General features: G+C 38.5%; 1 protein-coding gene and 3 pseudogenes across 3 annotated transcripts; 2 read left to right on the top strand and 2 right to left on the bottom strand.

Annotated features, from left to right (window-relative positions):
* Window positions 1-58,721: 58,721 nt before the first annotated feature.
* Znf157 (zinc finger protein 157) lies at window positions 58,722-90,726 on the bottom strand. 3 transcript variants are annotated; one of them, XM_004871587.3, is made up of 5 exons: window positions 90,413-90,726; window positions 87,447-87,632; window positions 61,485-61,611; window positions 61,113-61,208; window positions 58,722-60,256 (listed from the first exon to the last, which is right to left on the bottom strand). In XM_004871587.3, exons 2-5 carry the CDS (start codon window positions 87,516-87,518, stop codon window positions 59,043-59,045), a joined length of 1,509 nt encoding a protein of 502 aa, XP_004871644.1. In that variant the 5' UTR covers window positions 87,519-87,632; window positions 90,413-90,726; the 3' UTR covers window positions 58,722-59,042. The 3 variants fall into 3 exon arrangements, with proteins under 3 accessions (XP_004871644.1, XP_021105288.1, XP_021105289.1); XM_021249629.2 differs by lacking the exon at window positions 90,413-90,726 and adding an exon at window positions 90,237-90,388; XM_021249630.2 differs by lacking the exons at window positions 87,447-87,632; window positions 90,413-90,726 and having other exon boundaries at window positions 61,113-61,294; window positions 61,485-61,609.
* An 8,938-nt stretch (window positions 90,727-99,664) lies between these two features.
* LOC101721851 (E3 SUMO-protein ligase PIAS2-like) lies at window positions 99,665-101,485 on the bottom strand (annotated as a pseudogene).
* Window positions 101,486-101,530: 45 nt separating this feature from the next.
* On the top strand, window positions 101,531-102,604 carry LOC147824314 (T-cell immunomodulatory protein pseudogene; annotated as a pseudogene).
* On the top strand, window positions 102,523-103,135 carry LOC147824313 (T-cell immunomodulatory protein pseudogene; annotated as a pseudogene).
* Window positions 103,136-144,179: the final 41,044 nt, after the last annotated feature.

Genomic DNA, 144,179 nt, shown 5'->3' with positions numbered 1-144,179 from the left:
TAGCACAAACACTATGGGAATTAGTATAGGGTTTCCTCAAAAATCTGAAAAGATGTAACCTGCCCTAGCACTGCTTTGTATATCCATGAAAACATCAAAGTCAGCATACTGCACAATACTTGCATACCCGTGTTTATTGGGCATAATTCACAACAGCCAAGATGTGGTAGCAGCTTACATGCACACCAACAGATGAACGGATATGGAAAATGTGGTTTATATACACAATGGAGCTTTAGCCATAAGAACAAAATTCTGTCATTTGCAGGAAAATGGATGGATGGGTGAGACCATCTTGCCAAGTGAGAAAATACAGACTCAGAAAGACAAATAATATGTGGGTTCCCCCTAATATATGAAATCCAAAAAAGATGACAAGAATGTAGAAGGGAGACTATTAGAAAAGAGAAAAGGGAGAAGGTAGGGGAGGGTGTGCAAAGGTGAATAACTGGGGGGGGGTGCGGTTATGAGCAAATTATAGGCATTAACTCTCCCCAAAATGTGGAAGTGGGAGGAGAGATATACAGGGAGAGGGAAATGATCAAAGTGTGTTATATGTATGTACGACTTTGCCAAAATGAAACTTATTAATCTGTATAGCCAATTTAAAAAAAACCTGGGCTGAGGATGTAGTTCAGTGGTAGAGGACATGCTTAGCATTTGCGAGGCTCTGGTTCAGTTCCCAGCAACAAAAATATATAATTAAATGAAAACATTCTTCTAAGAGCTAAAATACTAATACACATTCCTTTTCTTGTTTTTCTTAGCACTAAAATTTTTATTAGTACATGTTTGCAGTACAGTTTACAATCATCTTGGGGGAGTGGATACATGGACATACTACAGCTTGTTTCTACTAATCCAAAATTTTTGCCTTTTTCTGTGTATGCTTTCCTTCATACACCCTCTCTCCCGTTGGTACTCAGATTGAACTGAGGACTTTCCCACTGAGATACACCTCCAGCAATTTTAAACTTTTTTTAAAAAAGTTAAATTTATTGGTACATTTTAGGTATACAATATGACATTCATCATTGGAGCTTTGTACCTTTACATGATGTATCTTGGTTCTTCTTTTTTCCCCCCTTCCCCTACCCTCCCTTCAACCCCTCCACCCTTCCCTATTTACAAAGACTTTATTTCCATTTATCACTTTCTCATATTAATTCCATTTTCTTTCCTTTTCCCTACCTCTTCTACTTCCCCTTCCCCTTTGCACCATTTCTTCCTATTTGACATTATCTATTATACCTTTTAGTCCTTATTTATACTTTCAGTTTCTCACACCAGAGAAACTATTCGGTATTTACACATGTGTGTTCTATTTATTTCACTTAAGAGTATCGCCTCAATGTGCATCCATTTAGCTATAAATGTCTCTAATTTCTGATTCTTTATGGCTGAGTAGTACTCCATTTTATTTAAAAAAGTTTTTTTCTTTATCCAGTCTCGAATTGATGGGTGACTGGGCTGTTTGCAAGTTTTGGCTATTACAAACTGTGCTACTATAAACATGGGTGCACATATAGCGCTGTGGTATGATTCTTTTAATTCTTTTGGGAAGATACCCAGCAGGGGAATAGCTGGGTCAAATGGAACCTCTAATCCTAGGTCTTTGAGGTATGTCCACTCTGATTTCCACAGTGGTTGCACCAGTCTACACTCCCACCAGCAGTGGAGAAGGGTTCCTTTTTCCCCACAACCCCGCCAACATTTGTTATTGGTTGATTTCTTGATAGCTGCCATTCTTTCTGGAGTGAGGTGGAATCTCAGTGTTGTTTTCATTTGCATCTCTCGAATGACCAGTGATGTTGAATAGTTTTTCATATGTTTATTTACTATTTCTACTTCTTTGAGAAATGTCTGTTCATTTCAGATGCCCATTTTTTGAATTGGATCTTTAAATTTGGGAGGTCTGATTTTTTTAAAGTTCTTTATATATTCTAGATAGGAGAGCTTTGTCTGAGGAAAAGCTGGTAAAATTATTTTCCCATATTGTGGGTAATCTCCTCATGCTGTTGGTGTTTTCTCTTGCTGTGCAGAAGCTTTTTAATAAGATGAGATCCCACTTGTTGATTCTTTGTGCTAGTTCACGGGCAACTGAGGTTTTGTTCATGAAATCTTTTCATATGTCAATGTCTTCAAGAGTTCTACCTAACCTCTCTTCTAGGTGGTTTAGTGTTTCTGTTTTAATATTTAGATCTTTAATCCATTTCAATTTTAGTTTAGTGCATGGTGAGAGGTATTGGTCTAGTTTTAATCTTTGGCAAATTGAAGCCCAATTTTTCCAGCACCATTTATTAAAGAGGCTATCTTTCCTCCAGTAAGGGTGTTTGGCTCCTTTGTCAAAGATGAGGTGGCTGAATGTGTCTGGAGTTGTTTCTGCATCTTCTAATCTGTTCCACTGGTCCTCAGGTCTGTTTCTTTGCCACAGTACCATGCTGTTTTTATCACAGTAGTTTTGTAGTATAGTTTCAAGTTGGGGGTTGTGATACCCCCTGCCATGTCTCTGTCGCCTAGAATTGCTCTTGCTATTCTGGGTCTCTTCTTGTTCCAAATGAATTTTAGGATTGTTTTCTCAAGGTCCATGAAGTATGCTGCTGGGATTTCAATTGGGATTGCATTGAATCTATATAGCAGTTTTGGAAGTATGGCCATTTTCACTATATTAATCCTTCCTACCCAGGAGCAGGGGATGTTTCTCCATTTTCTGATATAATCTTCAATCTCTCTTTTAAGAGTGCTATAGTTTTCAGAGAAGTTGCCTTTGATTTCTTTTGCTAGGTTGATTCCTAGGTATTTCAGTTTTTTTGGATGCTATTGTGAAAGGAATTATTTGCCCCATTTCTCTCTCAGTGAGTCTGTTGTTTGTGTGGAGGAAAGCTATTGATTTTTGTGTGTTGACCTTGTAACCAGCTACTTGACTGAATTTGGTTATTAAGTCTAGAAGACTTTTGGTGGAGTTCTTGGGGTCTTCTATATAGAGTATCATGTCATCTGCAAATAATGACAATTTGACTTCTTCATTTCCTATCTTTATTCCTTTTATTTCTTTCTCTTGCCTAATTGCTGTGGCTACTGTTTCCAAAACTATATTGAACAGGAGTGGTGATAGTGGACATCCTTGTCTTGTTCCTGATTTTAGTGTGAAGGATTTCTTTTTTTGACCATTTAGTATGATATTGGCTATTGATTTCTCATAGATGGCTTTTATCAGATTGAGGTAGAGACTGTTAATTCCAATTTTTTGTAGGGTTTTTATCATAAATGCATGTTGGATTTTGTCAAATTCTTTTTCTGTATCTATTGAGATGATCACATTTTTTTTGTCCTTGGGTCTATTAATATAGTGTATTACGTTTATTTATTTTTTTGTTTTTTATTTTTTTGGTACCAGGGATCGAACTCCGGTCCTCGCGCTTGTGAGGCAGGCAGCAGAACCACTGAAGTAAACCCCCGGCCCTACATTTATTGATTTGCTTATGTTGAACCATCCCTGCATCTCTGGGGTGAATCCCACTTGGTGTATGATCTTCTGCATTCTGTTTGTCAGTATCTCATTAAGGATTTTTGCATCTATGTTCATTAGTGAGATTGGGCTATAGTTCTCTTTTTCAGTTGGGTCTTTCTGTGCTTTGGGGATCAAGGTGATACTTTCTTCCAGGAATGAACTTGGGAGTATTGCTTCCCTTTCAAATTCACTGAAGAGTTTAAACAGTAGTGGCAGTAGTTCCTCTCTAAATGCCTTGTAGAATTCAGCAGTGAAGCCATCAGGATATGAGCTTGTCTTATTTTGTAAGTTTTAAATTACGTTTCCAATTTCATTGACTGATATTGGGTCATTTATAATTTTTAGGTCTTTTTTGTTCAACTTTGATAATTCATGCATATCTAGGAATCTGTCCATTTCTTCTGTGTTTTCCATCTTATTGGTGTATAGGTTCTCGAGGTAGGTATTGATGATCTTCTGAATTTTTGCTGGGTCCATTGGAATTTCATCTTTTTCATTTGTAATTGCATGGATTTGGGCCTTTTCTTTCCTTTTTCTGATAAGGTTGGCTAAGGGTTTGTCAATTTTGTTTATTCTTTCAAAGAACCAACTCTTAGCTTCATTGATTTTTTGTATTGTTCTCTTAGTCTTCATTGCATTGATTTCTGCTGTGATCTTTATAATTTCCTCTCTTGTGTGAGCTTTGTGTTTGTCCTGGTCTTCTTTTTCTAGAAATTTGAGGTTCAGCATCAGGTTGTTTAATTGAGCTCACTCTCTTTTCCTAATATGCGTATTCACTGCTATGAATTTTCCTCTTAAGACTGCTTTCATTGTGTCCCATAGATTCTGATATGTTGTATTGTCATTGTCATTTAATTGTAGGAACTGTCTGATTTCTTCTTTAATTTCCTCTGTGACACATAGGTTATTCAGAAGTATGTTTTTTATTTTCCATGTGTTATGAAATTCTTATGGTTTCTTTTGTTATGGGTCTTCAATTTCATCACACTATGGTCTGATAATATACAGGGAATAACTTCAATTCCTTTGCCCTTTCTTAAACATGTTCTATGAGCAGTATGTGGTCTATTTTGGTGAATGACCCATGTGCACCTGAAAAGAATGTGCATTCTGATCTTGTAGAGTGGAACTCTCTGTAAACATCTGTTAAGTTCATTTGTTCAAGTGTTTGATTGAGTTCTAGTATTTCGTTGTTTATTTTCTGTCTAGTTGATCGATCTATTTGTGACAGTGTAGTGTTGAGGTCCCCCACTACTATTGTACTAGTGCTTATTTGATTTTTCATGTCCGTTAGTGTTTGTTTTATATAGTTGGGTGCAATAGTGTTTGGTGCACATATATTATGATTGTCATCTCTTCCTCTTGGATTCTTCCCTTTTCAAGGATGTAATGTCCTTCTTTGTCTCTCTTAATCAGTGTTGGTTTGAAATCAATCCACTTGATCTGCAAAGAGAATAGCTACTCCTGCTTTTTTTCAGGTTCCTGTTGCATGGAGTATTGTTTTCCACCCTTTAACTTTCAGACTATAAGTTTCTTTTTGAATTAAGTGTGTTACTTGTATGCAGCATATCGTTGACTCTTCCTTCTTGACCCATTCTGCCAGTCTATTTTTTTGACTGGTGAGTTGAGACCATTAACATTGATGGTTATAACTGATATGTTTTGACTTATCATTGTCATGACTTTTTCTTTTTGTTGGATTCTCCCCCTTTGCATTTAATTTCTTGTCATGCCCAATGCATTCATTCTGCTAGGCTTCCTGGGTTTGTGATCCTCGCTGACTTTTCCTAAGATTTGCGTAAAATTTTTTGGAGTACTGGTTTGGTATTCATGAAGTTCCTCAGGTGCTCTTTGTCATGAAAGTATCTTATTTCTCCATCAATTCTGAAAGATAGTTTCGCAGAGTACATCAATCTGGGTTGGAGGTTGTTTTCCTTTAGGGCTTGAAATACATCACTCCAAGCTCTTCTTGCCTTGAGGGTTTGCATTGAGAAGTCTGCTGTGATTCTCATGGGCTTTCCTTTGTATGTGATTTGTTTTTTTTTCTTCTCTCTAACTGCTTGTAGAATTTTGTTCTGTTTGGTTTCTGGAATCTTAACTATTATATACCTATGTGTAGGGTTGTTTTTTGAACAAGGCTAGCTGGAGTCCTGTATGCCTCACTTATCTGTATGTCAAGTTCTTTTCCCCTGCTTGGGAAGTTTTCTGCCATCACTTCTGTGAACAGTTTTTTTTTTATGTCAACTGCACTCTCTCCTGTTTCTTCATTGACTCTGATCACTCTTATGTTATTCTTCTTTGCATTGTCTAGCAGCTGCTGGATGATTTCTCATGGTCCCTTAGAATTTTAAAGAAATTTTTCTTTTCCTGACCACTAATTGCAACCTTATGTTCTATATCCGAAATTCTGTCCTTTCATTGGCTCATTCTGTGGCATAAACTTTCTTTTTTTTCCCATTAAGTTTATTGGTACATTTTAGGTATAAAATACAGTTACATTCATCATTGGGATCTTGTACCTTTACATGATGTATCTTGGTTCTTATTTTTTTCCCTTTCCCTCCTCTCCCTTCAGCCCCTCCACCCTTCCCTATTTGCAAAGAATTTATTTCCATTTTTTTCTTTTCTCATATTTTTCTTTTACCTTCTTTCCTTTCCCCCACCCCTCCTACTTCTCCTACTCCTCTAGACCTTTTCTTCCTATTACTCAATATCAATTATACATTTTAAAAATTACATTATCAAAATTTAGAGGACATTACCACAGATTTTACAGAATTTAAAAGGATATAGAAAGCATATTACAAAAATCTTTTTTGAAATAAATTTGACAACTGCTAAGAAGTATCTTGGAAGACAAATTAATGAAATTTACTCTGGAGGAAATACAAAATTTGAATAGCACCTCTTAAAGAAAGCATATTCCTAGCTTGGAAACCTACCTATATGACAACGGGCTCGTATACATTTTTTTTTTTTTTTTAGTACCTGTGTCCTTGTGCTTGCGCAGCATGCAGTGAAACCACTGAGCTAAATCCCCGGCTCAAGGCTCATATACATTTTAACTGATAAATTATATCAAACATTTAAAGCAGAAGAAAGAAGGAACACTTCTCCCCTCATTTTAGGAAATCAACATTGTGCTAATACTAAAACTGGATAAAGATAATAGAAGGAAAATGTATGAACATAGATAAAAATTTGTTTAACAAAACAAACTATTAGAAGTCAGATCTGGCAGGATGTAGAAAGTGGTTTTATTATAGGGATGGCAGTGTTGGTTCAGCATTGCAAGATCCACCCCCAAAAGTCATCATTTTAACAGAGGAAAGGAAAAAGCCATAGGATCCTGTCACTAGTTGGAGAAAAGGTATTGGACTAAATTCCACAGCTGTTCATGGTAAAAGCTATCAGGAGACTAGAAGTAGAACAGAACCTTCTCAATAGATCAAAGACATGTACTCCATACTTCCAGCAAAAGCAAAGGTGCCTTATATGAATGGAGAAGATACAATGCTTTCTCCTTAAGGTGGGGAACAAGCTCAGATATGCCTACTCTTCATCTGTCCATTAAACTTTGAAACATAGGCCCAAACTAAAATAGTCTGGCAATAAAATGACCCAATTAGGATAAGATTGGCAAAGTAAAGTAAAATCTTTATATGTAGATGAAATGATCATCTACAGAGAAAATACTAAGAAATCTCTAGGAGCCCCTAGAACTTGTATTTGAATTTAGCAGATTTAGAAAACAGAAGATATATATATATATATATATATATATATATATATATATATATATATAAATATATATAAAAATTCAGGTCTATGTATATTTGCTATAAATGAAGAATTGGATATTGAAATTTAAAAGTTATGTAGGAGTACAAAGGACCTAGAAAAGAAAAAAACAAACAAACAAAAAACTAACCAACAACCCAATGTTAGAAGACATTGATTACCTAATTTTAAGACTTCCTCTAAAGCTACAGTAATCAAGGCAGTGTTGGCATATGGAAAGACATATAGATCAAAGGAATAAAACAGAGAATCTAGAAAAAGAACCACACATATATGGTCCACTGAGTTTTGAAAGATTATTTAGCATTAACATTTTGTAGAACATAAACTCAATTCAAGAACAGAGGAAAAGATAGTATTTTCAGGCAATAGTACTAGAACACCTTGTTTTGTATGTAAAACATTAACCTCAACCCTTTATTTCCATACATAAAAATAACTTGAAAGGATCTATGAACCTAAATATGAAAGACTAAAACTATAAAACTTTAAGAAGAAATTATAAGGGAAAATCATTTTGAATTTAGGGTATGCAAGAATTTTCTAGGATACAAAAAACATGATGTACAAAAGAAAGAAATTGATAAATGAGATTCCATCAAAATTTAGAACTTCAAATGACATCGTTAAGAAAATGAAAAGTAGCCAGGGATTTAGCTCAGTGGTTTTGCCGCCTGCTGTGGAAGCGCAAGGACCTGAGTTTGATCCCTGGTACAAAAAAAAAAAGAAAATGAAAAGTAATCTTCAAACAAACCATATTTATAATACATATAACCTAAGACCAGACTATATAAAGAACTCTTACAGCTCATTAATAGACAACAGAATTAAAAAGTAGACACAAGAAGATGATAAAAAGGCAGTACAGCACAAGGAATGGTGTGCAACACTAGAATCAGAAAAATACTAATCAGTACAATAACAAGATTAGGAAGATGTAGTTAAAAATTTCACAAGAACAAATGTCAGCTTAGGTGTGAACCAGTTAGAACTGTCTAATACTGCTAATGTGCATGTAAAGTGACAAAACCATTTTGGTAAACAATATAGAAATTTCTTGTATTATTGTTAAGAACCAATAGTCCTGTTCTTAAGTTTTTACTTAAGAGGAATTAAAACACATGTTCACAACAGATTTATACATACAAGTTGACTATCGCTTATCTGAAATTCTTGGGACCAGAAGTGTTTCAGATTTTGGCTTGTAATCCACTTGATCTGCAAAGAGGATAGCGAGTGCTGCTTTTTTGGGGTTCCTGCCACATGGAGTATTGCTTTCCATCCTTTAACTTTCAGACTATGAGTTTCTTTTTGAATTAAATGTGTTTCTTGTATGCAGCATATTGTTGGATCTTGCTTCTTGACCCATTCTGCCAGTCTATTTCTTTTGATTGGTGAATTCAGACCATTAACATTGATGGTTTTAGCAGATACATATTGACTTATCATTGTCATGACTTTTTCTTTTTTTTGGATTCTCCCCCTTTGCATTTAATTTCTTGTAGTGCCCAATACAGTCATTCTGCTAGGCTTCCTGGGGTTGTGATCCTCGTTGTCTTTTCCTAAGATTTTGTATAAAATTTTTTGGGATGCTTTTTTGGTATTCATGAAGTTCCTCAGGTGCTCTTTGTCATGAAAGTATCTTATTTCTCCATCAATTTTGAAAGATAGTTTTGCAGGGTACATCAATCTGGGTTGGAGTCTGTTTTCCTTTAGGGCTTGAAATATGTCACTCCAAGTTCTTTTTGCCTTGAGGGTTTGTGTTGAGAAGTCTGCTATGACTCTTATGGGCTTTCCTTTGTAAGTGATTTGTTTCCTTTCTCTAACTGCTTATAGAATTTTGTTCTTCTGTTTGGTTTCTGGAATCTTAACTATTATATGACTAGGTGTAGGGTTTTTTTGAACAAGGCTAGTTGGAGTCCTATATGCCTCACTTATCTGTATGTCAAGTTCTTTTCCCCTGCTTGGGAAGTTTTCTGCCATTACTTCTGTGAACAGTTTTTTTATGTCACGTGCACTCTCTCCTCTTTCTTCATTGACTCTGATCAGGCTTATGTTATTCTTCTTTCCATCATCTAGCAGCTGCTGGATTGATTTCTCGTAGTCCCTTATAATTTAAAAAAATTTTTCTTTTCCTTGTCACTAATTGCAATCTTATCTTCTATATCTGAGATTCTGTCCTCACATTGCCTCACTCTGCTGTGTAAACTTTCAATGGATTTTTTATTCTCCTGGGAATCTGTTTGCACCTGTTCTATGGATTCCATTTGTTTCCTATGTTGGGATTCTGTTATGTTCCTCAGCCGCTCTATTTTTTTATTTGAGTCCTCTGTATTTTTTTTTATTTTTTTATTTTTCATTTATATATTAATTGGTACATTTTAGGTGTACAATACATTTACATTTATCACTGGGTGTTTGTATCTGTACATGATGTATCTTAGTTCTTATTTTTTTCCCATTACCTATGCACCCTTCCCTATTTACATAGACTTCGTTTCCACTTTTTTTCTTTCTCATAATTTTTCCTTTCCTTTTTTCCCTTTCCCTTTCCCCTCCCACCACCCCTTCACCTTTGGACCTTTTCCTATTTCAAATTATCAATTATTTGTTTTAATCATTTTCATCCTTATTTACACTTTCAGTTTCTCACACCAGAGATACCATTCGGTATTTACTATTTATTTCACTTAAGAGTATGGCCTCAATATGCATCCATTTAGCTATAAATGACTCTAGTTTCTTGCTCTTTATGGCTGAGTAGTACTCCATTTCATAAAAAAATCACATCTACTTTATCCAGTTTCCAGTTGATGGGCACTTGGGCTGTTTCCAAACCTTAGCTATTACAAACTGTGCCGCTATAAACATAGGTGCACATATATCACTGTGGTATGATTCTTTTAATTCTTTGGGGAAGATACCCAGTAGGGGAATAGCTGGGTCAAATGGGACCTCTAGTCCTAGTTCTTTGAGGTATCTCCATACGGATTTCCACAGTGGTTGCACCAGTCTGCACTCCCACCAACAATGGAGAAGGGTTCCTTTCTCTTCACACCCCTGCCAGCATTTTTTATTGGTTGATTTCTTGATAGCAGCCATTCTTTGTGGGGTGAGGTGGAATCTCAGTGTTGTTTTCATCTGCATCTCTTGAATGACCAGTGATGTTGAACATTTTTTCATATATTTATTTGCTGTTTTTACTTCTTTTTCTGAGAAATGTCTGTTCATTTCAGATGCCCATTTTTTAATTGGGTCTTTGAATTTGGGGAGTCTGATTTTTTTCAACTCTTTATATATTCTAGATAGTAGACCTTTGTCTGAGGTACAGCTGCTAATAATTTCTTCCCATACTGTAGGTTGTCTTTTATCTCTATTGGTAGTTTCTCTTCTAGTGCAGAAGCTTTTTAATAAGATGAGATCCCAGTTGTTGATTCTTTGTGTTAGCTCCCATGCTAGTGAAGTTTTGTTCATAAAGTCTTTTCCTATGCCAATGTCATTGAGAGTTCTACCTAACTTATCTTCCAGCAAGTTTACCGTTTTTGTCTTGATATTTAGCTCTTTCATCCACTTCAATCTTACTTTAGTGCACGGTGATAGGTATGGGTCTAGTTTTAATCTTTGGCAGGTTGAAATCCAGTTTTTCCAACACCATTTATTGAGCAGGCTATCTTTTCTCCAATGAGTGTGGTTGGCTCCTTTGTCAAAGATGAGGTGGCTGAGTATGTCTGAAGTTGTTTCTGCATCTTCTAATCTATTCCACTGATCTTTGGGTCTGTTTCTTTGCCAGTACCATGCTGTTTTTATCACAGTAGCTTTGTAGTATAGTTTCAAGTTGGGGATTGTGATACCCCCAGCCATGTCTCTGTTGCCCAGAATTGCTTTTGCTATTCTAGGTTTCTTCTGCTCTCAGATGAATTTTTGTATTGTTTTCTCTAGTTCTGTGAAGTATATTGTTGGAATTTCAATCAGTATTGCATTAAATCTACATAGTAGTTTTGGAAGTATGGCCATTTTCACTATATAGATTCTTCCTACCCAGGAACAAGGGATATCTTTCCATTTTCTTATATCCTCTTCAATCTCCTTCTTCAGAGTGCTGTAGTTTTCAGTGTAGAGGTCTTTTGCTTCCTTTGTTAGGTTGATTCCTAGATATTTCATTTTTTTAGATGCTCTTGTAAAAGGAATTATTTCCCGAATTTCTCTCTCAATGGATCTGCTATTTGTGTATAAGAAGGCTATTGTTTTTTGAGTTTTGACCTTATATCCAGCTACTCTACTGAATCTGTCAATTAGGTCTAGAAAGCTTTTGACCGAGGTTTTGGGTCTTCTATGTAAAGTATCATATCATCAGCAAATAATGACTGTTTCACTTCTTCCTTTCCTATCTTTATTCTGTTTATTTCTTTCTCTTGTCTAATTGCCATGGCTAATGTTTCCAGAACAATATTGAACAGGAGTGGTGATAGTGTGCATCCTTGTCTTGTTCCTGATTTTAGCATGAAAGTTTTCAGTTTTTGACCATTTAGTATGATGTTGACTGTTGGTTTTTCATAGATAGCCTTAATCAGGTTGAGATAAAGACCTTCTATTCCAATTTTCTGTAGCATTTTTATCATGAATGGGTGCTGGATTTTGTCAAATGGCTTTTCTGCATCTATTGAGATGATCATATGGTTTTTGTCCTTGACTCTGTTAATATAATGTATTACATTTATTGATTTATGGATGTTGAACCATCCTTGCATCCCTGGGATAAATCCGACTTGGTCAGGGTGTATGATCTTCTTGATGACCCTGTATATTCTGTTTGCCAGTATCTTGTTGAGGATTTTTGCATCTATGTTCATTAGGGAGATTGGTCTGTAGTTCTCTTTATGGGTTGGGTCTTTCCCCAGTTTTGGAATCAAAGTAACACTTGCTTCCAGGAAAGAATTTGGAAGCCTTGCTTCCCTTTCAATTTCCTTGATGAGTTTAAAGAGTAATGGTGATAGTTCTCCTTTAAACGTCTTGTAGAATTCAGCAGTGAACCCATCAGGACCTGGGCTTTTCTTTGTTGGTAAGTTTTTTTAATTACATTTTCAATTTCACTCATTGTAATTGGGGTGTTTAGAATTTCTATATCTTCTTCATTTAATTTTGGCAATTTGTATGTATCTAGGAATCTGTCCATTTCTTCTGTGTTTTCCATTTTATTAGGGTACAGGTTCTCATAGTAGGTATTGATGATCCTCTAAATTTCTGCTGGATCTCTTGTGGCTTCACCTTTTTCATTCTTAATTGCATGGATTTGAGCCTTTTCTTTCCTTTTTTTGATAAGATTGGCTAAAGGTTTATTGATTTTATTTATTCTTTCAAAAAACCAGCTCTTTGATTCATTGATTTTTTTGTATCATTCTCTTAGTCTCCATTGCATTGATTTCTGCTTAGATCTTTAAATTTTCCTTTCTTGTACAAGCTTTGGGTTTGTTATGCTCTTCTTTTTCTAGGAGCTTGAGGTTCTGCATTAGGTTATTTAACTGAGTTCTCTGTTTTCCTAATATGGGCATTCACTACTATGAATTTCCCGCATAGATGTGCTTTCATTGTGTCCCACAGATTCCTGTATGTTGTACTGGCATTATCATTTACTTGTAAAAACTGTCTAATTTCTTCTTTAATTTCCTCTCTGACCCATTGTTTGTTCAGGAGAGTGTTATTCAATTTCCATGTGTTTGTGGGTGTTTTGCGGTTTCTTATGTTATTGATCTCCAATTTTATTGCACGATTGTCTGATAATATACAGGGGATAACTTGAATTCTTTTACATTTACTTAGATTTGCCCTATGAGCTAGCATGTGATCTATTTTGGAGAATGACCAATGTGCAGCTGAAAAGAATGTATATTCTGATTTTGTGGGGCGGAACACTCTATAAACATCTATTAAGTCCATTTGTTCAATAGCTTGATTCCATTCTAGAATTTCAGTGTTAATTTTTTTCCTAGATGATCTGTCTATTTGTGATAGAGGGGTATTGAGGTCCCCCACTACAACTGTGTTATTGTTTATTTGGTTTTTCATGTCCATTAATGTTTGTTTTGTATAGTTGAGGGCATTTGTATTTGGTGCATAAATATTTAGGATTGTCATCTCTTCCTCTTGGATTGTTCCCTTCACAAGGATGTAGTGATCATCTTTGTCTCTCTTAATTAGTTTTGGTTTGAAATCTATTTTGTCTGCAAATAAGATTGCTACCCCTGATTTTTTCTGGGATCCTGTCACGTGGAGACCTGTTTTCCATCCTTTTACTTTCAGTCTTTGAATTTCCTTTTGAGTTAGGTGTGTTTCTTGTATACAGCATATTGCTGGGTTTTGCTTCTTTTTTTTTTTTTTTGGTACCGGGGATTGAACTCGAGTCCTCAGCTTGTGAGGCAGGCGCCAGAACCACTGAGCTAAATCCCCGGCCCCAGGTTTTGCTTCTTAACCCATCCTGCAAGTCTATTTCTTTGATTGGTGAATTGAGGCCATTAACATTGATAGTTATAATTGAGAGATATTGACTCATTCTTGCCTTGATGTTTTATTGTTGTTGGCTCTTTTCTTATTTTTCCTACTTTCTCTTTAGTGCCTTACCTTGTGTGGTGTCTTCTCTCTGTTGGCCCTCATGGAGTTGTGACCTTCATTGTCTTTTTCTAGGATATTGCATAAAATTATTTGGAGTGCTGGTTTGGTGTTCATGAAATTTCTCAGGTGTTCTTTGTCATGAAAGTATCTAATTTCCCCACTGATTTTGAAAGATAATTTTGCTGGATACAACAGTCTAGGTTGGAAGTTATTTTCTTTTAGGGCTTGAAATGCTTCACTCCAGGCTCTCCTTGATTTGAGGGTTTGTGTTGAGAAATTTGCCATGATTCTGCTTGGCTTTCCTTTGTAGGTGATTTGTTTCTTTTCTCTAACTGTCTGTAGAATTTTGTTCTTCTGTTGGGTTTCTGGGATCTTGACTATTATATGCCTAGGTGTAGATTTTTTCTGATCGTGGCTGGTTGGAGTTCTATATGCCTCACTTATCTGTGTGTCCAATTCTCCACCTTTGCCTGGGAAGTTTTGTTCTATTACTTCTGTGAACACTTTTTTAATGTCAATTGTACTTTCTCCTGTTTTTTCCTGGACTCCAATGAGTCTTTTGTTATTCTTTGCATCATCTAGCAGCTGTTGGATTGATTTCTCATGGTCACTTACTATCTTTAAGAAATCTCTCTTTTCATAGTCCTTAACTGCAATCCTGTCTTCTATATCTGATATTCTGTCTTCAGATTCTCTTAGTCTTCTCTGCATGCTTTCAATGGAGTTTTTAATCTCCTGCATATCTGTTTGAGTCTGTTTCATGGTTTCCATTTCTTTCTTATGCTGGGCATTCATGGCTTCCAGCATGTTTCTGATCTCATCTATTTTCTTGTCTGTTTCTGCTCTAGAGCCTCTAATCATGTCTTTCACTCTACTCACCATCTCTGTATTTATCTGGGAGATTATTTCTGCTTTGAATTTTTCTAGAGCCTCATTCATCTGTTTTGTTACTTCCTGTGCTATCAGTTCAGGGTGTCCAGGTGGTTGATTATCTGACTTTTCCACCTCATTTCCCCCAGAATTTCCTTTTTGTGGTGTGGAAGCCTGCATTTGTGCCTTGCTTAAATGTCTTCTCATTTTTGTTTTTGGTACTGTCCTTGGTTTAATTCCTGGGTTGATATTTCAAAATTGCTTAATGCAGGTATCTTTGTTGCTTATGTTTAAAACCCTTGTGGAATGATTGCTTTTCAGAGGTGTCTTCCAGATATGGCTTCTGTTTAGGTTTTGAGGCTCTAATGACTCTGAGGCCATTTTATTTTCCTTATACCAGGAAGGACAACTGATTAGATCAATCACAACATGTTAGGCCAAATGTTAAAATCAGCAATACCATAGCATCCAGCACAGCTTAGAAAATGACAATTTGTGATAGTTATTAATCTATCACATTTAACTATGTGAAGTACAATCCCCTGTGCCTCTGTAGTGTGGGACCATGTAGCAGAAGAGCTGGAACATGGGGGGCGGGGGGATGATGACATGGAATTGGGCCTTGCAGGCACCAGTGCGGCTAAGCAGAGCACCGGATGAAGGGGGGGCTCCAAGCCGCTCCCGGGACTTCACTGTGCCGTGGGCGGGAAACGGAATACAGCCGAGGAGCCTCAGGCTGCTTGGCCGACCTGCGGAGAGAAGCACCAGATGAAGGCAGGACTCCAAGCTGCTCCTGGGACCTCACTGTGCCGTGGGCAGGAACCGGAACCTGTCCTCTGTATTTTTATTAATCATGTCTTGCACTATGGTTGCAATCTCTGCTGTTATCTGAGAAATTATTTCTGATTTCATTTTTCCCAGATCTTCTTTTGTTTCCAGTTCAGGGAGTCCAGGTGGTTGAGTATAAGATTGTTCCATCTTGTTTCCCTTTGAGGTTGTTTTAGGTGATCTGGAAGTCTGGTTTTGAGACTTGTTTAAGTGTCTTCTCATTTCAATGGGTGGGGGGTGCTGCTGGTGCCCATGTGGCTCACCTCCTCGGTGCTGAGGCTGGTGGTACAGCGGCCCACAAGGCTTAACTCCTCTGCACTGTGCGCAGCTCTGCTCCTCATGCTGGGGATGGTGGTACGGCGGCCTGAAGGCTCCTCCTCTGCTCTGGGCATGGCTCTGCTTCTTGCCACTGGGGGCAGTGGTACGGCAGCCCACAAGGCTTACCCCATTTTTTGGTTTTTGTTGTGAGATTAAGTCTCTCTATGTTGTACAGGCTGACCTCAAACTGCTGGGATCAAATGTTCTCCTGCCTCAATCTCCAGGGTAGCTGGGACTATGGATGTGAGCCATCACAGCCTGCTCAGAAGTGGAAGATTTCAATCATTATTTACTGAAATGTGTCAAATAATAGCCCCAAATCGAGGTTTATGGGAAAAAACATCAGAGTAATGATCAGTGGCAAAATACAGCATCTTTGGTACTTGGAATCCAGACATCTGAAAAATAATACCTTGGTAAAGAGAAAAACAAAACAGGGCCAGGGATGTAGCTCAGTGGTGCCGTGGCTGCCTGGCAAGTGCAAGGTCCTAAGTTCCATTCCTGATACCAAAGGAAAACAAACAAACAAAAAACAAGAGGAAAGAAAAGAAAACAAAAACAATGTAGATCTCAGGGAATTGGAAGGGAGCTAACAGGAAAATTGGAAACTACAGAGAAGCTGGAGAAATAGAACACAATGCAGAGAAATGATAAAGCACACTAGAAAACTCACCCTGGTTCCAAAAGAGGGGTGCCTATCTCTGCAGGCACAAGGTAAGCCCTCAAGCTCAGTAGGTCAACAGAGAAACAGTTGACTGGGCCAGCAGTGCCACCTCCAAAAAAAGCCCACAGCTATTGTAAACTTCCAAAACTGATTGGGGTTTTACTCTGAAAAAGACTCCTTCCACATGACAAGCTAGAGTTAGAAAAGAAATTTAGTGCAGTGTCCACCATATTACCAGAGAATGTTTAATCAAAAGCCATTTTTGCAAGAGGTTGATTATGTAAAGTTGAACCACAGAACAACTACAAAACACGTTTACCTAGGGTTTCTAGTGCTACTCTCTCACAGTGACTGAGTGAGTAGCTACCAGATGTAGCTGCAGAAAGACTACAGGCTAGACATAGACCCCTTGAAAACTTTAAGCTCAGGCCCAGAAGGATATAGGGTTCTGTCCTCTGAGATGAGAATCTGGGCCTGGCTTGTGTGGCTATCAGAGGCAGCTGGGTCCGAAAGTGCTGGCATTAAGTCCGGTGGGTGGCTTGAGCTCTCTCTGCTGCCTACGCCCAGCACAGATTAATGTTCTGATTCCTTTCCCTGCCTACCAATGTGAACAAGGACATGCCTTGGCTTTGATGGTTGTCGTAGCCTGGAGTATATGAACAGAGTAGCCTCTGGAATGGGGATGGGGCACCTCATAAAACCACAGGGCATACAGCTCAGTGGAGAAAACCATGACTTGCTAGATTCCAGGACTGAAGCTCCTGGAAAGAGCTCACTCATTCAAAAATACAGACGGATTTTTTGGACTTAGTTATTTTTTTAATTTTCATTATTTTTTTTTTGGTGGGGGGAGGTTTTTCCTTTCTTTTGTATTTTTCTTTCTTTTTCCATTTAATTTTTCTTCTTATATTTTTATCTCTTTTGTTCTTTTCAGTTACCTTCATCTAATTTGATTAGTTTCCTTTTATTCCTTAGAAGGTTTCCTTATCTCATTTCTGTCTTCTTCTCATCTTCCAGTGCTTAATCTTTCAAAATTTCTATTTAAAATTTTTCTGGTCTCCATCCCCTCTATCTTTACTGGTATAAGCCATTAAGCTTTATTAATCTTTAGATAGTTAACCCTATGCTATGACTGTTGAATTCTTTTCTATTGTTATTGGAGGTATACTTGTTGCATTTAGTAGAAATTTACTGTATGTCAATATTTAATTTGTCTTAGTGTTTATACTGTAATTCTAGATCTCTTATGGTTAAGGGTGGTACATTACTGGTTCTTAGGATATGTCAACATCTTGTTTGACACTGATGACATTACTGTTGCTGATTTAGTTGCTATTGCCAGGGTGGCATAGTTGCTGCTATTAATTGGTTTTCTCTGTATGCCAATATCTGAATTTACTTTCTGTGGGGCCGGGGATGTATCTCAGTGGCACAGTGCCTGCTGGGAAAATGCAAGGTCCTGAGTTTGACCTCCGGTACCAACCCCCCCCCCCAAAGAAACAATACTGTGATCCATTCCAAGAGACCCTGGTTTTGGGCCAATTACACTGCATCTTCCCCTCCCAAATTTATGGAGATTGATGTATATATGGACAGAAGCAAAGGCCTATAGTTAGCCATGGCCAGAGTGCATCACTGAAAAGCAGATAATAAAGAAAAGTGATCTCTATACTAGCAACAAAGTATTTCTGTGATAAGCACCTGTAAACTGCAGTACACACACACACACACACACAGACACACAAACACACAGAAACATGAGAAGTCAAGGCAACAAAATACCTCAAAATCTTCCAACTCTCCCGAAGCTGATCACTGCAGCATCAAGGGGAAGGAAATAAAAAGTCACACAACCAAGTCATTCAAAATGAAAAAGGAGAGGAAAAAAACCCCCCAGCTCAATAGTGCTCAGTGAGCTCAAAGATGTAACTAAACAGATAATGGGCTTAAGAAGCAAAATGATCAGGAAGTTTACAGAAGACACTAATTTACAACTAGATAAGCTAAACAAAACATACAAAGCAAGAATGACTAGTTTAATAAATAATTTCAATCCAAAGGTACCAAAGCTTTCTCTCCAAAATTCAGGAACAGGCAGGTATTTACACTATCTCCACTCCTGTTCAACATAGTACTGGAAACATTAGCTAGAGCAATAAGGCAAGAAAAAAATATAAAAAATAGGTATAGGAAACAAAGAAGTGAAATTATCACTGTTTGCTGATGAGATGATTCTCTGTACAGAAGACCCAAAAAATTCCACCAAAATACTCCTATAATTAATAATCAAATTCAGCAGGATACAAAGTCAATACACAAAAATCTTAAAAATTTTATTTATGTATTTATTTATTTAATTTTGTGTTTTTTGAGACAGACTCTCACTATACAGTTCAGGCTGGTCCTGAACTCATTATATATAGCCCAGGCTAGCCTTGAACTTGTGGTGATCCTCCTGCCTCAGCCTCAGTGGTGGGATTATAGGCATGTGCCACTGCAAGGGCTAGCACACAAAAATCAATAGTGACTCTGTACACCAAAAAAAAACTCATTGAAAAAGAAGTTAGGAAAGCAGTACTATTTACAATATAATCAAGAAAAATTAGGGGCAGAGAAGGTGAGCTGGTCCCAGCACCTGGAAGGAAGCTCCCCCACCGCCATTCCACACTCCTAGGGCAGAGAAGCTGAGCCAGTCCCAGCACCCAGAAGGAAGCTCCCCCGCCACCATTCCACACTCCTAGGGCAGAGAAGCTGAGCCAGTCCCAGCACCCGGAGGGAAGCTCCCCCACCACCATTCCACACTCCTAAGGCAGAGAAGGTGAGCTGTGCGGGCACCAGAAGCACCCCGCCCCCGGGAAATGAGAAGACATGTAAACAAGCCTCAAAAACAGACTTTCAGATCACCTACAGCAACCCCAAAGGGAAATGAGATGGAATAATCTGATACTCAACCACCTGGACTCTCTGAACTGGCAACAAAAGAGGATCTGGGAAAAAATGAAATCAGAAATAATTACTCAGATAACAGGAAAGATTGTGCTCATAGTGCAAGACATGATTAATAAATCTAGAGAGGACACAGATAAAAAAATAGAGGATCTGAGGAACATGATGGAATCCCAACATAGGAAACAAATGGAATCCATAAAACAGATGCAAACAGATTTCCAGGAGATTAAAAACTCCATCGAAAGTCTGTACAGCAGAATGAACTAATGTGAGGACAGAATTTCAGATATAGAAGATAAGATTGTAATTAGTGACTAGGAAAAGAAAAATTGCTTTAAAATTGTAAGGGACCATGAGAAATCAATCTAGCAGCTGCTAGATGATGCAAAGAAGAATAACATAAGACTGATTGGAGTCAATGAAGAAACAGGAGAGAGTGCACATGACATAACAAAGCTGTTCACAGAAGTGATGGCAGAAAACTTCCCAAGCAGGGGTAAACAACTTGACATATAGATAAGTGAGGCATATAGGACTCCAGCTAGCCTTAATCAAAAAAAATCTACACATAGGCATATAATAGTTAGGATTCCAGAAATCCAGCAGAAGAACAAATTTCTACAAGCAGTGAGAGAAAAGAAACAAATCACATACAAAGGAAAGCCCATCAGAATCACAGCAAACTTCTCAATGCAAACCTTCAAAGCAAGAAGAGCTTGGAGTGAAGTATTGCAAGCCCTAAAGGAAAACAGCCTCCAACACAGATTGATGTACCCTGCAAAACTATCTTTCAAAATTGATGGAGAAATAAGATATTTTCATGATAAAGAGCACCTCAGGAACTTCATGAATACCAGACCAGCACTCCAAAAAATTTTAGACAATATCCTAGGAAAAGACAATGAGGATCACAACCCCAGGAAACCCAGCAGAATGAATCCATTGGGCATGACAAATTAAATGCAAAAGGGGAGAATCCAACAAAAAGAAAATGTCATGACAAGGCTTTTAAAACTTTTAACTTCATCTCCTTAATTATTGTATAATTCAATCTTGTTATTGTACTGATTAGTATTTTTCTGATTCTAGAGTTGCACACCTTTCCTTGTGCTGTACTGGCTATTTATCATCTTCTTACATCTACTTTTTAATTGGGTTGTCTATTAATGACATGTAAGAGTTCTTTATATATTCTGCTCATAGGTTATATGCATTGTAAATATGGTCTGTTTAAGGACTACTTTTCATTTGAATGATGTCATTTAAAGTTCTAAATTTTGATGGAATCTCATTTATCAATTTTTTTCTTTTATACATCATGTTTTTCATATCTTAGGTAGTTCTTGCCTAACCTAATTTCATAAACATTTTCCCTTATAATTTCTTCTTAAAGTTTTATACTTTAAGGCTTTCTTATTTAGGTTCATAGATCCCTTCAAGTTATTTTCATGTATGGAAATAAAGGGTTGAGGTTAATTTTTTATATATGGATACCAGGTGATCTAGTGCCGTTTGCTGAAAACACTATCTTTTCCTTGGCTCTTGAATTGAGTTTATATTCTATAAAATGCTAATGTTAAATAATCTTTCAAAACTCAGTGGGCCATATATGTGTGGTTCTATTTTTAGATTCTCTGTCTTATTCCAATGATCTATATGTCTTTCCTTACACCAACACTGCCTTGATTACTGTAGCTTTAGAAGAAGTCTTAAAATTAGGTACTAAACGTCTTCCAACACTTTTGTTTTGTTTTGTTTTGTTTTTAACTTTTCTAGGTCCTTTGTACTCCTACATAACTTTTAAATTTCAATATCCAATTCTTCATTTATAGCAAGTATACATAGATCTGAAGTTTTAAATATACCTTGTGTTTTTTAATATTGCTAAAGTCAAATACAAGTTCTAGGGGCTCCTAGAGATTTCTTAGTATTTTCTCTGTAGATGATCATTTCATCTACATATAAAGATTTAGCTTCTACCTTGCCAATCCTATCCTAATTGTGTCATTTTATTGCCAGACTGTTTTGGTGGGGCCTAGGTTTCAAAGTTTAATGGACAGATAAAGACTAAGCATATCTGCCCTTGTTCCCCACCTGAAGGAGAAAGCATTGTATCTTCTCCATTCACATAAGGCGTTCTCACTAGAAGTATGGAGTCCATGTCTTTAATCACTTGAGAAGGTTCTGTTCTACTTCTAGTCTCCTGATAGCTTTTACCATGAACAGCTGTAGAATTTAGTCCAATACTTTTTCTTTAACTACTGACAGGATCCTATGGCTTTTTCCTTTCCTCTGTTAAAATGATGACATTTGGGAGTGGATCTTCCAATGCTGAACCAACACTGCCATCCCTATAACAAAACCACTTTCTACATCCTGCCAGATCTGACAGAATTCTAATAGTTTGTTTTGTTAAACAAATTTCTATCTATGTTCATACTTTTTTCTTCTATTATCTTTATCCAGTTTTAATATTAGCACAATGTTGATTTCCTAAAATGAGGGGAGAAGTGTTCCTTTTTTTTCTGCTTTAAATATTTGATATAATTTATCACTTAAAATGTGTATGAGCCTGCTGTAGGTAGGTTTTCAAGCTAGGAATATACTCTCTTTAATAGGTGCTATTCAAATTTTATATTTCCTCCAGAGTTAGTTTCATTAATTTGTCTTCCAAGGTACTTCTTAGAAGTTGTCAAATTTATTTCAAAACAGATTTTTGAAATATGCTTTCTATATTTTTTAAATTCTGTAAAATCTGTGTTAATGTCTCCTAAGTCTTGATATTTAAATTTTAAATATGTATAATTGATATTGTGTAATAGAAAGTAAAGGTCTAAAGGAGCAGTGGAAGTGGGAGAGGTAGGGGAATGGAAAGAAGGGAAAAAATATGAGAAAAGGAAAAAAATGGAAACAAAATCTTTGCAAATAGGGAAGGGTGGAGAGGGTGAAGGGAGGGCAGGGGAAGGGGAAAAAAATGAGAACGAAGATACTCATGTAATGGTACAAGATCCCAATGATGTATGTAAATGTATTTTATACCTAAAATGTACCAATAAGCTTAATGGGGGGAAAAAAGAAAACTTAAATACTTAGGAATATCCTAATCAAGGAAGTCAAAAAACTCTACAATGTAAACTACAGTACTCTGAAAAAGGAGATTGAAGAGGAGGATATCAGAATATGGATGCACTGGGGCTCAGTGTTTCCACCGCCTGCCTTTCAAGCAAAAGGTCCTGAGTTCAGTCCCCAGTACCAAAAAAATATCTATCTATCTATCTATCTATCTATCTATCTATCTATCTATCTATCAAGATATCCACTGTTCCTGGATAGGCAGAGCCAATATAATCAAAATGGCTATATGTCCAAAACTGATATACATATTTAAGGTAATTCCACTCAAAATGCCAACAGCATTCCTTACAGAACTAGAGAAAACAATCCTAAAATTCATATGGAACCAGAAGAGACCCAGAATAGCTAATGCAACCTGAAGAACAACAGCAAAGAAGGGGGCATCACAATCCTGGACTTTATAGTACAAAGCTACAGTGATAAAACCAGCATGGTACTGGCACAAACCCAGTGTATGGCCCAATGGAACAGAACAGAGAACATAGAAACAACCCCAGGTACACTCTGCCATTTGATCTTTGACAAAAAGTCCAAAAACATATGCTGGAGGAAAGATAGCCATTCTTACAAATGGTACTGGTAAAACTGGCTATTTAAGCCTAGGAACAGACATTGAGGATCACAACCCCAGGAAGCAAAGCAGAATGAACCCATCTGGCATGGCAAGAAATTAAGTGTAAAGGGGGAGAACCCAACAAAAAGAAAAAGTCATGGCAATGACAAGTCAATGCGTTTCAGTTATAACCATCAACGTTAATGGTCTCAATTCACCAATCAAAAGAAATAGAGTGGCAGAATGGGTCAAGAAGCAAAATCCAACAATATGCTGCATACAAGAAACACACTTAATTCAAAAGGAAACTCATAGACTGAAAGTTAAAGGGTGGAAAACAATACTGCATGTGACAGGAACCCGAAAAAAAGCAGGCATAGCTATCCTTTGGCAGATCAAGTAGATTTCAAACCAACACTGATGAAGAGAGATGAAGAAGGACACTACATCCTTGTAAAGGGAAGAATCCAAGAGGAAGAGATGACAATCATAAATATCTATGCACCAAACACTAGTGCACCCAACTATATAAAACAAATACTTACGGACATGAAAAGCCATATATACACTAATACAATTGTAGTGGGGGACCTCAACACCCCACTGTCACAAATAGATAGATCAACTAGACTAAAAATAAGTAATGAAATACTAGAACTCAATCGAACTCTTGAACAAATGAACTTAACAGATATTTACAGAGTCTTCCACCCCACAAAATCAGAATACACATTCTTCTCAGCTGCACATGGGTCATTCTCCAAAATAGACCACATACTCACACATAGAACATGTTTAAGTAAGTGCAAAGGAATTGAAGTTATCCCCTGTATATTATCAGACCATAGTGCGATGAAATTGGAGATCCATAGCAAAAGAAATGAAAAATTTCATAAACACGTGGAAATTGAACAACACACTTCTGAATAACCAATGGGTCACAGAGGAAATTAAAGAAGAAATCAGACAGTTACTTCAATTAAATGACAATGACAATACAACATATTGGAATCTATGGGACACAATGAAAGCAGTCTTACCAGGGAAATTCATAGCAGTGAATATGCATATTAGGAAAACAGAACAAGCCCAATTAAACAACCTGATGCTGAACCTCAAGCTTCTAGAACAAGAAGAGCAGGACAACCCCAAAACTCATACAAGGGAAGAAATTATAAAGATCAGAGGAGAAATCAATGCAATGGAGACTAAGAGAACGATACAAAAAATCAATGAAGCCAAGAGTTGGTTCTTTGAAAGAATCAACAAAATTGATAAACCTTTAGTCAACCTTGTCAGAAAAAGGAAAGAAAAGGCCCAAATCCATGCAATTAGGAATGAAAAGGGTGAAACTACAACAGACCCAGCAGAAATCCAGAGGATCATCAATACCTACTTCCAGAACCTATACGCCAATAAGATGGACAACACAGAAGAAATGGACAGATTCCTAGATACATATGAATTACCAAAGTTGAATGAAGAAGACCAAAAATTCTGAATAACCCAATATCAACCAATGAAATTGAAAATGTAATTACAAACTTATCAACTAAGAAGAGCCTGGGCCCTGATGGCTTCACTGCTGAATTCTACAAGACATTTAGAGAGGAACTGCTGCTGCTACTGTTTAAACTCTTCAATGAAATTGAAAGGGAAGCAATACTCCCAAATTCATTCCTGGAAGCAAGCATCACCTTGATTCCCAAAGCAGAGAAAGATCCAACTGAAAAAGAGAACTATAGGCCAATCTCACTAATGAACATAGATGCAAAAATCCTTAATAAGATACTGGCAAACAGAATGCAGAAGATCATCAAGAAGATCATACACCCTGATCAAGTGGGATTCATCCCAGGGATGCATGGATGGTTCAATATATGAAAATCAATTAATGTAATACACTATATCAATAGAGCCAAGGACAAAAACCATATGATTATCTCCATAGATGCAGAAAAACCATTTGACAAAATCCAATATGCATTTATGATAAAAACCCTACAAAAAATTGGAATAGATGGTCTCTACCTCAAACTGATAGAAGCCATCTATGAAAAACCAACAGCCAATATCATACTAAATGGTCAAAAACTGAAATCCTTCACACTAAAATCTGGAACAAGACAAGGATGTCCACTATCACCACTCTTCTTCAATATAGTTCTGGAAAATTAGTCACGGCAATTAGACAAGAGAAAGAAATAAAAGGAATAAAGATAGGTAATGAAGAAGTAAAATTGTCATTATTTGCAGATGACATGATACTCTATATAGAAGACCCCAAGAACTCCACCAAAAGTCTTCTAGACTTAATAACCAAATTCAGTCAAGTAGCTGGTTACAAGGTCAACACAGAAAAATCAATAGCTTTCCTCTCCACCAATGACAGACTCACTGAGAGAGAACTAGGGCAACTAATTCCTTTCACAATAGCATCCAAAAAACGGAAATACCTAGGAATCATCCTAATGAAAGAAATCAAAGACCTCTTCTCTGAAAACTATGGCACTCTGAAAAGAGAGATTGAAGATGATATCAGAAAATGGACAGACATCCCCTGCTCCTGGGTAGGAAGGATTAATCTAGTGAAAATGGCCATACTTCCAAAACTGCTATATAGATTTAATGCAATTCCAATTGAGATCCCAGCAGCATACTTCATAGACCTTGAGAAAAAAATCCAAAAATTCATTTGGAGCAAGAAGAGACCCAGAATAGCAAAAGCAATTCTAGCTAACAGAGACATGGCAGGGGGTATCACAATCCCCAACCTGCAACTATACTACAAAGCTACTGTGATAAAAACAGCATGGTACTGGCAAAGAAACAGACTTGAGGACCAGTGGAACAGATTAGAAGAGGCAGAAACAATGCCAGACACACTCAGCCATCTCATCTTTGACAAAGGAGCCAAACACCCTCCCTGGAGGAAAGATAGCCTCTTTAATAAATGGGGCTGGAAAAATTGGGCTTCAACTTACCAAAGATTAAAACTAGACCTGTATCTCTCACCATGCACTAAACTAAAATCAAAATGGATTAAAGACCTAAATATTAAAATAGAAACTCTGAACCAGTTGGAACAGAGATTAGGTAGAACCTTGAAGACATCGGTGTAGGAAAAGATTTTATGAACAAAACCTCAGTTGCCCGTGAACTAGCACAAACAATCAACAAATGGGATCTCTTCTTATTAAAAAGCTTCTGCACAGCAAGAGAAACCACCACCAGTGTGAAGAGATAATCCACAATGTGGGAAAAAATCTTCACCTGCTGTTCCTCAGACAAAGGTCTACTATCTTGAATCGATAAAGAACTTAAAAAGATCAGACCTCCCAAATTTAAAGACCCAATCCAAAAATGGGCATCTGAAATGAACAGACATTTCTCAGACAAAGAAGTAGAAATAGCAAATAAATACATGAAAAAATGTTCAACATCACTGGTCATTCGAGAGATGCAAATGAAAACAATGCTGAGATTCCACTTCACTCCAGAAAGAATGGCTGCTATCATGAAATCAACCAATAACAAATGCTGGCAGGGCTGTGGGGAAAGAGGAACCCTGCTCCACTGCTGGTGGGAGTGTGGACTGGGGCAACCACTGTGGAAATCAGTATGGAGATACCTCAAAGAACTAGGACTGGAAATCCCATTTGACCCAGCTATTCCACTGCTGGGGCTCTTCCCCAAAGAATTAAAAGAATCATACCACAGTGATATATGTGCACCCATGTTCATAGCAGTGCAGTTTGTAATAGCTAAAACTTGGAAACAGCCCAAATGCCCATCAACTGGAGACTGGATAAAGAAAATGTGGTTTTTTTTTTTATAAAATGGAGTACTACTCAGCCATAAAAAATGAGAAATTAGAGACATTTATAGCTAAGTGGATGCACATTGAGGCAATACTCTTAAGTGAAATAAATAGGACACACATGTGTAAATACCAAATAGTTTCTCTGGTGTGAGAAACTGAAAGTGTAAATAAGGACTAAATGTATAATAGGTCATGTGAAATAGGAAGAAAAGGGGCAAAGGGGAAGGAAGTGGGAGGGCTAGGGGAAAGGATAGAAGGGAATGGGATTAATATGAGAAAATTGAAAAATAGGAACAAAATTTTTGTAAATAGGTTGGGCTGGAGGGGTTGAAGGGAGGGCTGGGCAAGGGTGAAAAACAAGAACCAAGAGAGACTATGTAAAGGTGCAAATTTCCAATGATGAATGTCATTATATTGTATACCTAAAATGTACCGATGATTAGAATGAATAATCGATAATGTAAAATAGGAAGAAAAGGTCCAAAGGGGTAGGGGTAGTGGGAGGGGCAGGGGAAAGGAAAGAAGGGAAAGGAAAAAATGCTGAGAAATGGAAAAAATGGAAATAAAGTCTTTGTAACTAGGGAAGGGTGGAGGGTGTGAAGGGAGGGCTAGGAATGGGGAAAAATTAAGAACCAAGATGCATTATATAAAGGTACAATTCCCAATGAGAAATGTAATTGTGTTGTATACCTACAATGTACCAATAAAAGAATTTAATACAAAAAAAACCTTGCTATTTACTTGCAGAAGATTGAATCTAAACCAATTATCTCTCACTATGTACTAAATTAAATTAAAAATGTATCAAAGATCTAAATGTGAAAACAGACTTAGTCTACTGGTAGTTAATATAGGTAAAACTCTCGAAGACCTAGGTGTAGGCAAGTACTTTCTCAACAGAACTGTTCAAGAAATAATACAAAGAATCAACAAATGGGATCACATAAGTTAAAAAGCTTCTGTACAGCAAAGAAAATAACAGAGTGAAAAGACAACCTATAGAGTTGGAAAATATTTTGCCCGCTATTCCTTAGGCAGTGGAGAAATATCTAGAATATCTAAAGAAGTAATAAAATTAGACCCCTGGGGTCAGGGATTTAGCTCAGTGGTTCTGCCGCCTGTCTCGCAAGTGCAAGGTCCCAAGTTCGATCCCTGGTACCAAAAAAAAAAAAAGACCCCCCCTAGTAAAAGATCCAATCAAAAGATGAGCCTTTGAAATGAATATGCACTTCACAGAAGTGCAAATGTGTCGAGAGGCATTCTACATAATTTTGGAGAAAATCATTTCATAATTAAATTATGATTAGGATTGTCTAAGGCCCAATGTCACTTTGCCTGCCAGTCGGCTATGGTATGCAGAAACATGGATATGATGTTCAGGAGCATAACTCCGTGTACCTCTGGTCAGCAGCTTAGGCCTCAATGGTCCTGTGATGCTGTGATGCTCAAGGTCAAGGTGACATCAGCTGAAGACTCCTGGTTCTTCGAGAACTGAGTAGTAATAAAAAAAGAGGAAGGTTTCCCAGAGGGAAGGACAAATTCCTTATTATAGCCTGCTATCTTGTCCCACCTACTATTTTAAGAATACTTCATCCTTCTCACCATCCTTATCAACATAAGACCCTCATCAACATAAGATTACCAATTATTGTGTGTACCCAATAAATAATGGCTAGCTTGGAGTGTATTTTGTCTTTGCCCATTCTGGCACTGACCTACCAGCTCTCATGTACTTCAAAATTATGTTTCTATTGTCTTTCTTTCTTTCTTTAGCCCTTGCCACCCCCCTTTCTAGGCAGATTGGAGGATTGATTGGCCTCCAATACAAATGGCTAATAAATACATAAAAAATGTTCAGCATCCCTGACCTCTAGAGAAATGCAAACAACACTGAGATTCCACCTTACTCTATAAAGAAGAATGGCTATCATTACATAATCAAATGCTGTTGAGACTGTGGGGGAAAATCATTAAGTAATCAAATGCTATTGAGACTGTGGGGGAAAACGAACCTTTGTACATTGTTGTTAGAAATGTATACTAGTACAACCACCTTGGAAATCAGTATGAAGATTCCTAAGAAAGCTAAAAATAGACATTCCTTTCCACCCAGCTATTCCCCTTCTAGATATCTTCTGGAAAGAGTTAAAGACATCATATTACACAATACATGCATACCTATGTTTATAGTAGCATAACTCATAATAACCAAATGTTGAGTATGGCCTATATGTCCATAAAAAGATGAATGGATAAAGAAAATGTGGTATATATACAAAATGGTGTACTATTCTGCCATAAAGAAGGATAAACTTGAGTCATTTGTAGGAAATTGGATGCACCTAGAGACCATAATGTTCAGTGAAGTAAATTCCAACACACAAGCTTAAATATTTCATGGTTTCTCTTCTATGAGAAACTCAAAATATAAATACAGGGCAAAGTAAAAGATAAAACATAGGAAATAGGGAGGTAGATCTTTTGCAAAAGGGGAGGGGACCAAAAAATGGAGGGAGGGGGCCAGAGAATGAGTTGTCAAAAGAATTAAGATGTGTTAGATACATGTACCAATTTCCCACAAGAAATGTAATCATTATGTACTGCAAACATGTACAAATAAAATTTAAAATTAAAAATAATAAACAAAACAAAGCAAAAATATAAGACAGCCAGGTACAGAAGCTCACATGTATAATCCCCCCAACCCCCATAGAGGAAGGCTGAGGCAAGAAGATCTCATGTTTAAAGGGAATCCTGGTCTACACAACAAGATATTTTCTTAAAAAAAAGACAAAAAAGAGGGAAATAAATGAATCAGGAAAAGTTGTATGAAACAAAAACAAAATGATGGAGAGGGGGTACTTCTTAATGATGAAGTGTAAAATTCAAATCAATATGAAAGAGACACAAATATGTTTATACCAAATTAAGATCAACATTCACAAAAGAAAAACTATGCCATTCCTGTAATCCCAGCACTCCGGAGGCAGAGACAGGAGGATTTCCCCAAGTTCGAGGCCAGCCTGGGTTACATAGTGAGTTCAAGGCTATTCTGTTCTTTTTTTTTTGGTACCAGGGATTGAACTCACAACCTTGTGCTTGCGAGACAGGCACTGGAACCACTGAGCTAAATCCCCGGCCCGCAAGGCTATTCTGAACTACATGGTGGGACCCTGTCTCAATAAAGGAAAACAGGAGGGTCCAATGCATAGGAGATGTGAAGACTGCTGCAGATGTTGGAGGGAAAATGCCACTGCAGGCTTTGAGAATGGAGGCAGCAGCCAAAAGCCAAGGGATGCAGAGGCCTCTAGAAGGGAACGGATTCTCCCCTGAGGTCTCTGGAAGGAATCTGCCCTGGAGACCCATTTATTTATTTGTAATAACTAATTAATTTATTTATGGGATTTTTGGGGGGTTTTTTGTTTGTTTTTTGGTATCAGGGATCAAACTCAGTACCTTACGCCTACAAGGCAGGCACAGCACCACTGAGCTAAATCCCCGGACTATTTATGGTTTTCATGCTCCCTGAATCCACTGGACCTCTTTGTATATAGTTACAGTATGTTTGTAGCACATGATGAGCACATTCTTTTTTTTTTTTTTTTTTTGGTACCAGGGATTGAACTTGGGTCCTTGCGCCTGCGGGACAGGCGGTGGAACCACTGAGCTAAATCCCCGGCCCGATGAGCACATTCTTGATAGGGACTTAGTGCAAGTACACAGGACTTCACAATTTGTCACTCTTTTCCTTTCTCATTTCCTTCCCTTCCTTCCTCCTATCTCTCAGCTCACTACCCACATGCCAAACATTCATTTTGATTTTTCCTACTGCCTATCTTTTATTCTGCACTTCAGTTATATATTGTGGTCCTCATTTACGAGAAACCAGGTATTATTTAAGCTTGTGTGTCTTATTTACTTCACTTAATATTATGGTCTCAAGGTGTTTCCATTTTCCTACAAATGGTATTATAACTGGACTCTAGAAACTCAGGTTTTCTTTAATTTGTTCTGGGGCTCATTAATAGAAGATTATATTCTCAAGTTCCCATAGTTTCTATACATTTTTGACATGTCTAGTGTCATTGCCCTATGATCTGATAATATGCATGCAATAATTTTGATTCTATTGTATTTACATAGGAATGCTTTATGGGCTGGTATATGGTAGACTTATTGACATTGTTGTCTCTAAGATGCATAAAATCATTAGTCATGAGCAGCATATTTGAACTTCATGTATGTGATGTGTGAAGTACCGATGCCAACATGTGCCCCTCACATGGGAGAAACGATCACTATGAGGTTTATGGCTTTGGTGAAGATTCCTAGTGTTCTTGGTGCTTAAATTTTCTTTGTAAGAATGGAGGAAAATCTTAGACTTTTCCCGCAAGTTTTGTACTCATCTTCAATTTGCTGGTCACCTGAGTTTCTTCCTATGGCAGCCAGGTTCCTAAAGGTTTCCCACATAAAGGTTTCCCACATCACATTTCTGTAGAGCTTCTTTTGGGATGGATCCAGCAAAGCCCACTCCTCCCTGATGAAGTTCACAGGCACATCCTCAAAAGTCACTGCCTCCATCGCGTGGCTCCTGGTCCCTGGAGTCCTTCCCATGCAGCCTTGCAGCCAGCAGAAGAGACAGAAGACGGTCTAGCCCGCCGGGGGCTCTCAGCGCCCCACTTGGGACCTCGCTTGGGCGCCATGACACCGAAAGTCTGTACATGTTATATCTTGATTCTTCTTGGATTTACACCTTTGTCAAAAACCAGTTGAGAGGGGCTGGGGATTTAGCTCAGTGGTGCCACCGCCTGCCTCGCACGCGCAAGGTCCTGAGTTTGAGCCCCGGTACCCTTGCCCCCCCCAAAATCAGTTGAGAGGCTGGGAGTGATGAATAAAATAACGAGTCATTTCTGATCATTGAAACTCAATGGAGACAAGAGACTTTCAAACAAATGGAGCTAGAGTAATTGGAAATCCATAAGGAAAACCAAACCAAACCAAACCAAAATCTACTCAACTGAAAAATGTCAACCTATACATTTTTAGCAAAACATGTGAGAGAATAATCTTTGGGATCAAAGGCTGGACAGTGTTCTTAGATTTAACAATAAAAATAATGATTCATAAGAGAAAAATAGATTAAAATACAGTTGTATAAATAAATAAAGACAAGCCATTAGTGAAGTATTTTTTGTAAGGTACTGGGGATTGAACCCAGTGTATTCACACTGACCTACACCTCAGCTTTCCTTATTTTATATAGTAAGACAGGGTCTTGATAACTGATAAGTTACCTAGGCTCAGCTCAAAATTGCCATCCTCGTGCCTCAGCCTAAGCCACACATGGCTTAGTCAACTAATTTTCCAAATACACAGAGTAAGAATTACAAGAGAGAGTTTGATCCCCGGTACCAAAAAACAAAACAAAACAAAAACAAAAAAGAAACAAACAAACCCCTGATTGTCAGGTGTTAGAATTACAAGAGAAATAATTGTAATTACAGAAGCTAATAAGCAATCATAGGAACTACTTTGTTCAACACTGTCCAAATATATGTGGAATTATAAATAAAAATGCAAGTTTTTTTAAATGCAAGTTTTTAAGGAATGCATAAATTCTAAAAACTGATTATGGAGAAGGGAGAAAATTGAATACACCATTTACCAATGAAGAAATAGCTTGAAAATTGCAAGCTACCCTCCCCAAGTGCCAGGCCAAGATAAAAATCATATAGGAATACTACTAGTACTCCTCAAACTTTTCCAAAACTTTTTTTAAAAAGAAAAAATTTCTTATTTCACTGTTTTTGTGGTACTGGCAATTGAACCCAGGGCTTTTGCACTGAGCTACAACCCCAGCCCTTTTTGTATTTTTTGAGTCAGAATCCTACTAAGTCACTAAATTGCCCACACTGGGCTTGAAATTGTGATCCTCTTGCCTCATCGTCTCAAAGAGTGCTGAGATTACAGGCACATCCCACCACACCTCATGTGGGTTCATCATTTCAATATGATCACTAGAGTATTTCTTTGCTATTTAGTGCATTATCTGTCTTGTTTAGAAAATCCTCACCTATATCACACCTAAAGCAATATTCACATGTATTATCTTCTATTGTTACTATTTTTTCCAGTAATGAGGATGGAATCCAGAGCCTTGCAAATGAAAGGCAAATGCTCTACCACTGAGTTACACCCCAGACTTGCCCCAACTTTTTTCTGAGACATGATGTTGCCAAGTTGCCCAGTCTGGTTTTGAGCTCCTGATCCTACTGCCTCAGCCTCCTGAGTAGCTTAGATGAGCTGGATAACAGGTGAGAGCTGCCACATTAAGTTTCACCTATATATTATAAGAGTTTTAAAGCTTTGATTATTTTTTAAAAGATAATTTATTATTTACATTTTTTCAATTTTTATTTTTTATTAGTACTGTACATATTTGAGGTAGATAATGATTACATTGCTCTTGGGGAATTGATATATGTACATAACACAACTTAATTCTTTCTTTATCCCCTTTCCCTCCCATCCCTTCCTCGTCCCTCCCTCTGCTGGTCCCATTCTGATTTGCAAAAGATCTGTCTCCCTACTTCCTATTATCTCACTTTTATTTTGCTCTTTATTTATATTTTGGGTTTCTCATATGAGAAACCATGCAATATTTAAGTTTGTGTGTCTCATTTATTTCATTTCACATTATTGTCTCGAGGTGCATCAATTTTCCTACAAATGACTCAAGTTTATCCTTCTTTATGGCAGGGTAGTACTCCATTGTGTATAAATACCATATTTTCTTTATCCAATTATCTGTTGATGGACTTGCTTTCAAGATTTAGTTATTGTAGAGCTGGAGATTTAGCTCAGTGGCACCACTCCTGCTTCACAAGTGCAAGGTCCTGAGTTCAATCCCTGGTATGTATGTATGTGTATATATATAGATATATATGTATATGTACATATATATAAAAAGATTTAGCTATTGTGAATTATGCTGCTATAAACATGGGTAGGTAAGTATCACTGTAATATGATGTCTTTAACACTTTTAGGAAGATACCTAGAAGGGAAATATCTGGGTTGAATGGAATTTCTAGTTTCAGTTTTCTGAGGAATCTCCATAATGATTTCCATAGTGGGTGTACTAGTTTACATTCTCACCAATAGTGTACAAGGGTTTCCTTTTCCCTGCAACCTCATCATTTGTTATTTGATTTCTTGATGATAGTCATTCTTTCTGGAATAAGATGGAATCTCAGTGTTGTTTTAATTTACATTTTCCTAAAGGCTAGAGATGTTGAACATTTTTTCATGTGTTTATTGGCCATCTGTACTTCTGAAAAGTGTTCATTTCAGTTGCACACTTTTTTGATTGAGTCTTTTATTTTGAGGGAGTCTAATTTTTTTGAATTCTTTATATAGTTTACATATTAGTCCTCTGTCTGAAGAATAGATGGAAGAAATATTTTCCCATTCTGTAGGTTGTCTCTTCACTCTGTTGGTTTTTTCCTTTGCTGTCCAAAAATGTTTCAATTTGATATGATCTCATTTGTTGATTCTTGGCATTATTTCTTGTTCAATTGGGGCTCTGTTCAGAAAGTCCTTGCCTACACCTATGTCTTTAAGAGTTTTACCAATTTTGCCTTCCAGTAAATTAAATTTTTCTATGTCAACATTTAGATCTTTGGTATATCTTATTTAACTTTAGTACATGGTGAGAGAGATGGGTCTAGATTCAATATTCTGCATGTGGTTAGACAGTTTTCACAGCACCCTTTGTTAAAGAGGCTATCTTTTCTCCAGTGTATGTTTTTAGGCCCCTTGTCAAACATGAGTTAGCTGAGTGTGCCTAGAGTTGTTTCTCCATCTGTTCCATTGATCCACATGTCTGTTTTGTCCCCAGTATCAAGCTGTTTATATCACTGTAGCTTTGTAGTATAACTTAAAGTCCAGGATTGTGGTGCCCCTTTCTTTGCTCTTGTTGCCCAGGATTGCTTTAGCTATTCTGGGTCTCTTCTGGTTCCATATGAATTTTAGGATTATTTTCTCTATTTCTTTGAGGAATGCTATTGGTATTTTGATTGAGACTGCATTAAAAATGTAAATCAGTTTTGGAAGTATGGCCATTTTGACTATATTGTTTCTGCCTATCTAAGAACAGGGGATAGCTGTCTATTTTCTATATTCTCTTTGATTTCCTTTTTCAGAGTATTATAGTTTTCACTGTAGATGTCTTGCACATCCTTGATTAGATTAATTCCTAAGCATTTAATTTTTCTCAATGATATTGTGAATGATATTGATTTCCTAATTTCTTCCTCAGTGAGTTTATTATGGGTATACAAGAATGCTATTGATTTTTGTATGCTGACTTTGTATCTGCTAAACTACTGAATTTGGTTATTAATCCTAGGAGTCTTTTGGTGGAATTTTGTGAGTCCTCTATGTAGAGGTTCATGTCATCTTCAGATAATAATTTGACTTCTTTCTTTTCCATATATATTCCTTTTATTTCTTTCTCTTACCTGATTGCTTTTGCTAATATTTCAAGAAATATATTAAACAGGAGTGGTGATAGTGAACATCTTTGTCTTGTTCCTCATTTTAGAAAGAAAACTTTTAGCTTATTCCCATTTAATATACTGTTGGCCATTGGTTTGGCATAAATGGCTTTTTTTCAGATTGAGTTAAGGTCTTTATATACATATTTTCTACAGGATTTTTAAAATTATGAATGAAAGTTAGATTTTGTCGAAGGCTTTTACTGTGTCAATTGAGATGATCATGAGATTTTAGCCCTTGCATCTCTTTATGTGATATGCTACATTTATTGATTTGCTTATGTTGAACCATCCCTGCATCCCTGTGATGAATCCTACTTGTTCATAATGTATGATTTCTGTGATGATTTGTTAGCTTTGGTTTGCCAATACCTTGTTGAGGAGTTTTGCATCTATGTTCATTAAAGTGATTGGGATGTGGCTCTCCTTTTTGGTTGGGTCCTTACCTGTTTTTGGAATCAGGGTAAGGCTAGCTTCCAGGAATGCCTTTGGGAATACTCCCTCCCTTTCAATTTCATTAAAGAATTTGAGGAATACATTAGATCCTTCTAAAGTTCTTGTAGAATTCAGCAGTATATCCATTCAGACCTGGGGTTTTCTTAGTTGGTTTTTAAAAAATAATCTTTTTTTTGGTTTTAAAAAATAACTTTAATTTCATTGCTTCTTGACCTTTTGGCTAAGATCAAGTGTTACTGGACTGTTCAAGGTTTTTACATTGTCTTGTTTCAGTTTTGGTAATTCATATGTATTTAGAAATCTACACATTTCTTCTGAATTCTCCAATTTATTAGAACAGTTTCTTTTTTTTTTTAGAACAGTTTCTTGAAGTAGTCACTAATAATCTTCTGGATTTCAGCAGTGTTTGTTGTGATTTTTCATTTCTATTTGTATTAATTTGGGTCTTTCCATTTTTTGTAAGATTGGCTAAGGGTTTGTCTATTTTGTTTATTTTTTGAAGAACCAGCTCTTTGATTCATTGAATTTTTGGGGTACTTTTTTAGCTTCAATTTCTTTAATTTCTGCTCTGATCTTTACAGTTCTTGTTTTTCTCAGAGGTTGATGTGCGTCATTAGGTTATTTATTTGAGCACACTCTGTTTTTCTGATGTGGGCATTTACAGCTATAAAATTAACTATTAGGACTGCTTTCATTGTGTCCCATATATTCTGGTATGTTATACTGGGATTATCATTTGATTCTAGGAATTGTCTCAATTCTTCCTTGACTCCTTCTGTGACTTATTTATTATTCAAGAGGATATTGATTTTTTTTTTTTTTTGCGACAGGGTCTCAGTATGCAGTTCTGGCTGGCCTTGAAATCACTATGTATCCTAGGCTGGCCTTGAGCTTGCAGCAATCCTCCTGCCTCAGCCTCATGAGTGCTGGGATTCCAGGCATGTGCCACCACACCTGGCAGGAGGATATTGTTTAACTGCATGCATTTGCATAATTTCTGTGGGTTTCTTGGCCATTGATTTCTAGTTTAATTGCAGTATGATCTGATAATATTCCTGGGATAATTTAGAATTTTTTTGCATTTACATAAGCATGCTTTATGGTCTAGTGTGTGATTTATTTTGGAGAAGGTCCTAAGTGCTGCTGAGAAGAATGTGTATCCTATTGTTGTTGGATGGAACACTGTAGATATCTATTAAGTCCATTTGTTAAAAGGTTTGCTTCAAGTGATTTTTCTTTGTTGATTTTTTTTGTCTAGTTGATCTATTTCTTTGTGACTTTGGGGTACTGAGGGCCCCCATTATGACTGTGTTTATGTTTATCAGATCTTTTATGTCTAGTAGTGTTTGTTTTGTGAAGTTGGGTGCACCAATGTTTGATGCATGTATGTTTATAATTGTTATCTCTTCCTGTTGAATTGTTCCCTTAACCAACGTGTAGTTACCTTCTTTGCTTTTTCTGATCAGGTTTGGCTTGAAGTCCACTTTGTGTGAAATTAGGAGAGCTACTCCTGCTTATTTCTGGGTTCCTGTTGCATGGAATATTGTTTTCCATTCTTTGATTTTTAATCTGTGAGTTTCTTTCTGCATTAAATGTATTTCATGTACACATAACATTTTTTTTTTGGTGTAGGGCATTGAACTCAGGACCTTGCACTTGCCAGGCAGGCACGGCACCACTGAGATACATCCCCGGCCAATTTTTGATTCTTATTTTATTCTGTCAATCTGTGTCTTTTGATAGGAAATTGAAACCATCCATATTGAGTGTTATTACTGAAAGGTATTGACTTATTCCTGTCGTTCCATTATTTTTCTGTTGCTGATTCCCTTTTTTCCTCCTTCTTCTCAAATTCTCACCCTGCCTGGTGTATTCATTTAATTAGATTATTTTGGCATTTTTGACTTCATTGTCTCTTTCTAGGATATCCTTGAGAAATTCTTTGAGTGCCAGTTTGGTGGTCATGAATTTCTTTAGGTGCTCTTGATCATGGAAAACTTTATTTCTCTATCATTTTTGAATGGTAGTTTTGCAAGATATATAAATCTAGGTTATAAGATGTTTTCTTTTATGGCTTCAAACATTTCACTCCAAGTTCTCCTGGGCTTTAAGTTTGTGTTGAGAAGCCTGCTATAATTTTGATTACCTTTATAAATGATATGTTTACCTTTATAAGTGATTCATTCCTTTTGTCTAACAGCTTTTGAGACTTAGTCCTTGTGTTGGACTTCTGGGATTTTGCCTATGATGTGTTGTGCAGAGACTCTTTTATTGATCATGGCTATTTGGTGTTTTATATGCTTTACTTATCTGTATGTTTATTTTCCCCCTATATTTGGATTTTTTCTGCTATTATTTTTGTAAACAGGTTTTTTGTTGTTTTTTTTGTAAACAGGTTTTTAAGTCACTTGTGCTTTTCTGATTTTTCACCAATTCAAATTAATCATAGGTTAGTTTTCTTTGTGTCATCTAGGAGCAGTTGGGTCCACTGTTCCTGTTCTCTTGTTGTTTTTAAGGTATCTCTGGATAAATGGTCTCTGACAGCAGACCTGTCTTCTAGTTCTGACACTGTGTTCGCATGGGTTGCTTCATCTGCCCATACTTTCAATAGAATTTTTAATCTCCTGGACTTCTGTTTGGAGCATTTTTATGGACTCTAGGACTTTGCTAAACTGGCCATTTATGTTTTGTATCATTTTGTTTAGCTCAGCTACCTTTTCATTAGTGTCTTCTGTAAACTTTCTGATCATTTTGTTCATTTCATCCATTATCTGTTCAATTAAATCTTCTCTGACCTCTCTGAGCACGTTGTTGATCTTTTTTTTTTTATCTTCTCTGTTATCTTTTTGAATAATTCAGCTATATGGCTTTTGATTTCTTCCCCCTCAGTGCCCCATGGATTGGCTTTGGGGGATTTGGGAGTTTGGGGAGACATTTTGTTGCCTTGCCTTCTCATATTTCTATTTTTTATTTATTTGTTTTGTTTTGTGCTGAGGTTTGTGAGTGCTTATTGTCAAAAGACTTTTTTGCTAGTGTGGAGATCTCTTTAGTTAGTGTCTGATTTTTTGTTGTTGTTAGTGTCTGTTTTTCAGTGATGAAGTCTGGGCATGGCTAACTGTTGGCCTTTGCCTCTGTCCCAAGATACAACCATCTCTGTTAATTTTAGAGGGGAGGCTGCAGTGTTTTGTCCCAGCACCTAGTTCTCTTAAGTGGGCCACAGAATTGTTAATGAGCCAAAACACCTCAGATACTGGCATACAACGAAACCAATTAATAGCAAATATATGCCACCTTAGTAACTGCAATAAAATCAGCAATGATAATGGCATCAAAGACAAACTAGATATTGACATACTTAAGAACCAATAATTTACCACCCTTATCCATACTAAAGAGAGCCATAATTATAGTATAAACACTAAGATGAACCAAATACAGTGGTACCTTGGTTCATGAACAGTTTTGTTTGAGAACAATTTGGTTCACAAACAGAAGCATTTGACAAAACTTTGTCTTTGTTTGCAAACTCTGCATTGGGTGACCAACATGACCGTAGCCATCTTTCCTGCATGAACATGAATGTGGCCATCTTTTCCAGAATCATGGAATGAATTAAATTTGTGAACGGAGGCACAACTGTACTGACCTACAGTAAAAATCTACTAAATGCAACAACTATACCTCCATTGAAATAGAAGAGAATTCAACAGTATTAGCAGTGAGTTAACTAAATATCTAAAGAGTAATAAAGCTTAATGGTTATACTAGTAAAGACAGAGGGGGTAGGGAATGGGAAAATGAAAGAAGTAAAATTTGAAAAATTGAGCAATGGTAAATGAACAGGAGATAAATGTGACATAAAGATTCTATTAAGCATTAAAAGGAAATTAGCATAAAGGGATAAAAATAACAGAAAAGAACAAATAGGAAACAGAAGAAAAAAGAAAAAAAATAGCAATATTAAAAAAAGAAAAAAATTAAAATAAAAAACCCACCCCAACCAAAAAACAATGAAGTAAAAAAGTGATATGAGTTAAAAAAACCTCCTGTCTGTTTCTGAATGTGGTTTCTTTCCAGGATCTGCAGTTTTGGAATTCAACAAGTCACAGTTTTCTCTGCTTAGTGTGATGGCCTGTGGGTTTGGGAGGTGCCTCCCTTGATCCAGAAGGCTCTCTGCCTGTTTTCCCCAGGATGTGGCAACTGTCCAAGTTGAGACATGTTCTGCTCATGTTGGTAGATGGGGAAATCTATTAGCTCTCTGATCTCTGTGCTGGATGTAGGCAGTGTGGCAGGAGTTCAAGCAGACTGCTGGATTCAATGCCAGAACTTTCAGAACCTGCTGCCTCTGAAAGCCACACATGCCAGACCTGGTTTCTCACCACAGGGGCTGGAGCCCCGTGTCCTTTTCAGTCTGAGTTTAAACTTTTCAGAGGATCAATGTCTAGACTGTACCCTCTCCATGACTGTCTCTTGTGGCTGTCTGTCTCTCAGTAATTGTGCTAGGGTAACACTAGAAACCATGAAGTGAAATTGTTTTATAGTTGTTCTGTGGCTCAGTCTTAAACATTAAAACCCTTCCCCCAATGGCTCCTGATTAATTCCTCTCAAATATAGCAGGTCCTCCACTGTATTCCTTCTCCAACTCTAGCTTGCCATGTAGAAGTCCCTTTCAATGTAAAATCCCACACTCTTTTTGCAGTTTACAATAACTGTGGGCTCTTTTTTGGGGCTAGCACTGCTGGTCCAGTTCATTGTTTCTCCCTGAAGCTGCTGGCCCTCTTCTGGCTTACTTTCTCTCCCTGGTCATGTGCCTCATCTGCTATCATTTCAATCAGCTGGTTAGCACATCTTCTGCCCCATGCCAATGGGAAACAAAATGCAAAGCAGGCTCAGAGTTGGTTAGCACCTGTGGCCAGGGTGCAGAATCCATGGACATGGAGTTGGCTGGGGGCTGTATGTCCAACTTTTAAAAAAGTTTTCCATTTTGGCTGTACCAATATACATTCCCATCAACAGTCTGTGAGTTCTACATTCTCCACATCCGGGCCAACACTTAGTATTTCCCATCTTTTTTACTGTGGCCATTGTTGTGGGGTATAGTGATATCTCATTGTGGTTGGAGATGTTATTTCCTTTTGTTCAAAATCATTTCATGTATGCTAAGCATGTGCTCTGCCACTGAGCTACACCACCAGCCCTTTCCTTTCTTCATAAAGTACCTAGTTCAGGTATTTTGTTATAACAACAGAAAGTAGACTAATAGACCATACCAAAACCCCCCCAAAATCATTGTAGTATCTCCACAGGATGTATCAGTTATGTCTGAGACTTGAAACTGAGACCCAAGGATGTTCCTCACATAGTTATGTTTTACATTACTACCATTAATGTATGAGGGTTCTAGTCTCTCCATATCCTCACCAACTTTTGTTTTCATCAGTCATTTTTTCCCTGTGGTGCTGGGGATGGAAACTGCACGTGACTGCACTGAACTACCCCCTACCCTGCCCATATCAGTATTTCTAAGTATACCTGTTCTAATATGTATAAAATGATATGGTTATATTAATTTACATCCCTCTAATAATTAATGATGCTAATTATCTTTTTTTTTAGTATCTTGTGGTGTACGTGTTCAAATCCTTTGCCTCTTTTTTGTGGTTTTTAGGATCCAACCCAAGGGCATTATACCTCTGAGCTACATCCCCAGACCTTTTTCTTTTTCTTTTTAAATTTTGAGACAGATCTTACTAAATTGCCCATGCTGGCCTCAAGCTTGTGAACTTCCTATCTCAGTCTCTTGAGAAGCTGGAAATCTTGCTGTGGGCCACTACGCCCACCTGGCTTCCTTTTCTTCTTCTTCTGTTTGTTCTTGCTCTTTGCTGTTTTAATTAGAACCATATAAAAGCAATGCAGAGGGCTGCTAAGCTTAGAGGCGACTTTGGTGGTGCAGCAGCCCACAGCTGTATAAGCCCTAAAAACTCAGTTCCTCGCCAAGCTGGGCTTGTCTGAGTCATTCTTCAGACTGTTGGCACCCTCTCAATTCAGATAGAGGCAGGAGTTTCTCTTTCTGTACGTCTTTCTGGTAAATGTACAGCCAAGGAGAGGCACCTTAATACTGCCCTGGATGAGAGGAAGCCCAGGCCCCTATGTGGTCTCCACTGACACCACATTAGCCAAGGTGGGAGTAGCCTGGTAGGCCAAAGTCTCAGCTTCCTAGTCAGTCTTTTTTGACACCACTCTGACAGGGGTTTGCCATGATTTTATAGCTTGTTGAGGGCAAAGAAAAACCCCATTTGTCATTTGTTGGGGTGGGTAGGTGTAGGGCCATAATTTTTCTACAGTGTTAAATTGCAGTAAAACAGCTATTTTCAAAAAGTTTAGTGTCTTCCTAGGCTGCCCATTTCCTGCTTCTTTCTTTAATTACAGAGAACAGGCTTTTGTTGGACTTTGTTTTTGTACTGAGGATTGAACCCAGGGCCTTCGCAGTGAGCAATTCCCAGCCCTATTTTAATTTTTTAATTTGAGACAGGATCTGGCTAAGTGCCCAGGCTGGCCTTGACATCCTCTTGCCTCAGCCTCCCTGAGTGAGGGGATTATAGGCCTGTAACAACATGAGCAGCCCCCCTTCCCCATCTAGACAGATTGCCCATTTCTCTGGCATGTAATATGGAATATGTTTGAGGCAAAAATAAAACCCAGAGACCTTCCCACTGTGTTCTACTTTCAGATCCTGGGGTCCCTGGCCAGTCTACCTTCTTCTCCTTTCTGTCTTCTTACGTTTGCTTTATAAATATCATGTCTGGGGTTTTTAGTTGTACTTAGTAGGAGCAATAGGGAAAGTTCATCTGGTCCATTTTCCCAGAAGAGGAAATACTATAAAGTTGATTTGAGTCTACTTATTTTATTAGTACATAATGTTTACATTCCGTGTGTGGAGTTGGTCCATGTACATAGCACATCCCAATTCCTTTTTTTTCATTCCTTATCCCATTCCTCCTTTCTACCTTCCTCCATCTCTCGATCCCTTTCCCCTTTGAGAAGATCTGTCTCCCTACTTCACATTATCTTTTTTCTTTTCTTTTTTGGTATCCAGGATCGAACTTGGGACCTTGCGCTTTCGAGGCAGGCAGTGGAACCACTGAGCCAAATCCCCAGCCCTCATTATCTTTTATTTTGCTCTTTATTTTTACTCTGGGTTTCACATACAAGAGAAACAATGTGATATTTAGGCTTGTATCAATTTGGGTCTTTTAAAATATATTTTTTTATATTTTGAGAGCATATGAGATACAGTTAATATAATTCTTTTAATTCTAACAGCTGAGTTAGTTTTGGGTCAGTTGATTGATTTATTATTCTCATATACGTCCTCTTTTCCTACCTCTTTGCAAGCCTGGTAATATTGTGTTGAATGTCAGACATTGTGAATTTTACTTTGTTGGGTGGTGGATATTTATTTATTCTTATAAACTATCTTGACTTTTGTTCTGGGACACAGTTAAATTCCTCAGAAACACTTTCATCCTTGCAAGCCTTTTGAATATTGAGCCCAGGGCTCAGGACCTCAAGCATGCTAGGCAAGCACTCTATCACTAAGCTACATCTTCAGCCCTTTTTTCATTTAGGGTCTGTGCTAAGTTGCCCAGGCTGGTTTTGAACTTGTCATCCTCCTGCCTTAGCCTCCCTAGTGTCTGGGATTACAGGCCTGTGCCATCATGCTCAGCTTGCTTTTATAATTTTTTAGGTATATCAGAGCAGTACTCAGCCTAGTGCTAATGATTCCCCTGCACTGAAGCCATACCTTCCTAAGTTCTCTGCTCAATGCCCTGTTTTTCTTTCTGGCTGATTGAAAAAGCAGTGTGAGTGCCGGGGATTTAGCTCAGTGTCGGTACGCCTGCCTTGCAAGGGCAAGATCCTGAGTTCGATCCCTGGTACACCCCACCTCAAAGGAAAAAGCAGTGTGAGCACCAAGCACCATTTCTTCTTATCCTTTCAGACGGTCCTATGACCAGCCACACACATGTGCTGATCAGCACCCTACTGACTACTCTAGGAGGGCCCTTGGCAGATTGATCTCCTTGGTCTTCTTTCTGGGCACTTTTCTCCTCTCTGCAGTATATTCTATGAACTCTAGCTGTCTATTTCCCCTAGACTCTTAGCTCCCTCTCCTTGATTCAGGAAATTCATCAGCTTCTTCCTCAGTTTCCCCTTTCTAGGCGACACTTGGAAATTCTCTCAAGGAAGCAAACTGCAGCACTTATAGGGCTTCCCTCATTTGTTTTCCTTTCTTCATTTGTTTCACCATTTTTCATTGCCTGATACCCAGTGTCTTGGAAACCATTTTTTTTCCTTGTATTTTTTCTGAGTTTTTATTCAAGGCAGGTCTTATAAATCCAGTCCCTGTAACTCTATTTCAGTTGGGAAAAGTAACAAGTAGGAGTTTATATGTGTGGAGACTGTGAGTGGATGTCATTAATAACAGATATACATAGTGTGATTAAAAAATATAGTGACTGCTGCTGCCAAGTGTCATCCAACAGAAAGGCATGGACCTTCAATATGAGAAGTAGCATGTCAAATCTAGCAAGTGCATCCAACATTAGTAACACTATGTGATAAGTTTCAACATGTTTAGTGCAGTCTATTGTGAGCTATGGTTGAGAGAAGGTATGTTTTAAAGTGCGTCATAAATCATTGATCACTAACAACACATTAACATGAAATTTTGTCAATTTTAGTGGAGTTGAGCGATCGTGCCACTTCAGATTCCAGTTTTTAAAGAAATATCATCATGGGAAGTGAGACTTGGACTATGGTTATGATCCTGAGACTAAGGTTCAGAGTTTTCAATGGAAAAGCATCCAGTTTTCCTTGTGCAAAACAAGTGTGCCACTCCAAACCCAACATCAAAGTGATGTTGTGTTTTTGACCTTGATGGAATTGTGCAAGCTGAGTTTGTACCTACGAATACTATTGTAAACTGTGAATAGTATAAAAGCTTGTTAGAGCATTCAAGAAACTATGTGTATAGGAAATGGTCTGAGAAATGGCCAAAGAGTTTCATCTTTCATTATGACAAGGCTCCGTGTCATACACTGCTTCTGGTATGGTAATTTCTGTCAAATAAAAACATTACAGAGTGTCCTCATCCACCTTATTCACTGGATCTGGCATTGTGCAACTTCTGGCTCTTCCTCAAATCCAGAATGATCATGGAAGGTAAAGGCTTTGAACTGATCCAGGACATTGAGACAGCACAACAGTCCAACTAAAGACACTGACAAAAAAGGACTTCCACAACTGCTTCAGAAAGTGGCAAGAACGATGGGATAAGTATGTTCAAAGCAAGGGGGAATATTTTAAGGGAGATTAATGACAATGTATCTTTTACCATAATAATTTTTAAGCATTACTGATTTTTTATTATACATTACAATCAAGTTGGTGCAATTTTTATGAATGGGGAATATTGCTCCCTGGGTTTATTAGAGACAAGTTTCCAATGGACCTGTGTCTGTGAATGAGGAACTTCTATTTTCAGGTGCACAGCAGTGTGGGATCTATTGAGGAGTTGTGTTTTAAAAAAGGGAAAGTGGGTATGGTGGTGCACACTTGTAATCCCAGCACTTGGATGGCTGAGGCAAGGAAGATCACTGAGAGAATTCAAGGCCAGCCTGGGCTACCCAATGAGACTATGTCTCAAAAAGGGGGGGGTATGTTAGTGTGGACTGGCAATGAATTTTCACCAATAGTGAAAAATTATAAATGTTTACCTGTGGTTTTGTAATATAAAATTTAATGGACAGGTACTTGCAAATCAGGAAATTTGTAAATTGGGTTGTCAGAATTACTTATTACCAGAGATCATCAATGGAGTTGTGCTGAGGGAAGAGGGTATTTATGAATATAGATCTGAGTCAGTGTGAGCCACCTATCAGGGGTATACGGATAAACAGTTATATGAATGGGGAGATATACAATAAATGTTTTTTTAATTAAATTCTTTTATTGGTACATTGTAGGTATACAACACAATTACATTTCTCATTGGGAATTGTACCTTTACATAATGCATCTTGGTTCTTATATTTTCCCCATTCCTAGCCCTCCCTTCACCCCCTCCACCCTTCCCTAGTTACAAAGAATTTATTTCCATTTTTTCCATTTCTCAGCATTTTTCCTTTCCCTTCTTTCCTTTCCCCTGCCCCTCCCACTACCCCTACCCCTTTGGACCTTTTCTTCCTATTTTACATTATCGATTATTCATTCTAATAATTGGTACATTTTAGGTATACAATATAATGACATTCATCATTGGAAATTTGCACCTTTACATAGTCTCTCTTGGTTCTTGTTTTTCACCCTTGCCCAGCCCTCCCTTCAACCTCTCCATTCCACCCTATTTACAAAGATTTTGTTCCTATTTTTCCATTTTCTCATATTAATCCCATTCCCTTCTATCCTTTCCCCTAGCCCTCCCACTTCCTTCCCCTTTGCCCCTTTTCTTCCTATTTCACATTACCTATTATACATTTGGTCCTTATTTACACTTTCAATTTCTCACACCAGAGAAACTATTCGGCATTTATACATGTGTGTCCTATTTATTTCACTTTAGAGTATCGCCTCAATGTGCATCCACTTAGCTATAAATGTCTCTAATTTCTCAATTTTTATGGCTGAGTAGTACTCCATTTTATAAAAAAAATCACATTTTCTTTATCCAGTCTCCAGTTGATGGGCATTTGGGCTGTTTCCAAGTTTTAGCTATCACAAACTGTGGTGCTATGAACATGGGTGCACATATATCACTGTGGTATGATTCTTTTAATTCTTTGGGGAAGATCCCCAGCAGTGGAATAGCTGGGTCAAATGGGATTTCCAGTCCTAGTTCTTTGAGGTATCTCCATACTGATTTCCACAGTGGTTGCCCCAGTCTACACTCCCACCAGCAGTGGAGCAGGGTTCCTCTTTCCCCACAGCCCCGCCAGCATTTGTTATTGGTTGATTTCATGATAGCAGCCGTTCTTTCTGGAGTGAAGTGGAATCTCAACATTGTTTTCATTTGCATCTCTCGAATGACCAGTGATGTTGAACATTTTTTCATGTATTTATTTGCTATTTCTACTTCTTTGTCTGAGAAATGTCTGTTCATTTCAGATGCCCATTTTTGGATTGGGACTTTAAATTTGGGAGGTCTGATCTTGTTAAGCTCTTTATAGATTCGAGATAGTAGACCTTTGTCTGAGGAAGAGCAGGTGAAGATTTGTTCCCACATTGTGGGTTGTCTCTTCACACTGCTGGTGGTTTCTCTTGCTGTGCAGAAGCCTTTTAATATGAAGAGATTCCACTTGTTGATTGTTTGTGCTAGTTCACGGGCAACTGAGGTTTTGTTCATAAAATCTTTTCCTACACCGATGTCTTCAAGGTTCTACCTAACCTCTGTTCCAACTGGTTCAGAGTTTCTATTTTAATATTTAGATCTTTAATCCATTTTGATTTTAGTTTAGTGCATGGTGAGAGATACAGGTCTAGTTTTAATCTTTGGCAAGTTGAAGCCCAATTTTTCCAGCCCCATTTATTAAAGAGGCTATCTTTCCTCCAGTGAGGGTGTTTGGATCCTTTGTCGAAGATGAGATGGCTGAGTGTGTCTGGCATTGTTTCTGCATCTTCTAATCTGTTCCACTGGTCCTCAAGTCTGTTTCTTTGCCAGTACCATGCTGTTTTTATCACAGTAGTTTTGTAGTATAGTTGCAGGTTGGGGATTGTGATACCCCCTGCCATGTCTCTGCTACCTAGAATTGCTTTTGCTATTCTGGGTCTCTTCTTGTTCCAAATGAATTTTTGGATTGTTTTCTCAAGGTCCATGAAGTATGCTGCTGGGATCTCAATTGGAATTGCATTAAATCTATATAACAGTTTTGGAAGTATGGCCATTTTCACTATATTAATCTTTCCTACCCAGGAGCAGGGGATGTCTGTCCATTTTCTGATATCATCTTCAATCTCTCTTTTCAGAGTGCCATAGTTTTCAGAGAAGAGGTCTTTGATTTCTTTCATTAGGATGATTCCTAGGTATTTCAGTTTTTTGGATGCTATTGTGAAAGAAATTATTTGCCCTAGTTCTCTCTCGGTGAGTCTGTCATTGGTGTAGAGGAAAGCTATTGATTTTTGTGGGTTGACCTTGTAGCCAGCTACTTGACTGAATTTGGTTATTAAGTCTAGAAGACTTTTGGTGGAGTTCTTGGGGTCTTCTATATAGAGTATCATGTCATCTGCAAATAATGACAATTTGACTTCTTCATTTCCTATCTTTATTCATTTTATTTCTTTCTCTTGTCAAATTGCCATGGGTAATGTCTCCAGAACTATATTGAAGAAGAGTGGTGCTAGTGGACATCCTTGTCTTGTTCCAGATTTTAGTGTGAAGGATTTCAGTTTTTGACCATTTAGTATGATATTGGCTGTTGGTTTTTCATAGATGGCTTCTATCAGTTTGAGGTAGAGACCATCTATTCCAATTTTTTGTAGGGTTTTTATCATAAATGCATGTTGGATTTTGTCAAATGCTTTTTCTGCATCTATGGAGATAATCATATGGTTTTTGTCCTTGGCTCTATTGATATAGTGTATTACATTGATTGATTTTCATGTATTGAACCATCCCTGCATCCCTGGGATGAATCCCACTTGATCAGGGTGTATGATCTTCTTGATGATCTTCTGCATTCTGTTTGCCAGGATCTTATTAAGGACTTTTGCATCTATGTTCATTAGTGAGATTGGCCTATAGTTCTCCTTTTTGGTTGGGTCTTTCTCTGCTTTGGGGATCAAGGTGATGCTTGCTTCCAGGAATGAATTTGGGAGTATTGCTTCTCTTTCAATTTCATTGAAGAGTTTAAACAGTAGTGGCAGTAGTTTCTCTCTAAATGTCTTGTAGAATTCAGCAGTGAAGCCATCAGGGCCGGGGCTTTTCTTAATTGATAAGTTTTTAATTACGTTTTCAATTTCATTGGTTGATATTGGGTTGTTCAGAATTTTTAGGTCTTCTTCATTCAACTTTGGTAATTCATATGTATCTAGGAATCTGTCCATTTCTTCTGTGTTTTCCATCTTATTGGCATATAGGTTCTGGAAGTAGGTATTGGTGATCCTCTGGATTTCTGCTGTGTCTGTTGTAATTTCACCCTTTTCATTTCTAATTGCAAGGATTTGGGCCTTTTCTTTCCTTTTTCTGATAAGGTTGGCTAAGGGTTTGTCAATTTTGTTGATTCTTTTGAAGAACCAACTCTTGGCTTCATTTATTTTTTTGTATCGTTCTCTTAGTCTCTCTCTCTCTTTTTTTTTTTTTTATAGGGGATCAAACTCAGGACCTTGCAAGGCAGGTGCCGGAACCACTGAGCTAAATCCCCAGCCCCTCGTTCTCTTAGTCTCCATTGCATTGATTTCTCCTCTGATATTTGTAATTTCCTCCCTTGTATGAACTTAGTGATTGTCCTACTCTTCTTTTTCTAGAAGCTTGAGGTGCAGCATCAGGTTGTTTAATTGGGCTTGTTCTGTTTTCCTAATATGCATATTCACTGCTATGAATTTCTCTCGTAAGACTGCTTTCCTTGTGTCCCAAGATTCCGATATGTTGTATTGTCATTGTCATTTAATTGAAGTAACTGTCTGATTTCTTCTTTAATTTCCTCTGTAACCCATTGGTTATTCAGAAGTGTGTTGTTCAATTTCCATGTGTTTATGAAATTTTTCATTTCTTTTGCTATGGATCTCCAATTTCATCGCACTATGATCTGATAATATACAGGGGATAACTTCAATTCCTTTGCACTTACTTAAATATGTTCTATGTGTGAGTATGTGGTCTATTTTGGAGAATGACCCATGTGCAGCTGAGAAGAATGTGTATTCTGATTTTGTGGGGTGGAAGACTCTGTAAATATCTGTTAAGTTCATTTGTTCAAGAGTTCGATTGAGTTCTAGTATTTCATTACTTATTTTTAGTCTAGTTGATCTATCTATTTGTGACAGTGGGGTGTTGAGGTCCCCCACTACAATTGTATTAGTGCATATATAGCTTTTCATGTCCGTTAGTATTTGTTTTATATAGTTGGGTGCACTAGTGTTTGGTGCATAGATATTTATGATTGTCATCTCTTCCTCTTGGATTCTTCCCTTTACAAGGATGTAGTGTCCTTCTTCATCTCTCTTAATTAGTGTTGGTTTGAAATCTACTTGATCTGCCAAGAGGATAGCTACTCCTGCTTTTTTTCGGGTTCCTGTCGCAAGCAGTATTGTTTTCCACCCTTTAACTTTCAGTCTATGAGTTTCCTTTTGAATTAAGTGTGTTTCTTGTATGCAGCATATTGTTGGATTTTGCTTCTTGACCCATTCTGCCAGTCTATTTCTTTTGATTGGTGAATTGAGACTATTAGCATTGATGGTTATAACTGAAACGTATTAACTTGTCATTGCCATGACTTTTTCTTTTTGTTGGGTTCTCCCTCTTTACATTTAATTTCTTGTCATGCCAGATGGGTTCATTCTGCTTTGCTTCCTGGGGTTGTGATCCTCAATGTCTGTTCCTAGGATATTGTGTAAAAGTTTTTGGAGTGCTGGTTTGGTCTTCACGAAGTTCCTAAGGTGCTCTTTGTCATGCAAGTATCTTATTTCTCCAACCATTTTGAAAGGTAGTTTTGCAGGGTACATCAATCTGGGTTGGAGGCTGTTTTCTTTTAGGGCTTGGAATATGTCACTCCAAGCTCTTCTTGCCTTGATGGTTTGTGTTGAGAAGTCTGCTGTGATTCTGATGGGCTTTCCTTTTTATGTGATGTTTCTTTTCTCTAACTGCTTGTAGAACTTTGTTCTTCTGTTGTGTTTCTGGAATCTTAACAATTATATGCCTGTGCAGATTTTTTTTTGATCAAGGCTATTTGGAGTTCTATATGCCTCACTTATCTGTATGTCAAGTTCTTTTCCCCTGCTTAGGAAGTTTTCTGCCATTACTTCTGTGAAGAGTTTTTTTTCTGTCATGTGCACTCTCTCCTGTTTCTTCATTGACTCCAATCAGTCTTAGGTTATTCTTCTTTGCATCATCTAGCAGCTGCTGGATTGATTTCTCATGTTTCCTTATAATTTTGAAGCAATTTTTCTTTTCCTGGTCATTAATTGCAATCTTATCTTCTATATCTGAAATTCTGTCCTCACATTGGCTCATTCTGCTGTGTAGACTTTCAACGGAGTTTTTCTTCTCCTGGAAATCTATTTGCATCTGTTTTATGGATTCCACTTGTTTCCTGTGTTGGGTTTCCATCATGTTCCTGAGCTCCTCTCTAGATTTATTAATCATGTCTTGCACTAGGGTCACAATTTCTCCTGTTATCTGAGAAATTATTTCTGATTTTATTTTTTCCAGATCCCCTTTTGTTGCCAGTTCAGTGGGTCCAGGTGGTTGAGTATCAGAGGGTTCCATCTCGTTTCCCTTTGGGGTTGCTGTATGTGTTCTGGAAATCTGGTTTTGAGATTTATTTATGTGTTTTCTCATTTCAGATGGATGTGTTTTAAATTGCTAGGTTTGTGGTAATTTGTTAAACATATACATTAATAGAAAATATATAGTATTTAATAGTTGGCATTTTGTGAAAGAGTACACATACTACAGATTTTTCAAGGAAATTAGTTACTAAGTGCTTTGGGATTTGTCATCTTGGCCACAGCAGTCATTTATAAATGAAGGGACTTGCTCTGCCCAGTGAGGACTCTAGTGGAGTGAATTGTGCTCCTCAAAAGATGTACTGAACTCCTAACCCCCAGGACTTCAGAATGTGACAACAATTGGTAATAGGAAGAGAAACATTATTACTGGGGAGATGACTGTTCCCAGAAGTCTTTGAAATGTTGGTATTCCCAGGGGAGGGGAGAAATCTGTACACTAGAAATTAGTGTACATGTATTACAATAAGAAAAACAGTATAAATAGCCACATTAGGTCATATTGTTTGTAATATCTTTGGGAGGGATGGTCAGAATCATGAGTTAAAGTTGTCAGGATACATGAAATTATTGCTAATATTATATTTTTCCAATGTTATAAATTATGATTCCTAGTGTTAAACATTATTTATAATATTTAAATAATCATCACTAAGATTTATCACTACAAATTATAAACTAGTTATTATTACTACCAATAATAACTAATACATATAGAGAACTGGCTATATATGCAGCACCATTCTACAAAGCATTTTACATATATGACTTCATTTAATATTCACATGTTCCCACGAGTTAGGCATTATTTTAATCACTATTTTACAGATGCAGTAACTGAGGCATAGAGAGGTAATATGATTTCCCCAAGAACACACAGCTAGGACAAAGTAGGAGCAAGATTATTTCCCATCAAATTTTAAGCAGGTACTAATGAAATATTTCTTAAAATTTTAAGAGAATTCACATGCCTGTAATTCCAGATACTGAGGAGGCTGAGGCAGGAGGATCATAAGTTCAAGGCCAGCCTGGGCAACTTAGTGAGAGCTTGTCTCAAAATAAAAATTTAAAAGGGGCTGGAAATGTAGGTCAGTGATAAAGTGCCTAGCATATGTGAAGCTCTGGATTCAGTCCCTAGGACTACTAAAACAACAACTCTTACAAGGATTCACATTTTAAAAATACTGACTTAGTTCACATCTTTATAATTTTTCTCTTTTAAAACAATTTTATTATAATTCACAATGAAATTCACTCATTTAACATGATAATTAGTTTTAGTATATTCAGAGTTGTGCAAACATCACAATAGAATTTTACAAGTTTCATTATCCCTGAAAAGAAACCCCCTATTTATAGTAATTTCCATTCTGATACCTGCCCCCACTCCAGCCCTAGAGAGCCACTAATCTACTTTCTGTCTCATACAATGTTAACGTGTTTTCAAAGTGTATCCACACCATAGCACGTATAGTACATCATTCTTTTTTTAACATCAATTAATATTCCATTGTATGCATACACCACATTTTGTCATCCATTCATCCGTTGATGAACATTTGTTTCCACTTTGGGGCAATTATGAATAATACTGCTGTGAATCTCTGTGTACAAGTTTTTGTGTGGGCATGTTTTCATTTCCCTCAGGTAAGTACCCAAGAGTGGAATGGCTGGATTATATGGAAATGCTACTGTTTAACATTTTGAGGAACTGTCAAACTGTTTTCCCAAAATGGCTGCATCTCTACATCCCCCTAGCAACCTGAGAGGGTTCCAACTTCTCCACATCCTGACCGACACTTGTTAGTGTCTTTCTTACTCTAGCCAACCTAGTGGGTGTGCTGGGGATGCAACTCAGAGCCTCACACATACCAGGCAAGTGCTCCTGCACTGAGGTCCAGCCCCAACCCTCACTGTTCTTGAGTTTCATTTTCCTGATGACTAATTATGTTGTGTATCTATCTGTGTGCTTCCTGGGCACTTGTATATGTTCTTTGGAGAACTATCTACTCAGATCCCTTGCCCATGTTTAGTTGGGTTGGTTTTATTATCAAAGTGTAAGAATTCTTTATATATACTGGATACAAATCTCTAAGTGGATATATGATTTGCAATTATCTTTTTCCATTCTGTGGGTTGACTTTCTACTTTTTTGGTAATATATTTTTGGGAGAAAAAATTTTAATTTTGATTATGTCCATTTTATTTATAGAGTACATTTTTGCTATCATATCTAAGCCATTTAGGGGTAGAATGTGAATATAGATCTGGCTCCAGTGTTCATGTTCTTAACCATTAAATCACTATTAGTAATATTGCAGATTAAGTTATTATGATGAATTTTTTGTGTTTTGGCCTGACAAATACCTATGAAGCAAAAAAGCCCCATAATCATACCCCAACCTTAGCATAGACATTTGGAGGATTATGGGTAGGGACTGGGATGCCCATGTGTTAGGGAGAGGACTAAGATTCAAGTGAGAGAAGGGCTGGTCTTCAGGTCATCTACTGAGCTGCTTCCCCTGCTGCACACCTAACAGAGCTGTGACCCCACGTGCTTGCTCTCAGTGGCAGAGTCTCTCCAGAGAGATTTTCACACAGACACACTCAATGCTGGGGGATGTTTACTTCTGTAGATTTTCTAGAAGGGTAATGAGAGGAAACATAGTAACTCTAAGGCCACAGATGTCCCTCCAGGAGGCCACACCAAGGCTCAGAAACAGGAGCTCCCTGTAAGGATTGCTCCCCTATGGTAGCTCAGCCACAGGGAGGGACCTGGAAGGAAGGTGCCTTCTCTTCAGCCTGCAATTCCCACTTGTTGTTTAATGTCCCCAGCTGTATCCAGGATATACAGTACCCCCAATCCATGCCCTTTCTTTCTGTAGTTTCACTTACCTGCAATGCACCACAGGCTGAAAATATTAAGTAGAAAATTCCAGAAATAAGTAATTCATGTTCTAAATTGTATGCCATTCTGAGTAGCATGATGAAATCTTGTACTGTGTAACTTTTTATTACAGTATATTGTTACAACTGTTAATCTCTTAATGTACCTAATTTATAAATTCAACTTTATAATAGGTATGTATGTATAGGAAAACCACAATATATATAGGTTTGGTACTATCTCTGGTTTCAGGTATCTACTGGGAGTGGCAGCACATATCCCTTTTGAAAAAGGGGGGTGGTTACTGTATAACAGACCTTAGGGTTGAAAAACAGAGAGACCACAAAATAAGCAGTAGGAAGTCTGAACATCCCAGGATTGCAGTAACAACCAGGAGGATAAGGTCACCTATTTTGGGTATTGGGGAGCAGTTAAAAGAACCAGGAACAATCTGACAATCCTGACAACAACCCAGGGCTAAGAAAACATCCCAGGACACAAGAAAACAGCCAGTGGGACCACAGAGCAGCCCTGCAGTGATGTGAACAGTCACAGCACTCACCAAAAGGCCAGAGGGGCCAGAGAACAGTCCTTGTAGTAAGAGGACAGGCAGAGAATGTAAACAGCAGGGAAAGGGAAGCCATCCCCAAATATCATAGGACAGTGAGAACTACCTAGGAGACAGTCAGACAGAGCAGGGAACAATCTATAGGGCTGAGGGACAGCCAGAGCAATGAGCAAATAGCTGGAGACACACAGGCAAAGCTCTGGGTCTGAGGAACAGCAGGCCTGCCAAATATCTGCTGAGACAACAGCCCTGTATTTGGAAGACAGAGGGCCTACAAAGCAGCCAGAGGAGACAGACTCCACAGCCCAAAAGACCAAGCTCAGTGAACAATCAGAACAATAAACAACAGCCTGAAGGACTGATGCACCACCAGAGTCAAAGGAACAACTGTGTGGATTGAAAGAACAGCCAAGAAACCAGCTGAAAAAGATCAGGAACAGTGACTCATCCTACAGCCTACAGGGTCACTAGAGGGTGGGCGGTATCATCCCAGAGCCACTAATAGAGCCGCTATTCCAATGGCTAGTTAGGACTCAAGAGAGTGATGGGAGTTGACGAAGCACCAACAGACATGGCTATGGGAATTCATGGGATCAAAGACATTGTTCTGGTGGTTAAGGTAGCATAATTTGAAACCATGATGAGCTCTAATCAAAGTTAGCTTCCAATGAGCTCCACCCATTTTGCTGGCGCACATGAGTTCAGTTACACCGCACTAGGTGACAGTGAGGAATCAGCCTACACAGGGATGGGGCCAAAACTACTTTAGAGGTGGTGAGTGGCTAATCAGCAAAGAGTACTTAAGAGCTAATGTAGGGTCAGCAAATGCTGAGCTGATTTTTATGAAGATCAAGGATCCTGCCCTGTATTTGGGACTAAGTTTAGCAGACATGTGATGATACTGCCATATGGCAGGCAGATGCTGAGACTGAGAAACATGAGATGGACACCACAAGAGTGGTGAGTGGTCAGCAGTTGTGGCGTTGAGCCTAACAGTGATGGACTTGGAGGTGGGGTGTGGGCACCATGCTGGGGCATCATTGTATCCAGACACTGAGCAGTGGCTTCAGTGAGAGATCAATGCAGGGCCAGTGAACACTGTGATTGGGTTTTATGAAGGTCAGAGACACTGAGTGACCAGAAAGGTGAGGCTAATGTGGACTCAGCAGACATTGTGCTGGGAGCTCATAGAAGTTAAAGTCTCTGCTCTTATGATTAACTGAGGATCAGCAGACAGAGTGATGGTAGCTAGGGTACAGTTAACAAATACATTGCTGTGGCAATCCCCAGTACCACATACACACACAAACAAAAGAACAAGGGCTGCTGTACAGGAAACACAGAAAGTGTAATATGCATGTTCAAGTAGATGCTATATTGTATATCTGAGGATCACTAAAATAACCTGGGTCATCATAGCCCTGTGACATTCAGGGAAAAAAAGGAAAAAGTATCTAACACAGTATCAATTTACTGTGGCATAAGGCCACTAAATACTAAAAATAAAAGATTCACTCTTTTCCCCCCTAGTACTGGGGATTGAACTCAGTGCCTTGTCACATTCTAGGCAAGTGCTGTACCATTAATCTATAACCCAGATCTATTTTGAGTCAAGGTCTCACTAAGTTGCTCAATCTGACCTTGAACTTGTGATTCTTCTGGCTCAGCTTCCCAAGTAGCTGAGAATATAGGCATACACCACCACACCAGGCTAGGATTCACTCTTACTGATCAAAAAAGATGTAATAAAAAACATTCTCAGAAAATATGAGAGGTTCATCACAACCTGATCCATTGCCAGAGGAAACTCTACAGGGTATTTTTCAAGCAAATAGGAAAATGATCCTCAATGGAATGTAGAAAGTCATGAAGAGCAACCAAGATGGTGAATATGTGGGTAAAATGAAAAGAATATTGCCCAAATAAGATAAAAATGTTTTGTGGGGAAATGTGTGCTCTCTCTCACACACACATACACTCACACACACACATTTGAACCCCATAACATATCATTATATTTTGAAATATAACACACCATTATGTTTGAAATATGTATGTATATACATGCATATAAGCAAAGTTGCTATTAAAAATTTAGAGGACTGATAATAAGTGCTGGCAATTGTGGAAAAAATGGAAACTTTTTCAAACTGCTCCTGAAGAGTGCAAATTAATAAAATTTGGAGGGAAAAATTCAGTACTTAAAATTTGACAAACTTCTGTATCAATCAGAGACCAGCCAGGACACAGAAAACGCACTCATTATTGATCAAAGAGAAATTATTTGAAATAATTTCCACTAGTTATGAAGTTGTTAATATATAATTGAAGAGACAAAAAGAGAGCATTTAAGTTATCAAGGAAGCAGCAATTAGAGAAAAGCAACCAGGATAAGGTAGTATTGAAGGGATAAAGATGCAATTATTAAAAATTAGAAGAGGGGCCAGGGATGTAGCTCAGTGGTGCTGCACCTGCCTCAAAAGCGCAAGGTCCTGAGTTCGATCCCTGGCGCTGCCCCCCCCCCCCCCAAATTAGAAGGGTGCCAGGCATGATGGCACACAACTATAGTCTCAGCTACTTTGGAGGTTGAGGCAAAAGGCTCAGAAGTTCAAGGCCAGCCCAGGAAACTAAAAAAATAAAGGGGCTGGGAGTGTAGCTCAGTGGTAAAGCACTTCTGGGGTTGATCTCCAATACTGCAAACAAAGAAAAAAATTGAGTAAGGTGCAAGAGGGTACCCTTGTGGCTGGGACTCATACCTCTAAGCATGTAGCACCAGCCAGCTGATGCTTGTCCCGGAGAGGGTGGGTCCTGTAGGCTAGCTTGGGGAATGCTGGAAAACTGCCAACTGGGCAAAACTGCTGCTACAAGGAGCTGTTGCTGCTGTCTCCATGAAGAAGCAAAGGCAGGTGGGCCTTCTAGGAAGAGGGGAGGGGAGGAGAAAGTGTCTTCTGTCTCCAGCCCCAAAGTTGAAATCTAGTATCTCTTATTGGAATGGCCCTACACAGAGGAGCTGGCAAGGCAGAAATGTGGTTTGTAGAGTCACAAAGCACAGTCTAGAGGGATAACTTTGGAGCTGGAGCACAGAAGTTTAATAACTGGCACATTTCTATATACTGTGATCCAGCAGTTCCACTTCTAGGCTTAAACATGAAACACAGAAACAATACATCTTCCACTACAAGAATGGAGAGAGGAATGAGTAAACCAGACCTGCATTTATCAACATAAATCTGCGGAAGGTAACATCACATGGAAAAAAGCTGGCTGCTGAATTTTAACTAGCGCGATACCAGTTATGGAAAAATCTAACCAGACAATATAGTACTGTATACTGCAGACTTCATACTATACAAAAATCTCACAGTATAGCCAGGTGCAGTGGTGCATGCCTGTAATCCCAGCACTCTAGGAGGCTGCGGTGGGAGGATCAAAAGTTTGAGCCCAGCCCATGCAACTCAGCAAGAGCCTGTCTCAAAATAAAAAAGTGCTGGGGATGTAGCTTAGTGCAAAGGCCTTGGGTTCAATCCCCAGGACAAAGAAAAAAAAACACCTCACAATAAAGTTAAATCTAAATGTTAAAAAAACCTTTGACTTCAGAGAGAAGTATAGATGAATATCATTACCTTGAAACTGATGATAGTAAAACATAACGCTTTTAAAGAACAAACATAATCTGGGAGAAGATACTGCAACACATACGACTGAAAAGTTTTATAATCTCATAAATTAAAACAATGGCATTTAAACCAGGAAGAAGATAAACAGCCCATTTTAAAATAATGGGCAAATGATAGGAACAGTCAATGCATTAAAGAAAACATCCAAATGGTCAATGGACACATAAGATGTTCAACCTCAACTCGAAATGGGGAAATACAATAGAAAACAATAATGTTTTATATTCTGAGGGGACCAGGACCTGGTTTACACCAATCTAGGTACAACATTGTGACAGGTACTCTTCATGCTTTGGTGATCAGATGCTCCAAGGGCCTTGATCCGATGCAGAAGAGGGATTCAGGGAGGAGCTTTCTTCATGGCACAAGGCCAAGTCCGGCCTACATGAGTCCTCTGATGTTCTGTGAGGTGTGCTTTGCGGCAGAAAGCCTTGCCACATTCCTGACACTCAAAAGGTCTCTCTCCTGTGTGAATTCGCTGATGCTCAATGAGGCGTACTTTCACATAGAAGGCATTTCCGCACTCACTACATTCGTAAGGTTTCTCTCCTGTGTGAGTTCTCCGGTGCTGACAAAGGGATTTCTTCATACTAAAGATTTTCCCACATTCACTGCACTGGTAGGGTTTCTCTCCTGAATGCATCCTTTGGTGTTCAATGAGGCGAGCTTTTACATAGAAGGCATTACCACATTCGTTACATTCATAAGGTTTCTCTCCTGTGTGAATTCTCTGATGGATGCCAAGAGATGAGTGCACCCTGAAAGATTTCCCACATTCATTACACTGATAGGGTTTTTCGCCTGTGTGGGTTCTCTGATGATTATTGAGAGTCATCTTCATTCGGAAGAATTTCCCACATTCTCCACATTCGTAGGGTTTTTCCCCTGTGTGAATTCTCTGATGTTGATTTAGAGATTTCTTGGCCCGGAAGTTCTTCCCACAGTCCCCACATTCATAGGGTTTCTCCCCCGTGTGAGTTCTCTGGTGTTGGGTAAGGGATATCTTGACACGAAATGTTTTCCCACATTCGCCACACTCGTAGGGCTTCTCTCCTGTGTGGGTTCTCTGGTGAATTGTGAGAGTGGCCTTCTCTGAAAAGGTTTTCCCACAGGCCATACATTTGTAGGGTCTCTCTCCTGTGTGTGTTCTCCGATGCAGAATGAGTTGTGACTTTCTGCCAAAAGATTTCCCACATTCGTGACATTCAAAGGGCTTCTCTCCTGTGTGGGTTTTCTGATGAGCAATGAGGTAGGATCTTGCACTGAAGGTTTTTGCACACTCACCACATCCATAGGGCCTCTCCCCCGTGTGTATTCTCAGATGTTCAATGAGGTTTGATTTCCTGCAGTATGCTTTCCCACATTCATGACATTCAAAGTTTTTATCTCCCGCGTGTGTTCTTTTATGTCTGACAAAGGCTGTTTCCTCATGGAAACCTTTGCCACATCCATTATAGTCGACATTTTCATTCAAAGTTGGAACCTTCTGATTCGCAAGAAGGTTGAGGGCAATGCCCCCAACTGAAGTGTTGCCACACAGCAGAGAGAGGGATTCTTTAAAAGCAAATCAGAGCATGTCATTCACATAAATTCCCAAAATAGCCAATCACAGTATACAATTAAGCTCCTTAACCTAGCCTTCTCGCTAGGTATCATTTGGCCCCCCTGCAAATTCACTGATGCCACTTCTTAACATTCTCCCCATCTCTCACCCTGACCTTTTTGCTAGTCCTAGGATATGTCACCCTGTCCAGGCTTGACACTCACAATTCTCTGCCCAGAATACTTAAAACCTACATGGCCCCATCTCACTCACTTCACTGATGTTTGTGCACTAATGTTAACCTCATCAAAATGCCTTCCTTGATCATGTTCTCTAAATGTACACAATAGTGGCTAACTTTCTTATCTTGCACTGACTTTCTTTTTACCACTAAACACATTATGTATTTGCTTCTGGTTGCCTTCCCTCATTAGCTTGTAAGCTCTAAGAAAAGACAGATTTTTTTTTCACTGCTGGGTCTCCATGTAGAGTGTGACCAGCATATACTTGGTACTCACTTAAAGTTTGGTGAATGACTAAATAAATGTATGTATGAATGGATGGCTGAGATTAGAAGGCACCCAAGGCAATGGAGAGGAGGAAAAATAAATGTCCAGGAGGAGGCAGAGGTCAATAAGAATAGTGGATAACTTTACAAAAATCACAGTAAAATAAGCACTGACATGTAAGCAAAATACTGAGAAGTGCAATTTAGGGTCTGAAGTGTGTAGACCTTCTGTCATTTTCAAAGAGCTTAGGCCTCTAAAAAGAGATTCCTGGAAAATACTGTATGAGGCTAAGCTTTGACCTGAATTACTGGGATCTTATTTCCCCTGTGCTCCATATGTCTGGTTCTTGCTCACTTACCGGCATAAGCATGGCCTGAGGATTCCTCCTCTAATATCCACAGCTCTTCTCCTCGCTCCAACTTGAAGATCATCTCTGGTTTGGCCACGCAGAGGCCTGTTAATGGGAAATGGCATAGGACATGGACCAAGATGTCTCAACTTTAGGGCCTCTGATGGAGGAATAAGGTGCATCTTCATGAGCTGCATGAGGAAGGGGGCCGATTTAAACCTTTCATTGGGGAGGTCAGAACATATACATTCTTCCTGGTGCCCTGAACTGACCAGTCAGCTGTGACCCTTGAATCTGAAACTAAAACACAGAACTCTGCAGAGGCTGTACATGTTACAGCAACCACACCCCACCAAGAGTCATACAGACAAGCATCCTCACCCACAGATGCCAGGTTGCTGTAGGTCTCCAGCATCACGTCCTTGTGCATGGTTCTCTGTGCGGGGTCTAGTCTGTGCCATTCCTGCCGGGTGAAATCCACAGCCACATCCTCAAATGACACGGATCCCTGTAACAACAATTTGCAATGATCAGAATGGGATGCATGAAAAAGCTGTGTGAGCACAAATCCGCTCCCTGGAGCCCTACTGAGCCAGTAAGAAAGAGTCACATGGATCTATGATTTGGTATCTTAGTTGGTATTATACTTTTAAGGGGGCATAAAAAGCCCTGTCATTGCATTAATGTATTAATTCATGAAGAAAAGATTATTAGATGACCGCATTAAGACTATATGCCTGGACCTGTGCACATTTCTAAGGAAATGAAGAAACCACAGGATCTGTACTCAGGGAGCTCATATGTGCAAGAGAAATGCTAGATAAGTAAAGACACAGTAAACAAAAATATGGGTAAGTATAATAGACTTTCCCTCTCCTCTCAAGAGTTCTAAATTATGTTTAACACCTGCAAAAGTTAATATACTATTTGATGTGGTTCTAAATATATATATAGATGAAACATTTAAGAATATTACTTTACAAACAGGGAAGAGCAAAGAGGATTAAAGGGAGGCAAACTTTCTACACAGTTCTACGAACTGTTAAAATGACTATAGCAGTAGGCTGTGTTAAATTATGTACATAATGTAACCCTTTTTTTTCAATAATGGTGATTGAACCCAGGGTCTTTGCACTGAGCTGCATCCCAGTCCTTTTTTGCTTTTTGCTTTCTTTTATTTTGATTTATTTAAAAATTTTTATTAGTACATGCTTGCAGTACATAATGTTTACATTCCTTGCGGAGAGTTGGCACATGTACATAACACATCTTGATTCCTTTTTTCATTCCCTTTCCCTCCCTTTTTCCTCCCTCCATCTCTTGATCTCTTTCCCCTTTGAGAAAGATCTATCTCCCTACTTACTGTTCTCTATCTTTTATTTTGCTCTATTTATAATTTGGGCTTCTGGTTTTTGTTTTGAAAAAAAGCCTTGCTAATTTGTTATGTTCCCTAGGCTGGGCTCAAACTTGCCATCCTCCTAGAGTGCTGGGATTACAGATGTGTGCCACCATGCCTGGCTGAAAGCAACCTTTTAAAAAGCTGTAAAGAAATACATGAAAAAACATTACATATGAATCAAAATGGAATTCTAAAAAATGTTCTAGTAGCAGACAGGAAGATAGGAGAAAACAAAATAGAGTTTCCATTTCAATCCACCATCAATGTGTATGCTCTTTGGCTAGCGACCTGCATATTGCCCTGCCTTGTGTCCCCAGGTCTAACCTGTTTCTTCTTTTCCCTTAATTTCTGGTGGAACTGCCACCAAGATACAGATACTTTGAGAAACCCTTACAAGGAAGACTCACTTGCCATGCTGGAATATGATAGAAAATGTAAAGGCCAACATTCCGAATAAGGAAGAAATTCCTCTTGATCAGCAAAGACTGACATTTGCTGGGAAGCAACTGGAAGACAGATGTGTGTGGCATGATCAAAATACAATGAATATTTAAATTTTAAATATTTATAGTAAAAGACATTAATCACCCTCAAAATACTCCCCATGTAACTTCAAACACACTTATCATTCATGCCACTTTCCAAAGCAGTTTTGGAAGTCTTCTTTTGTATGTGTTTTTATGAGATGTGATTAAAAAATACAATGAATGCTGCTGCTGAATGCCATCCATCACAAAGGCAGGCTCATAAAAACATTACTGTATCCTTATCCACCTTATTTACTGAATTTGGCACCGTATGACTTCTGGCTCTTTCTCAAAGTCAAAATGACTATGAAAGGTAAATGTTTTGAATCGATTTGGGATATAGAGGCAGTCACAACAACACAACTGATGACACTCATGAAAGAGAACTTCCAGAAGTGCTTCAGATAAGTGAGTTCAAAGCAAGGGGGAGTATCTTGAAAGGGATTGATGGCAATGTGTCTTTTATTGTAGTAAACTTACTTAAACATTCACCTTATTTTTCACTGCACCTCACCTTTGATCTTACTACAACATTCAAAAGGAGTCCAGGTTTCATGCTGAGACTTTGGGGTGGTACTAATAACAAAAGGAGTCATATCACTCCCAAGATGAAGGAACATAAGAGAAAAAAGATTAAGCTAGCTGTCCTGAAATACTACAAGGTGACTGAGAGTGGCAAAATTAGTTGCCTTCATCAGGAGTGCCTTTCAAATGAACGGAGCTGGGAGTTTCTATGAGTGGTCACTTTGACAGACATTAATGTAGTAAATGTTATCTGACTTATTGCCTCAACAAACCAGTAGACAAGAAAACAAAGAGCTGGGCATGGTGCCACACACCTGAATTTGGGAGGCTGAGGCAGGAGGATTGTAAGTTTGAAGCCAGCCTGGGCTACATAGTGAAACCCTGTCTTTAATTAATTAATTAATTAATTAACTAAAACAGTTTTAAAATGGAACAAATGAAATAGCAAGAACACATACAAAATAAAAACTGGTAGACTTAAATCCTAGCAGATCAATAATTACATAAAATGTAATCTAAATACACCAATAAAAAGACAGATTGATAAGCAGTTTCAAAGTATGACCCAAATGCATGCTGTCTAAAATAAAGGCACTTTGAATATAGTAATATGGGTGGGCTGAATGTAAAAGTATGAAAAGAGACATGCTATGCAAATATTAATCAAAAGAAAGAAGTAGTTATATTAATATCAGATAATGTCAGCCGGGGATTTAGCTCAGTGGTTCCGGCGCCTGCCTCGAAAGAGCAAGGTCTCGAGTTCAATCCCCGAAATCAGATTTTAAAAATCAGATAATATAGACTTCAGGGAATAAAAAATACCAGAGACAGTGCTCTGGTTTGATTATCCCCTCAAAAACTCATGTTTAAATTTAGTTGCATCATACCCATGTTTATAGCAGCACAACTCATAATAGTTAAATCTTGGAAGCAGCCTATATGTTTGTCAACAGGTGAATGGCTAAAAAATGTGGTATTTACACACCATCGAGTACTACTCTGTCACAGAGAAGGATAAACTTGTGTCATTTGTAGGAAAATTGATGCACCTTAAGACTATAATGTTAAGTGAAATAAATCAGACACACAATACGCTTTCTCTTATATGAGAAACCTAAAGCATAAATAACTTAAAGAACAAAATAAAGGATGGATAATAGAAGTCAAGGAGATAGATCTTTTGCAAATAGGTAAGGGATCTAGAAATGAAGAGAGGGGAGGGTAAGGGGAAGTAAAAAGACGAGTTATGTACTCATACCAATTCCCTACAATGAATGTAATCACTGTGTACGTCAAACATGTACTAATAAAAAAAATTGGAAAAAATAAAATGAAAAATTTATCAATCAAAGACAAATGAACTTCAAAAAAAGAAATCTAGTTGCCATTGTAACAGTATTACGAGGGGAGCTGGGTGTGGTGGCACACACCTGTGATCCCAGAACTCTGGGAGGCAAGACGACCACAATTTCAAGGCCAGCCTGGGCACAACTTAAATTCTCAAAATTAAAAAATATAAATGGCTGGTAGGGTGCCCCTAGGTTCAATCCCCTGTACTGCAGGAAAAAATTGGTAACTTAAAAAAGTGAGGGTTCTGTCCTATGAACAGATTAATGGTATTATTTCAAGAGTGAGTTCATTGCTGAGGCTAGGTTCACCCATTTTTGTTCTCATGTTTTGCTTTTCCACCATTCTGCCATGTGATTCCTTCCATAATACAATACAGCAAGAATGCTCTCACTAGATGCTGGCACCTTCCCAGCCTCCAGAACTGTGAGGCAATACATTTCTGTTCATTTTAAATTATCCAATCTCAGATATTCTGTTCTAGCAGCACAAACGGACTGAGACAGAGGATATATAATAAAGAGATCAACCATCAAGAAGGACATAGAAACCTAAATGTGTATGAATCAAACAGCAGAAACAAAAGTTAATGAAACTGAAAGCAGAAATAAACAAATTGAGAGTTGGAAATTCCAACACCCCTCCTCTCAAAAAATTACAGAAAAACTAAATAGAAAATAAGCAGGAAAACCAAATAACTCAACAATACGATGAACTAAGAGAATCTACTTAACATTTATAGAATACTCTACCCAACAATAGCAGAATATTTTTTTCAAGTAACTATAGAACATATGCCATATTTAGGACACATAATAAACCTCAATAAACTTAGAATTGAAATCATACAAGGTGTGTTATCTGACCACACTAGAATCAAACTGGGAGCACTTGCTTTGGCAGCACATATACTAGAATCAAACTGGGAATCAACAACAGTAAAACACTAGGAAAATCTCTAAACACTTTGAAATTTGAACAACACAGTTGGGCTGGAGGTGGAACTCAGTGGGAGACCACTGCTTAGCATGTATGAGGCCCTGGGTTTCATCCACAGCATTGAAGAAACACACACACACACACACACACACACACACACACATACACACACAGTAATTTCTGTTTGGTTCAATTAGGATTTCAAGGAAAATTAAAAAATATATTGAGGGCCTGCAGATGTAGCTCAGTGGTAGAGCACTTGCCTAGTATGTGTGAGGCAATGGGTTCCATCCGTACCACTGCAAAAGAAAAATACACTGAACCATATGAAAACACAACATATCAATTTGTGAGAGACACATAAAGCAATTCTGAATATATGAAACAAACTTCTTATTCTTAGCCTGCAGATATCAAAAGAATAATAAAGAATATTATTGTGAAAGTTAACATTATCAAAATGGAGTCATTTGTGTCAACTCTAACAAAAAATAAATAAATAAACCTGAGAGATTATGAAGGAAGGGTTCTCATACATGATTGCCTGATAACAACTATCACAAACAAAGCCAGAACCAAAAGCTTGCATAAGGGCCACCACAAACTTAAACAAAAGGTATTTCTGCAGGGCATCTGCCCAGCAACTGTTCAACCTTATACTGATGTCACCCTTATTTTTTTCATTTTTTTATTCATTAAGTTTATTGGTACATTTTAGGTATACAATATGATGACATTCATCATTGGGAATTTGTACATGATATGTCTTGGTTCTTATTTTTTTCCCCATTCCCCCGCCCTCCCTCCCTATTTACAAAGACTTTGTTTCTGTTTTTTCCTTTTTTCATATTTATTCCTTTCCCTTCTTTCCTTTTCCACTCCCCCTTCCCCTTCCCTTTTGGACCTTTTCTTTCAAAATATCAGTATAATCTTTCTTGGTTTTGCCTTTAAAAACTTCCCCTCACCTCAACTCCTTTAAATACGCTTAGTTTACTATAGCATATATATTCCCTTTGCAATTTTATTTCCCAAATAAAATTTGATTTTGCTTTGATTTTAATGTCTTTGTGTTTCTCTCAGTCAACAAATCTACACATATAATTTCAATAGCTTAGATGAAATATGCTAATTCCCATAAATGATCACAAGTAACCTGATATGAAATAGATAATATTGTTGCCAATCAGCCTTGGGTTCTTTTGCATGATTCAGATGGAAATCACGAATCAGCATAGTGCAGCTCTGGTAGCATCCCTGATGTCACCAGATGACACCTGGTAATGTGAGAGGCCAACAGTTGACACAGCCAGCTCTACTGGGTGCTGGCCTCTGCTACTGCTGGCTGCCGCCTTTCAGTGCCAGCTTGTGCTGGACACTGTAGATCAACTCTACCAAGTACTAGTCTCTGTTACTGTTGGCCACTGCCTTCCAATGCTGGCTTGTGCTGGTCACCATAGGTCAACTCTACCAGGTGTTGGTCTCTGCTACTGCTGGCTGGCACCTTCTAGTGCCAGCTTAGACTGGACACTGCAGATCAACTCTACCTGGTACTGGTCTCTGGAGATCTTTGGTGTTAACAGTTCTGAGAGTATATATATATATTTTTTTTTTTTTGAAATTACCACTCTGTTCACACTTCTTAGGATAAAAATCACAAGTAGATTTATAAGACTTTTGGAGCCCACTCAACCGAAGAAATAAATCATGAGCAGGATCACAGGAACACTAAAGCAAGTCTTTATTTTAATAGGGTCAGTGCTGCACCACAGGGGGATTAGTACACAGGAGGGAGCCCTCCTAGACTAAAACCTGAGAAGTGGCCAGAAAGTGTTGCTTATATAGCAGCTTGCAGGCCTGTTTCAGTGAGCATCAGGGCTGAAACTTGCTAGGAATGTTGAGCATGCAAATAAGGAGCCCAGATCCCTTCCTCCCTCACCTTAGTCATTCCATATGCCCTCTCCCTTCTTCAAAAATGTAACAGTGTTTCTGAAGTGGTGGGAGTTGGGGAGGGGCACTATGCTGTCTGTCATGCTATCTGTCTGGCTGTACTCATGTTGGAGTGGAGAGTGGCAGTTTGAGAGCCAGGGAGGACACTGCCAGATAGCCAGGGAAGACATTGAAGCGAACTTCCCCAGCCCACTGTGGTGCAAGAGGGAGCAAAGGGAAGTGAGGGGAATGTCCCCCCTCCAGCTGGCAAGGGGAAAACTGAGAGTCAGGTGGTTCCCATCTTTCTCAATATGATTAGCCCTAAAACTATAAAGAGCATTGAAAATGGGTCTGCCAAGTCTTGAGCTGGAATCTCCAGAATCATGAGCCAAAAAAACTTTTCTTTTTACAAGTTAAAAATGTATATATTAGGGGAATGGAATCTGTTATTTTAACGGGGGGGGGGGAGGAAAACTCCTAGCCCAGACGATTTTAGTAAATGTTTTTATTTTTTTTCAGTGCAAAGGATCAAACCTTGAGCCTCATATATGCTAGGCAAGCACTCTACCACCAAGCTACACCCCCTGCCCACCATACTGTTATTTAAAATTATTTTTGGTACCGGAGATTGAACTCAGGACCTTGCGTTTGCAAGGCAGCTAAATCCCCGACCCCCACCATACTTTCAAACATGAATTAACACTGTTATGGTTTAGATCTAAAATGTTCCCCAAAGGAAAGTGATTGTATCACAAGGTTTCTAATCTCATCAACGGATCAATACATTTTTTAATTTATAGATGAATGAGCTACAGGGGCTGAGGGCCAGTTGGATGAGGTGGGTCATTGAGAGTGCCTTCTGAGGGTACATCTCTGGTTCTGGTTCTTTTCAAGTTTCTCTGCTTCCTGGCTGTCATGGGTTGAACAGCTTTCTTCTGCCATGCCTTTCCACCCTGGAGCCAGGCAACCATGGCCTGAAGCCTCTGAAACTGTGAGCCCAGATAAATCTTTTCTACCTCAAGCTATGAATGATAGGTATTTGGTCCCAGAGACAAAAAGCTGACTAATACAAATCCCAATTACACAATATCTTCCAGGAACTAAAAAAGAGGAGAAAACACTTCCTAACTCATTCTATGAAGCTAGTATTTCCCTGTGACAGGATGAAAAAGGGCAGCCAAAAGAAATACATACATTTCTTAGTCCTTGGAACCTATGAATAGCACCTTAATAGCAACAAAGAGTCTTTGCAGCTATGACTAAGTTAAGGATCTTGAGATGGGGAGATTATTCTGGTTCCTAAATGCAATTATGTGTATCACATTAAGAGGGAGGCAGAAGAAGATTTGACATGCAAAGATGGGACTATGAAGATTGAACAGAAAGAGATTTAATGATGCTGGACATACAAGACTGGATGCAACCCTCAGAAACAAGCAACCCACTTTCCTCTAAAGCCTCCAGAGGAAGAATAGCCTGACAACATGTTGATTTTGGCCCAGTGGTACTGAGTTTGGACTTCTGAATTTCAGAAGCATAAGAAAATACATTTCTACATTTATTGTTATTGTTTTTGAGGTAAGGTCTTGCTATGTTGACCAGACTAGCCTTGAACTTGTGGGCTCAATTGATATGCCTGATTCAGCTTCCCCGGGAGCTGAGACTACAGGTGTATACCACCACACCTGGCTAATTTCTTGTTCTGAACCACCAAGTTCATGGTAATTTGTTCCAGTATCCACAGCAAACTAATACATTCACTGATTACAAACTCATATAAATATAACATAGAAACAGAAAACTAAAGCCAGTATAAGCAAAAAATTTCAACAGGATAATAGCAAACAGAATTGAGTAAGATATTAAAGAATTATATATCATGACCAAGTCAGATTTTTTCCACTGATGCAAGACCAACTCAATATTCAAAAAGCAATCCATGTAATCCACATTAACAGGATGAAGTCTGTTTTGTTACTAACAGAATATTGGAGACTAGATAATTTATAAAGATACATTTCTTCTCTCACAATTCCAGAGGGAAAGAAGTCTAAAAGCAAGGCACCAGCAGGTTCTGTCTCTGGGTCCCAGATGGTGCTTCATGCCCTGCTGTACCATTATCATTACATTAATGGCAGAAGACTGAAAATCAAGGATAAGGCAAGGACATTCATTCACACAACTCTTATGCAACACAGTGCTAGATGTTCTAGCCAGTAAAATAAGACAAGAAATGAAAATTATAGGCAAACAGAATAAAAAGGAAGAAATAAGCTATTTCCATTTACAGATGACATGATTGCCTATATAGAAACTCCCAAGGAATTTGCCCACAATAAAACCCCTTCTAGAACTAATAATTGAATTCTGTAAGAGTATAAGCAACAAAATAGACATATAAAAATCAGTTACATTTCTGTATATTAGTAATAAAAATGTGAATACCAAATAAAAGATACAACTACTCAATAGAAGCCAAAATACTTAAGTGTAAACCTAACAAAATATGGCAAGACTTGTACATTCAATACCACAAACTCTGATTAAAGAAATGAAAGAAATTCTAAAAACTTGATTAAATTGTTCATGGATTGGAAGACAACATTCTCCCAAAACTGATAGGCAGGTTTAAAGCGATTCCTATAAAAATCCCCCAAATTTTGTGAATATTAGGCAAGATTATTCTAAAATTTATGACAGAAGACAAAGAAATTAGAATAACTAAAATTTCTGAGAAAGAATGTGACAGGAATCAGCCTAGCAATTTTAAGACATATCATGTAGCTATGGTAACCAAGATTACCAAGCATAGACAAATGGAACAAAGTAAGAAATAGAAGTAAAAGCAATTCAATAGTGAAGATGCTGCCTGCCTCGCAAGCGCAAGGTCCTGAGTTTGATCCTTGGTACCAAAAAAAAAAAAAAAAAAAAATAGTGAAGAGACAACCTTTTAGAAAAAAACTTTTTAAAAATCTCAGAAGAAAACTTTTGGGATTTAGGTTTGGAGAAAGTTTTCAGATCTGACACCCAAAGTATAAAATGTTAAAGGGAAAATTAGTAAATTGGACCTTTAAAATTTAATTTTTTTTCTGTGAAAAAGTTTTTCTGTTAAGAGAAAGAAAAGAAGCCAAGTGTGGTGTAGTGCTGGGGTTAGAACCCAGGGGCTCTTGTATGTTAGGTAAGTGCTCTACCACTGAACTACAGCTACAGCCCAAACACTTTAAAAAATTTTTAAAAGAAAACAGGATCCAGAAAGGGTGGTGTACACCTGTAATCCAGAACTCTGGGAGGTTGAGGCAAAAGAGGTGCAAGTTTGAGCCCAGCCTGGGCAATCCTATGTAGCAAGACCTTGTCTCAAAAGGAGAAGGGGAGAGAGGGAGAGGGAGAGGGAGAGAGGGAGAGAGAGAGAGAAAGAGAGAGAGAGAGAGAGAGAGAGAGAGAGAGAGAGAGAGAGGAAAATCTTTAAGACCTTCAGGCTAGATTGTTCCAGAAATCTCAGAAAGAAATACATGGAGACACAGAATTCAGGTAAAATAATAAAATTTCTACTCGCGAGCAGGCAGGACCACCAGAAACAGGTCTGGTTAGTATCCGAGTGCCCCTTTGTTCAGTGTTTCCCTTTTTATGTCCTTTTATGTCCTTTTTGGCCATTATCTCATCCCTAGTGGTCTTTGATGTGTAAATACAATTCCAGTTCCTATTTACAAGTCACAGATACAAGAAAGGCACATATACATTGTAAATTCACCCTGGCATTGCAACTTTGTTAGGTTAATGAAGTTACTGGTTAAAGAGTAAGATTACCTTCACCTTAAACAAGGAGAGTTATGGGAAAAGCAAATCTTAAAAGAACACATTACTTACTTTGCTTCTACAATTACCTTAATACTCAATCTATTAAGTTATCTAAAACTTTTCCCTATGAAGATGATGTGGTTTTATACATGATACAAAAAGCACAGTGCATAAAAAGGAAGTCTAATTAATTGGGCTTTATCAAAATTTAAAATGTAGCTGAGTGTGATGGTACATACCTGCAAGCCTAGCACTTGGGAGGCTGAGGCAGGAGACTATAAGTTTGAGGCTAGCCTGGATTACATAGCTAATTTGAACCCAGCTTGGGCTATATAGCGAGACTCTCTCTCCAAAAAAAGAAAAGAAAAAAGAGGAAGAAAAACTATAGACTGGGAAAAATATGTCCAACCACATATCTGACAATAGCTGTGTAACTAGACTATATAAAGCACTACCAAAATTCAACAATGAAACATGGATAGAAATGGAAGACATGTTACATGAAATAAGTCAAGCATGGAAGATAAATATCACATGTTCTCACTTGTCTGTGGAAGCTAAAAAAGTTGGTCTCATAGAAGTAGAGTAGAATAGTGGTTACCAGAGGCTGGAAAGGGGAAGGGATGGAGAGAGGATGGTTAATGGGTAGGAAGAACAACTTTTTTGTGGCACTGGAAATTGAACCCAGAGCCTTGTGCATGTAACCACATGTTCTAGCACTGAGCTATATCCCCAACCCTTTCAATTTTTTTTTTTTTTGAGATAGGTCTCGCTAAATTGCCTAGGCTGGCCTTGAACTCATGATCCTCTTGCTTTAGACTCCCAAGTAACTGATTACAGTGTGTTACCACTTCTGGTAGGAGTGGTAATGTTCTATGACATAGTGATATAACATTAATATTTGACATAGTGAGATAACTATTGTTGACAACAATTAATTGTATATTTCAAAATAGCTAGTAGACAGGGTTCTGAATGTTCTCAACACAAAGGAATGATAAATGTTTGAGGTGATGGATATCCTAATTACACTTATCTGTTCATTGTACATTGCATACATTTATTGAAATAACACACTGTACCATAGACATGTATGATTATTACATGTCAATTGAAAACAATCCAATTAGAAAATGGACAAAAAACATAAACATTTAACTCAAAAGGATATATAGATGGGAAATGAGCATATGAAAAGATGTTCAATATCATCAGCAGTTAGAGAAGTGCAAATGAAAACATCAATGAAATATCACTACACATTTATCAGAAAAACAAATGTCTGGTGCAGTGACACATGCCTGCAATCCCAGCTACTTACTACTTGGGAGATAGGAGGACGGCAAGTAAAACTAAGAGCTAGGGAGGCAGCTCAGTGTAGAGTGCCCCTGAATTCAATCCCTAGTACTACCAAAAAGAGACATAGACAGAGAGAATAAGAGGGGAAGAGGGAGAGGGAGAGAGGGATAGAGTGAAAGAAAGGAAGACGAAAACAAGAAAAGAGGAAGGGAGGGAGGGGCGAAGGAAGGAAGGAAAGAAGAAAAAGAAAGAAAGAGATGAAAAACAGTGACATAGCTAGGGATAATGTTCGATTAGAGTGCTTGCCTAGCATGCACAAGGCCCTGAGTTCAACCCCCACTATGACACATACACAAAGAGACAAATGTTGGCAAAGTACGGAAAAGCCAAATTATTCTTAACATTGCTGCTTGGAACAAAAACTGGTAGCTGGCCCAGCCATTCTAAAAGAGATTCATAGACTCTTCTAAAATTACAAATGCTGCAATTCTACTTGTATGCACTTAGCTTAGAGAAGTGAAAATTTATATTCACATAAATACCTGTATGTAAAAGTTCATAGCAGTTTTATCCGTAATGGTGAAAACTAGAAATAACCCGTCTTCAGCAGGTAAGCAGGTAAGCAGTGGTACATCTATACTAAGGGATGCCACTTGACAAAATGAGAAACAAAATGTTGATACAGGTAACAATATGGATGAAAAAAAGCGCCAAATCTAAGAGGTGACATACTGTATGACTCCATTTACTTCGTTAAATTTTGTCTTGAAATGACAAGCTTCTAGAGACAGACAACAGACTAGTGTTGGGGTTGGGGACATGGTAGGGGGAGGTGAAGAGTGCAAGTGTATATAGAGTGTGGTTATGATAAAGGCAGCAAGAGACATTCTGGGGTCTGTGTTAATGGCACTATTCTGTCTGTGACATTGTACTGCAGTTCTGGAAGGTGTTATCATCAGAGGAAATGGATCTCTTTGTGCTGATTCTTTTTTGTTATTGTTGCTGTTTGGTTTTTTGAAACAGGGTCTTACTATGTATGTAGCCCAGGCTGGGCTCAAACTTGTGATTCTCCTGCCTTAGCCTCCTGAGCCCTGAGATTATAGGACTGCATCACCACAGTTGGATTCTATGTAGTTTCTTATAGTTGCATGTGAATCCACAGTGATCTCAAAATCTTACATTGGATCCTTGGCTATACTGGACTAGACAGGGACAACAGGTGAAATCTGAATGGGTCTGAGGGTCAGAAAGTCAAATGGTAGTCAGGTGACTTTCTTGATTCTGCTACAATCTTGGGGTTATGTAGAAGGTCCTTGTGTGTAGAAAATACTGAAGTATCCAGGGGTGATGGGGCATCAGGTGCAACTTACTTTCAAATGGTTCAGAAAAGTCAGTCATGGTGGTGCATGCCTATAATCCCAGCACTCTGAAGGCTGAGGCAGGAGATCCCTACAAATTTGAGGCCAGCCTGGGCTTTGTAGTGAGTTCAAGGCCATCCCAGACTATATAAGGAAGACACTATAACAAAAAAAATGCAGGGAAAATTTTTTTTGCAGTGCTGGGGATCAAACCCAGGGCTTTGTACATGCTTAGCTCTACCACTGAGCTACATCTCCAGCCATTTTTGTTCATTTGTTCAAGACATGCCCCACTATGTTGCCTAGGCTGGCCTTCAACTCCTAGCTTAAGTGATCCTCTTGCCTCCACCTCTTGAGTATCTGGGACAATAAGCCAATGCCACAACAAGCAGCTGGCTCAGAAAAAGAGGAATTTTCACTGTACTTGTAACTTTTATGTGAACTTGAGATAGTTTCAAACACAAACTTTTATTTTTTCTGCAGTATTGGGGATTGAACCCATGGCCTTTTCATTGAGCAATATCCCTAGACCTTTTTTTAAATTTGGGGACAGGGTCTCCATAATTTGCTAATCCTGGTGCCTCAGCTGGGATTACAGGTGTGTGCCACCATGCCAAGTTTTCAAGTACAAAATATTAAAACAAAATATGTTCATCAAAACATACCATCAAAAAGTTTAAAGACAGCTGGTTATATGGCTCATTGGTAGAGGATTTGCTTAGTCTGCACATGGCTCAGCACTGCAAAAATAAATATGTAAATAAAAGCGAAAAGATCAAAAAGTCAGAAGTATGCCTATAGTCCCAGCTATCCAGGGGGCTGAGGAAAGAGGATTGTAAATTTGAGGGTAGCCTGGGCAATTGAGCAAGACCCTATCCAGCTGGGCATGGTGACACATGCCTATAATTCCAAAGCTCCGGGAGGCTGAGGTGGGAGGACCATAAATTCAAGGCTTGTCTCAAAATAAAAAAAAATAAAAATAAAAAGGGCATGTAACTCAGTGTGAGGGCCCTGGGTTCAATCCCCAGTACTGAGGGAAAAAAAAAAAAAAAGAAAACAAAAAAAAGAGACCCTGACTGAAAATTTGGGAGGGGGAAGGAGATGTAGCTCAGTGGTAGAGACCCTGGCTTTGATCCTTAGTACTGGAAGAAAAAGCTACAATAATGGATTTTGAATGCTTTCTCCATAAAGAAATGACAAACGTTTTAGGAGAGGCTAGGAATATAGCTCAGTGTTGAAGCAGGTGCCTATGATGTGCAAGGCCTTGGGTTTAATCTACAGCACTGCAAAAAGGAAAGTTTGAGAAGATGGACATGTTTATGCTAATTTGAACATTGCACAGTGTATACATATATCAAAACACCACATCATCCTCTAAAAATAGCTACAATTTTTGTATCAGTTAAATATATTTTTAAGTGAAAAGAGAAGCCACAAACTGAAAGAAGGCACTTTCTATGCACATAATGGAGAAAGAATTCACATCTAGAATAAAAAGTATCATTAAGAAAAAAATGGAGAACTATGAGTACATTATACCACAGGTCATCCTTGGTCTTTGATAGCTCAGCGATAGAGCACTTATTTAGCATGTATAAAACCTTGGACTCTATTCCTAGCACACAAAAATAAGGTAAAATAAAACAAAATAAAATAAAATGAGTCATAAAATTCAAATGATCCTGACATATTATTAGAGTCTCATTCAGTCACTGATAATTATTCTTGTCCATCACCTTATTAAGAAAATGTCTCCCAGGTTATGGCTTCCATTCACTCTTGTCAGGTTCCCAAAACAGGATTAATCTCAGCAACATGTGGCTTTGCTCATTGTCATGGCTTGTGTCTAGATGTCCCATCAAAGCCTCATGCAGTTATAGGTGGGGCTTTTTCAGAGGTGGCTGAGTCTAGAGTGTGTGATGCTAGGATTAAGGGTGTGTGATTACTAAATCAGTCCACTGATTGGTTTGGTACTGCCCTAATCCCAGTAGCCTAGACAGAGTATAAAAGGGGCAGAAAAAAGCTGCTAAGGTCCCTTGCTTGCTTTGCCACCTTCTGTTTGACATGAACTGTTTCTCCTCTGTGATACTCGTCTGCCATACCACTCTACCTTGGAGTCAGCTGATTATGGATTGAAACCTCTACAAACGGTGAGCTAAATAAACCTTTCCTCTTTTAACTTAGGGTGTTCGGTATTTTGTCTCAGCAATGAGAAAAGTAACTAAAACAGAATTTGGTACCAGAGAAGTTGCTGTGACTGTACCTGACCATGTGGTTTAGGAGCCTTTGGAACTGGATTGTGGGAAGGGGAGGAGTTAGGAAAGGTTTCAAAATGCTGGCTGCAAAAGCAGAGCTGGTAAGCCTTAGGCTTTACTTGATAGGAGATTCTGGTTAGAGCTCAGAAGACCAAAAAGCTGGTAAAGACCAGGCTCGGGAGGTTTCTGCTGGGAAGAAGGACTGCATTGGCTGTTGGACTCCAGACCATGTGTATTATACCTTAGCAGAAAGTTTGCCCGCATTTTGCTCATGTCCAGAGACTTTGCCTGAGACTAAGGTTAAGGGTGGTGGACTAATTAATCTTGCTGAGGAAATTTCAAGGCAATCTCATGTTTGGGTTGTGCCCTGGCTACTGTTGGGGGCTTTTAGCCAGACCTATGTTGAGAATCAAGAGCAAAGAGCCCAGCAGAAAAATTCAAAACATTGTGAATTTGGCCAGAAAGGAAGCTCCAGTAAAGTTTCAGCCTGAAAAGATGGAACAGAGGAGAAACTGGTTGCTTAAAAGACTAGCAAGGAAAAGCCAAGTATTTCAGAAGAAGACAACAGAAAAGATGGGCTGAGGACATCATGAGAACCAGCAGGACTCCAGCCTTTGCAGCCTCAGAGGTGCAAGGTGAAAAAATTTGCTTTGAGAAGAGTTCCCCAAGAGCACCATGTTCCAGAATGGTGGTGATCTAGAAAATTTGTTCCTCAGGATTGGGTTCAGAGTGCTCAGTGATCCAGGTACTTAATCTCTACAGCCATGAGACAGAAGCCTGGCTACTATTCCAGCTCACAGCAGACCTTGGCATCATCCATGTGGCACTGGTTTTAGGCACATGCAGAATGCAAGAGTTGTGGGGTCAGGAAGGCTTCCAAGAAGGTCTGGGAGGCCAGGCAGTGTGCCCCTGAGAGGGCAGTGTGTGAAGCTGTAAGTGTGAAGCTGAGGGTGCATTGGAAACCCCAGAAGTTTGGAGAAGCCAGCAATGTGGACCACCTGAGGAAAACTGCAAAGAGGAAGCAGAGCCAGCCAAAGACAGAAACCATGGGAGCTACAACCACCAGAAGTGCCATAGGGGTGGAGCCACCAAAGCCCTTTGGAGTTCACATCTTGCTACAGGTTTCCTCAGATGCTGCACATGGAACTACAGGACTTCATGTTTGCCCTGCTGGATTTTGGACTTGCTTTGGTCCCATTCCTTGGTATACCCCTACTTGTATCTTTTAGAATAGAAATGTCTATTTTGTAGCATTGAATTGTGGAAGTGTTTAACTTTTTTTTCATTTGTACAGGGACTCACAGCTAAGAGTTTGCCTTAAATCTCAGAGGAGAATTTAGACTTGGACTTTTTGGCAATGCTGAAACTGTTAGGACTTTGGCTACTCTTGGAGATGGACTAAATGCCTTTTGCATGAAGGGATGTGCATGAGTCTTTGAGGGGGCAGGGGCGGATTGCTATGGTTTGTGTCTAGATGTCCCCCCAAAGCCTCATGTGGTCATAGGTGGGACTTTTTCAGAGGTAGCTGAATCTAGAGTGTGTGATGCTGGGATTAAGAGTGTGTGATTACTAAATCAGTCCACTGATTGGTTTGGTACTCCCCTAATCCCAGTAGCCTAGACAGAGTATAAAAGGTGCAGAAAGAAACTACTAAGGTCCCTTGCTTGCTTTGCTACCTTCTGCCCACCATGCATTGGTTCTCCTCTGTGATGCCTGTCTGCCATGCTTGTCTGCCATGCCACCCTGCCTTGGAGCCAGTCGATTATAGACTGAAACCTCTATAAACTGTGAACCAAAGAAACCTTTCCTCCTTTAACTTTGGGTGTTGAGTATTATTGAGTTAAGAGATAATGCCATTTCTTGATCTGAGCCTCTTTCAAGGTGTTAATTTAATATTGGATTTCCCTCATTACATAACCCATTTATCCATTCCTTTACCTTTAGCTTCTCTCCCTTCTCCCCATTTTTACCCAAAATTTTCTACCTTTGGAAGGAATATTATGTTTGGTCATTATGCTGGTCTAGACTGCAAGCAGAATACAAATCTAGCAAGTGCTCCTCCTCAGTCTACTCCCATTTAGACAAGTTAAGTTCACATAAGTGCAAAACTAGTGGGCTATTATGCCACCAGGCAATATGGTTGCATTTACTACTAACCTCAATTTTTGCCAAATAGGGTGAGGGTATAACCCACTTATCAGGGCAACAAATTGTGACATAAAGATTTTAAAAATAAGCTGGGCATGGTGGTACACACGTGTAATTCTAGCATTCTGGGAGGCTGAGGCAGGAGGATCACAAGTTTGAGCCCAGCCTATGGAATTTAGTGACTTACTCAGACCCTGTCTCAAAAATAAAGACTACGAAAGAGCTGGAGATGTAGCTAAGTATGAAGGCCCTGGGTTCAATCCCCAGTATAGAAAAAAAACCCAACTTAAGTTTCTTGCTTAGAAACTGCTTGTGGCATTTGTAGTCACAGCCCTGATCCTGCTACCACTGCATCAGGTAAGAAAAAAGAAAGTTGGGGTGATGCGGGAAAGAAAGAAAAATATATAATCATCATACCAGTATCTTGCCCAGACCCCTCTTCCCTGGATCCATCAGAAAAAAAGAATCTATTTGCTGGGATCACTGCAGGGGAACCCGGTCTATAGGCTTCATTAGGCTTTCTGGCTAATCCTGACTAGAAAGAGTTAAAATTTTACTTTAGGGAGCAATTAACAAGACAAGGGGGACAGCTGGTAAATGTTAAGTCTGACTTAAGTGAGTCCTTCACAAACAAAGGGGACAAAGCAAACAGGTTGCTTTTAAGGAACAGTAGCTTCCCAGTAAATAGGGCAAATGGAGTCAAAAGGAAGTATACACCTCCCCCTGGTGCCAAAAAGTCCAGTAATTGTGTACACAACTGAACAGACTGTCCTTGGGCATACGAGCCATAAATATTTCACCCCAGATTCCTTAGCCATTTCAAAATCTATATAAGCCTAATTCCTTTCCCAGTTAGTTGCTAATCTCTCTCTCTCTCTCTCTCTCTCTCTCTCTCTCTCTGTGTTAGCCCATCACTCAGGGATAAAATCTCTCCCAGCTAGCTGCCACTGTCTCTCTCTCTCCCAACATTAGCCCATCCACACACAGATGTGATAAATTCCGCTTTTCCCAGCTAGCTGCTAGAATCTCCTGAATTTAGTTCCTGTTCCCTGGAATAAACTTTCCTTTCAAAAGCCTATTTTTGATGAGTGGATTCTTTATAACGATAAGCAGAACATGGAGGAAACCAGGTGTCTTAATTAAGTTAGCAGTCCCTCCCCACCTTCAATGAAATGCAAAGGAGACAAGGGGCTGCCACTTAAAAAAGAACTCTTATTTGGTATAGTGGACCCTTGACTTACAAACTTGATTGGTTCCTGAGGGGTGGTTGTAACCCAAGTTGGTTGTAAGTCAATACAGCTGAGATCTGGATGTCTACCTGGGTACACACTATAGATAACAAGAGGCAGGTGAATCTTCCATTAACCTAATTAACCCAAGTGGTTCATATGTCAGGCCAGTTGTAACTTGAGGGTCCACTGTAAAGTGTTTTCCCCTTTAAATTTCACTCCTTTAATTTGTTACTGATGCTGAGTTTACAATCCTGGTTGGCTATAGAGCAGCAGTGTACGCCCCTGAACACAAAAATTTCCTTTGTCCCCCTCACGTTGAGGGTGGGCACAAATTTTGGAGATGTGTAAGCCAGCCCTTCCTGCCTCTATCTACCCCTTACTCCATTTTAAGCATCTAATGTTTCCATTGCCAACTAATTCTCCACATGAAGATGCAAGTGTGTTCCTGGGTTTGAAGAGAAGTGACTCAGTAATCCAAACTGGTGCAACATCTTCTGTTGCATATCTTTTATAGTGCCCTGAGTGGCTCATCTACCACCAGGAAGGCAAGGACAGTTTAGATTCAGTGTCTAGTCATGTCAATAAAATGCAAAGGGGCTACCTGTAACAGTGTGATTTGCCAGCTACATTCAGGCACCCCCCTGCCCTGGAGAATTTGGCCATATAGCCCTCTGCTGTCTCTGTTTCTTTTGTTGGCAAACAGAATAGTTCTTATTGGTGTTTTCTGCTTTGGGGAATGCAAAAAACAATATAGTCAGTCCTTACTATATCCTCAGAAGATTGGTTCTAGAACCTCTACAGATACTCACATCCACAGATGCTTCCTTATATACAATGGTGTAGTATTTGAATAGATCCTACCTGTACGTTCTATATAGTTTGTTTGTTTGGCTGCTGGTTTTGCAGTGCTGGGGATGGAACCCAGGGCCTTGTTCATGCTGGGTAAGCGCTCCACCACTGAGCCACACCTCCAGCTCTTCCCCTATATAACTTCAAATCATCTCTAAATTACTTATATCTGACACAATGTAAATGCTATGCAAATAGTTTTTATACTGTATTGTGTAGGGAATGACAAGAAAAAAGTATTACATGTTTAATACAGACACAATTTTTTCATGAATATTTTCCATGCATGGAGGGCTGAATCAATGGATTTGGCATATAGAGGGCCAACTCTTATGTCTCGATTCTCCCCCACCTCTGCATGACTGTAATATTCCTATATCTACTAATTTCATGGACCCAATTGACTATCTTAAGCTAGCACACAGGGAGATCTGCTTATCCTTTTGATGCTGAAGGGTTTTTTTTTTGTTGTTGTTGTTTGTTTTGTTTTGTACTGAGGATTGAACTCAGGACCCTGTGCTTGCAAGGCAGGCATGGCACTACTGAGCTAAATCCCTGGCCCTGAAGTTTGTTTTTTTGATGGGCATGGATGGACATGTCTTACTTTGATGCAACCCTCAAATTTCCACAGTCATTTCTATAGGGCCATACACTTCTTTTTTCTGGTTCCAGGGATCGAACTCAGGACCTTGCACTTGTGAGGCAGGTGCAGTGCCACTGAGCTAAATCCCTGGCAGGGCCATACATTTTTGAGGGCCAGTTTTCTATTGCCATTCTGCCTTACCACATAGCCGCCTTTGAGTTAGTAAAACCAAACACAGCGTTTTAAAATATTGTTTAATTTTCCCATAATTGCTAGTGTAAAAGACAGTCTAGTTAGTTAGCTTATAAATAGACAATAAGAGACAGGGCCTAAGAGAGAGTCAGCTAGTTGCAAAGAAAATAGCACATACACTGAGTTAAGAGCTAATTCAAGTCATATAGCTAACTAAGCTTATAAATATAAAAGCAAACACAGGAAAAAGGATAGAGTTAAGAACTCTAATTCTCAGAAAAAAACTTCCTTGGTAGAATAAGCTAAGTTAATTAACAAATCCTCCATATCTCCAGGATGGACTTTGAGAAAGTTAGAAATGCAGAGTGAACTCGGCCAGCTAAGTAACTGATTTTCTTCAGACTCTATGTTAATCTACATAAGACCAAAACAAAACACCTGGAGCTCCACTTTTAAGAGACCCTCCTGGATACCCACCAGGAGCTATTTTTCTTCTTATATTTCCAATAAACATTTATCTTTTCTCTTTCTGTCCACAATTTCATTCTTTGACTTCATGAGACAACCGACTTGGATTGTACAATGATAGCTTTTTCACTAGGAAGTGAACAAGCAATTCACCCAACTCAGTTGCTTTGCTTTTACTTTCTTCTAGTCATGGTGGTGGCCTTCCAAGCCAAGATACTGTTCATTCACCTTAAAACTGCCATTCACAAACCAAGCAGCTCTTGTTGGTCAGTTGAAAGTGAGGGCACTGTCCAAGTGAAAATAGAATCTGCCATCTCTTTACATATCAGTACCAGGTGAAAAAGAGTCTTAGGATGCTCATCAGTATGCTAACTGCATTCTCCTGGTGTCTAGTTTCTGTATAAACCATTTCTATTTTATTATGAAATGCCTTTTGTGACCAGCATCTCAAAATGGAACTTTAAAAGTTAGAGTTCTTTCAACTTCCCCAAACTTCTTCCTGCTGAGAATATAACTAACACCCCATGCCTTGCTCTTCTCCTCAGCCCTAAAGCAGTGAGAGAATATGCAGATGCTGGCCCCAAGAGGTCAGAACCCAGTTTCCTTTCTACAAGAAAAGGGACAATGAGCCAGGCTGGAAGTGATAAAGCTATAAAAGACCTTTGTCCACCTGTATTCAGGGAGATGGTGATTTGAGAAAAATGGGCCCCTCTATCTCCTTGGAGCTAGCTTTGAATATACCCTTTTTCATTTTTATCAAAATATATGGCCTCCTTTATTTGGTCAGCAGTGAGCATATGAACCTGACTGGCTAGTAACACTCTGGGTACTACTAACCTCTCCCTTACAGCCTTTCTCCATCAGCTAAGACATCATGGGTATTTTATGTTTCAAAATTATTTTATGAACTGGTATGGTGGCATACACCTATAATCCTATATACTTGGGAGTCTATGCAGGAGGATCACAAGTTTGAGGCCAGCCTGGGGAACTTAGTGAGAGTCTATCTCATAATAAAAATAAATAAAAAGGGCTGTGGATGCAGCTTACTGCTCTCCGGGTTTAATCTCCAGCATTGCAAAAAATTATTTTATGCCCTTCAATCATAGGGACAATTTTAATTAAGGTCTGATAGCCAGCTAGTAATTGCCATTCAAATGGAAATTCTCTAGTCCAAAATCCTGGTATTTACCACTGGAGGGCGCTCATAGGCTTTTTGCCTTGAGTCCTAGACTACGCGCCACACCAAAGTATTTGTCTGTATCAACAACCCAAGTTCTATTCTACCCTCTGTTGGCTTGGGTAATCTTATTGGTTCTCATTTAGCCTATCCAAGTAATCTTGCTTGAAGTGTGGGTTTATAATACTAGGGAGAACACTAGGGCCGGGGATTTAGCTCAGTGGTTTCGCCGCCTGCTGTGCAAGCGCAAGGACCGGAGTTCGATCCCCGGTACCAAAAAAGAGAACACTCTACAGTCAGATACAGTGTCCATTTGGTTTTTTGTTTTGTTTTGTTGTTTTGTTTTTTGGTACCAGAGATAGAACTCAGGACCGTGCACTTGTGAGGCAGGCAGCGGCACCACTGAGCTAAATCCCCGGCCCCAGGGTCCATTTCTATAATACATTCAGGTAAAAGGCAGCTGCAACTACTTTTCAGAAAAGCCTATTCGAACATGCCTATTCAAACATACCAATTCTCCCCCAAACTTTCACCTTCATCTCATCAACCTTTACATTCCTATGTGTAGCCTCCATTAGGATTTCTTTGACAAGTTTTGGTTTTAGAATACTATAGATAGGCGAAGTGTTTCCTCATGAGACATAATATCCATAACCATAGAACACTCAGGGAAAGCCTGTTTAATCATGGCAATTCTCATCAAACTTCCACTGTAATCCTATCAACCCTTACATTTCTATATTTCTTGATCTAGTTACAGCCCAGGTTAGGGCTTCACCAATAGATTTCGGTACGAGGCTTCCATGTCAAGGAGCACCAGAAACTTTACTTTTCTACTCATTAAGTGCATACGGCTTCGGGTCCCACTGAGGGGTGGAACTATAGAACTCTTGCCCTTGGATCAATTTTTATCTTATTTGTCTCAGGCAGTTGAGGGTAGGTTTCTCATAATCTTTGCCCTGTTTTGTTTTGTTCTTAGTTTAGAGATGTGGAAGATTGAACCCAGTGCCTTGCTTATTCTAGGCAAGTGCTCTACCACTGAGCTATACCTCCATCCCACACCTTTTGGATTTTTAAATTCCCCCTAGTTAGGATAAATAGAACAGACTTGTTTGGGGCCCTTTAACAGCTGGAGACCAGCAAGGGGTCCCTTTGATCCAACCAACCTTCCACAGTACTGTATTAAGGCTTTTGTTTCAAACCCATCAACGTCTTTTTTATTTTTTTATTTTTATTTTTATTTTCTAGCACCGGGGATCAAACTCAGGACCTTGCGCTTGCGAGGCAGGTGTGGTGCCACTGAGCTACATCCCCAGCCCTCAACGTCTATTTTATTCATCCCGCTTCTTAATAACCATCTAAAGAGCTTTACCCTGCTAGGGGACTTGACTCTTTATTCTGCCTCTCCTCATTTTCTTGTTAATTAACCTAATGTTTTATTAGCACATGTAGGACCCAGGAGAGGAAGCTGAGATGTCAAATTCAATGAGGCTCCAGTTGCTGGATTCTGCAGCACTAAGGTGCCCATGCAAAAGAGGTCCTGGTTCCTTTAATCACAGCATTTACCAGGACCTGGGCAATGGGCACAGTGGGCAAATGAATACCCAAATTATGATAAAGCCATCCACATAAGGCATGCGTCCATTTTATCCAGAATGTCCCACTTGGCATTAATAGGGAGAGTCAGACAATCCCCCTTCTCAAGTCTGCCAGGTTGGCTGTTCTCTTATGGAAAACTTCCTGTTTGTATGGATCAAGTATAGTCTCTCTGTTCCAAGAGGGTGCAGGTCTTGCAGAAACCCAAACATGTCCTTTGGTAGTATTCAAACCCAAAGATACTGCTAGTATATTAGTTACTCTCACAACTCACATTAATAAAGGTTCTTCAGAAAGCTGACCATATCCTATCTATAAAATGAGACCTCTTCTTCGCATCACAGCTCCTGGCTTCAGTAATTTCTAAGTTATGCCCTTCCTCCAACTGGACCACCTTATTGGTGACCAGAAGCCTTAAATCTAACTACTCTCTGTTGTCCCAGGATGATCTTTACCTTTGTGAGGGCCATGAAGCTACTGGTCAAAGGTCCAACTAACCAGCCTGGACATGGTGGCACACTCCTGTAATCCCAGCACTCTGAGAGGCTGAGGCAAGAAGATCACATATTTAAGCCCAGCCTCAGCAATTTAGCTAGACTCTGTTCTCAAAGTAAAAAATAAAAACAGGCTGGGTAAGTATAAGGCCCTGGGTTCAATCCCCAGTACTGAAAAAAAAATTCTAACTAAGAAAAATCTAAGCCTACTTAGTCCAGCAAAAAAATCTAACCTAGCACTCTTTTACATTCATTTTAGCTATTATAGATAACAAAAACTAAGAGTCTATATATTTTTTGCTTTTTTCTCATTGGTTTGCATTTCCTTATGCTTCCAGTGAACCAACTCCCCAGGAGTTGGATCTATCATTGAATTCCACTGGTACCTTTTGCCTTTAGTAATTTGATTCCTGCACAGCTGCCATTCCATACCATAGGTGACCATTTGGGCACTGACAAGGACACCCTTCTTAGTCAACCCTTTAGTCAGGATCTAGGCCTCGTCCTTTTTCTGACAAGCTCTATTTTACCAAAAATCCTGCTAAGCTAATTTAGAGAGAATTCCCCACCTGATCAAGGGTGATCTAATCAAACTCTTCCCCTATTCTTGATATTAACCAAGTTCCTCTTAGAAATTTTCCATCTACTTCATGCCCAATGACAAAAATATACTCCTATTGTATGCAGGGGTTGAATTCAATTTCTCTCCTATTCCAAAAGTCTTGAATAAAGTTTTCCTTGCTGTTTTTAACTAGGGTCTGAGCAATTTCTCTATGACACCATCTAGGAATCAAAGATTCCTCAGCCCTCCTTTTTCAGCTTTTTAATTCCCAAACTACATGTTTCTATGACTCACAGTACTGACACTAGCTGGCTTTAGGGCTTACTATAAATCAGGCATGGCGGTGCATGCTCATATTCCCAGCACTCTGGGAGGCTGAAATAGGAGGAATTTCAAGCTCAAGCCTAGACAGGGCAACTAAAGTGACTTAGTAAGACCCTGTCTCAAAATAAAAAATGAAAAAGGGCTGAGGATATAGCTCAGTGCAGAGGCCCTGGGTTAAATCCCCAGTAACACTAAAATTGTAAATTAAAAAAAGTGAAGCTAGAGTAGTCGAAACAGTATGGCATTTGTGAAAGAATAGACAGATCAATGGAAGAGACAAGAGAGCTCAGAAATAGAGCCATATAAAGATAGTCAACTAATCTTTGACAAAAGAGCAGAGAAGTAATAGTTTTTTGTTTTGTTTTGCTTTTGGCAGTGGCACATCAACACCATGAGATACCACTCAGCAATAAGGAGCAAACTATTGTTACACATAGCCATGGATGAATCTACAGAGAATTATGCTTGGCAAAAAAAGCCAATCCCAAAAGCTAACATACTCAGTGATTTCATTTATATAACATTCTTGAAATGACAAAATTATATTGTATTAGAGAACAGATTGGTGGTTACTAGGGAGTAAGGAAGTAGGGGTGGGAGGGAAGTAGTCCTAGTTATTAAAAGTTTAAAATGAGACATCCATGTGGCGATGGAAATGTTTTGTATGTTAATATCCTGGTCATGATCTTGTTCCAAGGTTTTACAAGATGTTACCATTAAGGGAAATGGAGTAAACTTTATTGCCGTGCCTGACGTGAGTCCTTCACAAACAAACAGGACAAAAGCAAACAGGCTGCTTTCAGCAGACAACAGGCTATTTCTCAGTAAACAGAAGACAATCTCCCTGGCATCAAAAAGTCCAGTGACTGTCCACACACCTATGGTGACTGTCCTTGGACTCAATCATAAACATTTCACCCCAGAATCCTTAGCCCCTTCAATACCTATATAAACCTAATTCCTTTCCCAGTTAGCTGCTAATCTCCCCCCTTCCACATCATGTTAGCCCATTGTTAGCCCATCCACTCATGGATGAAATCTCTCCCAGCTAGCTGCTGCTATTTCTCTCTCCCAGTGTCAGCCCATTCACACACGGATGTAAAAAACTCAGCTTTTCCCAGCTAGCTGCTGGAATCTATCTCTGATTTTAGCCCCTGATTTTAGTCTCTATTCACTGGAATAAACTTTTCTTTTCCTCACAAAATCCTGTTTCAAATGAGTGGTTTCATGTGTGCTGTTTATAACATTTACATTGTATTTGAATCTACAATTATTTCAAAATCAAAACATACTAAAAAATAATGAATGAAAAAACAAATAGACAAAAGTAGGCTCTCCTCCTTACCTCAAATGATCTGCCAGGTTCTCCTGGAATCAGGGCAGGGAAGTTCTGGGGTGATTTCCCATTAGCTGGCATGTTCACCCTAGGCCTCAGCCCCCCTTTCAAAGCTGGAGAGGGGTCTGTATGCAGAAGATCCTGCAGCCTCCAGTAAGGCCTAAGGCTCAATGGCTCCACAGACTCCAAGAAATCCTGAAAGGGCAGTTTCCATGTTATCAATATCATTCTGCATTCACCCCACAAAGTTCAAGAATCCCTACTCTATTACTCAGGGTGAGTATAGAAACGATCATATCTGGAGTTGAATTAACGAGGTGGGGGCCCATTACTCTTGGGTTGCTCCATGAGGTATTTTACACCCTACCCAGCCAGCCTACCCCTCAGTGCCAGATCTAGGTTTGGAGAGAGGGTGGGACTAGGACAGTGAATGGTGATGCTCCATGGGGAGAGGAGGGACTTGTCCCTGGCCTGGCGGGTGACACTGCAGGCAGGAAACCAAGTGATCTGAATGAAAGGAAACAGGTAGTCTCTTCTGTCATCTTTTGTAATTTTTTCATTTTAAAGTGAAAAATCCTTCTTCTTTTTTTTTTTTGGTACCGAAGATTGAACTCAGGACCTTGTGCTTGCAAGGCAGGCGGTGGAACCACTGAGCTAAATCCTCGGGCCGAAAAATCCTTCTTAAATTCTTTTACAGGGATGATTTTAGCCTCTTCTTTCCATATGAAAGTTCCACATTAATACTATTGTTTATTACATCAACAAATTATGGGGAAACATGCTATTAACTTACACCAAAAAGCATCTAACACAACTCAACATCTTTTTTTTCAGCAGCCATTATTAATAAAAGTGCAAACTACAATTAGGGAAGAAGAAAATAACTTAAATGTCATAAAAATCATTCATGAAACATAGCCATGCCAAACACCATGCCAAAAAGTAAAATAATGGACCTACTGCCATTGAAATTAGCAGTAAGGGCTGGGGGTATAGCTCAGTGGTAGAGTGCATGTTTAGCATGTGAGACTGCGGATTCCATCCCTAGCATCACAAAGATAAAAACAGTAAAAAGATGGAGATGTCCAGTATAACTCAAAACTGGGTTACAACCACGGCCCGCGTGGCTGAAGGGTTCACAGAGTGAGAAATGAGAAATGATGGTGAGAGATTAAGAAAGTCAGACAAAGAGATATAATATGGTATAGGTGGGGCCAGGTGGGGCTCTAACTCCTGATGGGAGGAAAAGACCACCAAGCAAATGGCCACACATTTATTTATAGTGGTAGAGGTAGGGGAAATGCAGGGGGTTGTAAAAGGGGCTGGTCTGTAACTGGAGCTAAGGTCTGCAGGACATCATGTTTGATGTTTCTCTGGTGAATGGGCAGGAAGGAAGACAGTCCTCTTCTGGGCCAGGCCTTGTTCCTCTATGCCCTCTTGTCGGGAGGAGGCAAGTTAGGTCTGGCCATAGTGATCTACAGCGCATCGCTCCCAGCATCTTATGAGCTTTAGATGAAATAATCAGAGTAAACGCTGGGGAAAAAATGAAAATGTAGCTTTTTTGGACAATGATAAGATTTTGGACATAGAAAACCTACCAGACACTGGGAAAAGGTTACTAAAATTCATAAGGTATTTTGATAAGGGGCTGGATAAAGATAAAATTCTAAGACCAGATAGTGTTTCCCTATAATAGCAATGAGCAAATGGAGATAGAAGAAAAATACATTAATAATTATAGCAGCAAGAAATAAAATATTCAAGAATATAGACTATACAGTACTTATTAAAGGAGCTTTACTTCAACTGGGCACAGTGGCGCACTCCTGTAATCCCAGCACTTGGGAGGCTGAGGCAGGAGAATCACAAGTCCATTTAGTGAGGCCCTGTCTCAAAATACAAAATAAAAAAGGGTCAGGGATGTACTTCAGAGTGAAGGCCCTATATTCAAGCCCCAGTACCACAAATAAAATAAAAATAAAAAGGCTGGGGCTGTAGCTCAGTGGTACAGTGCTCCTGAGTTCGATCCTCACTAACACACACACACACACACAAAGAAAGAAGCTGGGCTAATACGATTGAAAATGTTTTCAAAAATTGACAAATATTAATCAGGTATGGTGGCACATGCCTGTAATCCCAGCACTCTGGAGGCTGAGACAGAAGGATTGTTCTGAGTTTGAGGCCAGCCTAGGCTACATAGTGAGTTCAAGGCCAACCTGGACTGCATAGTGAGACCCTTTCTCAAAAAAGTTTTATTGACAAATATAAAATAGTTACATAGACATCATATCCGTGGATAAGTTGTTTTTTTGTTTTTTAATGCCAATGCTCATCCAGGCGTGGGGGCAAACACCGACAGTCCTAACTATTCGGGAGGCTGAGGCAAGAAAAATTTATGTTTTTAGTTTTTTTTTTTTTAACAAAGGAAGGTTGAGCATTAATGAATTAACATCCAATTTAGGAAGTTAGAAAAAAGGAAACAATACACATAAGAGTGGAAATTACAGGAAATAGAAAACAAAAGCACATTAGAGAGGATCAACAAAGCTAAAATTGGTTCTTTGGAATGACTAATAAAATGAGCAAGCTCTGGGGATACAGACTGATTAAGGAAAAATACAAACACACAGTCAAGGCTTGACAAGATGCTGCCAGGAAGCTAAACCTGACTCCCCCAGAGGTCGCCACAGTCCACAGTCTCCCATTCATTAGATCCTTTAACTCACCACCAACTGACACCCCAAACTGCCAGTTTATTATCCCCCATACCCAACAAAGCCATCACCTCTAAATTACCTGAGCTACTGTCACGCCATAAACCCCCACGCACAGAATTTAGTGCCGGGCGCCAACAACACTTAAATGACCCCTAAGGACTATTTCCGTTTCCTGTCCTTGCCCCCTGACACTGCACCTTAGAGAGATGTTGGTTTTGCATAGGATCATAACCACAGAGGTTGCAGTATACTCACACTGAAGAAGGTACTGTTACGGATCCGCAGAGACTTTGGCCGGGAGCGGCAGCGTCAGGAGAACAGCATGGCTGCGCCACTTATTTTTTCCTGAGAGCCGCCATCATAATTCTCATTCCGTACAGAGGACTGTTCCACACAAGAAAGCGGCAAGGGGATGTCCACCGGTGGAAGCCGTCTGAAGGCAAGCGTCCAGGAGAAGGTGGTCTTTGGAACTGAATTCTATAGGTCTGTGTAAAGTTTAGTGAAGTAAAAACTCCCCTCTCGTCTGGGGAATAGGGAGGTGTATCCCGCAAGAGACGCATTCAGCGAGAGGGGAAAGAGTGGTACAATCCTCTCCTGGGCCAGACCAGTGGAGGGCGGAGAGAAGTCGGGTTAATGCAATACACCCTTCTGGGCGATACCACTTAAGTCTGACCGAAATTTTGGCACCCAGTCGGGCCTGTAATCATTTCTCGGGAAGCTAAGGCTCTACAGTCACCAGAGCCGGCGTGCTGTGTACAAACACACTTCACAACCTTTAAGGAGGGTGCGGGTCGGTCCAACTAGGGGAGGCTCAAAAGAAGGGGACAGACCTAGGCAGAAGGGAGTTTTGTGACAGCAACTCACAGGACACCTGGTTGTCTCCGGGATGAAGAATTGGGTTACTGGTGGGGTCGGGGGCAATAAGCCCAGTTGTGGGGATCTGTGCGGTCAGGAACGGAGAGTGCGTGGGGTGAGGGGTGAGGGGGTGAGGGACGAGGGCCGTGAGTGATGGACAGTCTGTGGGGTGAGGGATCTGATTGGAGGCCAGGTCACTGATTAAAGGTTTAGTATTTTCTCATATTCTAAAGAACTTCTTGTTGAAGTATGACTGTCTTTTCCTTTATAGAGAATACTGTGGCCAGGTACTCTTTCTCCACATTTATAGAAATATCATTCTAAATGTCTTTTTCTTGTTTGGCATTAACATTTTGATGATTCTTTCATCTGTATACAGCACCTGGAGGTTATTGGGCGTTTTAGTGTGTATATGGCACCTGCCTTTTCAAAAAAGGTGCATGTTTCTTTCCTTTCTAATAGTTGTTCCTCTAGTTTTTGCCTCTAATTTCTTTACTACCACTGGCTGTTTCTTTAGGACGTGTTAGGTTCTGAGTGTAACCAATTTCATATTTTTCCTAACTTTGGTACATAGCTTCTATATGCCAACCATAATATGATACTGGCCATTGGTTTGAAATTAACATGTTAGCCTGTAATCCCAGCACTTGGGAGACATGGGGATTGCTTAATGAGACCCTGTCTCAAAAAAAGGGGGGGGGAGGGAGGAGGAGGAAGAAGAGGAAGAAGAGGAGGAGGAGGAGGAAGAAGAAGATGAAGAAGAAGCAGCAGCAGAAGAATTTAAAGTGTTGAAGAAATACTCGGCTGAGGCAGGAGGATGGCTGGGAGTTGGCAGCCAGCCTGGGCTATCTACCTAGCAAATCCAAGGCCAGCCTGAACTACATATCCAGACCCTGTCTCAAAACACCAAACCAAACCAAACCAAACCAAAACAAAAAAATCCAGCCACCTCAGTGGGCCATGCTTGTAATCCCAGAACTTCTGGAGGCACAAGCAGAAGGATCACAAATTCAGGTCCAGCCTGGACAACTTTGCACGACCCTCTCTCAAAATAAATAAAATTTTAAGGGCCAAGGGTGTGTGTAGCTCAGTGTGAAGGCCCTAGGTTCAACCTTCAGTACCACAAAAATTTTTCCTCTTTTTTTTAATTTTTATTTTTTGGCCTTGGAAAAGTTTAAAGAGCAGTAGTACAATTCCATTTAGGCCTGGCACTTTGGGAGGGTAGTTTGCAATTTTCATTCTATTTCTTCAATAGTAAATGATAATTTTAATTTTCTCTTTTCCAGAATCAGATTTGCTTAAAAAAATACACATTTCATTCAGATTTCTAAGTTAATTTGGATAGTATTCAACAAGTAGCCCTGATGATTGCCTATTACCTTCTGGAATTGTAATAATTTCTCTTATAATTCTTATTCTCCATATTCATTAAAGAGCAGTTTATTAATGGCTTATTTTTCTTTATTGTTTATTTGCAGTGCTGATGATTGAACACAGTGGGCTGTACTACTGAGCCACATCCCAAGCCCTTTTTATTAATTTATTTTCCTTTCAGGACCTGGTCTTGCTAAATTGCCTAGGCTGTGCTCCAACTTTCACTCCTCCAGCCTCAGCTCCCTGTGTAGCTGCGATTACAAGTATGCACCGTGGTATCTAGGTCTATATTTATTATCTAAAAGAAAATTATTTATATTAATGTATTCGGTCTGTCATTTTTTTCAATTTTTAAACTTTTATCTCGGTTTGCATTTATTTATTTACTTGTTTTGTATTTATTTTTCTTTCTTTTATTTATCCCTATCTTCTTGAAAGGGGTAGTCAATTCACCTATAGTCATTTTTTTTTTCTTGGTAGGGTTTCGTTTTTTTTTTTGGCTTGCTGAGGCTGGAGCCCAGGGCCTCCACCATGCTAGGCAAATGCTCTACAACTCAACTACACCCCTATCTACCTTCTCTACTTTAAAGTTACTGTACTATTTTTCCCTTTTAATCTAAGGATATGTAGTGGTGAGCTACTTGATATTATGTAAATATCCCATTCTTCATAAAGATTCTATTTATGTTTTCCTTTTACTCATATAAGTATGGACTCATGGTTTCCTCTTATTTGATATGTTATAATATATACTTTCATCAGTTATTTTGATTTTTTATTGAAAAAGTAATTATAGATTCACATGCAGTGATTACAAACATTGCACAGAGAAGTGCTGTACACTATTTCCTAGATTCCCGAAATGGTACCATCTGGCCTACCTAGATAGTACAAGAGCAAAGCCAGAAAGTTGACATGGGTCCAATCTACAGAGTTTATTCAGATTTCACCAGTTTTCTGTGTGCTCATTTGTTTGAGTTTCTTCCCTTCAGTTATATCACATGTAACCACCATGACATTCAAAATGCAAGACGGTTCCATCCCCCAAAGCTCCCTTGTTCTTCCCCTTTACAGCAGAACAGGCTCAATTTTCCCACCACCCTAGTCCCTGGAAGTGCCTGATGGAGATTTTTTTACTTTGAGATTATTGTATAAATAAAATCATATATATGTGACTTTTTGAGATTGGCTTTTTCACTCAAAATAATTCTATAGAAATCCACGAATCTAGCTTGTTCCTTGTTATTACAGAGCAGTACTTAATAGTATGGATGTACCACAGCTTGTTTAACCATTCATCCCTAATGCTCAAAGAAATTTGTGTTATTTCTAATTTAGGGCTGCGGTTGGAGGCCAAGGGGGCTGCCATTGTGTGTGTGGGGTGCTGCCCACTGGCTGCCAAGTTCCTGGGTGCTGCTGGCTGTGGAGGCTCCAGCTGCTGGGAGCCAGGACAGTTCAGGCATGTACGCTCCAGAAGGTCTTGACTGAGCTCTGGGGCCTAGTCCTGGGGCACCCTGGTGATCTTCAGAGACCTCAACTCCCACATGTAAGTGGATGGACCTCTGTGCTGTGGGAAAGAACTGATTTAATCATCTTTTTGGCAGACCAGAATGCACCCTATTTTAAACTCACACTAAAAGTATCCTTAAAGAATCACAGTGTAGGGGCCGGAGATTTAGCTCAGTGGTTCTGCCTCCTGCCTCACAAGCGCAAAGTCTCAAGTTCAATCCCCGGTTAAAAAAAAAAAAAAGAAAAAAAAAAGTATCAGTGTAGTTTAAAGAATTGTAGTCTCTGGGGATTTTTTAAAAAAGCAATTAAAAAAACTTGTTATATATGCATATTTAATATATCTATCACTAGCTATATGATACAGCGTAGGGAGCCAACAATGGACAAAGAGAACCACAATGCACTTTTTGAAGAGCTTCCCCAATAAACTGATAATGAACAAGTGATGTATCTCAAATAAGCAGTGCATTTTGCTTTACATTAAGGATAATGTTCAGTAAGTCTTATCCCTGCTTCTCCTGAGTAGTAATTCAAAATCTGTCTAGCTCTCATATGCCTTCTGAAAATTTTAGGTAGCCAATATTTCTATTACTAAGTCACAAAGTCATGGGAATGTTAATTAGCTTAATTTTATTAATTTTTGCTTTGCTTCAAATGGTGTAAAATTTTCTTCATTTTTACAGTAGCTTCTCCTTTTAAATACATTTTTAGTTTTGTATTTCCATCACATTTAATATTTTTCAATCCATTTTAATAACTGAAATTTTTTATAAAGCTAAAGTATTGACATCTCTGATGAAATATCATGTACAAATCACTTGAAAACACTCATTTTCTAAATGTTCAACTATTTCCATTAATTTCAATTTAAATAAGCACACAGGTTTGATATAATATTCAAACTATTTTTGAAGCTCTATCACTTAAGGATACCTACTGAGATCTATTGACTCTACCTATTTTAAAATATTTCAATATCCAGCTTTTCAGATATATTGTAATTCTCTTTGATGGTTTTATGTGTGCCAGCAAATAGCCTATTTAGAAAATATTTAAGAGATTTACTTGTTCTGTATCTTTTGATAACACTCATGGATAACTGAAATACGGTGACTTACACGATGACATAATACACATTTTTCTGAAATTTTGGTTGAAACTAGATTGTCATTCAAGCAGGTGGTCAATTCAAAGTCCAATGAGGTTTCAATGTGGGTTTTTCTCAGTGAAGCCATTCTGCCTCAAACAGTGCAGTCAGATATAGTATTTCAGATGTTATTCGTTCTAAAAAACTAAACTATCACCAAAATCCTACATTTTATATTTTAAGTAGATTAAAACTCATGAAATAAAGTAATAGCAATAGTAATTAAAATTTTACTGATTTTAAAAGTTTAGCAAAATGCCATTTCCTAATTTTACTATAAGTTTCAATTATCACACATCATACTCATATACTTGTTGCCCTACTAAGAATTTCATGATTAAAAAATACCCAATTATTTTTAACTAAAAAACCACTAGTGTTAAAATTTTGAAGGTACAGTCTAAATGTTTTTGTTTTATTAACACTGATGAAATTGTAATTTAAAAATTTTAAATATGCCTGGGCCGCCATTCCACCACTCCCAGCGCAGAGGAGGTAAGCCAATCCCAGCACCTAGGAGGAGGCTCTTGGGCCACCATTCCACTGCTCCCAGCACAGAGGAGGTGAGCCACGCAGGTTCCAGCAGCACCCCCTCCCCCCGTCGAAATGAGAAGACACATAAGCCTCAAAACTAGACTTCCAGATCACCTACAGCCACCCCACAGGGAAACAAGATGGAGCACTGATACTCAACCACCTGGACTCGCTGAACTGGCAACAACAGAGGATCTGGAAAAAATGAAATCAGAAATAATTTCTCACATAACAGCAGAGATTGTGCCCATAGTGCAAGACATGATTAATCAATCTAGAGAGGACACAGATTAAAAAAATAGAGGAGCTGAGGAACATGATGGAATCTCAACATAGGAACAAATGGAATCCATAAAACAGACACAGACAGATTTCCAGGAGATTAAAAACTCCATTGAAAGCTTACACAGCAGAATGAGCCAATGTGATGACAGAACTTCAGATATAGTAGATAAGATTGCAATTAGTGACCAGGAAAAGGAAAATTTCTTTAAAATTGTAAGGAACCAAGAGAAATCAATCCAGCAGCTGTTAGATGATGCAAAAGAATAATATGAGACTGATTGGAGTCAGTGAAGAAACAGAGAATGCAGGTGACATAAAAAAACTTTTCACAGAAGTGATGGCAGAAAACTTCCCAAGCAGGGGAAAAGAACTTGACATACAGATAAGTGAGGCATATAGGACTCCAACTAGCCTTGATCAAAAAAAAATCTACACATAGGCATATAATAGTTAGGATTCCAGAAACCCAACAGAAGAACAAAATTGTACGGGCAGTTAGAGAAAAGAAACAAATCACATACAAGGGAAAGCCCATCAGAATCACAGCAGACTTCTCAACACAAACCCTCAAGGGCAGAAGAGCTTGGAGTGATGTATTTCAAGCCCTAAAGGAAAACAGCCTCCAACCCAGATTGAGGTACCCTGCAAAACTATCTTTCAAAATTGATGGAGAAATAAGATACTTTCATAACAAAGAGCACCTCAGGAACTTCATGAATACCAAACCAGCACTCCAAAAATTTTTAAACAAAATCCTGGGAAAAAACAATGAGGATCACAACCCCAGGAAGCCCAGCAGAATGAATCCATTGGGTACAACAAGAAATTAAATGCTAAGGGGGAGAATCCAACAAAAATAAAAAGTCATGACAATAAGCCAAAACATATCAGTTATAACCATCAATGTTAATAGTCTCAATTCACTATTCAAAAGAAATAGACTGGGTCAAGAATGGGTCCAGAAGCAAGATCCAACAATATGCTGCGTACAAGAAACACTTAATTCAAAAAGAAACTCATAGACTGAAAGTTAAAGGGCGGAAAACAATACTCCATGTGACAGGAACCCCCAAAAAGCAGGACTCGCTATCCTTTTTGCAGATCAAGTGGATTTCAAAGCAAAATCTGTAACATTTCTTGTCCCAAGTATTTCTGATAAGGGATAGTCAACTTGTATGTACAAATCTATTGTGAAGATGCGTTTTCATTCCTCTTAAGTAAAAACTTAAGAATGGAAATGTTGGTTCTTAACAGTAATACAAGTAATTTCTATGTTGTTTTCCAAAATGATTTTTATCATTTTACATTCACAGTAGCAACATTCAAAAGTTCTAACTGGTTCACACCTAAGCTGACATCTGTTATTTTAAAACTTTTAACTTCATCTCCCTAATGAGTGTATAATATGATCTTGTTATTGTACTGATTAGTATTTTTCTGATTCTAGTGTTGCACACCTTTCCTTGTGCTGTACTGGCTATTTATCATCTTCTTGTGTCTACTCTTTAATTGGGTTGTCTATTAATGAGCTGTAAGAATTCTTTATATATTCTGGCCGTAGGTTATATGTATCATAAATATGGTCTGTTTAAGGATTACTTTTCATTTTCTTAACGATGTCATTTAAAGTTCTAAATTTTGGCAGAATTTCATTTATCAATTTTTTTCTTTTATACATCATGTTTTTTGTATCCTAGGAAATTCTTGCCTACACTAAATTCATAAACATTTTCTCTTATAATTTCTTCTTAAAGTTTTATGGTTTTAGTCTTTCATATTTAGGTTCATAGATCCTTTCAAGTTATCTTTATGTATGGAAATAAAGGGTTGAGGTTAAATTTTTTACATACAGATAACAGGTGTTCTAGTACCATTTGCTGAAAACACTGTCTTTTCCTCTTCTCTTGAGTTGAGTTTATGTTCTATAAAATGTTAATATTAAATAATCTTTCAAAACTCAGTGGACCATATATGTGTGGTTCTATTTCCAGATATTCTGTTTTATTCCAATGAGCTATATGTCTTTCCTTATGCCAACACTGCCTTGATTACTGTAGCTTTAGAGGAAGTCTTAAAATTAGGTAATATGGGCCGGGGATTTAGCTCAGTGGTTCCACTGCCTGTCTTGCAAGCGCAAGGTCCTGAGTTTGATCCCCGGTACCAAAAAAAAAAAAAAAAATTAGGTGATAAATGTCTTCCAACACTGTTTTTTTTTCTTTTTACTTTTCTAGTTCCTTTGTACTCCTACATAACTTTTAAATTTCAATATCTAATTCTTCATTTATAGAAAGTATACACAGACCTGAATTTTTATATATACCTTGCATTTTCTAATCCTGCTAAATTCAAATACAAGTTCTAGGGGCTTCTAGAGATTTCTTAATATTTTCTTTGTAGATGATCATTTCATCTACATATAAAGATTTTACTTCTACCTTGTCAATCCTATCCTAATTGTTTCTTTTTATTGACAGACTATTTTGGTTTGGGCCTATGTTTCAAAGTTTAATGGACAGACGAAGAGTAGACGTATCTGCCCTTGTTCCCCACCTTGGGAAGAAATCATTGTATCTTTTCCATTCATATAAGGTATTTTTGCTGAAGTATGGAGTACATGTCTTATCCGTTGAGAAGGTTCTGTTCTACTTGTAGTCTCCTAATAGCTTTTACCATGAACAGCTGTGGAATTTAGAACAATACTTTTTCTTCAACTACTGACAGGATAATATGGCTTTTTCCTTTCTTCTGTTAAAATGATGACTTATGGGGGTGGATCTTCCAATGCTGAACCAACACTGCCATCCCTGTAATAAAACCACTTTCTACAGACTGCCAGATCTGACTTCTAATAGCTTGTTTTGTTAAACAAATTCTTATCTATGTTCATACTTTTTTCTTCTATTATCTTTATCCAGTTTTAGTATTAGCACAATGTTGATTTCCTAAAATGAGGGGAGAAGTGTTCCTTCTTTTTTCTGCTTTAAATATTTGATATAATTTATCAGTTAAAATGTATATGAGCCTGTTGTTGTCATATGGGTAGGTTTTCAAGCTAGGAATATACTTTCTTTAATAGGTGCTATTCAAATTTTATATTTCCTCCAGAGTCAGATTCATTAATTTGTCTTTCAAGATACTTCTTAGAAGTTGTCAAATTTATTTCAAAAAGATTTTTGAAATATGCTTTCTATATCCTTTGAAACTCTGTAAAATCTGTGGTAATGTCCTCTAAATTTTGATATTGTGATTTTAAAAATGTTTAATTGATATTGTTTAATAGGAAAAAAAGGTCTAAAGGAGTAGAGGAAGTGGGAGGTGTAGAGGAAAGGAAAGAAGGGAAAAGAAAAAATATGAGAAAAGGAAAAAAATGGAAACAAAATCTTTGCAAATACAGAAGGGTTGAAGGGAGGGCAGGGGAAGGGGAAAAATAAGAACCAAGATACTCATGTAATGGTACAAGATCCCAATGATGAATGTAACTGTATTTTATATCTAAAATGTATCAGTAAACTTAATGGAAAAAAATTTTAAATGCTGAATTAAGTGAAACCGACTCGTTCAAATTTTCCCTCATCGATCACATCATGTTTTTCCTTAATTGAACCATAAACTTTCACAAAACATGATTGCTACTCAATTAAATATGTAATCATTTAGCACTTTCAGATTTTAATGACACAACTTTTTAGCACCATTTGCACCTGACAAAGATAGCAGTAGCAATAATAAGGCAATCATTTTTTCTTGAAATAATGCAGCTGTTTTCCAATCCATAAATACAAATTATATGTTTTATTTTTTGTTCACTGTTGCACAGTATCAGGAGATGTTCCAAGCTGCAGTTCATTATTAATAGCATTTCTTCTTTGTTCTCCTGGCAAATCTGATGACATGCTTGATATCGGCTTGTGGTGGAATGGCACCGAGTAGTCTGTTAATGAAGGTGGAATAGCAGCAGGATCAACCGAAGTCACACTGGGCACCCTGATAGAAGATGGCTGATACATGAGAACCCCTTTGGTTGGGCTGCTTTGTGTTTCTGACATAAAGATGCATTTCATTTTGGCAGGAGGGTCTTCCTCTTCATCAGAAGAGCTTTCTATTGTTAGGTAGATTACGTCCACATTTTTCTTGTTTGCCTCACTGGCTACAGTAACTGAACAAGCCTTACTGAGGACCCTTGAACTTTCTATTTTTGTACATGGTTGGCTGGATACTTTCATAGCTTCTTTCTTTGGTCTCATTGGACACCACGACCAATCTTCTTGGAATTTGATCTCACCCCCATCAGAACAGTCATTGAAAATTTTCATAAAAAGCCCATCTAATATTAGACTTTTGTAGGTAGCTTTTTTGTCACACACAGGACAAATCCAGGTGGGCTTCTTCTCATTCATTTGTAGATAAAAGGCAGCATTGAAACACTGCAAATGTGTGCAGGTCCCTGCATGGCATGGGATTGTTCGCCTCAGTTTCCTTAGACGGCACGACAAAGACACCCACAGACTAGTTGTAGAAATTTCACTATCAGAAACTGCAGTAAATTTTTCTTTAATTAGTGCTCTGGAATGGTCAGGGTTTCTAATATCTTTCATTTTTAATCTCTGTAATAACATGGCTGATGTCAGTTGTCAATCAAAATATACAGACAGAATAATTCTTTCTAATTTTGGATGCCCAAGAAATAGAAATCTGGTTTGGCACAGCTGAAGACAACCTCACTTAAGATGTAATATTCAAGGGGCATCCAGGATGCTTCTGCTCAATCCCATGTTTTGGCGGTGGTCCATAGGCAGGCAAAGGAAATAGCTTCCCATTTACTTTTTTTTTTTTTTTGTACCGGGGATCGAACTCGGGTCCTTAGCTTGCGAGGCAGGTGGTGGAACCACTGAGCTAAATCCCTGGCCCGCTTCCCATTTACTTTTATACGGAGACTATTGGGATAGTTATCTTCTTGAGGACAACTTGTCTCTGCCAGGCAAAGTCTCAGCTGAACTTGAACTGTATAATCTCTCTGACTACCTGGCAAAATGTCCTTCCATATGCATATCTCTCTAACTTGTTGAGGCGTCAAAGCAAAAATAAAAAACTTCTGAAATCGTTGAATACTGCTTTGAACTAAACTTGTGGGCTTCATAAAAGGGCAGATTTTTTAAAGTGCACATCAGGATGGACAGGAGGAATTGGAGGACATGGTTGCTACATCTCAGAAGTGAGCTTAGTATCTTGAAGTAGCACAGAACCAACAGGAGAGGATGGTGAGTGAGGTGTAACTGAAGTGGAAGGCAATGAGTGGATTCCAGCCAAGCCAAGTCAGGTTCTGCAGGTGATGAGCTACCATCCAAACTGAAAACTGATGATTTGATTGCAGATAAATCAGAAAGCCCTTCAAGAGTCTGTGAATATCAGCGTCTATATAATTCTTGGCGATTAATCTGAACCGCAAGGCTCTAGCGGCTCTTCAATAAATGCAGGGCCCTCATCAGGAGGTCAGGCTTGCGTCCACTTTTATTCCATCCAGCAAAGCCTAGTAACACTTGTAATTCAGAAGCCCTAAAACTAGAAACCATATTCTTCAACTCTTCGAAATCCCCCATTTTATACCCCCTGCAGGCGCCACTGCCACCACCGCTGCCCCTCCCGAAGCCGCCAATGATGCCGCTGCCACCATGGCCACCGCTTCCAGCATCGTCCTGCACTGGGAGCCGCCAAAGACGCAGTGGCCACCGCTGCTGCCCAGTCTCTGGGGATTTTGATGGAGATTCACAAATGCATGTCCTTCTAACATATCCTCCCCCCAGATCATACTAGTAATGAATTAGGAACTGTTAACCTTTTTGAAGACAAAATGAAACATTAGATCCTAACAATATGACTATACTTAGTAGGACTTTTCAAGATCAACCTATAATTATGGACTGCAATGGGGGCCTAATTCCTGATGCATTTGGTATCACAAAAGAATCCAACCAGTCATAGATACTATTTGGAGAAAATTTTTTCTGGCATCCTGCATTGATGACTAAAAGTAAAATACAAATTCCACATTCTCATGCACTTATTGGTCTGACTGAAGATTTTACAGCAGATTTATTCTTCATTACATTGTCTGCCTCTAGTACCTTCCAGTCTGAAATATGGAAAAATTTGAAATATGGAAAATTTGGAAACTTCTCTGCATCACATTAGAAAAACCTCAAAATATGATGGTGGTAGACAGTCAGCATTTGCACACTTTGGTGGAGAGGGACACATGGATCGCCTACTCACAGGCTGTGAAAACAAAGACTGCCAGAAAAGCACCATTTACATAGTATGATCTCTAACAAAATTATGGATTCCAGTCCTACAAGATTTCACCACTAAGGACACACTCAGGGGTTCTGTGCATGAAGAGACATCAACTGAAATACCAATTACCCTTCATATTGGAGACTACAACATGGTTGGCTATCCAGATGCTCTTGCTGTGCAAAAGAATATATTGGATGTTTAAAGTCTTCTGGGACTTGATGAACCTAGATCAAATCAGAGATGCTGTGGTTGCCACTTTTTTGGGACACTTACAAAGATGGAATCTTGGGGCTGGTGATGTAGCTCAGTGGTGCCATGCCAGGTTCTGAGTTCAGTCCCTGGTACTGCAAAGCAAACAAACAAACACAAAGATGGAATCTTGGACATTATAGTACTAAGTAAAGGATATATAAAGAATGCCTTTGAATATATGAAAAAATAACTTTGAAGTAGATGCCCATGTTGTTAAAGCCATTGTTTTTAGTGGTCTGCACTCCAATGACTGTCCTTGTAAAATAACACCTTTTAGAGTGAGTCAGTCTGGACCTTATATCATGTATACCACTGTAGATGGAAATGAGTATTTGAAAAATGGCTCAGCTGGACAACTGAGGCAATCAGTACATTTAGCTCTCCAACTATCATACTATGCACTTGGTTTAGGTTGAAGTGCAAATTTTGTTGACCATATTTATGTTGGTAATCTCCCATACACCTGGAGAGAATTCTATACAAAAACAAGAATGAACTGCAATCATTCCAAATTCCCAGCTAATTGCCATTCCATACACCCACAATGTCCCTTGAAGCTAGAGTGCCAAACTATATCTCACACCAAATTGTTCTAATTACTGCTATTGCTCTCATCAGTGCCAGTTTTCATCTTGGCAGTAATTGACATCCTACACTGGTAGAAAAAGAAAGAAGATGATAGAGAAAAACAACAAGAGGCCCATCTGTTTCATTTTGATGCTATGTGACTTGGCTTTAATATTACCTAATGGAATGAATATTCATATGATTAGTGGAAATAACCAAATTCTGGCTTATCAAAGAAAATAGGGGATTTTGAATATTATTTTAAAATGATGTACCCCTTGGTGATTATTGGAAAGTATTAAAATAAATGTGGTTTGAATGTCTCACATGGTCTTTTTAAAAGCAGTTTGTGTGCAACAATTTGGGTTCATTCTTCAATAGTTCTGTGCATTTTTGTTCCTTTGTGTAATGTATTGCATGTACTCTGGCATCTATGTATTTATAATCTTATTAGAGTAATGATGATGGAAAAAGACGTGTAAATAAAAATAATTAAATGAGCAGTATTCTTTTGTTCCACTTGAATTGGTCTTTCTTCTTATTCTGACAGTGCAAATTATACTTTTGCAAATGCATAACAGATAAAGTTATTAAACTTGCACCTTTATTACAGTAGTTCAAGGGTCTCATTGATGGCATTTAATATAGGGATTGAGCACTTGGGGTTTAGAATTGAAGCAAGACAGACTTGCCTTAAACTCCTGGTTCCACAACTTTCAAAGTTGTTGTTTGAATTTGGCTATTGCTTAACCTTTATACATTTCAATTGTGTTTACACAATGGGGCTTATATACCTACTTGCTTGAGTTACATTAAATGGGGTGATTTTTGTAAAGTCCTTAGTGTGGTACCTAGCACAAAATAAGTGTCCAATAAGTAGTAGTTGTCATTAGTATTTTTCAGGTAATTTCATTAGACTTTTGCAATTAATTATCAAAATTTATAGAATTGGTAGAATTTTACTTTTAGGTATGAGGAAATTATATTCTCTGGAAAATTGAAATTCTTGGTGGTTCACAATTTACATGAAAATTACTTGCTCACATCAACTAAAAGTTATAGTACTCTCCAAGAATAAATGCGCCCTAAAACCTTTCATTTGAAAACTAATTTTTATCATGTGGTAATGAAGAGCATTTGGTTTCCTAAAAGGAAGTTGCTGTAAGCAGCATCTGGGAATACAAATTTTCAATCACATTTCTGGTTTGAAAGACTTGGAAAAGTGTATAATTTACATTCAAACATCAATGCAAATTTTATATTATGAGCTTCACATTTTAAAACTTACTTCAAAAAGACTTAAATGTAAGATTGAGAAACAAGTTTATATGTCAAGGCTAATACTTTTCTAAAATGCAAATGGACACGATAGCTCTAAAACAGAAAAATTTCTCTGAAAACAATTGTTTCTTCGTGTTATTTTCTCCTTTAGTTTACTGAGAGAAGCATGTGTTCATTTACTTCCTATCTAAGCATGTTAATGTGCCCTCTTTTTTTTTAAAGAGAAAAAGCCATTTTATTGAGTAGAAAATTTTTTATACAAATACTTCATAAGGCATTCCCAGAATATGACCATAGTTATTGTATAAAATACTGCTTTGTAATTATATTCATATGAATATACAATTTATCTGTACCAAGAGGAAAAAAAGTCTTTTGCTATATCCTATTTATTGCTAAAACAGAATGGTAGTCTCAGACTTGTTTTTTTCTCCCAGGAAAAATTCTTTCCCCATCACCCTCCAGGGCATGTCACAAAATGCACACAACTTCGAAGATACTAAAATCATATCCAAATTTTGTTTGAAAGTAGCCACAACAAACATTTGTTTTTAAAAAAAATACCAAATCAGGTTATTTCTTGAGGTATATCATTCAATAAGAGCCAGTGAACATGTGTCTAAATTCAAGCAATTTTTTTTCTCCAAAACCTTCATAAAATTTATATCCACTCAAATTTAGAATGTTTCTCATTTCTATCTATGGTATTGCAATAAAAATAGTGTTTATTTAAAGAATATTTTGCTATAGGAATAGCTCAATGCAAAAAGCATTCTCAATCTTAATTTTTCCATGCTCTATGCCCTTTTGGATCTGATAACTGAGCTCAGTGGTAGAGTGGGTACCCAGCATGCATGCAGGAGACCCTGGCCTCAATCTCCAGTACCATTCACACATAAAATCCAAAACATTTTTTTTTATTATAACTTAAGCTGGATATGGTGGTAAATACCTGTAATCCCAGTTACTCAGAAGGCTGTGTAGCAGAAGATTTCAAGTTCAAGGCCAATCTGGACAATTTAGTGAGACTGTCTCAAAATTTAAAAATTAAAAGAACTGGAGATTTAGCTCAGCACTTCCTGGGTTTAATTCTCATATAACAAAAAAGAAAAACTGTAACTTAACAGTTCACTAAGAAGGAAACTTCCAAAACATTTGGGAAGGAAAAAATGGCTTTCAATTCTCCTTTCTTAAAGAAATGACACTTTCAAAACTGGGGTAGAGCCCCATGCCACAAAAAGGGTGATTCTTCCTCTTCCGAATTGTTCTTAGGATGTTTTCCTTGTATAAAAAGTCCTAAGTTAACAACATGCCTTTATATGTATCTGTACATACACACAAATATACAAAAAAGTTCACTGTTTTCATTTTTGTACTACTGTAGTGATTTTTAAAAATATTTGGTGAAATCCAGGGATGACTGAAATGTGCCTTCTTAATAAATACTATTCCTTGCTGAAAAAAACCCCTCATATCACAGTTGCACTGATTCTTGGGTCTCCCCCAGGGGGAAGATAGCAGCAGCCTCCTTGGTACACCACTTGGGAAGGCCCGCCCCATGAGAGGAGCCACGGGGGCAGAAGGCCGCCCACCTCCCTAAGGTGCCAAAGCCCAGTTCCGGAGGGCCACGTGGGTGTGTAGGAACACCTTTCAGAGCTGTTGAGGAGTCTGTGCATTCGCGCAACCGAGGAGGAGCGAAGGAAGGCAAGGACCTTAGGCAGAAAGGGGCCTTGTGATTGCAACTCACCTCGACACATGGTTGTCTCAGGGATGGCAGAATCGGTTAGTGGTGGGCACGGGGGCTGTAAGCCAAGTTGTGGCGATCTGTGGGGTCGGGAATAGAGAGTGTGGTGAGGGGCAAGGGATGACGGGCGAGGGATGACGGACCAGGGCTGTGAGTGACGGACAGTCTGTGGGGTGAGGGATTACATTAGGGCTTCAGGTCATTGTTAGATAGTTTTTTTTTTTCCTGGAGTCTTTTGCTCTATTATAAAGTATTTCCTGGTGAATTAACTGCCATTTTCTTTATAGAGAATAACATGGCCAGAACACTTGTCCCCAAATTTCTAAAATAGCCAAATACTTTTCTTTCTCTAAAATTTTTTTCAGTTTTTCATAGGTACAGCAGCTCGAGTTTATTGAGTATTTGAAGGTCTGCGGGTACACCTCGCTTTTCACGAAGTAGCATGTTACTTTCCTTTCTGCCATTTGCTCCTCTAGTTCCTATCTCTAAATTTTTAAACATTGGCTCTCTCTTTTAATAGATATTATGTTCTGACAGGGGTTAATCTGGTCTTTTTAGTAAATTTAAGAGATGGGTTGGATGTGCCTAACCATTAATGTGAGGCTGGCCATTGGTTTGAGATGAACATTTTAATTAGTTAAAGAAATATTCAGCGAGGCCATGGCGACACATGCCTGCCCATGAGGCTGACCATGAGGATTGGAAGTTCTAACCCCATTGGGCAATTCAGAAAGAACCTGCCTCAGAAAAAGAAATTTAAAAAGGGATTAGAGATGTAGCTCAGTGTGTAGGGCCTGTCTTCAATCTCCAGTACTTCAAAATATGTGTGTATGTGTGCAGATACATACAGAGAGAGAGAGAGAGAGAGAGAGAGGTCAAGTTGAGTTAATCAAGTGTTTGTTTTTGTTGGCAAAGGTAGTTTAATTTGTTTTGGTTTTCCTTCTGGATTTCCAATTGCTCTAGCTCCATTTGTTTGAAAATCTCTTTCCTCTATTGAATTGCCTTTGCACCTTTGTCAAAATCATGTGAGAGGCTGAGTGTACGTAGTTTAGGGATACCACAAATTCTTAGGATTCCTGGGGACCCGAATTCAATCCCCAGAACCACAAAAAAGAATCAGTGGAAGATTTTCATGTACATATCCATACAAATATTAAACAACCTATAATCTTAAGTTACCATGTAATTTTTAAAGTTATGAATAAAATAATAAACAGTGTTTCATCATTTCTGTCCATTTTGTTGTGTCTACTTTTAGGTATGGGGCAAATTTCTGAGATTATTCCATGATTGGCTGTGTTTAGTAGCCTTAATATCTCTAAATTTTATTGATGGTAGATACTGTGCTTAGCTAAAGTTGATATTGCATGATATTGTAGCTGGTAGATGTAGATATGTACTACATCCTTATTTTTCTTTTTGTTGCTGAAGATTGAACCTGGGGCTTCACACATGCTAAGCATGTGTTCTACTACTGAGCAACTCAACCAGCTCCTTGAATTCTCTTCTAATAAACTAGAAAGGTCATTTACAAATAATCAGGGTTGGGCGGTGTGGTTTAGTGGTAGAGCATTTGCTCACCATACTCAAGTTCCTTGACTTGATCTTGAGTTATAAAAAAGAAAAGGAAAAAATTGTGAAAATCAGGTGTAGCTGGGCATGATGGTACACTCTGTAACTGCAGCTACTATCAAGGTTTAGGAAGGTGTGTGGCTTCAGCCCAGGAATTCAAGACCAGCCTGACGAACTACTACTAAATTGCTGTCTGTGTATCTTTGTCTCTTTTTTAGCAGAGGATATACCAGGCATTGAACCTAAGGTCTTCACACTGAGCTATGTTTTGACTTTGTTTTCATTTTCAGACATGGTCTGGCTAAGGTGCTGTTTCTTAGGCTGGGCTCAAACTTGGAATTCTCCTGCTTTAGCCTCACAGACAGCTGGGATTACAGTCAAGGGCTACTATGCCCAGATATAAGTGGTATTTAAAAATATTCAGTTTGCACATGACCATTCTTAGAATATAGAAATATGATTGATGTTTCTGTGTTAATATGTGTCCTGAGACCTTTGGCATACTGTACTCAGTTAAAATTTTGAAGTTTTTTTTTTTTTTTTACTTTTATGTAGAGTCCTGTTTTTTCTACATATAAATGTATTTCTTCCAAAAATAGAGACAGTCTCATTTTTTTTTGAATCTATATGCCTGGTGCTATTTATTTCTTCTAGAGACTGGGTCTCGTTAGATATTTCAGGCTAGCCTGGAATTCCTGGATTCAAATGATCCTCCTGCCTCATCCTACCAAGTAGCTGGGAGTACAGTCATACGCCACTTGTCCTGCGCTCTTTTTTAAAAAAATTCTTTTATTGGTACATTTTAGGTATACAATATATTTACATTTATCATTGGGAACTTGTACCTTTACATGATGTATCTTGGTCCTTATTTTTTCCCCATTCCTCTGCCCTCCCTTCACCCCCTCCATCCTTCCCTATTTACAAAGACTTTGTTTCTATTTTTTCATTTTCTCATATTTTTTCCTTTCCCTTCTTTCCTTTCCCCTACTACCCCTTCCACTTCCGTGACCCCTTTGACCTTTTCTTCCTATTTCACATTATCAATTATTCATTTTAATCCTTATTTACACTTTCAGTTTCTCACACTAGAGATACTATTCGGTATTTACACACGATTGTCCTATTTATTTCACTTAAGAGTATCGCCTCAATGTGCATCCATTTAGCTATAAATATCTGTAGTTTCTCATTCTTTATGGCTGAGTAGTACTCCATTTTATAAAAAAACCACATCTTTATCTGGTCTCCAGTTGATGGGCAATTGGGCTGTTTCCAAGCTTTAGCTATTAAAAACTGTGCCGCTATAAACATGGGTGCACATATATCGCTGTGGTGTGATTCTTTTAATTCTTTTGGGAAGATACCCAGCATAGGAATAGCTGGGTCAAATGGGACCTCTAGTCCTAGTTATTAGAGGTGTCTCCATACTGATTTCCACAGTGGTTGCACCAGTCTACACTCCCACCAACAATGGAGAAGGGTTCCCTTTTCCCTACAGCCTCTCCAGCATTTATTATTGGTTGATTTCTTGATAGCAGCCATTTTTTCTGGGGTGAGGTGGAATCTCAGTGTTGTTTTCATCTGCATCTCTCAAATGACCAGAGATGTTGAGCATTTTTTCATGTGTTTATTTGCTGCTTTTACTTCTTTGTCTGAGAAATATCTGTTCATTTCAGATGCCCATTTTTGAATTGGGAATTTAAATTTGGGAGGTCTGATTTTATATATTCTACATAGTAGTCCTTTGTCTGAGGTACAGCTGCTAATTTTTTTTCCCACATTATGGGTTGTCTCTTAGCTCTGTTGGTGGTTTCTCTTGCAGTGCAGAAGCTTTTTAATGAGATCCCAGTTGTTGATTCTTTGTGCTAGTTCCTGTGCTACTGAGGATTTGTTCATAAAGTCATTTCCTATGCCAGTGTCTTCAAGAGTTCTACCTAACTTATCTTCCAGCAAGTTTAGTGTTTCTGTCTTAATATTTAGATCTTTAATCCACTTCGATCTTAGTTTAGTGCATGGTGATAGATATGGGTCTCATTTTAATCTTTGGCAGGTTGTAATCCAGTTTTTCCAACACCATTTATTAAAGAGGCTGTCTTTCCTCCAGTGAGGATGGTTGACTCCTTTGTCAAAGATGAGGTGGCTGAGTATGTCTGGAATTGTTTCTGCATCTTCTAATCTATTCCACTGATCCTCAGATCTGTTTCTTTGCCAGTACCATGCTGTCTTTATCATAGTAGCTTTGTAGTATAGTTTAAAGTTTGGGATTGTGATACCCCCTGCCATGTCTCTGTTGCCTAGAATTGCTTTTGCTATTCTAGGTCTCTTCTTGTTCCAAATGAATTTTTGGATTCTTTTCTCTAGTTCTGTGAAGTATATTGTTGGAATTTCAATCAGCATTGCATTAAATCTATATAGTGGTTTTGGAAGTATGGCCATTTTCACTATATTGGTTCTTCCTACCCAGGAGAAAAGGATGTCTTTCCATTTTCTTATATCCTCTTCGATATCTTTTTTCAGAATGCTGTAGTTTTCAGTATAGAGATCTTTTGCTTCCTTCTTTAGATTGATTCCTAGATATTTCATTTTTTGGGATGCTATTGTAAAAAGAATTGTTTCCCTAATTTCTCTCTCAGTGAGTCTGTTATTTGTGTACAGGAAGGCTATTGATTTTTGAGTGTTCACCTTGTATCCAGCTACTCCACTGAATCTGTCAATTAAGTCTACAGGTCTTTTGGGTCTTCTGTGTAGAGTATCATATCATCAGCAACTAATGTCAGTTTAACTTCTTCCTTTCCTGTCTTTATTCCTCTTATTTCTTTCTCTTCTCTAATTGCTGTGGCTAATGTTTCCAGAAATATGTTGAACGGGAGTGGTGATAGTGGACATCCTTGTCTTGTTCCTGATTTTAGCATGAAAGGTTTCAGTTTTTGACCATTTAGAATGATGTTGACTGTTGGTTTTTCATAGATAGCCTTAATCAGGTTGAGATAAAGACCTTCTATTCCAATTTTTGTAGCATTTTTATCATGAATGGGTGCTGGATTTTGTCAAATGCCTTTTCTGGATCTATTGAGATGATCATATGGTTTTTGTCCTTGACTCTGTTAATATAGTGTATTACATTTATTGATTTATGGATGTTGAACCATCCTTGCATCCCTGGGATACATCTGACTTGGTCAGGGTGTATGATCTTCTTGATGACCCTCTGTATTCTTTTTGCCAGTATCTTGTTGAGGATTTTTGCATCTATGTTCATTAGGGAGATTGGCCTGTAGTTCTCTTTATGGGTTGGGTCTTTCCCCAGTTTTGGAATCAAAGTAACACTTGCCTCCATGAAAGAATTTGGAAGCCTTGCTTCCCTTTCAATTTCCTTGAAGAGTTTAAATAGTAGTGCGATAGTTCTTCTCTAAATGTTTTGTAGAATTCAGCAGTGAAGCCATCAGTACCTGGGCTTTTCTTTGTTGGTAAATTTTTAATTATGTTTTCAATTTCACTGATTGTAGTTGGGGTGTTTAGAATTTTTATATCTTCTTCATTCAACTTTGGCAATTCATATGTCTCTAGGAATCTGTCCATTTCTTCTGTGTTTTCCATTTTATTAGAGTACAGTTTCTCAAAATAGGTATTGATGATCCTCTGTATTTCTGCTGGATCTGTTGTTACTTCACCTTTTTTGTTCTTAATTGTGTGAATTTGACTCTTTTCTTTTGTTTTTTTGATAAGGTTGGCCAAGGGTTTATTAATTTTATTTATTCTTTTGAACAACCAACTTTTCGATTCATTGATTTTGCTTGTTGTTCTCTTAGTTTCCATTGCATCGATTTCTGCTCTGATCTTTATAATTACCCCTCTTGTACGAGCTTTGGGTTTGTCATGCTCTTCTCTTTCTAGGAGCTTGAGGTTCAGCAATAGGTTGTTTATTTGAGCTCTCTCTGTTTTCCTAATATGGGCATTCGCTGCTATGAATTTCCCTCATAGTACTGCTTTCATTGTGTCCCATAGATTCCTGTATGTTGTGTTGGCATTATTTAATTGTTGATGTCCTGTGCTTTTATGTTTATTTTTTTGCTGGGGTTAGCTAGAACTTTTAATAGTGTGAAGAATTTTAGTGGTGAAAGTAGACATCCTTGCCTTTTCTCCAATTTTAGGAGGAAATCATTTAGTGTTTTAACATGAAATATGATATAAACTGTGGGTTTTTATTTTTTAGAGCTGTGAAATTTCCTCTTCTTCAATCATGCAGGGGTGTTGTATTCTATCAAATTGTTTTTCTGAATCAATTGATAATTTTATTAACCTTGTTTTTGTTGGTTTGCTTTTGCTTTTCTTGGTTGGTTACTTTTTTTTTTTTTTTTTTTGGTACCTGGGATTGAACTCGGGCCCTTGAGTTTGCAAGGCAGGCAGCGGAACCACTGAGCTAAATCCCTGGCCCATCTTGGTTGGTTACTTTTGAGGCTTGGTCTCAATGTGTAGCCCTGCCTGCCCTCAAACTTGGAGTCTTCTTCATTTAGCATTCCAAATACTGGGATTACCTGTGTTTGTCACCTCACCTGGTTGTAATCTTTCCCTTTCTTTCTTTTTTTCTCTCTTTCTTGCTTGCTTGCTTGCTTCCTTCCTTCCTACCTTCCTTCCTTCCCTCCCTCCTTCCTCCCTTCCTTCTTCCTTCTTTCTTCCACAGATAAATACAAATCTTCTAGTGATAATATAACTATCAATTTTGTTGAAATTGCCATTGTTATTCTTTCATGAAAGTTTATCTTATTTATTTGATAAAAAAAATCTCTGTATTTTAATATTAATTTGGATTTTACACTTCGTCATTAAGAATTACCCCTCTTCATCTTTCTTAAGAGTGTTTCATTTCATACAACCTCATCTGATTCATTTATTTGCCCCTCTTTTTTTCCTTTTCTGAGAACGTGTCGTGCTATGGAGCCCAGGCTAGCCCTTGAAGTTGCAATCTTCCTGCCTCAGCCTTCCTAAGTGGTGGTATTACTGCAGTGAGCCTCAACATCTGTTTGATTGCATGTATATGTGTGGTTCTGGATACTGAGGTGAAGGACTTTGCACTAAGTTACAACCCCAACATTTTTTTTTTTTTGGTACCGGAGATTGAACTCGGGTCTTTGCGCTACAACCCCAACATTTTTATATTTTTTATTTTGTGGCAGTTCCACATGTCTTGATTGATTCTTTTATTTTTAGATGTGTCATTTTCTCAAGATTTTTATATTCTAGATATTAGTCCTCTGAGGAAAAATTTTATTTCCCTTCTATAGGTTGTCTCTTCACTCTATTGATTGTTTCCTTATCTGTGGAGAAGCTTTTAAATTTGCTATAATCTCCTGTATTGATTCTTAATATTTTTGATGTAGTTGAGGTTCTGTTAATAAAATCATTCCTATGCATATGTCTTCAAGATTTTTATATATTTTATCTTCTGGCAGATTCAGTGTTTCTGTTTTAATTTCAAGGTTTTTGATCCATTTTGATTTTAGTTTAGTGCATGGTGAGAAATATACATAATTTCAATATTCTGTATGTGGATAGCCAGTTTTCCCAGCATCATTTGTTATAGAGGTTACCTTTCCTTCATCATATGTTTTTGGCGCCTTTGTCCAAATTAGATGTTTCAGCGTGCCTGCAGTTGTTTCTGCATCCTCTGTTCTGTTCCACTGAGCCATATGTCTCTCTCTCTCTCTCTCTCTCTCTCTCTCTCTCTCTCTGCCAGTACCATGCTGTTTTTATCAGTGTAGCTTTCTTTGTAATATAACTTGAAACCCAGCATTGTGGCACCACCTCTTTTGCTCTTTTGATGAGGATTGTTTTTGCTATTCTGGTTCTCTTCTGATTCTATATAAATTTTAGGATAGTTTTTTCTAGTTCTGAATAGAATGTTGTTGGTATTTTGAGTGGGATTGCATTAAATCTAAATATCAGTTTTGGCAATATGGCCATTTTGACAATATTGGTCCTGCCTATCAGGAACAAGGGTTATTTTTCCATTTTCTAATGTGTTCCTCTAGCTCTTTTTTCATGGGACTATAGTTTTCATTAGAGGTCTTTCATTTCCTTGGTTAGATTAATTTCTAACTGTTTACGTTTTTGAAGCTATCATGAACATTTTCCTAATTTCTTTCTCGGTGGCTTTATTATTGGTGTATAGGAACCTTATTGTTTTTTCTGTGCATGTTTTGTTTCCTGAAACTTTGCTGAATTGCCTTATTAGTTCTCAAAGGCACATGGTGGAATTTTTATATCTTTTATATAAAGGTTCATGCCATCTGGAAATAAGTATAGCAAGACTTCTTCATTTCCTATAGGTATCCCTATTTCTTTCTCTTGCTTGATTGCTGTGGCTAAAGTTTTGAGCACTACATTGAACAGGAGTGTTGATAGTGGACATTCTTGTCTTGCTTCTGATTTTAGAGGGAAAGCTTTTAGCTTTCCTCTATTTGATATGATGTTGGTAGTAGATTTGTCATGAAAGGCTTTTATCAGGTTGAGATAAGGCACTTCTATACCTATTTCCTTCATTTAAAAAAATATTGTGAATGGATGTTGAATTTTGTCAAAGGTCTTTTGGCATCTGTAGAGATGATCGTGTGATTTTTGTCTTTGCTTCTTGGTCATGACGTACAATCTTTTTAATGATTTGTTGCATGCTGTTTGAAGTATCTTCTTGAGAATTTTTACATCTGTGTTCTTTAGAAAGATTTGGCCTGTAGTTTTCTTTTTTAGTTGTGTCCTTCTCTAGTATTGTAATGCAGGACTGCTTTTGGCAGTACTCCTTCTTTTTCAATTTCATTAAAAAGTTGGAAGAGTATTAGCATTAGATCTTCCCTGAATTTCTTATAGAATTCAGTGGTGAATGTATTGAGTCCTGGGCTTTCTTAGACTATAGGCTTTTAATTACTGGTTGTTATTGGACTGTTCAATATTCTTTTGTATTTATTTAAGCATGTTTTATGAGCTAGTATGTGGTCCATGTTGGAGATAGTTCCCTGTGCTACTGAGAAGAATGTTTATTCTGTTGTTGCATTGTTTTTTTTCAGGTTTCTGTATGACTATGTGTGTTTGTGTGTGTGTGTATGCACGTGCACACATGCATATGTGCTGAGAATTATGGATCATTTACAGCTAAGCAACTCTGTTGCTAGTATTGAGAACCCTTTAGTTGATGTCTACTTGCCAGTGATGTGATCTTGACTTTTCGTTGCTTTTTAGTCTTTTTGTACTTCTTCCACCTATTTAATTTTATAGGATTAGGTCCAGTCACTGTGTTGTTAGGAGAGAATCCCTGTTGGTTGTATCAACTTAATCAGATCCAGCCATATATTTCTCATGTATATTAAAACTTGTTTAACAATTTCACTTTTTTATCAATGACTTGTGCCTATTATAATATACCACTACTAACAGGCAGACAAGGATATGGTGTGTAACAGGAAAGAAAAAAGAAGAGGAAGGGAAGGTAGTCAATCAAACAAAGAAAAAAGAGAAATGACATTGATTGGGGGAAAGAGAGTAGATCAACCTATGTTGATTCTATTTTTATATCTTGAATAAAGGGCTGGTTAGAAGAGGTTTGAGAGAATGCTTATAGTAACAAGAGAAGGGATGCAGAACGAGGGAAGTATAATTGGAGATTGAAGGAAGTGACAAGTTCAGTGCCTGCTTATATGCTCATAGTTACCTTGTGCTTGGATCTTTTCACACAATTGTGGTGAGGGTTATCCTGACTTGTCCAGGGAAGGTAATATTTAGATTAAAGCCCTGGTTAATTCATATATATACATATATATATATACACACATGTATATATATGTATATATATGTATATATTTGTATATATATGTGTGTATATATATATATTCTCCAGCTGAATGTGCTGTGCCTTATCCTGTAGCTAAACAGAGTCTCTGTCAATCATCCTTTGGGTCTTTTTCTCTGCTCTCTGTGAAGCTGTCACCTTCCCGCCTACAAGATCTGTGCCATCTAGGGCTCTCCAGTGCTCAAAAGCCCTTGGCTGGGTGTGCAGGAGTTCCCCTGTTGGTGCCAAACAGTGGGCAGTAGGCAGACTATCAGGAGGACGAAGTAGTCCCAGGGAGCACAACACTGGTGTTTGTGAGATCAATACAAGAGTGGCTGGTCTGGGCTAACACTGCTGTATCTCCCTTTGTCCTCCATGTGTCTTTGATTGCAGTACACAGCTCCCTGCTGATGAGTTCTGTGGCACTTAGGGCTTCAGGCTAGGGCTCCTGTTGCTTAGCACCCCCTGGCCCATTCAGGGTGGTTCCCTTGGCAATGTCTGATGGTGGGCAGTGGAGCAGGATATCAGGTTGACATAGATCTCCCTGGTGTTTGGGAGAACAGTAGGGGAGTACCTGGTCTGGCCTGGCTTTGCTGTATCTCCCCTCTTCCTCCACCTTGATTCACCATATATTGTCTGCAACTCCCTGCCCAGGAACTGTGGCATCTAGGGCTCCACGCTAGGGCTTCAGGTGCTCAGCAGCCATCCTCAGGGAGCAGGGGGTTCCCTTACCAATGCTGGACAGTGGGTGGTGGGCAGGATGTCATGCTGACAACAAACTCTCTGGTGTTTGGGAGAATACTAGGGGAATGCCTGGTCTGTGCTAGGGCTGTTGTATTTCTTTTTCTCCTGTAAGTCTCACTGGTTGCAGCCCATGGCTCTGTGCCTACCAGCTCTTGTGTCTCCTTAGGCTCTTAGTGCTCAGTGGGTCTCTACTCGGGGTAGGAGGTTTCCCTGGCTCACGCAAATGGTGAGAAGTGGACAGGATACCACAGAGACACAGAACTCCCTGGTGTTTGGGAGAATGATGGAGGTGAGGGTGAAAATTGCTTGATTTAGTGCTGCTGATACATCCTTTCTTCCTTGTGTTTCACCTGTTGCAGTCCATGAATCCCTGAAGCCCTAACTGCAGGAATCTCCTATGCTGGGTTGCTTCTTCCAGGTGAGAGAGAATGTGGGGAGCCTGCACTAGGACCCAGCCTTGCCTCAGTATGGTAGAACCACTCCCAAGATGGTATGTTCACTGGGCAAACAGTGTATGAGGTGCCAGCAGCAGCCCTGCTTCCTTTTCTTAACAACCCTGGTATTGGATATGATCTAGTGAGTTTCTCCTCCAGATTCCCCACATCTTGCTATGTCCCCCCGCCCGTTTCAGAATACTGCATTATCTGCTGGATCTCCTCTGAAGATCCCTTAAACACTTCCATCTGTAGCCTGCCATGATGGAAAGTCCTCATCAGAAATTTGTGATCAGTGTTCATTCACCATGTCCTTCATCCTTGAAAATGGTTGTTTACAAATCGATGTACTATCAAAAGTTGTGACATAAATAAGTCATGATTGTGAAGTAAGGGATGGTTTTCTCTGGGAAGATAGGTCTCATAAAGTGTAGTAAAACGATATGAATTCCCGCTGCAGACAGGCAGGTCTGTGCACACCCTACCAAGGTCCTGAGTCTCACAGAAGACGCCAAATCACCCCGCTGCAGACAGGCAGGTCTGCCCATGCCCTACCGAGGTCCTGAGTCACACAGAACATGCCGAATCAGCCCGCTGCAGACAGGCAGGTCTGTGCATGCCCAACTGAGGTCCTCAGTCACACGGAAGACCCCGAATCACCCCGCTGCAGACAGGCAGCCACCTGGTTCCACACTACAAAGACGCAGAGGACACCAGACCACCAGACAAAGGCACTGAGTCCCACTGTTCCTGGCACAGAGGGAGGGGCTTCTGAGCCATCATCCCACTGCTCCTGGTCCAGAGGAAGGGGCTTCCCGGTCACCATCCCTCCCACTGCTCACAGCCCAGAGGAAAGGGCTTTTGGGCCACCTTCTGTCCCGCTGCTCCAGGCCCAGAGGGAGGGGCTTCTGAGCCACCATCCCACTGCTCCGGGTCCAGAGGAAGGGGTTTCCCAGCCACCACCCCTCCGGCTGCTCCCAGCCCACAGGAAAGGGCTTTTGGGTCACCATCCCTACCTCTGCTCCCGGCCCCTGTCCCACCTCACCCAGCTCAGAGGAGGTAATCCGTGCAGGCGCTAACAGACCCCTGCCCCAGTCAAAATGAGAAAACACATAAATAACTCTCAAAACCAGACTTCCAGATCACCTACAGCAACCCCAAAGGGAAATGAGATGGAACACTCTGACACTCAACCACCTGGACCCACTGAACTGGCAACAAAAGGGGATCTGGAAAAAATGAAATCAGAAATAATTTCTCAGATAACAGGAGAAATTGTGCCCCTAGTGCAAGACATGATTAATAAATCTAGAGAGGAGCTCAGGAACATGATGGAATCCCAACATAAGAAACAAATGGAATCCATAAAACAGATGCAAATAGATTTCCAGGACATGAAAAACTCCATTGAAAGTCTACACAGCAGAATGAGCCAATGTGAGGACAGAATTTCAGATATAGAAGATAAGATAAGATAAGCAATTAGTGACCAGGAAAAGAAAAATTGCTTCAAAATTATAAGGGAACATGAGAAATCAATCCAGCAGCTGCTGGATGATGCAAAGAAGAATAACATAAGACTGATTGGGCTCAATGAAGAAACAGGAGAGAGTGGAGATGACATAAAAAAATCTCTTCACAGAAATAATGGCAGAAAGCTTCCCAAGCAGGGGAAAAGAGCCTGACATACAGATAAGTGAGGCATATAGGATTCCAAAGAGCCTTGATCAAAAAAAATCTACACATAGGCATATAATTGTTAACATTCCAGAAACTCAACAGAAGAACAAAGTTCTCCAAGCAGTCAGAGAAAAGAAACAAATCACATACAAAGGAAAGCTCATCAGAATCACAGCAGACTTCTCAACAAAAACCATCAAGGCAAGAAGAGCTTGGAGTGACATATTCCAAGCCCTAAAAGAAAAAAGCCTCCAACCCAGACTGATGTACCCTGCAAAGCTATCTTTCAAAATGGATGGAGAAATAAGATACTTGCATGACAAAGAGCACCTTAGGAACTTTGTGAATAACAAACCAGCACTCCAAAGAATTTTACACAATATCCTAGGAACAGACATTGAGGATCACGACCCCAGGAAGCAAAGCAGAATGAACCCATCTGGCATGGCAAGAAATTAAATGTAAAGGGGGAGAACCCAACAAAAAGAAAAAGTCATGGCAATGACAAGTCAATACGTTTCAGTTATAACCATCAACGCTAATGGTCTCAATTCACCAATCAAAAGAAATAGACTGGCAGAATGGGTCAAGAAGCAAAATCCAACAATATGCTGCATACAAGAAACACACTTAATTCAAAAGGAAACTCATAGACTGAAAGTTAAAGGGTGGAAAACAATACTCCATGTGACAGGAACCCGACAAAAAGCAGGAGTAGCTATCCTTTTGGCAGATCAAGTAGATTTCAAACCAACACTGATGAAGAGAGATGAAGAAGGACACTACATCCTTGTAAAGGGAAGAATCCAAGAGGAAGAGATGACAATCATAAATATCTATGCACCAAACACTAGTGCACCCAACTGTATAAAACAAATACTTACGGACATGAAAAGTCATATATGTACTAATACAATTGTAGTGGGGGACCTCAATACCCCACTGTCACACATAGATAGATCAACTAGACTAAAAATAAGTAATGAAATACTAGAACTCAATCGAGCTCTTGAACAAATGAACTTAACAGATGTTTACAGAGTCTTCCACCCCACAAAATCAGAATACACATTCTTCTCAGCTGCACATGGGTCATTCTCCAAAATAGACCACATACTCACACATAGAACATGTTTAAGTAAGTGCAAAGGAATTGAAGTTGTCCCCTGTACATTATCAGACCATAGTGCAATGAAATTGGAGATCCATAGCAAAAGAAACTCAAAAAATTTCATAAACACATGGAAATTCAACAACACACTTCTGAATAACCAATGGGTCACAGAGGAAATTAAAGAAGAAATCAGACAGTTCTCTCAATTAAATGACAATGACAATACAACATATCAGAATCTATGGGACACAATGAAAGCAGACTTACGAGGCAAATTCATAGCAGTGAATATGCATATTAGGAAAACAGAGCAAGCCCAATTAAACAACCTGATGCTGAACCTCAAGCTTCTAGAAAAAGAAGAGCAGGACAACCCCAAAGCTCATACAAGGGAGGAAATTATAAAGATCAGAGGAGAAATCAATGCAATGGAGACTAAGAGAACGATACAAAAAAATCAATGAAGCCAAGAGTGGTTCTTCCAAAGAATCAACAAAATTGACAAAACATTAGCCAACCTTGTCAGAAAAAGGAAAGAAAAGGCCCAAATCCATGCAATTAGGAATGAAAAGGGTGAAATGACAACAGACCCAGCACAAATCCAGAGGATCATCAATACCTACTTCCAGAACCTATACACCAATAAGATGGACAACACAGAAGAAATGGACAGATTCCTAGATACATATGAATTACCAAAGTTGAATGAAGAAGACCTAAAAATTCTGAACAACCCAATATCAACTAATGAAATTGAAAATGTAATTAAAATCTTATCAACTAAGAAGAGCCCGGGCTCTGATGGCTTCACTGCTGAATTCTACAAGACATTTAGAGAGGAACTGCTGCTACTACTGTTTAAACTCTTCAATGAAATTGAAAGGGAAGCAATACTCCCAAATTCATTCCTGGAAGCAAGCATCACCTTGATCCCCAAAGCAGTGAAAGACCCAACTGAAAAAGAGAACTATAGGCCAATCTCACTAATGAACATAGATGCAAAAATCCTTAATAAGATAATGGCAAACAGAATGCAGAAGATCATCAAGCAGATCATACACCCTGATCAAGTGGGATTCATCCCAGGGATGCAGGGATGGTTCAATATATGAAAATCAATCAATGTAATACACTATATCAATAGAGCCAAGGACAAAAACCATATGATTATCTCCATAGATGCAGAAAAAGCATTTGACAAAATCCAACATGCATTTATGATAAAAACCCTACAGAAAATTGGAATAGATGGTCTCTACCTCAAACTGATAGAAGCCATCTATGAAAAACCAACAGCCAATATCATACTAAATGGTCAAAAACTGAAATCCTTCACACTAAAATCAGGAACAAGACAAGGATGTCCACTAGCACCACTCTTCTTCAATATACTTCTGGAAACATTAGCCATGGCAATTAGACAAGAGAAGGAAATAAAAGGAATAAAGATAGGTAATGAAGAAGTCAAATTGTCATTATTTGCAGATGACATGATACTCTATATGGAAGACCCCAAGAACTCCACCAAAAGTCTTCTAGACTTAATAACCTAATTCAGTCAAGTAGCTGGTTACAAGGTCAACACACAAAAATCAATAGCTTTCCTCTACACCAATGACAGACTCACTGAGAGAGAAATAGGGCAACTAATTCCTTTCACAATAGCATCCAAAAAACTGAAATACCTAGGAATCAACCTAATGAAAGAAATCAAAGACCTCTTCTCGGAAAACTATGGCACTCTGAAAAGAGAGATGGAAGATGATATCAGAAAATGGACAGACATCCCCTGCTCCTGGGTAGGAAAGATTAATACAATGAAAATGGCCATACTTCCAAAACTGCTATATAGATTTAATGCAATTCCAATTGAGATCCTAGCAGCATACTTCACAGACCTTGAGGAAACAATCCAAAAATTCATTTGGAACAGGAAGAGACCCAGAATAGCAAAAGCAATTCTAGGAAACAGAGACATGGCAGGGGGTATCACAATCCCCAACCTGCAACTCTACTACAAAGCTACTGTGATAAAAACACATGGTACTGGCAAAGAAACAGACCTGAGGACCAGTGGAACAGATTAGAAGAGGCAGAAACAACTGGAGACACACTCAGCCATCTCATCTTTGATAAAGGAGCCAAACACCCTCACTGGACGAAAGATAACCTCGTTAATAAATGGTGCTGGAAAAATTGGGCTTCAACTTGCCAAAGATTAAAACTAGACCTGTATCTCTCACCATGCACTAAACTAAAATCAAAATGGATTAAAGATCTAAATATTAAAATAGAAACTCTGAACCAGCTGGAACAGAGGTTAGGTAGAATCCTTGAAGACATCAGTGTAGGAAAAGATTTTATGAACAAAACCTCAGTTGCCCGTGAACTAGCACAAACAATCAACAAGTGGGATCTCTTCTTATTAAAAGGCTTCTGCACGGCAAGAGAAACCACCAGCAGTGTGAAGAGACAACCCACAATGTGGGAACAAATCTTCACCTGCTCTTCCTCAGACAAAGGTCTACTATCTCGAATCTTTAAAGAACTTAAAAAGATCTGACCTCCCAAATTTAAAGACCCAATCCTAAAATGGGCACCTGAAATGGACAGACATTTCTCAAAGAAGTAGAAATAGCAAATAAATACATGAAAAAATGTTCAACATCACTGGTCATTCAAGAGATGCAAATGAAAACAATGCTGAGATTCCACTTCACTCCAGAAAGAATGGCTGCTATCATGAAATCAACCAATAACAAATGCTGGCAGAGCTGTGGGGAAAGAGGAACCCTGCTGCACCACTGGTGGGAGTGTAGCCTGTTGCAACCACTGTGGAAATCAGTATGGAGATACCTCAAAGAACTAGGACTGGAAGTCCCATTTGACCCCACTATTCCACTGCTGGGGATCTTCCCCAAAGAATTAGAAGAATCATACCACAGTGATATATGTGTGCCCATGTTCATAGCACCACAGTTTGTGATAGCTAAAACTTGGAAACAGCCCAAATGCCCATCAACTGGAGACTGGATAAAAAAATGTGGTTTTTTAATAAAATGGAGTACTACTCAGCCATAAAGAAGGAGAAACTAGAGACATTTATAGCTAAATGGATGCACATTGAGGCAATACTCTTAAGTGAAATAAATAGGACACACGTGTAATTACGGAATAGTTTCTCTGGTGTGAGAAACTGAAAGTGTAAATGACTAAATGTATAATAGGTCATGTGAAATAGGAAGAAAAGGGGCAAAGGGGAAGGAAGTGGGAGGGCTAGGGGAAAGGATAGAAGGGAATGGGATTGATATAAGAAAATGGAAAAATAGGAACAAAATCTTTGTAAATAGGGAAGACTGGAGGGGTGGAAGGGAAGGCTGGGCAAGGGTGAAAAATAAGAACCAAGAGAGACTATGTAAAGGTGCAAATTTCCAATGATGAATGTCATTATATTGTATACCTAAAATGTACCCATGATTAGAATGAATAATCAATAATGTAAAATAGGAAGAAAAGGTCCAAAGGGGTAGGGGTAGTGGGAGGGGCAGGGGAAAGGAAAGAAGGGCAAGGAAAAATGCTGAGAAATGGAAAAAATGGAAAAAAATTCTTTGTAACTAGGGAAGGGTGGAGGGGGTGAAGGGAGGGCTAGGAATGGGGAAAAAATAAGAACCAAGGTTCATTATGTAAAGGTACAATTCCCAATGAGAAATGCAATCGTGTTGTATACCTACAATGCACCAATAAAATGTACCTATAAAAAAAAAAGGATGTGAACAAGTTTTTATTTTATTAGTACATGTTTGTAAATCATGCAGTTTACAGTCATTTTGGAGGAATAGTCACATGTACATATTACAGCTTGTTTTTTTCTTTTTTTAATCCCCTTTCCCTTCCCTCCTCCTTCCCCCTCCTCCAGTTCTCCAATCACCCCTTTCTTACTTGTGGATACTATTTATTTTAGCACATTATGGCTTATAATATTTACATTGATTGAGGTTATTAGGTTCCTGTACATAGCATATCTTTATTTCTCTCATTTCCCCTGCCTCTGCCCCTCACACTTCTTGTTCCCTTGAATCATTTCCCTATTGGATGGAATCTGTCCCCTTGTTACTTTCCATCCATTTTTTATCATTCTCTTTTTTTAAAATTTTGCCTCATTCAAATGAGGGATACCATACAGTATTCAAGCATGTGTGTCTGATTTATTTCGCTTAACATTATGTTTTCCAGGTGCATCCATTTTCCTACAAATGTCTCAAATTTGTCATTCTTTATTGCCAAGTAGTATTCCATTATGTATAGATACCACATTTTGTTTATCCAATCATCTGTTGATGGGTCTACAGGCTTCTTCCAGGATTTAGCTATTATGAATTGTACTGCTATAAACATTGGTATGCAAGTATTGCTGTAGTATGATGAGTTTAGCTCTTTGGGAAGATACCTAGCAGAGGGATAGGTAGCTCATATGGAATTTCTAATTTTACTTCTTTGAGAAATCTCCATACTGATTTCCATAATGGTTGTACTAGTTTGTGTTCCCACCAAAAATGTAGAAGAGTTGCTTTATTCCCACAACCACTCCAGCATTTGTTATTGTTTGATTGCCTAATGATTGCCATTCTTTCTGGAGTAAGATGGAATCTTAGGGTTGTTTTAATTTGCATTTCTCTAATGGCCAGAGATGTTGAACACTTTTTCATATATTTGTTGACCATTTGTATTTCTTCCTCTGTGAACTGTATGTCTATTTCTCTTCCCCATTTCTTGACTAGGTCTACAGTTTTAGGTAGTTTAATTTTTTCAGTTCTTTGTATATTCTAGATATTAGTCCTCTGTCTGAGGAGTAGCTGGCAAAATTTTTTCCCATCCTATAGGTTGCCTCTTCACTCTACTAATTGAATGTTTTGCTGTACAGAAGCTTTATAGTCTGATATAATCCCATTTGTTCATTCTTGCTGCTATTCCTGTGCGATTGACGTTCTTTTTAGAAAATTCTTTCCTACTCCTATGTCTTCACGTGTTTTACCTGTTTTATCTTCCAGAGGTTTAATGTTTCTGTTTTAATGTTTAGATTGATACATTTGATTTTAATTTAGTATATGGTGAGAGATAAGATCCCAGTTTCATTCTTATACAAACAGGTAACCAGTTTTCCCAACACCACTTGTTGAATAGGCTATCTTTCCTCCAACCTATGCTTTTGGACCCTTTGTCAGAGATCAAATAGTTGAATATGTCTGGGGAAATTTCTGTATCCTCAGTTCTGTTCTATTGATTCATGTGTCTGTTTTTGTTCCAGTGCCATGCTGTTTTTATCTATTGCTTTGTAGTATAGCTTGAAGTCTGGTATTGCTATGCCACCTGCTTTGCTCTTATTGCCCAGAATTACTTTTGGTATTCAGGGTCTCTTCTGGTTCCAAATGAATTTTAGAATTGCTTTCTCTATTTCTATAAAGTATGCTGTTAGTATTTTGATTGGGACTGCATTGAATCTGTATAAGAGTTTTGGGAGTATGGCCATTTTGATAATATTGGTTCTATCTATTCAGGAGCAAGTAATGTTGTTCCATTTTCTGTATCCGCATTAATCTCCTTCTTCAGAGCACTGTGTTTTTCTTTGTAGAGATCTTTCACTTCTTTGGTTAGGTTAATTCCTAAGTATTTCACTTCTTGAAGTGACTGTGAATGTTATTGTTTTTATAATTTTCTTCTCATACCATTCATTATTGGTATACACAAATGCTAATGATTTTTGTGTGTTGATCTTGTATCCCGCTACCTTGCTGAAATTGGTTGTTAATTCTCAGAGATTTTTGGTGGAGTTCTTTGGGTCTTCTAAGTAGAGTATAATGTCATCTGTGAGTAGTAATAATTTGAGTTCTTCTTTTCCTATATGTATTCCTTTTATTCCTTTCTCTTGCCTAATTGCTCTGGCTAATGTTTCAAGTACTATGCTAAATAGCAGAGGTGATAATGGACATTCTTGTCTTGTTCCTGATTTTAGAAGGAATGTTTTTAGTTTTTCCCCATTTAGTATGATGCTGGCTATTGGTTTATAGATAGGCTTTATCATATTCAGATATGGTCTTTCTATACCCGTTTTCATCAAGGTTTTTATCATGAAAGGGTGTTGGATTTTGTCAAAAGCCTTTTCTGCAACTATTGATATGATCATATGGTTTTTGACTTTGCTCCTGTTTATGTGATGTATTACATTTATAGACTTACATATGTTGAACCATCCTTGCATCTCTGGGATGAAACCTACTTAGTCACGCTTTATCAGCTTTTTTTTTCATTATGTTCATTGGTATCTTTTAGGTATACAATACAATGACATTCATCATTGGAAATTTGTACCTTTACATGATGTATCTTGGTTCTTATTTTTTCCCATTCCCTTGCCCTCCTTTCAACACCCCCACCCCTCCTTATTTACATCAGCTTTTTTTTTGGTACCAGGAATTGAACTCTGGACCTTGCGCTTGTGAGGCAGGCAGCAGAACCACTGAGCTAAATCCCCGGCCCTACATCAGCTTTTTGATAATGTGCTGCATTCTATTTGATAACATCTTGTTGAGGATTTTTGTACCTATGTTCATTAAGGAGATTGGCCTATAGTTCTCTTTTTTAGTTGGGTCTTTATCTGGTTTGGGGATCAGGGTGATACTGGCTTCCATAAATGAGTTTGGGAGCACTCCATCTCTTTCAATTTCTTTGAACAGCTTAAGGAGTGTTGGTGGTAAAGATTTTGTAGAATTCAGCTGTAAATCCATTGAGTCCTGGGTTTTTTTAGTTGGTAGATTCTTTATTACTATGTCAATTTCATTGCTTGTAATTGGGTTGTTAAATGTATTTGTGCTTTCCTGGGTAGTTTGTATGTGTCTAGAAATCTGTCCATTTCTTCAATATTTGCTAATTTGTTGGAATATAACTTTCAAAGTAGTTACTATTTTCTGGATTTCAACAGTGTCTGTTGTGATTTCACCTTTGTCATTTCTATTTGCATTTATGTGGGTTTTTTTCTCTCAGTGAGTCTTGCTAAGGGTATGTCTTTTATTTATTCTTTCAAAGAACCAGCCTCATTTCATTGATTTGTTTTATAGTTATTTTAGCCTCAATTTCATTAATTTCCACTTTCAACTTTATAATTTCCCTCCTTAGTTTCAGTTTGTGGTGGTGTGTTGTTTCTCAAGTATCTTAAGATTTCTCATAAGGTTACTTATTTGGGCTTGCTCTGTTTTTCTAATGTGAGCATTGATTGCAATGAATTGTCCTTTTAGAACTGCTTTCAAAGTGTCCCAAAGGATTCATTGAGTAGTGCAGTCATTGTCATTAACTTCTAAAATTTTTTTTCGTTTTCGTTTTCTTTTTTTGGTACTGGGGATTGAACTCAGGACCTTGCACTTGAGAGGCAGGGATGGTGCCACTGAGCTAAATCCCCAGCCCACTTCTAAAAATTTTTAAATTTCTTCCTTGATTTCTTCTGTGGTCCACTGGTTGTTTAGGAGTATGTTGTTAATTTTCCAGGAGAATTTGCCTTTGCCAAATTTTCTTCTATTGTTGATTTCTATTTTCATTGAACGGTGGTCAAATAGTATGCATGGGGTAATTTCAATTATTTTACATTTACTTAAGCAGGCTTTGTGGACTAGTATGTAATCTATTTTGGAAAAAGTACCATGTGCTGCGGAAAAGAATATATACACTGTGGTAGGGGATGAAATACTCTGTATGTATCTATTAAGTCCATATGTTCAAGAGTGCGGTTCAGTGCTGAAATTTCTTTTTAAAATTTTTTCTTTTTATACTTCTTAAATTCTTTTATTGGTACACTTTAGGTATACAACACATTTACATTTCTCACTGGGAATGTCTTCCTTTACATGGTGCATCTTGGTTCTTATTTTTTCCCCATTCCTAGCCTTCCCTTCACCCCCTCCACCCTTCCCTATTTACAAAGAATTTATTTCCATTTTTTCCATTTCTCAGCATTTTTCCTTGCCCTTCTTTCCTTTCCCCTGCCCCTCCCACTACCCCTACCCCTTTGGACCTTTTCTTCCTATTTTACATTATCGATTATTCATTCTAATCATTGGTACATTTTGGGTATACAATGTAACAACATTCATCATTGGAAATTTGTACCTTTACATAGTCTCTCTTGGTTCTTATTTTTCACCCTTGCCCAGCCCTCCCTTCAACCCCTCCATTCCTCCCTTTTTACAAAGATTTTGTTCCTATTTTTCCATTTTCTCATATCAATCCCATTCCATTCTATCCTTTCCCCTAGCCTTCCCACTTCCTTCCCCTTTGCCCCTTTTCTTCCTATTTCACATTACCTATTATACATTTAGTCCTTATTTACACTTTCAGTTTCTCACACCAGAGAAACTATTCGGAATTTATTCATGTGTGTCCTATTTATTTCACTTCAGAGTATGGCCTCAATGTGCATCCACTTAGCTATAAATGTCTCTAATTTCTCATTTCTTATGGCTGAGTAGTACTCCATTTTATAAAAAAACCACATTTTTTTATCCAGTCTCCAGTTGATGGGCATTTGGGCTGTTTCCAAGTTTTAGCTATCACAAACTGTGGTGCTATGAACATGGGCACACATATATCACTGTGGTATGATTCTTTTAATTCTTTGGGGAAGAGCCCCAGCAGTGGAATAGCTGGGTCAAATGGGACTTCCAGTCCTAGTTCTTTGAGGTATCTCCATACTGATTTCCACAGTGCTTGCACGAGTCTACACTCCCACCAGCAGTGGAGCAGGGTTCCTCTTTCCCCACAGCCCCGCCAGCATTTGTTATTGGTTGATTTCATGATAGCAACCATTCTTTCTGGAGTGAAGTGGAACCTCAGCATTGTTTTCATTTGCATCTCTTGAATGACCAGTGATGTTGAACATTTTTTCATGTATTTATTTGCTATTTCTACTTCTTTGTCTGAGAAATGTCTGTTCATTTCAGATGCCCATTTTTGGATTGGGTCTTTAAATTTGGGAGGTCTGATCTTTTGAAGTTCTTTATAGATTCGAGATAGTAGGCCTTTGTCTGAGGAAGAGCAGGTGAAGATTTTTTCCCACATTGTGGGTTGTCTCTTCACACTGCTGGTGGTTTCTCTTGCTGTGCAGAAGCCTTTTAATAAGAAGAGATCCCACTTGTTGATTGTTTGTGCTAGTTCACGGGCAACTGAGGTTTTGTTCATAAAATCTTTTCCTACACTGATGTCTTCAAGGGTTCTACCTAATCTCTGTTCCAACTGGTTCAGAGTTTCTATTTTAATATTTAGATCTTTAATCCATTTTGATTTTAGTTTAGTGCATGGTGAGAGATACAGGTCTAGTTTTAATCTTTGGCAAGTTGAAGCCCAATTTTTCCAGCACCATTTATTAAGGAGGCTATCTTTCCTCCAGTGAGGGTGTTTGGCTCCTTTATCAAAGATGAGTTGGCTGAGTGTGTCTGCTGTTGTTTCTTCATCTTCTAATCTGTTCCACTGGTCCTCAGGTCTGTTTCTTTGCCAGTACCATGTGTTTTTATCACAGTAGCTTTGTAGTAGAGTTGCAGGTTGGGGATTGTGATACCCCCTGCCATGTCTCTGCTACCTAGAATTGCTTTTGCTATTCTGGCTCTTTTCTTGTTCCAAATGAATTTTTGGATTGTTTCCTCAAGGTACATGAAGTATGCTGCTGGGATCTCAATTAGAATTGCATTAAATCTATATAGCAGTTTTGGAAGTATGGCCATTTTCACTGTATTAATCTTTCCTACCCAGGAGCAGGGGATGTCTGTCCATTTTCTGATATCATCTTCAATCTCTCTTTTCAGAGTGCCATAGTTTTCCAAGAAGAGGTTTTTGATTTCATTCGTTAGGTTGATTCCTAGGTATTTCAGTTTTTTGGATGCTATTGTGAAAGGAATTATTTGCCCTATTTCTCTCTCAGTGAGTCTGTCATTGGTGTAGAGGAAAGCTATTGATTTTTGTGTGTTGACCTTGTAACCAGCTACTTGACTGAATTTGGTTATTAAGTCTAGAAGACTTTTGGTGGAGTTCTTGGGGTCTTCCATATAGAGTATCATGTCATCTGCAAATAATGACAATTTGACTTCTTCATTACCTGTCTTTATTCCTTTTATTTCCTTCTCTTGTCTAATTGCCATGGCTAATGTTTCCAGAAGTATATTGAAGAAGAGTGGTGCTAGTGGACATCCTTGTCTTGTTCCTGATTTTAGTGTGAAGGATTTCAGTTTTTGACCATTTAGTATGATATTGGCTGTTGGTTTTTCATAGATGGCTTTTATCAGTTTGAGGTAGAGACCATCTATTCCAATTTTCTGTAGGGTTTTTATCATAAATGCATGTTGGATTTTGTCAAATGCTTTTTCTGCATCTATGGAGATAATCATATGGTTTTTGTCCTTGGCTCTATTGATATAGTGTATCACATTGATTGATTTTCATATATTGAACCATCCCTGCATCCCTGGGATGAATCCCACTTGATCAGGGTGTATGATCTGCTTGATGATCTTCTGCATTCTGTTTGCCAGTATCTTATTAAGGATTTTTGCATCTATGTTCATTAGTGAGATTGGCCTATAGTTCTCTTTTTCAGTTGGGTCTTTCTCTGCTTTGGGGATCAAGGTGATGCTTGCTTCCAGGAATGAATTTGGGAGTATTGCTTCCCTTTCAATTTCATTGAAGAGTTTAAACAGTAGTGGCAGCAGTTCCTCTCTAAATGTCTTGTAGAATTCAGCAGTGAAGCCATCAGGGCCCGGGCTCTTCTTAGTTGATAAATTTGTAGTTACATTTTCAATTTCATTGGTTGATATTGGGCTGTTCAGAATTTTTAGGTCTTCTTCATTCAACTTTGGTAATTCATATGTATCTAGGAATCTGTCCATTTCTTCTGTGTTGTCCATCTTATTGGCGTATAGGTTCTGGAAGTAGGTACTGATGATCCTCTGGATTTGTGCTGGGTCTGTTGTCATTTCACCCTTTTCATTCCTAATTGCATGGATTTGGGCCTTTTCTTTCCTTTTTCTGACAAGGTTGGCTAATGTTTTGTCAATTTTGTTGATTCTTTGGAAGAACCAACTCTTGGCTTCATTGATTTATTGTATCGTTCTCTTAGTCTCCATTGCATTGATTTCTCCTCTGATCTTTATAATTTCTTCCCTTGTATGAGCTTTGGGGTTGTCCTGCTCTTCTTTTTCTAGAAGCTTGAGGTTCAGCATCAGGTTGTTTAATTGGGCTCGTTCTGTTTTCCTAATATGCGTATTCACTGCTATGAATTTCCCTCGTGAGTCTGCTTTCATTGTGTCCCATAGATTCCGATATGTTGTATTGTCATTGTCATTTAATTGAGGGAACTGTCTGATTTCTTCTTTAATTTCCTCTGTGACCCATTGGTTATTCAGAAGTGTGTTGTTGAATTTCCATGTGTTTATGAAATTTTTTGAGTTTCTTTTGCTATGGATCTCCAATTTCATCACACTATGGTTTGATAATATACAAGGGATAACTTCAATTCTTTTGCCCTTACTTAAACATGTTCTATGTGTGAGTATGTGGTCTATTTTGGAGAATGACCCATGCGCGGCTGAGAAGAATGTGTATTCTGATTTTGTGGGGTGGAAGACTCTGTAAACATCTGTTAAGTTCATTTGTTCAGGAGTTCGATTGAGTTCTAGTATTTCATTACTTATTTTTAGTCTAGTTGATCTATCTATTTGTGACAGTGGGGTATTGAGGTCCCCCACTACAATTGTATTAGTGCATATATGACTTCTCATGTCCATTAGTATTTGTTTTATATAGCTGGGTGCACTAGTGTTTGGTGCATAGATATTTATGATTGTCATCTCTTCCTCTTGGATTCTTCCCTTTACAAGGATGTAGTGTCCTTCTTCATCTCTCTTCATCAGTGTTGGTTTGAAATCTACTTGATCTGCCAAAAGGATAGCTACTCCTGCTTTTTGTCGGGTTCCTGTCACATGGAGTATTGTTTTCCACCCTTTAACTTTCAGTCTATGAGTTTCCTTTTGAATTAAGTGTGTTTCTTGTATGCAGCATATTGTTGGATTTTGCTTCTTGACCCATTCTGCCACTCTATTTCTTTTGATTGGTGAATTGAGACTATTAGCATTGATGGTTATAACTGAAACGTATTGACTTGTCATTGCCATGACTTTTCCTTTTTGTTGGGTTCTCCCCCTTTACATTTAATTTCTTGCCATGCCAGATGGGTTCATTCTGCTTTGCTTCCTGGGGTCGTGATCCTCAATGTCTGTTCCTAGGATATTGTGTAAAATTCTTTGGAGTGCTGGTTTGGTGTTCACGAAGTTCTTAAGGTGCTCTTTGTCATGCAAGTATCTTATTTCTCCATCCATTTTGAAAGATAGCTTTGCAGGGTACATCAGTCTGGGTTGGAGGCTTTTTTCTTTTAGGGCTTGGAATATGTCACTCCAAGCTCTTCTTGCCTGGATGGTTTGTGTTGAGAAGTCTGCTGTGATTCTGATGGGCTTTCCTTTGTATGTGATTTGTTTCTTTTCTCTGACTGCTTGTAGAACTTTGTTCTTCTGTTGTGTTTCTGGAATGTTAACAATTATATGCCTATGTGTAAATTTTTTTTGATCAAGGCTCTTTGGAATCCTATATGCCTCACTTATCTGTATGTCAGGCTCTTTTCCCCTGCTTGGGAAGTTTTCTGCCATTATTTCTGTGAAGAGATTTTTTTATGTCATCTCCACTTTCTCCTGTTTCTTCATTGAGCCCAATCGGTCTTATATTTTTCTTCTTTGCATCATCTAGCAGCTGCTGGATTGATTTCTCATGTTCCCTTATAATTTTGAAGCAATTTTTCTTTTCCTGGTCACTAATTGCAATCTTATCTTCTATATCTGAAATTCTGTCCTCACATTGGCTCATTCTGCTGTGTAGACATTCAGTGGAGTTTTTCATGTCCTGGAAATCTATTTGCATCTGTTTTATGGATTCCATTTGTTTCTTATGTTGGGATTCCATCATGTTCCTGAGCTCCTCTCTAGATTTATTAATCATGTCTTGCACTAGGGGCACAATTTCTCCTGTTATCTGAGAAATTATTTCTGATTTCATTTTTTCCAGATCCCCTTTTGTTGCCAGTTCAGTGGGTCCAGGTGGTTGAGTGTCAGAGTGTTCCATCTCATTTCCCTTTGGGGTTGCTGTAGGTGATCTGGAAGTCTGGTTTTGAGAGTTATTTATGTGTTTTCTCATTTTGACTGGGGCAGGGGTCTGTTAGCGCCTGCACGGATTACCTCCTCTGAGCTGGGTGAGGTGGGACAGGGGCCGGGAGCAGAGGTAGGGATGGTGACCCAAAAGCCCTTTCCTGTGGGCTGGGAGCAGCCGGAGGGGTGGTGGCTGGGAAACCCCTTCCTCTGGACCCGGAGCAGTGGGATGGTGGCTCAGAAGCCCCTCCCTCTGGGCCTGGAGCAGCGGGACAGAAGGTGGCCCAAAAGCCCTTTCCTCTGGGCTGTGAGCAGTGGGAGGGATGGTGACCGGGAAGCCCCTTCCTCTGGACCAGGAGCAGTGGGATGATGGCTCAGAAGCCCCTCCCTCTGTGCCAGGAACAGTGGGACTCAGTGCCTTTGTCTGGTGGTCTGGTGTCCTCTGCGTCTTTGTAGTGTGGAACCAGGTGGCTGCCTGTCTGCAGCGGGGTGATTCGGGGTCTTCCGTGTGACTGAGGACCTCAGTTGGGCATGCACAGACCTGCCTGTCAGCAGTGGGCTGATTTGGCGTGTGTTCCAGGTGACCGCGGACCTCGCTCGGTAGGGTGTGGGCAGACCTGCCTGTCTGCAGCGGACTGATTCGGTGTGTTCTGTGCGACTCAGGACCTAGATAGGGCATGGGCAGACCTGCCTGTCTGCAGTGGGGTGATTTGGCATCTTCCACGTGACTCAGGACATTGGTAGGGCGTGCACAGACCTGCCTGTCTGCAGCGCGCTGATTCAGCGTGTTCTGTGCGACTCAGGACCTAGGTAAGGTATCTAAAATTTTTTATAAATTTATTTTTATTATATCTGGAATCACAGGTGTGATATCATAATTGTTTTTAAAATGAAAGAGTAGTTAGGAACAATAAAACATGCTATCAATTTCAAATTGCACTCAAAAGTTAATAAACATATAAACAACAAAACCACTATCCACAATAGATTTGACTATTAACGTGAAATAGAACCACCATCTGCTCTGCCAAACAGAAAATTTTTCACTTTTTCAGATTGTATTGTTACTCAATAAAAATGCTGATATATTTTGAGTCCTAATGGCATTTTCAAGGCCTCTAAGTTTAAATTAAGATTTCCAAGGGAAAAAACAATCCTGCAAAATTTTGTGTCACCTTCTTCTTGATAGAAAACAAACTTTAACTTTCATGCACAATGTAGAAGACCCACCCTACACCGTGGATCCTGTCCATGTGTATAAACACCCTTTTATTGTGAGATGACAGTATTGCCAATTTGCCATCAGCCCTTCTTGCATAATAGTTAAAGAGTTATTCAAACAACAAATAAGTTGCTACTATAGTCAAGCACTTTCAGAAGTCTCCAGAGGAATAGTCTTATTCAGTGATGCAGTGATGAGAGCTAATATCTGAAGAGCATTTTTTAGCAATTTACAAAGAACTCTCTTACTGTCTTTTTTTTTCTTTTTATTTTACTGTAACATTTAAAATATACATAACATTCATCATAGGAATTTGTACCTGTACATGATACATCTTGCTTCTTTTTTCCCATTTCCTTTCCCTCCTTTAAACACCCTCCCTCTTTATCTAAAAAAAGCTTTGTTTCCATTTTTTTCCTTCCACTCCTTTTTTCTTGTCCCTTCTTTCCTTTCTCACTCCCCCCTCTCTTGTTCCCCTTCTCATTTGAACATTTTCTACCCATTTCCTAATATCTATTATATCTTTAGGGCCTTATTTACACTTTTGCTTCCTTATGCCAGAGAAAGTATGCGATATTTACACGTGTGTCTGATTTATTTCACTTAAAAATATGGTCTCCAAAGTGCATCCATTTAGCTAGAAATGTTTCAAGCATATCCTTCTTTATTGCAGAGTAGTACTCCATTGTATAAAACAACCGCATCTTCTTTATCCATTCATCAGTTGATAGGCATTTGGGCTGATTTCAAGATTTAGCTATTACAAATTGTGCTGATATAAACATAGGTGTGCATATATCACTGTGGTATGATGCTTGTACTTCTTTCAGGGAGATACCAAGAAGGGGAATGACTGGGTCGAATGGAACCTCAAATTTTTTGAGGAATCTTCACACTGATTACCACAGCAGTTGCACCAGTCTACACTCCCACCAACCTTGGAGAAGAGTTCCTCTTTCCTCATAGCCACTCCAACATTTGTTACTGGTTGATTTCTTGATAATAGCTATTCTGTCTAGAGTGAGATGGAATCTCAGTGTTATTTTAATGTGCATCTCTCAAATGACCAGTGATGTTGAACATTCTTTTCAAATACTGATTTGCCATTTCTACATCATCTGAGAAATATCTATTCATTTCAGATGCCTATTTTTGGATTGAGTCTTTAAATTTGGAGGGTTTGATTTTTCTGAGTTCTTTATATATTCTAGATATTAGTCCTTTGAGGAATAGCTAGTAAAATTTTTTTCCCACACTGTGGGTTGTCTCTTCACTCTGTTGGTGGTTTCTTTTGCTGTACAGAAGCTTTTAGATAAGATGAGATCCCAGTTGTTGATTTTTTGTGATATTTCCTGTGATATTTCCAGGGTTTTGTTAATAAAGTCTGCCTATACCAATGTCTTCAAGAGTTGTACCTCTTCTATCTTCCAGCTGATTTAGTGTTTCTGTTTTAATATTTAGATCTTTGATCCATTTTGATTTTAGTTTAGTGCATGGTGAAAGATATAGATCTTGTTTTAATCTTTGGTATGTGGAAAGCTAGTTTCTCCAGCACTATTTATTAAAGAGGCTATCTTTCTTCCATTGAAGGTTTTTGGCTCCTTTGTCAAAGATAAGGTGACTGAGTATGTTTGGAGTTGTTTTTGCATCTTATAACCTGTTCCATTGATCCTTGGGTCTTTTTTTTTTTTGTACCATGCTATTTTTATCACAGTAGCTTTGTCGTATAATTTCAGGTCAGGGATTGTGATGCCCCTTGCCTTGCCTTTGTTGCCTAGAATTGCTTTTGCTAGTCTATGTTTTCTTCTGGTTCCAAATAAATTTTAGAATAGTTTTCTCTAATTCTGGGAGTCATGCTATTGATATTTTAATCGAGATTGCATTAAATCTGTGTAACAATTTTGGAAGTATGGCCATTTTCAGTATATTGGTTCTTCCTACCCAAGAACAAGGGATATCTTTCAATTTTCTGATATCTTCTTTGATATCCTTTTCCAGAGTACTGTTGTTTTCAATGTAAAGGTCTTTTACTTCCTTGGTTAGATTGATTCCCAAGTGTATATTTTTTTTGGGTGCTATTGTGAAAGGAACTGTTTGTCCTATTTCTCTCTCAGTAAGTGTGTTATTTGTGTACAGGAAGGCTATTCATGTTTGAGTGTTGACTTTGTATCCAGCTATGCTACTGAACTTGGTTAGTTAATCTAGATATCTTTTGGTGGAATTTTGGGGGGTCTTCTATGTAGAGTACAATGTTATCTGCAAATAATGATAATTTAATTTCTTTCTTTCCTAGCTTATTCCTTTTACTTCTTTCTCTTTTCCAATTGCAGCGGGGTCCACCTTGACTCATTCTAATGTGTATTCTTTCAATGGAGTTTTTAGTCTCCTGGATATCTCTTTGAATCTGTTTCATGGATTCCATTTCTTTCCTATGTTGGGCATTCATGATTCCCATCATTTTGCTGAGCTTTTCTTTTTTCAAATTTGCATCAGCTCTAGAGTCACTAAGGATGTTTTTGAATGGTCATCATCTGTGTAGTTATCTGCAAAATTATTTCTGATTTTATTTTTTTCTAGAGCCTCATTCATCTGCTTTGTTACTTCTGCTGTTATCACTTTAGAGAGTCCAGGTGGGTTATTTTTGAATCATTCCACCTCATTGCCTGCCCCCTGGGCTTGCCTTTGATGAGCTGGAATTCTGGGATTGCATCTTTCTTCCATGTCTTCTCATTTTCTATTTTCTTTTTAGTTTAATTCCTGGGTTGATGCATATAAATTGCTTAAGGTGAGTAACTGTATTGGTAGTATTTAGGACCCTTAGGAAATGACTACTTCTCAGCGATGTCTTCCAGGTGTAGTTGGATTTTGTGTTTTGAGTCTGTTGCAGGATCCTACATCTTCAATTTATTGGGGATGAGAAATTGCTGCCTAGTTGTCCCAGTCCCTGTTTCTTTGGCACTGGTATTATTTATAATCCTTAGGCAATCTCAATCTTGGCATACCAGGAAGAGCAACTGATTAGAACAATTATGTCACCTTGGCTAAGGTAGTACAATCACCAGTAACAATAGCACCAGACAGCCTAGAAAATGACAAATGGTGGTAACTATTAATTTGCCACATTTAACCATATGAACTAGATTTGTGGTTATATAAGAAAATCTAAAACAAACCAAAAAATTGTATTCAGTAAATAAGCCCCTGTATGGCAATTTTACCCTTAGGGGAGAAAATTTAAAGGGGGTTAGGAGAAAAAAATAGAGAAATTGAAGAAGAGGAAGAGATTAGAAGCAAGGCTGGAGGACATAGGAAGATTAGAAGAACTTTGGGAAACTGGTAAAGAAGTTAAGAGGGAAAGAGACAAATAAGAAATCATAACAAGAACAGAACAGAAAAATAACAATAAAAAGCTAGAAACAATGTTTACACTCACATAAAAACAAGACTGATGGAGAAAAAACAAAACAAAGTGAAAACAAAACCAAGAAAAGAAGAAAATAAGGAAAAAACTCCACTTCAAGGCATGTCTCTGCTGTCACTGGTAGACAAAGTGGGCATATCTGTGTTGATTAATTCCAGCAAGCCTGCATCTTTAGTTCCACTGAAATTCAGGCTGGTTTCTGGCTGTGAGGCTGGGACCTGATTTGTATCTGACACTCTATGTGCCTCCTTCCAGCTGGTTCCTGTCTCTCTGCCAGCTGGAACTCAGCTCCTTGAGTTCTCGCCAACTCAACTCAGCAGCCTCTCCCTGACACTAGTAGCCACTAGATGGATCCAATCTGCAGCTGCTCTGAGTTCCAAGCTCAGTTATCCCTTCTCCAAGATGGCTTCTGGCCAATGTCCTTCTCCTGGGGGGCATCTGAACCCGAATAACTCACCAGCCACTGTAGACTACTGCATCCACTGCTCTGTTCCATTGGTGTGTTTCTCTGTGGAGGCCTTTGGGGTCACCAGTAGACACCATGCTCCTGCAGGTTCAAGCTGCCCCTCCCATGCAGTGAGTCAGGGCTTGAGAGGAAGCACCACTTGCCACCTCCTTTGTTGAAATCTCTCTCTTCACTCTCCCCATGGGCTTCAATTCTCACTTCAGAACCTTCCTGGGTCCTGGCGACCCACTTCTCTCCTTCTTCTCTTCCTCACATTGCTATATTCCAATATGTGGACACCAAATCTCTGAGAGACGATTTCTCTGCTGTTCACCACTCTGTCATCTTCCTGAAATTTCTTTATTGGGTTTTTCTTTAGTTGATCTGTGTTTCTATGAAAGTAGAGTGTTGAAATCCCCTACTATGATTGTGTTAATGTTTACAATGATCTTTTAATTTCAGCAATCTTTGTTTTATGATGGTAGGTGCTTCAGTATTTAGTGCATATATGTTTATCAATGTTAACTCTCCTTGTTGGATTGTTTCTTTAACTACTATGTAATGACCTTCTGTGTCTCTTCTATTCTGTTTTATTGTTTTTGTTTTTATTTTGGTACCAAGGATTGAACTTGGGACCTTGTGCTTGCAAAGCAGGAGGCAGAACCACTGAGCTAAATCCCCAGCCCTCCAATCTCTTTTAATTTCAAGTTTTTCATGTCTGATATTAGAATTGCTACTGCTGTTTGTTTTCAGGCTCCTGGTGCATGAAATATTGTTTCCCACTCTTTAATTTTAAGTGTGTGAATATCTTCTTGGATTAGATGGGTTTCTTGAATGTAATAGACTGTTAGATTCTGTTTTTTGATCTAGTCTGCCAGTCTGTGTCTTTTGATTGAAGAGTTGAGGGGGTTAACATTGATAGATATTTCTGAGATGTGTTGGTTATTTACTATCATTGTCTTCTTTATCTGTTGGTTTATCATTTTACTTTTCCTGATGTTTTTTGTTGTTGTTTATCTACTGACCTCACTGGTTTCCCCTGTGTTTTAGGTGTGTCCAATCCCATGTTTCTATCAAGAATATTCTTGAGTATTTTCTCTAGAGCTGGTTTAGCACTCATATGTCTTTTGAGCTGGTCTTTTTCATGGAAGTACCTTCCATCTATTTTGAAGGATAGCTTTGCTGATTAAGTTAATCTGGGTTGGAAGTTATTTGCCCTTAGATCTTAAAATACTTCACTCCAAGCTCTTCTTGCCTTCAGTGTTTGTGCTGAGAAGTCTGCTGTGATTCTAATTGGTTTAACTTTGTATGTGATTTTTTGTTTTTTTCTGGCTGCCTTTAAAATTCTGCCTTTTTGCTGGATATCTGCAAATTTAATGAGGATATGCCTTGGTGAACTTCTTTCACCATAATTGTTTGGTGTTACATAAACATTGCTTACTTGTACTTTAAAATCTTTTCTCATGTTTGGGAAATTTTCTTTGATAATTTCTGGAAGCATGTTGGTGAATCCATCTATGCAGTTTTCTAGCTTTTCTCTAATTTTGATTAGCCTTAGATCAGTTTTTTTGTTGTCATCTGGTAGCTGCTGGGTAGTCTTCTCTTAGTCTTTTATTTTCTTTTTGGCTTCCTTGAGCTCTTTTTCATAATCCACTATTTTGTTCTCAGTATCAGATACTCTGTCTTCACATTGGTCATTTCTGGGATGTATGAATTCTATAGTTTTTATTTCATGTATTTCTATCTGTTATCTTTTTTTTGTACCAGGGATCAAACTCACGACCTTATGCTTGTGAGAGAGGTGCAGTGCCACTGAGCTAAATCCCTGGCCCTTCTGTCTGATATCATTGTTGAATCTATCATTCAGGTTTTGAATTGTCTTTGTTAGCTCATCCAGTTTTTTTTTTTTTTTACCTATTTCCCTGAAATTCACCATGGGCATATTGAGTGTCATTACTGTAAACTTTTGGTTCATTTCTTCTTTGAACTCCTCTATTTCTTGATCCATTGTAAGAAATTTTCATCGATTTCTGCTGTCTAGTATTTGTTTTCTTCTCCCTTTGTGTCCCCTTGCTCTGCCTTGGGGGAGTTGGGGGTGAGTTCAGAGATCTTCTATTTCCTTGTTTCCCCATTCTCCTACTTCAAGCTGCATATATGTGTGTGTGTGTATATATAACATTTTAAAAATTATATGAGTTCCCCATCTCTTTTCTCCTCCCTTTTTTTTGAGGGGGTTAGTGCTGGTTGGGGACTGGAGACATGAGGAGAGTATGTGGTTATATGGAGCTTTTAGTAGGATGTTGCCTCCCCATGAGTAATTTTTACTTTGTGCATCCAGTTCTAGTATTTGCAACTTCTGTTGTTTGAGTGATTTAATCTCTGTCCCTATGTTTTGCCATGAGAATATTTCACTTTAAAACAGCATCCACAGTGTCAATCTTACATTTCTATATGATAGTCCTTGCAGTTACTCCCCTCACCTTGTCTATTCTCTAGATGAAGGAGAGAACCTAGATGCCTATTAAATCAGAGCCAATGAAAGCACAATTCTACAAGAGTAACAACCTAACATACACATCATACCATAAAAGAAGATAACCATGTTACTAAATAACTCAAGACATGTACAAAAGCTTAAACCAATAAAATGTCCACTGGGAATACCGATTAGATATTCCAGTGAGCCATTGCATGTTATTCCCAAGTCATTTATTTGTCAAAGAGTCTAAATGATCACACCCCAATTAGTCCAGTGGTCACTCTGCTGCAAAACTGGAGTTAACTCAGACTCAGAGCCTATTTCTGTCAGGTTGCAGCCATTCTTGCAGAGTTTGATTGAGCCTGAGTTCTTGGGTTAGGAACTCTTGCTGTCCCTCTCCCTAGGTGCAGTGAAAAAACAAAATTCAACAGTAGTTTTATAGAATCAACTGTCCAAAGCCCAGGGGGATAGAGGTTTGGGTAATGCCAAAGGGGAAAAGAAAAGAAATAGAACTGAAATGAAAAAACAGCAAAACATCTTTTTTCTCTTTAAGTCCTCTGCTCTGTGGCATGGAAAGAAGGAAATAGGAGAGGGGCAAAAGGTCCTATTGATATTAAAGAAATGTATATTTAGAAAGGGATAACAGGAAAGACTATATACAAAATTGGTAGTGAGAAATGGGGATGGCAAAAGGTTCTATGCTTAATGTAAATGGTAGAGAAAAAGTTTAGTCTATTGAAAAGATGGAGAGTGGAGAAAAGTAAAATTGAGAATGAAAAAAAAACACAGGGGAAAGAGGTCAGGCAATGAGATATACGTAAAAGTAGGAAGGGGTATAAATGAACAGGAGAGAGTTCCCTTACCCTATAAAAACTACATTAGAAGGAAAAAAAAAGTAAGTGTAGGGAACAGGGAAAGGGGACATTACTAGAACCTCTGCAGTGAGTCCTAGTCTCCTGAAAGCCATGGCAGCATCACAGCATTACCGGATCATTGAGGTCTCAGTTGTGACCAGAGGCCAAAATGGAATCATGTCTCGAAATGCCATAGCTGGCCTGTAGGCAGGAGAACTAGGCCTAATCAAATGATTTTTCCCAAAAATGATGTAGAATTGCTCCCAACATATCTCCCTTTCCTTTTGTTTTATGTGAGGGTGTTTTTAGGAAAAGTGAGCACACCCAACAATGGCTTGTCCCTGTATATTGTGAGGATCGATAATGTGTTTGACTGGCTTAGATGTATATTATAAGCATAATTTCTCTTAATTTTGGATGTAAAAGGATTAAAAATCTAATAATTTTAAAAACAAATTTGGCTAAAAAACTTAAAACTCTTGTTGAACTCAAATAAATATTATCTTCAGTTATACTTTTCTACTGGGTGCTTAAGACCAAGTTACAGTGAGACCTATATTAAATAAAATCAACCTCTTGCTATCTAACAAGGTCAATTAAGTCTCTTCAGGCACTGTCTTGGAACCATGCATAGAGCCTCTTATCTCCTCTGTCAGCGTCAGCCCTCAGGATATGTCACAGCCTTGCTTGACCATGTTGCTTTCTGTGAAAGCATGGAAGATTTTTTCCTCCAGGTGACGTTCCTTTGGCACACTTTTTGTTGGATCTTACTGTTTTGGTGTTTAGCAACCTCCTGCTCAGGGTGACTCACCAAAGATTCAGGATCTTGGAGAAGGTTCCCTCATGTCCTGGATCTTTTTGTTGTTGTTGACCTTGGAGGGCCACGGCCAAAATACTGGCTATCTTCTTAGCCCAGATACCTTTTTAGTTCTGATCTCTAAACTTTGATTGTTGAACACCCAGAAGAGAAGATCAGTAACATTAGCATTATAAGAGGAGTAGTGAACTCAACTATCATAATTTTATCTGGATATTAAGCATTTTGGAATAAAAATATAGTTAAAAGACTGTTATTATTGCCAATCATGGTTGTTCTAGTGATTAAATCCCTAAGTGGCTATCTTTTTACAGGATGTCATCTAAGGAAAATATATCAGCCTACAAGTGTGCCTGTTATCATAGGTGGCTGGAGCATAAGAGAAAGGCAAATATCTGAATCAAAAGGTTATTACCATAAACAATATGTTGGAAGACCCATACAATTAGAGGGCATGAATACATTTTGTACACCAGAAAAGGAGCAGTAATAAGTATCACAATTATATAAAACCTTATGTTCTTCAATGTAGTTTGGTACCAAAAGCGTCTTTCTAATAACACTCCTTTGTTTATGCCACAGAAATTAATCTTTTGAAGATGACCAATGTAGTCATATCACAATAACTTATTTAGACAATTAATTTATAAAACTAGAGTGCACTCAAATATATTTGGCCAAATTGAATTATAATGTCCTTTTTATGATTTTTAGGATTATAATTGTACATAAGGCTGATCAGAACTTTTTATAGGTCAATTAATAGAGATCTCCTTAGAATCATAAGGAATAAAAGCACTTTTATACCTGTAAATGTAAAGAACATTTTTTTTTTGTACCAGGGATTGAACTCAGGATGTTGCCCTTGTGAGGCAGGCGGTGGCACCACTGAGCTAAATCCCTGGCTGTAAAGAACATTTTTATGTTACCCCCCACTTTTTTTTTTTTTTTTTTTACTATAAATCTATTTTTGCTCTTCCTCTGGGGGCATCATCTCAGTCCTGGACCTCACTGTGGATTTGTTGGTTGTTGCAGGTGAGGTGGGTCACTCCAGGGCAGTGGGCTCATTGCTCTCAGATGGGGTGCTATCATCCATTCTCCAAGATGTTGGTGGTGCCATCAGTGTGACCCATGGTTGCACGTTCCAGGAAAGCAGCCACAAGGTTTCATCCTTATCTGTCAGTGCCCAGGCCCCCCAAGTTATTAAGGAAGTGGGGCCATTCCCCTTACCTGTTTGGACATCTTTCCAAAGGAATTGTGGTTTTTGAGTCTTAGCCATGGCATCTGTATGCCACTGAAGCATAGCATAGCAGGTTGTGTGAAGCATGCTACAGAATTCAAAAAATTAAGTACAAAACCAGCTAAATCTAAATGGGCTTGTAGAGGCAGCTGATTTTCCCCTTTTGATTGTTTAAGCAATTGATTTTGAGGGTGGCATGGGCTCTTTCTACTATGGCTTGTCCTTGTGGATTACATGGGATACCAGTACTATGCTTAACATGCCAAATAAGAAAGAATATTTTTTCACTTTATTAAATTCTTTTATTGGTACATTGTAGGTACACAACACAATTATATTTCTCATTGGGAATTGTACCTTTACATAATGCATCTTGGTTCTAATTTTTTCCCCATTCCTAGCCCTCCCTTCACCCCCTCCACCCTTCCCTAGTTACAAAGACTTTATTTCCATTTTTTCCATTTCTATTCATTTTTCCTTTCCCTTCTTTCCTTTCCCCTACCCCTCCCACTACCCCTACCCCTTTGGACCTTTTTCTTCCTATTTTACATTATTGATTATTCATTCTAATCATCTGTACATTTTAGGTATACAATATAATGACATTCATCATTGGAAATTTGCACCTTTACATAGTCTCTCTTGGTTCTTATTTTTCACCCTTGCCCAGCCCTCCCTTCAACCCCTCCATTCCTCCCTTTTTACAAAGATTTTGTTCCTATTTTTTCATTTTCTCATATTAAACCCATTCCCTTCTATCCTTTCCCCTAGCCCTCCCACTTCCTTCCCCTTTGCCCCTTTTCTTCCTATTTCACATTACCTATTATACATTTTAGTCCTTATTTACACTTTCAGTATCTCACATGCATTCTGTTTGCCAGTATCTTATTAAGGATTTTTGCATCTATGTTCATTAGTGAGATTGGCCTATAGTTCTCTTTTTCAGTTGGGTCTTTCACTGCTTTGGGGATCAAGGTGATGCTTGCTTCCAGGAATGAATTTGGGAGTATTGCTTCCCTTTCAATTTCATTGAAGAGTTTAAACAGTAGTGGCAGCAGTTCCTCTCTAAATGTCTTGTAGAATTCAGCAGTGAAGCCATCAGAGCCCGGGCTCTTC

The sequence above is a fragment of the Heterocephalus glaber genome, unplaced genomic scaffold (genome assembly GCF_053883595.1).
Source record: "Heterocephalus glaber isolate CG9 unplaced genomic scaffold, H.glaber_assembly_v1.0 deba00001547, whole genome shotgun sequence".
NCBI lineage: Eukaryota > Metazoa > Chordata > Mammalia > Rodentia > Bathyergidae > Heterocephalus > Heterocephalus glaber.
This window is presented reverse-complemented; position numbering and strand designations above follow the sequence as displayed.

Bases quoted from the DNA above. Each gene is read 5' to 3' on its own strand.
- Znf157 (XM_004871587.3), bottom strand. From the start codon at position 87,518: ATGCCAGCTAATGGGAAATCACCCCAGAACTTCCCTGCCCTGATTCCA. The intron at 61,209-61,484 runs GTGAGGATGCTT...TCCCATTAACAG, and splicing joins CAGCAACCTGGCATCTGTGG to GCCTCTGCGTGGCCAAACCA. The intron at 60,257-61,112 runs GTAAGTGAGCAA...TTGCTTTTAAAG, and splicing joins CTCAGGCCATGCTTATGCCG to AATCCCTCTCTCTGCTGTGT.